The sequence below is a fragment of the Prinia subflava genome, chromosome 1 (assembly GCF_021018805.1).
Source record: "Prinia subflava isolate CZ2003 ecotype Zambia chromosome 1, Cam_Psub_1.2, whole genome shotgun sequence".
In the NCBI taxonomy this organism is placed as follows: Eukaryota; Metazoa; Chordata; class Aves; order Passeriformes; family Cisticolidae; genus Prinia; species Prinia subflava.
The window spans coordinates 7,122,165-7,266,343 of record NC_086247.1 but is presented as its reverse complement, the minus strand read 5'-3'; the positions used below and the strand labels follow the sequence as shown (position 1 = coordinate 7,266,343).

At 39.3% G+C, this 144,179-nt stretch overlaps 1 protein-coding gene across 1 annotated transcript; it reads right to left on the bottom strand.

The window, feature by feature from the left end:
- Positions 1-22,852: 22,852 nt before the first annotated feature.
- ZFAT (zinc finger and AT-hook domain containing) lies at positions 22,853-100,718 on the bottom strand. Its single transcript, XM_063408819.1, has 16 exons — positions 99,893-100,718; positions 89,800-89,970; positions 84,410-84,670; positions 74,642-74,815; positions 67,001-67,151; positions 65,368-66,827; positions 63,946-64,178; positions 57,440-57,527; positions 53,478-53,627; positions 51,468-51,641; positions 48,234-48,322; positions 45,659-45,797; positions 38,799-38,917; positions 37,194-37,320; positions 35,005-35,135; positions 22,853-24,134 (listed from the first exon to the last, which is right to left on the bottom strand). The coding sequence occupies exons 1-16, from the start codon at positions 99,909-99,911 to the stop codon at positions 23,898-23,900; spliced, it is 3,723 nt and encodes a 1,240-aa protein (XP_063264889.1). The 5' UTR covers positions 99,912-100,718; the 3' UTR covers positions 22,853-23,897.
- Positions 100,719-144,179: the final 43,461 nt, after the last annotated feature.

Genomic DNA, 144,179 nt, shown 5'->3' with positions numbered 1-144,179 from the left:
ATCAGCTTCTCAGTGGAGAGGGGACACTGCTGACCAACGACAGCGAGAAATTCAAAAAGGACTTGCTTCTTTACTGAAGATACGGAACATTTTATTCCAATGACAAAAAAGGAAAGAAGATAACTTTTGGCTGCATTACTTACTCATAGTGTTGGACTTGATGGTCCTTGTGGGTCACTTCTAACTCAGGATATTCAATGATCCTAGTGTTACTTGAGATATTCACCCCACCTCCAGCTGCTGGTACAGAAAGATGCAAGACACTCCATAGACAATGGAGATGCTCAGATATTCTCTGGCATCCCAAATGCCATTCTGTGTTCAAAGAAAAAATAATTTGAGCCTTTGGTATTCTCAGTATAATTTGGCTTGTGAGGTTAACCTTGGTGTCTGCTGGTTATAGACTCTGAGAATTTGTAAAGAGCAGATGAACTACCAGCAGACTGTAAGGGTCAAAAACATTCTCAGTCCTTATAATGGCAAAGAGAGAGGACCTGGAGGAAATACAGACTTTTCAGCTTGGCTTAAATGCACAGTAGCTTTCTGTATCAAACAATCAGAACAACCATGTGTAAGAATCTGGGAAATAAGGAGTCAGACAAGAAAAAATATCTATGTGCCAAGAATTAAATCACGACAGAATCTGCCTAGTTTCCTTCCAAAACTAGATAGAAGTTCACAAGTCAGCAAAGAAGTTTTGGATTTCATAAAGTTTAATTGGCACAACTATATTATAGACAAGAACAAGTGCAGTCTAAACAAAATCATATATAGCAGGTGCAGATATAGTGGGACACCTGCACTTCACCCTAGTAGTGTTCATCAGTCAGGACTTTTATCAGCAGTTCTTTACCAGTTTGAGGAAAATGCATTGGGTGTGGTCCCATCCTTCTGTTCAGTGTTCAACAGTGAGTTTTAATGAATTTTCAGGTGGTATGAAGGCACTGCTGAGCCTCTTTGAGAACTGTTATGGTCCCATTATTGAGAGATGCCTCTACCAGAATCAAGGTGCAAATAAGACTATATGTTGAAGTCAATGGTACAGATTTTATTTAACAGTAAATTTTAGAGATGGTATGGATAATCAAAAGAAATTGAAAAGGGGTGGAGGGAGAGACAGAGAGTGAGAAAGGAACAGATTAGGTAGACAAATACTGCAGCCCATGGATCCAGCAGCATCTGGTTGGTCCTTCTTCTCCCTGGGATTCTTGGCATTGGGGGTCTGAGGCTGTTCAAAACTTTTCACAATTTATATATTTTAGCAAAGGAACTAATGTTTATTTGCTACACAGTTCTACTGGTTAAGTGATTCCCTTGTTTCGAATGCTGATTAGGCCCATGCTCAGTCCTTCTCTTTTCTAGAATGGGTTTCTTTGAGTCAGTGGGTTGTGGGAATCCCCTCCTGCTGGAATTACCCTTTACCTCCTCAGGGCTGATTTCAGCACAGTTTGTGAGCTGTTCCCTTCAGTGGGTTCATCATGCCCTCTATCAGTTCTCCTCTAGGCCTGAGGTAGCACTGGGACAATAATACCACCTTTATCTTGTTCTCATCAGGTGGCTCCATTTACTGTCCAAACTGCAGGAATCCACGGAGGCGTATTTGAGGGGAAGGGGTAGGAGGGGGCAGGGTTTCCATGGTGGCAGGTGCCATCTGGCCATAGCCTGGGTGATACCAGGGACATGTGTACACACAGCTTGGCACAGTGGAAACCCTTGCCTGGATGCTTCACCCAGGATGTGCCAGCCAGACCTCGCCAGGCCCAGAGCCTGTACCACCCTCCTCCTCCATTCTGCAAAGTCTTTCTGTGGCCTTAACGGTGTTTGAGACAGGCAACTGTGATTTTTTTAAAGTCCTTACAGAACAAGGTCAAATTTGCAGATGATCTTGACATTTGAAATACGCAGGGTGTAATTCAGTATGAACACAGGCAGGACAGGAAGAAGTGAATGTACAAACACACCACATGGACCAAGGCCCCAGGGAGCAGCTATTCAGAAAAGGAGATGGGGATGTGGTGAGTCACAAGCTGGAGATGAGTCAACAATGTCCTGGTGTGTGAAAAAGCAAAAATGATCCTGGGCTTTGTGGAAAGCAGCATGCAGCCAAGAGAGGATATAAGAGGCTGCAGACCTTGCTGAAGATATTGATTAATATTTGTAATCATGTAAGTGCTGGCTGACAGGTAGTAAGAGCAGATCTTGCAGAGGATGTGATCACAGATGAATTGTTTGCCTAAGATAATGCCATGGAGATCAGCAGGATGTCACAGGGTGAACAGTCCTGCAAAACTGGGGTATGGGAAGCAAATTTATTAAACACAAGGTGTGCAGCACCCTTTGCCAGGAATGGAATGTGTACTTTTCTAATTTATACAAAATAACGGGGGAGAGCCCAGTACCTTTCTTGGTCAGAGACACAATCTGCACAAGTGATGTACTGACCACAGCCCCCATTCTCTGTCCCCTTGTACAGTGCAGGAGGTAGAGAATTTGAGAGTGATGTTGAGCCTGTGGAGAAGGGAGGAATTGGTAGAAAGGTGCTTTAAAATTTAGCTTTTATTTCTCATTATCCTACTCTGAATGAATTTATTATAAGTTAATTTCTCAAGAAAAATCTTTTTAGCCCATGATGGTATTTGGAGAGTGTTCCTCACTTCCTGCCTTTATCTTTACCCTTGAGCCTGTTGTTATATTTTCTCCCCCATCCAGCTGAGGAGGGCAGAGAACCTTTGATGGACACCTGCAGTCCAGCCAGAGTCAACCCACTAAACCCATAAATGAAGTTTTTGCACCAAACCAAGCCTGTGGCCATGCTGTGAAAAGTGAGACCGTGGTCAATGGACACAGAACACTGACAGCAGATGACAACAGCCACAAAAGGACATCTTCCCTCATGCAGCCCTTGTAGGACCTCAGCTAGTGACTGCCTTGGGTAATTTAGGAAAGAAATAGGTCTAACTGGGGAAGGAAAAAGAACACTGGACTTTTAATTTCAGCACGAGCTATCCTGGCGAGAACACTGCCTGTGAGGATTGCAAACCCATATTGCCCAGAGATGTCTACAAGCAGGTTAGATCATCATCTGCCAGGATGGCTTAGCTAAAGCTGATCTTGTCTTTGGTGAGTCAACACATGCTAAAAAGTTGATAAGATTCCCAGTCGCTGTCAGACTGCAGTGAAGACAGACACCAATTCCCTGCAACAGCTTTCACAGAGAATGATGATACAAAAACAGTCATGTAGAGAGCCAGGACAGACTCATCCTGATGGGAAACTTTCTTAATTGCATCTGGTTTCAGACCTACACGAGGCAGGCTGCCTTCTTTGCCAAAAACATTTGAGAGCTGCAGTAAATTAAAGCAGAAGTATCCAAAGTTCAAAACATGCAATCTAGAAAATCATATTGCATATAGATCAAGCACGTTTCAAAATCAATGACAGCCATCTAAAGCAAGCAGGAGATCATTCTAAAACTCACTAACAACTGCAATGGATTTATTGGCTCAAAACTACACTAATATGGAAATAATGTTTCATGTCACATAATATATTCTATCAATTTATTTTCTGAAGAAATGTATTATTTATCTCAAATCCTACATAGAGTGGAACCAAATATGTGATAATATATCTGAGCCAGCAAAAAATGTATATATGTAAATTTGACTTTTTGCCTGGGATTTGAGAGGACTGTCAGAAGATGAAGTAAATGCTAGGGCAGCAGAGGATAAATCCAACAAATAGTGCAGAGTATTTCTTGCAGAAATTTTTGCAGTATTTTACAAATTTTAAAAATGGAGACTACTTCTGTCTCTTTTTTGTTTAATACCACCCTCATGTGAAGATACAGATGCAGCTTTATAAAGAAAAGTAGCAAAATATCAACAGTGGGTAGGCAGCAGACAGACTGTTCTGTACAGCCTGAGTTCATGATCTCTTTACAAGGTGCTCGGGCTCCAATTTGTGGAAAGGACACTCTGCTCTGCACAAAACCCAAAAGCTCAGACAGATCATTAAATGTTGTCAAGGAGTGTCTGTGGAATTGTCTGCAGTGTCCTGGCTGATATCAGGCTCTGGAAAGGTCTCTGCAGCAGGAGCAGGACTCAGTGATCTGCTCACTCAACGCTGCAGGGCCTCACCCTGTTTGCTCTCCAGTGTGACTTTGACAGAAAATGCCACGTCCAGGTGATGGGGATGCAGGTTTGAATCCTCTCACCCTGGGGAAGGAATGGAATGAGCTCTCCCAGACTCTGAACCTCCTGTGGAAGAGGCAGTCAATGTCCAACATTGACTCAACAGAGATGAGGCATCCCAGGTGTTGTCTCTGCAAGAAGTCCAAGTGCTCTGACCAACAAGGATAACACTGCATCCGCACTTCTACTTGCTTTGCTTGCAGGCTGCCCCCAGTCAGCATGAAAAGCATCCTTCATCTCTAGCAGAACTATTCCACCCCTAGAGAGAGCCTGCTTCCAAAGACAGTATTTTGTGGAGGCACCAGAGCGACCTCTGTCCCCAGGGCATACAGATCTTAATGGATCTCAAACAAACTATTCTAAGAGAAGTTAATCACTGCATATAGGGAAAGATCTAGTAGGAAATAAACTTTTTTCAGCAATGCCTGGCAGCAAGTTAGGATAAATCAAAGTTCTTCATCTCTGCTCACCTTCCGAGCACAGATGAACAGTGGAAATACCAAACAAGATACATAAATGGTAAAAAGTGAGATTTTTAAAGCATCAGTATACTTCTAGTAATCCCAGATGTTATTAATAGCATCACTTTCCCCACAGTGAAAGAAGAACTTTAATCCCCTATTGATTGAAGCTAAAGTGCAGGACACACTGCCATTTACATGATTGATTCACGTACCTTGAGGGAATCAAGTCATCTGTAAACCAAATTTTTTCTTCCTTTACAGGTCCCTGTTAGATAAATGTCTCTGTAAGCAAAATATCTTTAAATTAAGGGCAAGAGGTGAAATACACTGCTAGCAAAAGCAGGCAGGGCTTCAGTGAAATCCAAGCAGAAAATCTGACCTGATAGACACATTTTCTTGAATTGTGAGAAGGTAATTTGAACTCAAGAAAAATAATCTTAAGACTGAGAAATTACATGATTTCATACAGAAGATACACTTGGGAGAATGTGATATTCACCTATTTATGTATATTAAAAATGCATTTTTCCCAGAAGAACAGGTTACTGAACAATCCCCATCTAGTGTCCAATTCATCCAGCTGGGATGTACTCTGGTTTTCAGGTGGTGACAAACATTCCCCCTACTGAAACAACTTCTTGACTCAGGCATAAAGTGGGAAGCGTGAATATCCTGGTCACTTCTTGAAAGGAAGACTGGAAGCCTGTTCAGAAAGTGCAGATAGATCACCTAAGGAATAAAGCCAGGAGGAGGAGAGAGCCCCGGGGGCCTCCAGTGTGCGCTTGTGATCGACATCCTCTAAAGTGCTTTCTTTGAAACCTTCATGTCAAAGTTTCTCCAGTCTCTTGACAAACAGCATTTTTACTACATTCAGCTCAGCAGGGAAAGTGTGATAACTTAGAAGGATGAAATTCAAAAGCATTTCTGGTTCATTTGAAATAGCAGCAGCCGTGACTAGGTAATAGAAAACAAAGTTCTTTTCATTGCTGTGAATCCCAATGATGGCATCTCAGGCAGGAGCGATAATGTTTGATTTTTCTTCAAGTTTGTCATGCAGGGACTGAGTGCCTTGAGGGAGAGAATGAAACAACAGCTCCCAGCATTCAGACAGGTAGATATTTATTTATATGCTGAACAACAAGGCTAAGGAGTTGTGGGTGTAATACAAGGGGGCTTTCAACCTACAGCACTCAAAGCATGAGCAGAGTAGTTCAATAATGTGAAGTTTTGCTCTGGTTTGTATAAAAATTGAATTTATATTTTCTCATTGAAGTGCAAGTGGGTGACCATTGTCCACCCCACGAGTGGACAGAAGCCTGGTTCCAAGGCTGGCCTGTGTCTCTCCTACCACCATGGATGACATCAAAGTGGTGAAGAATAGTGTCATGATACAGAGACACCTCTTTTACGGCTGCACATGCAAGTTGTGAGACAAAGATTGGTCATTACAGAATTTCCCCCTCTCACTTTTTTATACTTTATTGATGGCAGAGGTAAAGCAATTGAGGACTGCTCTGTACACAGTATATTCCCAACAGGGTAAGTTGCAAGGAAATTATTATTGGAAGACACTTGTAAAAAACAAGGTAAACAAACCACTTCTTCATCTTCCTGGAGAGAACAACTTTCACTTATTACACCACTGCAAAGCACTTTTGCTAAATTTAGCTACAGAGATGATTTCTCTGTCTGGTCACACGAATGTTCTGGCCACTTGGCCAGGGGGTAGAACTGGATGAGGTAGCTTTTAGGAAACCACCCATGTTTCCAAAGCTGTGCTGGAAGGAGCCTGGTTATTTGTTTCAATTCCCTTCTTCCTAAGTAAGTTTTCATTTTCATGCATTCTTTGCAGCCGTGTCTCAGCTGGATATTACAGTGCCAACATTTTGAAAGGAAAATTGCTTTCTGTTTCTCATAGTATTTCATGCATAAACCATCCCTTACAACCCAAAAATGCAACTCAGGTCTTCTCTGTTTTTCCAGATCTGTGGTCCCTATTGTCATGTCCAAGGGACCAGGAATTACACTGGCGTAGGGTAGGACTGAGAAAAGAAGGATGGCATTTCTGTTTACCTTTTGCATGCTGAAGAGGACTCATTTAATTTTAAAATTATTTGGAATAAACCTATGTGTATCTGAAAATTTGGTGCAATGAAACTAAAGTGAACAAATGAAAAAGTGCCAGTTTTTTCCCATAGCTGGCTGCCGTGTATGTTCATTTTTGCTTGTTTGTCACTCAGAAAAATGCAAAGAAAGGTTTATTATCTACTACCAAGAATGGTTTATCATGTCTATTTAAATGGCTGTAAAAGAGCTTTTGGAGAAGCATGAAGCTCTATTTATGTTATAGGGAGCATTACAGTAGCAAAAGGAACATTTCTGCTCACTTCTTGTGGGAAGTAAAGATTTTATTTTTCCTTTTAAAACACATCTCTACTTAACATTGTCAGAAGGGACCAGACCATGCCATAACATAAATCCTATGTTCATCTGTCCATAAAACAGCCCCCATGCCTGGGGACTGCTCCTCCTTGTCTTCTGGTGGGAGGGGTTGCAGGCACCATCTCCTCCTCACAGAGAGCCTGTGCTGGGGCAGGACTGTATCTCCCTCTGTGTGCCTCCCCCACGAGATACAGCCACCGCCAGCTGCTCTTTGGTTAGCACAGGTATTCACAGCACATTTAACCTCACTCTGATTTATCACAGCCTTTTACACTTCCGTGAAGATTATCCTCCTGCTCCTAAGGGAGATTATCCAGAGCCCAGTAAAACAAGTCCTCAGAATGAGTGTTGGATATGAACTTAATAACAACCCATCCCACTGTCACGACCCGATGGATGGACGTGAGGGTTCGTTTTGATTTCAAAGTGCAAAAAGTGGCAGTGAGAACTTAGTTCAAATAAAATCAATGTATCTTTATTGATACACACAATATGCGATAGAGGAAAAGAGAAAGAAAGAGAGAGAGAGAGGGAGAGAGAGAAGAGGGGGTTATAGCTACCAATGGCAGATGGGAGTCCTCGTGGTGTGGAGCCAGTAGACCACCTTTGCAGTCCTTGTGGCATGTGCCAATAGATCCATCTTCTCCATCAGGGAGGCCTCAGAGGCTCTCTTTTTGGGGTGCTTATTATAGTCCTTTTTTGAGCAGCCCAGGAAGGGGGAGACCTCGTGAGTGTTGCAGGTTTTCTCTCACAATGAAGGCACAGGGCAGGCTGGACTCGGTGGTTCAGCACAGTCAGTCTGGAGCAATCACAGCTCCACAAACACAGCCCAGATACTGTGACAGTCCCATTGTTTCTGCATGGGTTTCCAGGGAACATCTTGGTCCAGTGAATGCACCTGTGGGAGAAACCTGGGTCCCACCTCAGTCAGGCCAGAACTCCTGTGTTGTGGTTTAGGGTCCTTGGGGTCTCAGCCTGTGTCCTTGTCCAACAGTCATGAGGCAGATGAGGGATCTTTGGACTGACCCCCACACCCACCCAGGGTCCTCTGCAGCCTCCAGTAGTGCTGCTGCTGCTGCCATTTTCTGCTTCTCCCCACTTGGTTACACCACAGATGTGCTCAGGTGCCCGTCTGCAGCTGTACGGCAGTGAGGAGGAGATGGAATATTCAAGTTATTTTGTAAACTGAGGGTTGGAGAGGACCGGGAACAAACAAATTTGTTTCTGTCAAATAAATGCTTGACAGAAAACCAACATGAACTGGAAGACAAACACACAAGATATCTCCCTTGAGGCATCCAAGCATGAAACATTCACACCCCAAGAGGGTCCCCACAGTGACCCATAAATGGGAATTCGGGGAATGATGAATCAGACCTTCCATTTCCTCCGTGTTTCACTGGAAGCAGTTATAAATCATCTCCAGCATAACAAGTGCACCTCAGCCACAAAGGAGGTGGGAAAGGGTCTAATTTTAACCCATTAAGAGTCTTCAGGCTGCCAGATTCAAGTTGTGTCTATTTGTGAGGGTGAAATAGAAAGAAGGCACCTAAGAGCACTTGAGAAAAATTAAAGGCTAGCACAAGCACATCACAAATTCAAAGAAATCCTGCACCGGGGATTTAGAAGAGCACTGGTACAAAGTAATAGCTTACAAATCCTTGATTCCCTGAAAAATACTAATGCCAGTCATCTCAGGCTTTTTCCTTATTGCCTGCCTACACAGCTGCCTTTCAGTTTGACTATTTGAGGAGAAACTTCTCAGGACAAGAGAGTATGATTAAACTTTAAAATCCAATTCATGACAGAATCTTCTTTACTTTTTGAAGAGAAAAAATGGTATTCCACTTAAAATTTAACAAGAGAGCAGACCCTCTCTTGCCAGTTTGCACAACACGAGAAACTTTTTGGGGAGAAAAAAAAAGAGAACTTATGTAATTGGAAGGGCTGGCAGGATGGGGAAAGAAAAACTTTCCTGATTGTGTTCAGGGTTTTATACAGAAGATTTTATAAAGGGAGAAAGATCCAAAACGTATTTTGGGGAAAAACTGTGCAGAATCTGTTCAGAACCCAGAGTGTGCCACTCCAACCCTGCTCACTTGTGAAACAGAGGTAGAAGCAACCAGGCCAGAATGCTCCATCTTCTGATTAAAAAAAGAAAAGAAGAGTGGAGGGAATTGTTATCACTGCATTTGCAGCACAGCAGGCTGACTTTTTTTATTTTCTTTTTCTCCTAACTTACTTGTACAAGTGCTCTATTAATAATTCATGCTGCTTCTAAACGGCAGGGCAGCCGCTGCGGCTTTGTCACATCTCACAATGGCTGAGTGACAACGTGGCTCTGACTCCAGGCCACTATCTTTGACTATCTGCCGGGAGAGACACATCACTGTCCTTCCTTTGTCATTCAATCCCTGACAAGCTGGTGACAAGTGCTGGCCTGGCTGTCATTCCCTTCACCCTCCGAGAACAGAATCTGCCACTTTGCAGTGCAGGGTCCGAGCTCCTGTGCCCCAAAGAAGGAGATGTATGTTAATGCTTCTGCTGAGCGCTGCTCCTCTTCTGCTGGTTGTTTTTCCTCTGGATACAAATCTGGATTGACCATGCTTCAAAAAGCACAGAGTTTAAATGCAGCTCTGGCACCAGCATCCAGCTAAAGCCCATAGGATAATGGTGTCCCCAGTGTGGAGTGTCCCCAGGAGGGAGGGGGGAAAATGGCTTTTTTAGAAAAAAAAATAAAAAAGGTGTCTCAGGTGACAATGCCAGATTTTAAGACAGGCAATAATGGATCACACACGGAAAGAATGACACGTTCCCTGTGTGTGCCAAGGAGCTTTTGGGCCTGAGCTGGCAGGGCAGCGTTGCCCTCCCAGAGCCCCAAGCCCTTCGCAGGCAGGACACAGCGCGTCCCTCGCACCGAGCTGAAGCTGCTTCGCAGAGCTTCCTAATGAAAACAACTCCGCTCTCTTTTCCTGATGCTTGGAAGTGCTGGGGGTGTTTTTGACAGGCACCAGAAAACCTCCTGGGGCTCCCTCTGACTCTGCCAGCACCCTGCAGCCCCCGCTCCCTGCAGGGGCAGGCAGCACACGCTCCGTGCGCTCAGCCCAGATCGCTCCCTTCATTCAGTGTGCAACATCCCTCACAGAGCAGCCAAGCCCGTGAGAGATTCCAGGAAAGGGCTGAGAGCCCTCAAGGCTTTCCCAGTTTCCAGCGCTTTGACGTTCCCGGGTGCAGGGAGGGAGGCAAATGCAGAGCAAGGATTAAGTCGTGGGCAGAGATGCCAAAGCCGGTCCTTTGTGCCCAGCTCTGGAGGCTGCCGGGGGGCATTCCCACATTCAGCCCTCGGAAAAGGTTTACTGCAGGCTGCTGTTATAAACACGGGGGACAACTTTGTACCCGAGCATCCTTTCCCGTGGAGACACTGAGTGCTGCTTCCTTTCTCTTCCCTGCTGCAGCGCTGTTACCAATTACAGCCATTAAAGAAGAACAGCTGGCACTCGTTCGAGTGGAGAGCTCTCCAAAGCCCTCAGAAACCGATGAAAAATAGATCTCCCTTCTTTCACTGGATTTTGGATCAGATTCAGAGAGACCTGATGGTTTAGAAAGCAGGGGGTTGTGGTGTTTTTTCCCCCATTTCTCTGTTATTTCTCCATCTCTTGTTTGTGACTAGGGCCCATTTCTTTTTTCAGCCAGTGTCAGGAGATTGGGGCTGCTTGGGCCCCTCCCCTCCATTTTTAGAGGAGATCTTAATTATAAAACTCCACAGCAGGGCTGAAACTACTAGAAACTAGAAGGAGAGAAAGAATGAGGCAGAACAGCAAAGAGCAGCAGACTTTCAATGTCCTTTGCTCGTGATGCTTTTTTCCATTTAAGTACTTTCACGGCTGTTCCATGCATTGCTCAAAGCTCAATTTGTCTTGCACACAGATCTTACTGAAAGGTAATAAGGAAATCCTAGCTAGAGAGTCAATTAACATGTAATCTTTGACATTTTGTATCAGCAGCAGATGCCAAATGAGGTTTTTTTCTTTATACAGAATGAAATCTATTGCTCCAGTGCTTAAAAATTTGATTTTATGTTACATTTTTTTCTATATTCATCCAGGATTCTCTCTTCCAGTCCCATAGTGGGGAAGTGCACTGAGTTTTGCCTCTGAAATTATCAACAAAACCCTTCTTGAGCTCAGGGAGTAACAAATTAATCCAACAATTACTGTGTTGGGAGATGGAAATTTGCCTTCCTTCCACCTTGTCCTTTTGGGGCCAAATTTTCATTTTCACACCAGTAAACCAGTGAAGGGGTGGAATGTTTGGTTGGCCACAGCAGCTGCTGACACTGCTTTCCATTAAACTGGTCCCTCTCTTACTGTACAACAGCAGCTAGATCTGAGATTCCCTGGTGTTACCAGAATGCAAATCAGGAGGTGTTCAGCTGTCGTTGCTTCACAAGGCAAAAAACACCCGGGGAGTGTAAAAGGCTGGGCAGCTGAGGCCTGTCCTCACTATCCTTCCCAAGGTGCCTGGACACCAGGCCCTTTATTTGCAGTGCATTAACACCTTGAGCAGCTCTGGCAGAAAACATGACAGGTGAGGTGCTTTATTGGACCGTGCAGGTACCTCAGAATTCAACTTGCACACTGCTTTCTGTAATTTCTCAGATAACTGTGAAAGATTCCAGCTGAGGTTTCAGTTGGTACAGCTACAGAAATATTTATTAATGCTAATTAAATTATTATCACTGCTCTGTAATTTCATAATGTGTAATAAAATGGAGCCTGTTAGTTTAAAATATGTACATAACTAAATATAGCAGTTGCAATAAGCTCCATCTTGCTCACCTGTCTGTACCACTGTTGAATCCCCACCAGTCACAACATGTCTGAGACTCCACATCAGTTCAAAAAGCTGTAATTATGTCTTTGAAAGACTAACAAGTAAGCAGGATTATATAAAAGGATTAAGCACACACATAAAAATAACGTACTAGAAACTGTAGGTGGACTAATCTCTGAATCACCTGAGGAGGCTGAAATTTCCCTCTTTTATAGAGCTGCATGTTTTCTACATCTTGTTTAGCTCTGTAGAGTGATTGAAATAAAGTGCCACCTGTGCCCAGCAGAAAGGCTACGAGAATGTTGTCATGAGAGCTCCAGTTCTGGGCACCTTGCCTGGAACAGTCACGGCTCTGCAAGGGGCCCTGGCCACCTGAAGGTCAGGGAAATGTGGGCAAGTTTCACATCAAGGGATACCTGTGCTGTTTTCTCTTAATACCTGTGAAAATCAGATAAGATAATAGCAACACTCAGAAAGAGTGATTATCATCATTCTTTTAATGACAGGCATGGAAGAAAGGCTCCAGCTCAATGAGCTGTGACATGGAAACAAATTTTGCAAAAAAAAAAAAGGAATAAATGGGAGAATCTGAAACCCAAATCCACAAGGAAGTGATTTCCTGCAGTGCTGCATGTGTAACCTAAAGCAGAGTGGAGTTCAAGCCTGTAAAGAGAGATTTCTGCCACTTGAAGATGTTTGGTGCATCCCCAGCATGAAGGGGCTGAGCCCACGGAACCTGCTGCTCCCCTGTCAGCAGAATGGCTCCACCTCAGGTTCACCTCACAAGATGGGCAATTAAATCAAGCTGATGAAGCAGACAAATCCAGCTAAAGGACAAATTAGGCTGCACAGAATGTCTCGTTGCCAAGGCAGAAATGTACCACAGGGAACAGATGCAGAGGGGCTGCTGGACACTCCAGGAATTAATGGCAATGTGGACTCCACACTGAACAGAAAAGCCACGCCATGACATGCATGATCCAAACTGCAGCTGATAAAGGCAAAAATTACAGAGAGAGAGATTATTCAAAGACTCCAGCAGGCAACAGTTTACCATCTTTTATGAAGAATGGATCAATATGAGAATGTTCCCAATAAGAGAAGAAATTAATTGCAGTCAGTATTGCTGGTGTATGAGCAGAAAGGTCACCGAGGGTCTGGAGCAGGAGCTGAACAGACTGAAGTTTGTATTACACAGGGTTAGATGGAAATACAGAATAATTACTTTTGCAAGCTTGCAAAGGATTAAACTGATTTAAACGGGATGAATCTAGCTGCAGCCCACTCCATCAGCTGTGTGACAGTAATTAATATGCAGATTAGAAAAAAAAGCCTAAACCCCAGACATTTACTCTGCACTAAGGCAACGTCCTTCTTTCATAACTTCAGTGACATCTCAGCTTTACCACAGTAGTGGCCAGATGTCTTCCAATGCACAAGGATATTAACGTACAGATGAATTAATTTTCCAGGCTTTTTTTAATGCCAAACAACTTAATTTGGAACTATAAGCTGAAGTTCTAGTTTCACACTACAAATTTAAAAAGTATTTAGGAAAACAATATTTAATTTACATACAAATATACATAATGAGGTTCATAGAATCATAGATTGGTTTGGGTTTGGAAGTGACCTTAAAGATTAACTAGTTCCAATGCTCCTGCCATGGGCAGGGACACCTTCCACTATCCCAGGTTGCTCAGGGCCCCCATCCAGCCTGGCCTTGGACACATCCAGAGATGGGGCAGCCACAGCTTCTCTGGGAAGCCTGTGCCAGGGCCTCACCACCCTCACAGGGAAGAATGTTTTCCTAGCATCCAGTATAAACCCCTCACCCTTCATCTCAAGGTCATTCTCCCTTGTTCTATCATCCCATACTCTTTTAAAAAGTCCCTCTCCAGCTTTCTTGTACCACCTTTAGGAACCTGAACATGCTATGAGGTCTCCACAGAGCCTTCTCTGTTCCAGGCTGAACAGTCTCAACTCTTGGAGCCTGTCTTCATAGAAAAGATGCTCCAGCTCATTGATTGTCTCTGTGGACTTGCTCCAACAGATCCATGAATGACAAAGGATGGCAGGAGTAACTCAGCAGGATTGTGACTCCATTTGCACTCAGCAACTTTGTCACAGACAGCCTCACGAGTTTTGTGTAGCCAGGTGTAAGAGAGAGCTGCAGTTAGGGAGAAATGCTTTATGAATAGCTGTGCATTTCTGCTAGGATGAGCTAAATATCACAGGTGAAAGTTTTAAACTGGTAAAAGTGTTACACACCCTAAATGTGCCTCTTTCTCTGGACTTACTCCTTCAATACTCTCCTCCTGCCTGCGACCCCACACCCAAGGGCTCTTGGCTCAGACATGCCACAGCAGCTGGGACCTCTGTGGGCCATTACCTGTCTGGAGAGCTGCTGTAATCCCTGGTTTGTGCAAATCAGACTGGACCTTTGGATGCTGTGGAGTGGTAGTGCACCTCTTCAGCAAGTCCTGAGCAACTCTTGTGTGTCTGTTTCCACAGCAGCTTCCTCTCCTGTTCCAGATGCTGCAAGAGTTCCCAGCCACCAGCTCCCATCTCCATCCACATGCAGCTGGATGCTCATTTAGTGGCAATGCACTCCCAGCCACTGGCAGAGGAGAATTAGTTCTGTTGTTTGTCAGCTGATGCTTTATAATCTCTACATATGCACAGCTAATTTTGTTTTTAACTGTACTTGCTGTTCCCTCTCAATCTCTAAAACCTCCTGAGAAGTGGTATAATCCCATTGCTTCCCATTTTCATGACACATGCTCCTAAGTACATTCAATTACTGCATGCATAATTGCCAGCTCACAGAGGCTCAATTATTAGTTTCTAAATCACATATTTAACTAACCCTTCTAAATCATTGGGAGGGTGATTTAAACACAAATTCATATACCCTTGTGGTGTCAGGCTCAGTGAAATGGTTTGGGTTTGCACTAAAACACAGAGTATCCAAGTCTTAGTGCCTTCTGTTTTATAGGCAGGATCTAGAACAAGAAAAAGCCTCTAATACACAGAATCCTGTTGCATTTCTGACCATGGGGATGAGGCAAACTGCCTTGAACAACAGTAGAAAAATGGACCAACCGAAGCATTCAGCATAACAAAGGAAAAAGCAGAGAGAGAGAGGCAAGGCATTCTTCTGAATATAGAGCACAAGAGAATAAGCAGGAATATCCAATTTAGATGGATCTGGGCTCCAGTGGGAAATATGCAATTAAAAACAATCTGGCTTCATGTTGAGCTGTGACATGGGACAACCTGACATCCAGCCTAGAAACTTTACTGATGCCTCCCAGTACTCAGTGCCCTCAAGTCTTTTTGAACCAACATAAGCATAAAGTACAGACTTTAACAGCTGGTGAATAAGGGTGTGGAAAGAGAGAAGAAAGTCTAACCTACAGTTTGTAGCCTAAGATAAAACTCTTTCTCTGCTTTTAGGTGTGGCCAGGAGGAAAGAAGTCCCAGTGGCTTCCCTATAGAAAATTATAAATACAGGACTTTGCTGATAAGCACGTTGTTAATTCAAGACAGACAGGCTTCTGGTTTGCAATACTATCAAATCAGACTTTTCAAGAACATCCCTGGTGTGTGGTTTTGCAAGGTGTTGATGCTTGCCCTCTTGTCACACTGGTCCTGTCACACTGGTCCCTGCTAAAGCATCAACAAAGTCTCCCCTTCAGAGCTGGACAGTGGTTATATGACAAGATACCTAAAAGCAGTTTATCTGCCTTTCAAAGCTGGTCCCATGCAGATTCTTATGCTGAAAATACCAACCAAAACCATAACTACTTGAGAAAGCATAACTGAAATCATGCTTCCATCACTCAGCCAGCATCTGTCCTTTTCTGCTTCCATTCATCTGCTAAGGAAATATCAGTTTCTAGAACTTCTGAAACCTCCTTTTTTATTTTTTTTTCCCAAGAGGAAAGACAACACAAAGCTACCCAACTTCTCTCGGCTGTGTCACAGATTTAAAGCTACCCCCTACTCTAATTCTCCATTACACACATGACAAAACCTTCTATTTTAAGAACTTATATCAGTCCCACCTACCTGGAGGTGAGAGAGATTAAGACTTTGGGGGCAAGGATTTTTGTTGAGATTTTACACCACCTACTACAACCACTGAGTAAATTTTGAAATCATTACATGTAATTAGTAAAATAACAAGGCCAGAATGTGACATAGTAAAATATTTCTTTTTTTGTAAATGATTGTCAGAAACTCCAGTTACACTTGGCTTTCTTGTGTAACAGTTTTTAAGGTGATGGTAAAAAAAAAAAAAAAAAAAAAAAAAAAAAAAAAGGTCAAACCAACCAAGCAACAAAAAACCTAAAATAAAACCAAAACAACAACAAAAAAAACCCCCAAACCAAACCAGTAAAAACCCCACAAAACCTCAAACCCTTAGTAAACTTTACTTATAGTGCATCCTCCATCCTCCTTAGTGTAATATGTCATGGAATGGATTCAATGCTGAGTTTCTGTTTTAAGTAAGACTAAAGAAATATTAAGCTCACTCAAAAGTAACAGCAACTTTACACAAAAGTCTAAGGTTTATTTGCTCCCCTTGTTTTCCACACTTCGGATGAGGCTGAGGAGAGGCTCTGTAGTTAAGAGCATCACATGGAAGGCTGGAAGATCTGGTGCAGCTTCAGGTAAAGTAAAATAAAAATACCATTAGTGTATCAAAAAATATCAAAAAGGGTAATGTAATAATTTTGGCAGTCCCTTTATTTTCTGCTAAATTACATAGAATTTTGAATTTTCTGTCAGCTTGTTGGTTTGATTATTTCTTTCACTTTTACCCAGGAAAATTAAAGCATGAGAGTGACTAAGTAAACAATCTACAGCTTTGTCCATGTTTTCAGTTTAAACACACCTTAAGAGACAGAGACAGAACTACAGCAGGCCACATTTTTAACGCAGATGCATTGTGTTAGCAAAGACCTTTTGCCAGAAAAAAATAATCTACTCAGGCAAGTGGGAAAAGAATTTATTCTAAATAAATATATTCAAGTAATGCAAAATTAAAACATAGAATCAGGATAGTCCCAGCATTAGCCATACCAGTGTAAGGAGTTTTACCCTGGCACCATTATGCTCTTCCCAAAGCCATAAATTCCATATTGGTTGACATCAGTGAAGTCCCCAAAATGCTCATGACCAGCTCTCTCCTTGGGCTTGCCCAAGCCCTCTGTGAGCAGAAGGCTCAGGAGATACTCCCCAGCATTCTTCTAGAGCTGTGTAAGATTTTAAGTTAATGTTCCAGTTCCCTTGGGATCTCTCAGGAAGCTCCTACATGACCTCCTGTTCTGGTTTGACCCTGGCTGGACACCAGGTGCCCCCAAAGCTGTTCTGTCACTTCCTCTCCTATCTGGACAAGAGGAAATGTAACAAAAGGGTCAGTGAGTTGAAACAAAGGCAGGGAGAGATCACTCACAAATTACTGTCACAGGTAAAACAGACCAAACTTGGGAAATTAATTGAATTTATTACTGAGGGTAACGAGAAGTAAAACAAAATGCCTTCGCCCTCATGTCCCTGTCCTTGCTGGGCTCCACCTCCTCCCCCTCAGGGTGCAGGGACAGGGAATGGGGGCTGAGGTCAGTCCATCACAGGTTGTTTTGTCTCTGCTGCTGCTTCCTTCTCCAGCTCAGCTCCAGCTCCAGGTCCCTCCCACAGGAATGTCCTCCATGGACTTCTACAACCCGAGCCTCACCCGTGGGCTGCAGCTCTGCACAAACTGCTCCAGCCTGGGCTCCTCTCTCCATAGGGACACAGGTCCTGCAGGACCTCCCTCCAGGCATGGGCTTCCCATGGGGTCACAGCATCCTTTGGGCATCTCCCTGCTCTGGTGTGGGTCTCCTCCACGGGCTGCAGGGGCATCTCTGCTCCCCCATGGACCTCTCTGGGCTGCAGGGGCACGGCTGCCTCCCCATGGGCTGCACCAGGGCAATCTCAGCTCTGGCACCTGCAGCACCTCCTCCCCCTCCTTCTTCACTGACCTTGGTGCCTGCAGAGGTTTCTCTTACATATTCTCACTCTTTCTGCCTGCAATTCCTTCTGCACAGCAACTTTTCTTTCCCTTTATTAAATATGTTATCCCAGAGGAGTTACAGCCATCACTGCTGGGCTCAGCCAGTGGCGGGTCTCTCTTGGAGCTGGCTGGCACTGGCTCTGTCAGATACAGGGAGGAGTTTTTGGCAGCTTTCACAGAAGCCAAATTGTTGCCCCCTTGCTACCAAAACCTGGCCAAGCAAACCCAACACACCCCTTCTGTTGGCAAAGCTACTCAATGCTGGCAAATGGCAAGAGCAGCTCCTGTGAGGACCACACAGTCCTGGTGAACACTTCTAGGTTCAGAAGTAGATAACATTTCTTTGGCACTTTCAGTAAATAATTTTTGTAGCTTGACGTGTTCTGACCTCACAAAACAGCACAGTTATGCCATGAGAACTTGTAAGTACCACAGCTGGTAGTAAAAAGCTCTTGTGTGTGATTCTGTGGCATCACACAGGAGTTCAAGTCAACACTCAGCACATGGGAATCACCTGAACAGAAATGGAAAACATCTCTGCGTGAGCCAGGCTACACTCTAAATAGACAAGGCTTCACATTTAAGGTTTGAAAATCCAACCTGAATAGTTAAACCCACACACTAAATAGGATGCCACTGTCTGGACAAACTCTGTGGCAAGTGAAGGGTGTTTGTTTCTGCTGGAAAAACTGATTGGCCTTTGACCAAGAGGTAAGAGGTATGAACAAAGCATAGAGATTTTCTGATTTGGACCTTTTCTATTATATCTTGGATTCAAACTCTCACTCAGTCACCATTATATGAAAGGATTATTTGACTAGTACTATCTGAACATATATTTTAACAAGCAATCCATCCCTAAAAGACTCAGTACTCTGCTTTTAATACCTGAGGCCCATTCAGCTCTCAGAAAGTATTTTCACTCCTAATGGGAGTAGCAAAATAAATGCTATAAAGGCTAATCAAAAAGGGGAACCATTTCCAGAACAAAGTGTAAAAACATTGACTGGTTCTGTAATCCACTGTGATACTTTATCCCTTATTTCACTGCTTGCCCATAAAGAATATTACCAGTGCGGAGCTCCTGTGGTCTCATTCTCATATATCTTTATGTGTTCCTGTAAAATACTCTTGCAGTGTGTTTCATTTGGGTGCACAATACAAAATGATCCCTTATTTTCCAGAAGATAACATGCCTTGAACTGAATAAAAACCAAGGCTTGCTCTATAAATGCACATTGTTTGTTTTCATTCCAAGACAGTGAAGACTTTTTGATCTCTTTTAATTTACCTGGGCTGATAGTTATTCCCACTTTTCTGGAAAATTTGCAGTTTCAAAAACCAGGAAGAGCTCTCTGCAACATATTGACTGTGATTTCTCTCTTTATCCCCCTTTAGCAAACAAGCCTCTAAAAATACTTTTACAGGGAATAAAAAGGTCATTTATAGTGTTGTCAGAGACATTTATTTTGTTTTTCTACTTTACAGGAAGACACTACTCACTTCAAGCCTTACACTGAACTTTTTATGAAGAATATGTGACATAAAAAGGAAATGTAAGTGATTATTTTGTTATTTAACATCCCATCAATGCACATCCCATCAATTCCTTCAGAGTGAGGTCTGACAAGCATCCTTGTTAGGTGTGGTTCTGAATATAAAAAAGGCCTTTTGTCCCTTTGTTCTCTTTTGCTGTCATGAAATGTCCAGAAACCTGAGGTGTCAGAGAAACCTTTGAAGTCAACAGTCCTGTTCTTCCCACCAGGCTCATTCCTAATGTCTGGCTGTATTTTACTCAGTGCAAAAACAGAGACTCTCAAGATGAGCTTTAGGTACTACCTTCTAAGCTAAAAGATCTTCCCAACAGGATGTTAATTCTGTTATTTGACCTAATATTTCTTTTCCTTGATGATTTTATTCCATGGTATTGTTTCACACTGAGCTCTGCTCTTTCCCCTCTGGTGAAATCCTTTCTTATCAGGGTACACACGGGCACTTCATAGAATCCCAGAATGGGTCAGGTAGGAAAAGATCACACTGAGTCATCCAGTCCAACCTCTCTACTCCAGAAGGGTCATCCCAGAGCAAATGGCATGGAATTGCAACCAGTGTCCAGACCTGGTATCAATCATAAACACAGCATTTCTGTCCATCAGTATTTATCAAGAGAGAAATATGATGGTTTCCTTTCTCTGCTTCAACCATTTTGAAGGTTGACAGGGCGGAGAACACAATGGACTTGAACAGAATATTTTGTTGGGCAGATATGAGAGATCTGTAATTTGTACTGTCCTTTGAAATGTGTGCCACTCTTTTTAATCACTTAAAGCACAATACAGGCAAGTTGAGAAGAGGAACACATGAAAGATCATCTTAATCAATTATCTGGTGGAACTACAGCAGGGATGGATATGATACTGCATTATCATGTCCTAACAGCAAGTCTGATCCTCAGGATGAGCCAAAACACATCTGTGACTGAGTGAACATGAAACTCTTCCCAGATTAAAGATTGCCCCTGTTTCAAGGGAGAAAAAAGACAAACGGAGTAGTGCTGCTGTTGATGGAACTGTTGATGGAAATGATGTCTGCTATGATGGGAAAGCTGGAAATGCAAATTGAGAAGCTGTCAAGCCACGTGCAGCATCTCTCAGTAATCTCACTGTCACTGTATCACCAGAACATCTGCAGTTCACTGCAGGATTAGCATTACCTAAACAAGCAACACTTTTGTTAATGATGCCATCTGCAAATGAGCTCATGTCACTCCCTGTTCAAACTTTCAGATACAGCTCAAACGTACTTACAAATGGCAAAAATTATAATCTGGTGTAAAGAAATCCAATCATAAACCACAACTCCAAACATAGCCATCCATAAACTTTGACTTTGTGCACACCATCTGTTTCACAAAGCTCTGCTCTGTGAGTGCTGATAGCACTCATCCTTATTAACAGATCAAAAGAATTACAAAATAAAAATGAATCTTATTTTTATTCAATATTAGTAGCAGAGTCTTCAGTTGAATCTCTCTGCTCTTACATAAATACAACTCTACGTGCAGGAAAGACAAGACAGGCTTGCAGTTTTTTAGGGCATAGGATGGGTTGATAATTCTACCTCCAGAAAAGATTAGGTGGGACTTAGGAAAGCAGTTCTCCCTGAGTGGTCAGTCTCAAACATTCAGTATGCTTTTAACCCAAGTGTTAGATTTTCACAAGAGCCAGAAAGGTAAAACTTACCTCATTTCCACTGACACCTCATTGAACCTTCTGGGATCAGACTCCTCCACAGGCAGGTGTGAAGAGTTCAAGCCAAAATCAAGTCCTGATAATGCAAGTGGAACACGGCTCCAAAAGGTTCCCTCACATGCCAGATTTTCTGCCCACTTGGATCTTAAATCATTTGAACAATTGAGTATCTTGCAGTATGATTTTTGCTACTTCCTTCCTTTCTCTACTAACAATGCTAACAAGACTGCTCATTCTTGAGATGCAAGAAGTTTTCTCATGGGTTTTGGGTTTGGCTTTTTTTAAAAAATTTGTAAAGTACATGTTTACGTTGTGAACAAATTTATTGGAATGTGAAATCATTTTCCTTTATTAATATTGAATGGTTGTAGTTCATTTTCTATAGAGCAGTACTAAGACACTGTGCGGACTAAGAAATTTATAACTTTAGAAGAATTAAAAATATTTAAATATTTTGAAAATCTGAATTGCATCAATGTCACTTCTGTAATCTTGTTGGAAAACATGTCATTAAAAGCAACAACAATTTGTACTGTTTCATGGCAGAGCTGGGGGAAAAAAAGACCTGAATTGAAAATTATTTTTAAAATAATAATTAAAAAGAAAGCAGAAAATTCACATAAGTGTTTATGATTTAGTATAGGAAAATGTGATGCAACTCACTAATTATATATCAAGCCTCAAATTACACAGATATGTATGGCTGTGATATAATGGAATTAAAACAAACAAAACTCCCCAATTTTTTGTCCAAATACAGCCACACCTCTTCCAATAGAATTATTCAGTCCATCAGAAACAATGTACTTCAGAATTCTTGAGTGATGCATAGAAAAATATTTTTCTGTCCCATTTTCAGAAAGGTTTTACACTAAGTTTACCATTGTTACCACATGTGATCATGAGGCTCTCTTCCAAATGGTTTTAACAGCAAATGGGTTGTTTCAATAAATTTTAAGTTTTTGATACTGCTTTCTTTTCTAGATAACAGACAGCATTCTTGTAAATCAACACTGAATTTCAACCAGTAACTACAAAACCACAACTTCCTATGCAGATTAATCACACTGATACATTTGATGCATCAGTTTCTACCACACTGCAAATGTTATTAAACATTTCATGGCTCATTCTTGCCAAGTTTACTGAACATACACAGGATCAACCCTGACACTTGTGACCAGCTCCAGGCAGGGACACAAAAACAGCAACAAGGTCTCCACCCTACAAACTGAACATCCCTGGGGCTCCTGGTGCACGGTGGGGATCAAACCAAGGAAACAAAGCTGCCACCCAAGTCAAGCAATTCTCAGTTCTTTTCCATAAACAGATTTAAACTCCCCATTGCCACAGCTAAGGGAGAAACTCCCACAATAGGTTTGCACTCTGATTTTGTCCAGCATCAAGAGAACCAAGCAGACTCAGAAGATGCTGACAACCAACTCACTACATTACACCCACTTAGTCAAAAGCCTTTTTCCACTTTTTTTACCTAGGACACCCATAAATAAGTTAATTTACACAGAAAGGTCTGTCTGTATTTCATGGTGGTGCTTTCTTGGTAAGAGGCTACTACCTGGAGGAATAACTCATCAGAGTCAGTGCACACCAGCAGTTTTTAATTAGCTATGAAAGGGAAACCAACACTTAAGGAATTAAAGCATTATAAGAAAACGTGACAATTTTTTTATTTATTAATAATTTTTTAGCTCAAATTTAAAAATATTAAACCAGAAACAAGTCAAGGTTCATGAAGAAAAATCTGAAACTATGTACATGCATAATTAAGAATATCTTGATTCTTGTCAATATTTACTTAAGCTTTTTGTACAAACTTTTTCACACAGTCATATTTACAAGCACATCTGTTTAAAACATATGAACATATATCTCTTATAGCATTTACAAATCTTTTGATTTTTTTTTTTCTTAAAAACAAAAGAATATTTCCTTGATTTGACAGATTTTGGTTTCACCTTGTGAAACCAGACAGGTATTTATTCAGAGGGATAGAAAAAGTTATCATTATTTAAATAGCTAAATAACAGTCATCCTGCTGATACCCAGAATTATCACATATGGCTTTAAATACCTTCCAAACTCAAAGGATCATCTCACAGGTATAAACTACAGTCCATCTGTGGTGTGTTTCTAATTAAATATCGAGCCTTTGTTTGGGTTTGATCCACAGCTCCACAGACACTTTCTAGGCATGTACTCAGAGCTAAGAGGCCCTTTTATTACAGAAAAACAACTTTGCTTCCAGCCAAGTCAAGAATACATGAAGCATGTATCAAATGGGATGTATGGGCTTTTCCAGACACTCCAGCTATCTTTGTAGATGGTTTTTATTATAGGATACCACAGTTTTGAACAGACAATATTTGTGCAAATTTACAGGAATCAAGTGAGAGATCTTCTAAGAAGGGGAAGAATACTTTTTCCTTAAAAGCATTTTTTAGAAACAAAAAGTCTGAGAAGGTTTTGCACATAATATCTCTAAGTTACTCATATAATCCAACCAATTAGATCACTTCACAAATCAACTGAAAATCCATCAGCTTGCTTGCTTTCAGTTGGGACAAAAAAAAACCTAACAACGCAAACCTCAGCTTTGGCAAATGAAGACATCATCTCCTTTGAGCATTGTTCTCTAGAGCTCCTGCACTGATTCTTCCACAGTTTGCTCCTCCACAGGCTGCACGGCTTCCTGGACATAAACAATGAATTCTGAAGCCTCTCCACCCTGGGTGTAGACAGTGACAGTCTCAATGCCCTCCACCTCATCCGAGGACACCACCAGGTGATGCTGCTCCGCCAGCTCCACCGACTGCTGCAGCGTCTCCTGGATCATCAGCGTGTGGTTGGCTGACTGCTCCTCCTCTTTCACCTGAGGAGACATTGGACAGCTTACAGAAATGTCACCTTCCCGAGAAGCACCTGGCATTGTGATGATTAATGGAAATACAGCACACAAATTAGCAATCGCACGGTTTTGAAAGAAAATGTCTGTTCTGCAGAAAATGCGAGCACTTTTGATTAATGAGTGTGTAGCTAGGCAGAAAACTGAAAACACCAACACAGCGTCTCAGTTCTGGGCACAGAGAGCTGTAAAGTTTCAGGAATACTGGTCATTAGAGACAGCTTTAATCTCTCAGCAGTCACTCATTCTAAACTGCTTTTATTTAAATAAATCTGAACTCAATCAATTCCTCTAGTAGCACTGAGTTGAGAACCCACCCAAAACCATGTGAGAAAATATCTTCTGTATCCACCTTTCTTTCTCTTCCTAGTCAATGGCTGCTCATAGAAGTGAAAATTTCACTGTAAACCTTAAGAGATTTTCTTAGAAAAATGTGAAAAATAACTATCACTGAAATAGGTTCCCAAGGCCTGCTGTTTGTGAGGCAGCAATGTTTACATTGAAAGGAGAGTGACAGAAACAAGCGAAAAGATTTTTTACTGAACATTTTGCTTTTTGTCAAAATTTAAAAAAGCAACACAGTCTGATGTTGAATTCAAAATTAATACAGGTGCCTGTCAATTACTGAAATACAGTACACACTAGAATGGAAAACCAAATCTTAATCCTCTCCCAGACCCATATAAAATTCCTATGCAAAGTACTCCAGACAAGTATAAATAAATCAGAAAACTGTAAGTCATCTGGAAGAAATCTGTTCTTTCAAGTGTTAGTGATAAAATCTGCTTTTAAGGAGAGAATGGAAAAGCAATTTTTTAGTATGCAAGACATATGCACAAGCATCTGTTAGGGGAAGGTGTCCCTGCCCATGGCAGGAAGGCTGGAATGAGATGATCTTTAAGGTCTTTTCCAATCCAAACCATTCTGGGAATCTGTGGTTCTGTTTGCTGGAGCAGTGTGCTCTTGCAGCACTGAGCTCTTACCTGATCTTAAAAAGAAAAGGTCATACATGGTAGATTCTATGAAGTGTGGAATCTAAGTTACAGAAGTTAGAAAGGGCTAATTTTTTTAAATTTATTTTATTTTATTTTTTATTTTTTATTTTTTGAGACAGAAGCTGGCTCAAATATAAACAGCAATAGCACAATCAAATTCAAGTAAATATAAATAAGATCATTAATGCTGTTTAAGGGAGGAGAGGGAAGAGAAGGGAAGAACTACAGTGAAGATTCCATGGATCTGTTTGGTCCCTTAGAGACCAGCAAGGAGAAAAATAGCCCCCATATATTTGTTTTCCTAATGCTCTTTTCTAATTTATTTTTTTTCCCTAAGCAACCATTCTCTTTGTTATACAATGACTTTGCTTCTGACTTCTCTATTTTGTGTTTGAAATATCTGCCAGAAGAAGATTTTAGAGATTGACCAGCCCCTTAGGACTTCATAGCACTCTGAACTTTCATTCAATTAAAAAGGCTACAGAAAGCTTTTTCTTGAACAATAACAAGTATGTCCAGGTGTTAAATTATTCAGAGGGCCTCAAGTCAGTATGGCTGTAATATACTAATGAAATATATGTGGATTTTATCTGGTGAAAGATTTAACATCCAAAGGGAATCTGGCCACTGTCACTGACCTTAATACAACAGCACAGTCACACCCACTGATGCCCACTGGCTTCATTGCACAGGATTCAGTTAACAGGGATAAAAAATACAAGAATGGAATGAAGTCCTGTTCACATTCTGTTTCTTTTATAAAACATAGCTTAAACATCTCCTGCTGAGGTTCAAGCTCAACACCCTACCCAAGTAGATGATGCTGGATGTTTTTCTTGATACAGTAAAATTTGCAACCAGCCTCAGAAAGAACAATTTCTGTTGTCTCAAAATGCAGGTATCATAGAATGAAAGAGTCATAGACTCATAGAATGGTTTGGATTGACAGAGAACTTGGGAGATGATCTAGTTCCAACCCCTCTGCCATGGCAGGGACACCTCCCACTAGGCCTGTCCAGCCTGGCCTTGAACACTCCCAGGCATGGGGCATGCACAACTTTTCTGAGCAATCTGCTCCCATGTCTCACTGCCCTCTGAGTAAAGAATTTCTTCCTAACATCTAATCTAGGTCTCTCCTCTTTGGTTTATAAACAATCCCCCTTGTCCTTTCCCTATCTGTCAAAAATCACTGTCTCTCTTTTTCTAAGCCCCTTTCACCAACATACCCCTCACTAATGGAAGCTTGAGCCTGTCTTTGAAAGAAAGGAGCTAAATCATGAAAAAACCCCATAGCACTGTAAACTTTTATCTCTTGCTGCTCCTAATGCACCCTTTTTTAATCTTTAAATTATTAAAGAAACCCTAAATCCTACTGAAAGCAACAGAGCTTTAGTGAATTCAGACACCGAACTCCCTTTTCATAACTGTCCTCTTCTTTCCTGAGGGTACTCGCTCCACTGTCAGCTCCTCTGTGGAAGCTGAGGACATACACCAGACCTACTAATGAATATTGCAACAGGCCATGAAAGTCTAGTTACCACTGAATTCAGATAGAAAGATGCAGTTAAAAATGTTAGATAATTAGAATCTCACAGCTTGTTATGAATCAGCTCACAAATACAGCCCTTGATGCTAGAGATGCTCAAACAAACACAGAATTAGGGGTGTCTAAAATGTGGCCCTATAATTTTGCAATATACACTAATGCCTCTTGTTTTAGTGCACCACACATAACCCTCTGACAACATGCCTCAGGACTGAAAAATTACACTACATTTGCTAAGAGCTGCAAGAATGCACAACACAGTATGAGATGGATCTCACTTTGTCACTCTAAATCAAAATCCATAAATAATTTTAAATATAGCTTTGTGAATGTACATAAATAATGAACAGAGGAAAATAACTACAGCATAGTAGAGACAAAAATGAAATGAAAGAAGAGTCCATCCAATTCAATAGAAGCATTCCAATACTTATTCAGTTTTATATCCTTTTGAAATGAAAATGGCCAATAAAGAAAGTTAATTTAAACTCCCTACCTAACTTTATCGATGTGGGTTTATTACCCCTGTCATGCAGGGTAAAGAAAACTAATGCCTTTATTTCTGGTGTTTCTAGCTTCCAGTATCTTTTTTTGACAGCTATCTGTAATCCTTTTAGTTTGACAAATCACCACTTTATTTGAGATATTTACATTTCAAATCAGTTCAATGTTTACATGCTTCTGCTTGGTTCCTATTAGATTGTTCCACAGGGAATAATCTCAAAATGTTAATTTGCATCCCTCAAATTGATGAAACAGTGGGACAGCTGCCATCTGAATGAAAGAAGTCACCACACTCAATTCTCTTTATTGGCTTCTGAAATCTTTTGAAGAGCAGCATCCAAGACCTCTTTTCTGTTTGAGAGTCAGCTGAAAAGCATCTGTCTGCTTATCCTTCATTAAAGAATGACGGCAAGGAGCTGAAGCCACACACAGCTGGCACATTAAATCAAGTCAGTACCTGCATAAATATTCTTTATTAACTAAATCTGTCTCTCGCAAAAGCCAATGGCACTTTCACCACCATGTTTTCATATGAAGCTCAACATCTCTAAATTCCAAATGTTCTTAATTTACATTTCTGAGGACCACCCAAATACATGGAAGTATTCATTGAAAATGGGTCTCTCTTAGATGAATCTCTTCCTCTCAAAACAAGAAAGTCTTTTTAAATTTGAAATAAATGAATTCAAGCCATTAAGGAAAATATACTTCTTCTCTTTCCTGAAAAGGAGTAAAAAAAATTATTTGCACTAAGATGCTAAAGCCTTTTCCTTACCCTAGAGCTCATTCTGTAAAATACTCTAATATCTTCAATTTTATTTGAAGTCAGCAGGAGTTGCAGGTCCATTGTGCTTGAAACAGTTTTGCTGGGCCTGTCCCCAAATCCTCAGTGGACTCTTTCCCTTGATTTCAGATTGAATGCTGCTTTTCAGTTTATCATGAAGCAGAAAAGTTAATCACAGAGATCTTTCAGATTTTCAAAACCTTATACTAGGCTGCAGATGCTCCTATTTATATCATAAAACATCAGTAAGAAAGTATACAAAATATCTGCAGAAAGGATTAAAATGAAAGCATTTTAGATCACAGAGAACACCTGGATATGTGATGTGTCAGCTCACATTGGTGCCTACAAGTTTTGTTCAGTATCATTTGAATAATTTCAACTCTTTCTCAGTTCTGGTTTACATACAGTTACATTGTGTGAAAAAGACACAGAAAACACCATAATTTGATCATTTGAATCTCTATAATGAGCTACAAAACAAAGACAATCTGGTGCACAATAGTTTTGGAATAATAAGAGGGTTGAGAATGAAAGAGTTGCTTTGCATAAAATAAAAACAGCAAGGAGACAAACAAATCTTCATACTGTTGATGCACATTTTAAAAAAGTTTTAGCAATTGGCTGGTTGAATATATCCCAACAGAGGGAGTGTAGCTGGATATGGCACTCATCTGGCAAAATGCTGGAGCACACCACCTCCTTTTGAGGCAGAATGGCAACACTGCCATTGTTTTAGGAGCTCTAACAGGACAGTGGTCTTGACTGAGATTTTATCTGTATGTTACTGAGATGAAAAAAACTCCTCAAAGGCTGAGGAAACAGGGCCTCAGTCCCATCTGCCCCATTTAACATTTTCCATTGCTGTTACTGTCACAGGAAGCATCAGATTACTCTGTGTTCTAAAGCAACTACAAAATTGACAATCAACATGTCTATAACTCCACATCCTGACAAATTTTCTAATTAGCACCAGCACCAACATCACATCAGGACCATCCAAGCCAGACTGAAATCCAAGGTGTGCTGCTGAAGTACAAAGTTCAGTAGCCTCTGATGTGACAGCCATGCTAATAATAGGTATTTACTTTTGAAGATGTGCTATGCTGTAAAATTATTTTCTGTGATCTGGTTTGAGCTGATGTATAATCTTTGCGCTGCCTTCCTACTGCTGCCACTTTGAAGTAAGTGACTTACCATGGTAGGCTTTTACTGGAGCCTGAAGAGATCACAGAATAAAAGGATGAAAGGAACTAAAATAAAGGGTGAAACATATGGAAATCCAGTACTTTTTGGTTATGTTCTAAAAGAGATCTGTTTAGTTATTGTAATAGCTGATATACTTATTCTCCAGAACACATTATGTCTAGGTTAAAAACAGGTTACTACAATTTTCAGAAATAGATTTAACCTTTCACTTCAGTCTAAAGAAGTAGTAAAAACATTAGTCCTGGATCATCTTTCTGAGTGGAAGGAAAAGAATGAGAATTCAGCAGCCAACTACTGTTCTTTATTGTTAATATTTGTGTAGTGGTTTGGATCAGGACCCGGATTGTATCCGCTATGCCACATGAAAAGAGTAGTTCATGCCCCAAAGGCCTTATAAGTTTAGTATAATTTCAGCATAAAACAAGAGAAAGTAAGCAGACATAGGAAAAGAAAGGTGAGAGAGTAAAACAAATGAGACAGTGGTAGTTCAGTGTGACAGGCATTAGTGTCAATATAAAACAATCTATCCACAGATAATTGCTGTCATCCTATTTTTGACAAGTAATTGAGAGAAGACAATGAGGTACAAATTGCTGCTTATTAAAAATCTACACAACTAAGCACAATATGGAAGAAGGCATTAGAAACTTGATTGAAAAAAGTAATAAGCAATTAAATCTTCATGGACTAAGCAAAGGTAGGAGACAAAATCTTTACAGCTAATGAGAAATGGGACTCTTAAGTTGGAAACGAGTAAAAAACCCAGGAAAGGGAAACAAGATTTTGTTTGATGTGGCAAAAAAAGGAACATCAAGTAAACAGGATAAGAGAGGGCGATGACAAGAAGAGGAGAGAAAGTAATCTTTGAGGTTTTTTCTGAAGGAATACAAAAGGGATAAAACATAAACTGTGAATGTCAGAAAAAAGATTATCAGAATTAACTGTAGCATAAAATAATGATGTCTTGGGCAACCATTGTAGCTAAAAGGTTGAAATGAGAAACCATATAGGAGTCATCATTCAGAACAAATTGGTACCATTTAGGTATTCACCTGCAGGCAAGGCCCAAGAATGCTCCTGAGGAAGAAATTCGCTCTCTGGCTTGGAAAATAGGAAAGACATCCCATAGAGCTGAGAAATAAAGTGGACTGCTAATGAACAACTGTGCAGAAAGGCTGATATAATCACCTTAGTGACTAATTATAATGACTAGTGATCAACACAGACTTCTCAGCCATCTTCAGAGTGATGGCTGAAGGTGATGGTTCTAGAGCCCACAAATCCAGTGGAGTATCACAGGCCTAAAAATAGCAAATTACCAGCAAATTTGTCCACTATCTAAGTCAAAAAAAGCCTGAAAAACAGACAACATGCAACCAAATTTAACTGGTTACTATAGTGTATACCAGTGTAAATCTTTAGTTTGCAATCTAAAATTCTACTGCTGTGCAGTAGTAATTTGATGCAAAAATAAAAACATACTTGGACAGAGAACCCTACATGCTCTCTACTCTTTGCGTCAAAGAGATCTGATACAAGAAATAAACTGCATTTATGCAAAAAATAAATTAATTAAATCAGGTAGTATCTTGCTGCCATTAAACATTCCTGCTAACAGACACTGGAAATGGAATAGTAACAATTAGAACAGAAGCTAGAGCTGATGGACACAGACCAAGAAGAAGAAACACTTCTGATGTTCTGGTCGATGCAGTGAGGGATTCAAGAATGCTTTCAAGGATGTTCTTCATATATTGTGAAACCAAGCATATGCACTTTGAATATCATCTCCTTGAAGAGTTACTCACAGCACTATACACTGAAAGAATTTCTTCATAAAAAATAACATATCATGGGTGTTCATTTCTGAGGGTAATGTTTCCTCACAAACTCAGTATTTAAATCAAAAAAATGTTTAACTTGGAAGAAACTTTTCATGCAACAATTAATATCTTTGTTTGATGTACGCTTTAACTGAAAGAAACAACTAAACTTCAAGGCAGTTTATAGTGAAACATTATCTCTGTTCTAGTTAACACATAGATTTTGTGTGAAAAGCAAATTTTTGAACACAAGCCTGCAGGAACTGTAAATCAAGAGGGTGTGTGATACTGCCTGACTGCTTATGTTTGGCATGTGAGCCAAGAAAATAGTCCACCCCTATAAATAATGGATTGAACAGCCTCTTCTAGGAAAATAAACAAAAAAACAAATGAATCAATCTCCACCCTAAGTCACAAGGGCAAAAGCTCATCTGTAAAAGGACACAGAGAGCTGAATGTGCAGAAGGGAAAGTCTCTTGTTTTACCCTTCCAGTCCCTTCACCTTCCCATGTGCTGTTCCCATAAAACTCTTTTCTCCCCAGTCTCTTGCCTATATTTACCATCCACTATGAAGAGTATTTCCTGGCTTTTCTAAGCATTCATTAGCCTCTTTCCCAGTTTTCTTCAAATTTAGCACTCTTTCATCTCTCCTTTTCCCCACCTTGCTACTTTTTTTGTCTTTGTGCAGAGCAGAACAACTCAAATGTCCTGCTATGAAGAAATATCTTCATTAGCTCTTTTACCAAGAGATCCAGAGTGGATCCCTAGTAACTGAACAAGGATGGACTTCTCCTGCCATGCTGTGATCAAGGCTTCAAAGGGGATTTTTGCCAGACTCAAATCATAGTAATAAAACTTCACATTACTAACTTTTTTTTTCCTCAGGTATTTGGTGAGAAATGTACATTACACTCCTTAACAGCTGCATGTTTTTAGAGCTCACACAACTGGATTTATCCCAAATTAGAAAAAAATTACCTTTGATAACAGATTAGGATACTGACTCACAGGTAAGATTAAGATAAAATCGTTTCAGGCTCTACACACAACCTTGGAAAGGTCTCATACACATGACACTAACAGAGCCAACAATGATTCCTATTTACCAAGCATAGTCCAAGCTAAGCAGGACTAACTTTGCACTTTTGGGGTTTAAAATCGTAAGCTGAATTCCAATTCTGAGTGGAATTGCTTACTGCTGTGTTGTCAAAGCCTTTTCTTTAATATAATCATTCATTAAAACAAGAAATATGAAGTTTCCTAAGTCAGAACAGAAATTTTGTTCTCCACATGCAATTCAGGAGCTGAAAAGAGACAATCTGATCCTGCTTTCACCTCCATTATAATGTGTATTTATAATTCAGTATAGTTGCAGTAAGACTACAAGCAGAACAGTAGTTTAATAGAAGAACCCCTTAAACATGGTATAATGTTAGCACACAGGTTAGGGAAGTGCTAAAGCATGAGCACAGCAGCATTACTGATAGATACAGCTGGATTTATCCAAGATTTTACAGATAAAATGTAAATGGGACTTTCATGAGTGAAAAGTAAGGATGAGGAGAGCTATGGGAGAAAGAAATTTCCAGGGAGGAAAGAGGAGATAAAAATAGGAACACTATAGTGTAACATTTACTGCAAAAAAATCCTTTTAAAACATTCCAATAATTTAAAATTGGAAAAAAATTCTTGGTGCAAATAGAGAAATATGAAGGGCTACCTAAAAATGAGATATGAAAGTAAGGACTGATATACGAAATGGGTAATGTATATCCTTAGAGCAAAACAAAAAAACAGCATAAAAATCAGGACAACTACAATAAATGTTGTAATGGGGAAAAAAAATGGACCCAAGCTGCTAAGCAAGGACTCGGTGAGGCCATTAAAGAACAGGAGCAGAAATTCAGTGACAGATGATGTCAATCTTCTGCTGACACCCTGAATGAATTGTATCACAATCCACAAGAGAAGCTGAAGGTCACAGAAGAAAGTGTGGAATACGTTTTCCAGTACGAAAGTGAAATAGGAACCTATCTAAAGGTCACTTCAAGGTTAACAATTAGGAAGCTATGATAATTAAAACCCAACCAAGTCATAGGTACCAATGAGGGTATCCCACAGAAAACAACTCAGTATCGAAGAAAAAACTCGACACTTTCTAATAGGGGAGGATTAAAGTCAAGTTAAGAACATTTAAAGACTTCTTTCCCTCAGATTAAAATTGGGTGTGTCTATAATTCTGGAGCAATTTTCTGGTGGGAACACAAGAGCTGGAAAGTAACTACAGCTCTATAACAGACCAGACTATGCCAAAAACCTGATTTCTATAGAAAAATAAAAGAAAAAAAATGAGAAAACTGGAAAGAAAAATTTAAAAGGTAAAGGATTCTAAAGGGAGGGAGAAAGGGGGCATTAAAAGAAAATCAGCAAAGAGATTCTGAGCTTTGAGAAGTCAGTATTTTATTTGATATAGGAGTGGTGCTTGTAAAAGTTTGATATCAGACCAGTGACAGTCTCTGATATATAAACAGAAAAAGAAATGATTAAGGTTTAGCAGTCTGCAAACTCAAAAGGCTAGAAATATGGATTGAAAGGTGAAACAGAAAATTAATTTGGAATATAAATATTTACTTAGAAAAAGTTACCAGTAAATTCAGAGGGTCCAAAAAGGAAGTTAATAGATTTTATGATGACTCAGATATTGATCAGAGTTAAGAGCTGTATATTTAAAGCTTAACTTCAGATATCAAAACATTCTCAAGGCAACTCTACTTTCAGCAGCCACTTTCTCCTATACCTTTAGTACAATACCCTCAAAAGATGCATTCCTTTAGGGAAGAACTAATTTCAATAATATTGACTAACACCAATTGCTAATAGTGCATTCAAGCCCTAAACAGGTCATCTCTGTGGTACAGCAAGCATGTTGGCAGTGGCTACATTATAAAAGTTGTTTTGAAATTTGCACATAATTGGACCACATTGTCTCTTCTCTTTACTGACTGAATTTAGTTTTCAAATTTGGGTATGTTATTCTACTAAAAAGTCCTGAACTCTTACGTAGTTTCTAGTCAAAGCACCTGTTAAGTATGGCAAAGGAACATCCTCTGAAAATGCTCTGACTCCAAATTCTGCCTTGTCTTTGTGACATTTGGGCAGCAAACTTAGGAACCATCCAAGTACTTCACAGACCACGAACTTCACACTTCTATGGAGCTGTCATGAACTCAATGCTCAAAACACTACAAAAAAATGCTGAACTCAAAAGTTACTTTTAGCACTCAGAATAAACAGTTCAGGTTCATTTAAATAAAAGGAGTTACTTGAACTCTTTGGGAAGTTAAAGCTTCTCATGTACTTTCCTTCCCTCACCTGTCACTGAGTGTAGAGACCCCAGAGTGGGGAAAGGGATAAGCAAAGAGCTGTGCTCAAACAGAAGGAACAAGCACAGTTTAAAGAACACTGAGAGGAGAATGAAAAATGGCAGCAACCAAGTTAGCAGACACCTTTGAGGAGGAAATACTGAGCAAAAGTCAGTTGATGTTTGAACCCAGTGGGCCCTCAGATTGAAAATTATTTCCTCTTGCTTGCTGCCCCAAGGACCACCTGAATGTTTTAGATGACAATGGCACTAAGTGTCTACACAAAATATGTTACTGTAGAAAGCCTGAAAACACCTGCTAGAAAAAAACCCTCTATTTTCACACACGTACCTACATACACATTCAGGTGCATTTATTCATTTGTATTTTATATATTATATGCATTTTTAGATGTATAAAGATACATGTGTATATATGTATAAACATGTACATGTAAACACACATACACACAAAATCCAGTGAAAAAATTAGAAAAAACTCTCCACGTGTCTTGAATGATCGTTTAAAGTGTGTCCCTTGCAAAGCAGCACCCATTTCACAATAAATACATGAAAATTCAATGTGGCTGGTTTAGAGAAGAAAAGAGCTCTTACCTGCTTCACCACTGTCACTGTGCCAGGTGCCATGGTCACGACAGAAGCCACGGCAGTGGCATCGTGGGATTCTGAACCCAACTCAATGATCTGCTGCAGGATGTTCACAGCTGTTGGATCCAGTCTTTCACCTTATCAGAAAGACAGCAACCATAAGATCATCACAGTAGAACAGTTCTGAGGCTATGTGAATCCAAACAGCACAGCCCTGACTCCCAGCACTGTTGGTACAATTCAACAAGCTCAATAATGTGACACTTTAATAGCAGATCTATGGCAGGGAAGTAGTCACAAAACAAATTTGCCCAGGGAATACATGAATCAGCAAGTGAAGCCACACTGATCACTTCTGTGCCTGCTTGAAAGAGATCTAAAAGAATACATTGTATAAAGAAACAGCAGCCACAAGTCATAGCAGGAACTGCAAATTAGGAAGCTGCAAGACTTTACAAATCCAAATGTGTATTTTCCAGACATTCATCTTACACAGAACCTATTTGTATACTTATAACCATAACAGCTATTTGGTATTTTAGAAACCTGTGTTTACCATCTGTCTGGACCTCTGCAATACCCCTCAACCTAAATGAAGTAGTTTTATCACTAACCTGCTGAAGAGAAAGGTTAATTGCTTAGGAAAACTCATCCTGATCATTTTATAAACACTGAATCAGAACATGTCTGTCCTTTTTAAAAAATTCTCTGATGTGTGTAACCCTGCCAAAGGAAAGGGATGTTTACAAAAAAACCCAAACAAAACATTTATAGTTGTACTCTCACTTCTCACAAGGTGTGAAAGACCTGAATGCAGAAAAATGTTTTTTGTTATGCAGGAATACAAACTCCCACCAATGGCCCACCATTCCTACATGCCCATTGTCAGCATGAGGGAGATGTCAGACAGGGAAAGAAATTGTCAGGGTCATGTAAAGCTGCCTTATATTTGCTTTAATCACTGTCAGAGATAGAAAAGAGATAGCAAACGGAATAAATCTAATTTCCTAACTTCAACTCTTTCAAACTGAGGTTGATACTGTGATAGTAGTCTAGGTCAGACAATTTAATTTCGCATAGAAAGTATATTCTGTTATTTATATAAGAAAAAAATGTGTCTCAGTAGTGAAAAAAGGTTTGCTTGCCTTTTTTTTTAACTATAAAACTGCCTTTAGACAAAACACTACTGTTTTCATACTAAGAGGGAATAATGCAGAAAGAGTATCTGGAGTTGAATGCTCTAAAAAGAAGATTACTCAAAAAAACTCATGCTTAAAATACAGACTGCTGTGTACAGGACATTCCATGACAATATTTATTTTAATTTAGATGTACAGAAGTTTAAGAAAAGTTCTCAGAAAAATTTCATTTATTCAGAATTTCCACTCATTAAAATAATATATAGAAACTGGTAGTAATGTAATTTAATTGCAACATGCTTGGAAAATCCATAAAAACTAAGAGTTTTTGATGTGTATCTGTATTGTGAACTATAAAGACCACAATGGTAAACAATTGGAAAATGTTGTCTTTTGATAACCAGGGCATTTATTTATATGTATTAAAAGAAAACCCAAAACAACATAGGAATACCTACTTTAGTCTCTGGTGTTTTAACACTCTCAGAAATCTGGGCATTTTTTTCTGTTCTATTTGTTTTTTATTTCTCACTTAGCAGACATCTAATGCTACTTTTTTCCTCCTCAACCTGATACAGAATAGCTCACTTAGTTTTGTGTACCATCAAAAATGAGATTGTTAGTGCTGTCCTGGGAACGTGGTAAATTAACTATTCCACCATGTCACTCCTGCAGTCTTGCTGACTACAGCCAGAGAGAGAGAAAAATAATAGTCAGAGAATTGTCATTAGATACACACCATCTACTCTGCCAAGATAGCTAATTTCACAGTATATTTAATAATATAGGCAGGAAATTCCACACAGCTAATAATAAAGTGCAAAACAGGCAGTGATAAGTATTAATGACTTCAGGATACAGAAATTCATAATGAATTATAATTTCTCATTTATACTTTAAGAAAATAAAAACCCCCAGAAGAAAGTTCTGGATGACTTTATTTCATCATTTTTAATAGGAGATCACAGGAGGTAATATATTGTCCACTACACCCAAAAGAATTAGATATTTTGGAAAAAAATGTGTACTTGGGTACCCTAGAAAAAGGTAACTTACTGTTGTCAGAAGTGTATCTGAGGTTCTGTAATGCAGCCACAGCAGCTTGGGTGCCCTGAACATCTTCTCCAGCCTCTGTGATATGGAGATACTGAGTGGATGCTTCTTCAGAAACTTCGGCAGTTAACTGGGGAACAAAACCCAGCCAAGGCATGAATAATCTCATTTCAGTGATTTAACAACAATAAGGAATGAGTTTGGACAACAAATACTGTAATGAGAGCTATACTGGGTGAAACAGAATTCAAGAATATTACATGGGAGACAGGATAATCATCCCACAGTGTTCCTCTAGATTCTACTTCAAAAGTTGTTTTAAGGATGCTAAGTTATCCTGACTTTATTTTTGTTGCACGGTTATCTTAGAACTAACAACAGACTTCTACTGTACCAGGTTCTGGCAAAGACCTTTTGAGCAAAATGAATTTATAATGCAGATCTGCTAAAACACCTCAGAAGCTTGAAAAAAAAAAGGCATTTTGTTTCAGAAAAGTTATCCTTTCCAAAAACTATGGGGTTCTTTTCAAGACAAGCTATCTTGAAAAAAAAAAAAAAAAAAAAAAAAAAAAAAAAAAAAAAATAAATAAATAAATAAATAAATAAATTCCTGCTCTGATGGAACTCTTTTTTTATAGCCCGTTCAGCAACAGAGACATTCTTGATTCCAGGATGTTCCCTTGTATTTTCAGCTTTGGGCAGCACCAGGGAAAGTGCACAGAGAATCATTTGGAATATGGATACAAGACTGTGAAGGGCTACATTTTACAATGTTTGTCCTGTCTTCTTTGAACAGCTGTCCAAACAAACCAACTCCAGTGTTTTTCAAGGACTTATCCTTCTGTGGATACTCAGTAACTGTTAGACAAGACCTGCAGGTCAGCTCTTCCAAATCAGGCTTTGGATTTGTGATGGGAGCCAGACTGAAATTCAGCAGAAGAGGCCTCAAACTGTGGGAATCAGGCAGCTGCAGTTGACTCCTGGTTTTTTCCTCTCACTGGACTGCAAAATCAGCCTGCTCGGGCAGTGGAAGACATTCTGCTGGCCAATCATAATTTTTTGATAAAAGTGTCTAAATCTGTGGTTTTCCCACTGGTTCTGCATCTCCAAGATTGAAGCTGAAAACGTATGGAACGTATCGTAGAAGACTTACTCTGCCTAACATTATAATTTGTTCAGCTGATCAATTAAAAAATTCAGTTTTCTAGGTTCTAGCCTTTTCTGGACCGAGACATGAACTTTTTCCTGCAGCTTTGCTCATCTTACAGTTAACACCAGTGAATATTCAGCATATTTACATTACATTACAATATGCAGTAAGTTTTTCAATTTCACATTTTTTTGCTAAAGCTTTCACACCTTTGCTGCAAATAGAGGACTAGAATTCTCAAATGCAAAAATAAGCATTTACAAGGTTGTTAACCCTACCATATATAAAAATTTAACAGACACAGCAAGGCATGCATTCAAACAAAGATAAGATCCCATGACCTTCTGATCTTAGATAAAGTCAGAACCACATTTTTTTACACTTCTTATTTTTACCCTTACTTTTCTCCCCAGAATTTTAAAAAATCTTAGGGTCAAACCATTGTTATTTTGCTTTACCTCCCATTTGGTCTCCCCATCATTCTCCACTAACTTCATTCCATGCTTGTTTTTAAGATGTCTGTTGAACTCCCATTTTGTACCGTATACAAAGCTGCAAACAGGACACTTAATGCCACCTACAAGGAAACACAAATAAATTGTTTTTTGTTTATTGTTATTTTCATGTAAATTCTTTTTCAATGCAGTAACAACCTGTTTAATTTGACCCCATCTCAATCAAGCCATGCAACTGTAAAATGTTTTCTTTTAGCCATTTGTCCAACATGAAATATGTTAATATTTAACATACACATCAATGGCATACTTTGTAATATTAAACTATATTAATAATTAATATTTAGTAATATTTTAAAATGTGTCTTCTCTAAAACAGTTCCAGTGTTCTCAAGTTTCAAAACAAACAAAAACTGTGTTTTTTTGTTTGTTTTTTTTTTTTTACATTAGCAGAGTGAACTAGGAAGAGTTAATAATCTAATATCCTCTTCATTCAAATATCTTTGCTCTTCAGATTTATGTTAACATGCAAACTGTAAATAAAGTTGTCTGTCTATAAAATTATGCATAGCATGAAGTTAGCACAATGTTTGATGTGTGAGTGTGCAGCATTACAGGTTAAAAACTAAGCATGACGAAATCATGAGGATCCAATTTTTATATGAGATTAAAGACCTTTTACTTCTTTTGCTTATGAAAGTCATTTGGTCAAATGTCAGATCTCATTTGCTTGTAATTATGCAAATAAGGATTTCTCTTTTTTCCCTCTGCTGACTAAAGAGAACAAGAATAACCTGCCTATGATAAATTGTTGCATTAGGTGACCAGAATTCACTGTAACAAATGTAATGGCTGGGGAAGTGCCTTCTGCCAGTGCAGGAACTGTGCTGCCACATGTCTGCCTCCACATCATCGTAGCCAAACACAATTCTCACCCATCCTGTTCAAAGGCATCAGACAAACCCACAGAAGCTGGTTATCAGCCAAGACCTGGTTGCACAGTCCTTTATGAAAAAGGTGATTAGAAAAAAATCCCATTTTACATTAATGGAGAGCTACCGTATGATAACTAGATGAAAAGAAACAGAATTTTTATTTTGATAAAACAGAATGTAACCACACCCGGTCTCTAGGGTATTTCACTGACACTTATTATTACCATACTAACCCTCCTCTATGCTATGTCTTTACTAAACTTCACTGTTAAAGTAGATGCTCAATATTCCATCTCCAAGCAAAACTGAAGCAGTTTTACTAAGGGAAACTCAAAAAGTTCAGATTAGAACAGATTAGATAATATTACCAGTTACATTAATTTCACACCAATCTGGAGTATTAGGGAAAACACATTGCTGTGAAACAGTGAACACTTTTCTACATTACTTCGATATCAAAACTATTATGACAACACACCAGGTAAATTAAATCTGTAACTTTTGTCATGATGACTTTAAATGAATAACAAGTAATAGCATAGAATTCAACTGGTAATATATAACTCCATATCAGTGATTTGATATGGAAGCTCAGAAAAATTAATTTCTAGATAATTCTTTAAAATAATGGGTAACATAACATACAGAGAAATTCAATTAATTACACACCTTTACTACTTTAAATAATAAAACTGATGTTTGCAACAAAATACTGCAGGCAGATCTTATATAGCTCCACAACTTTCTTCCACTGACACTTGCTCGTTTTTATTTATTGGCCTAAAAGCTCCACAAGACAATTCTCATTTTTGTATAAAGAAAGCAGGTGATGACAGCTGTAAAAGAGAACACTGAGGCCACAACTGGATCCTCATGTCTGGCCTGCACAAGTAGCTGCACAAACACAAATGAAAATCTGTCTCTCAGACATGTAAACAAAATGTTTATGGATGGGAGGGAGTATCAGTGAGGAGAAAAGAAACAAGTTTGAGAAAAATTGTATGTGACTTGCCCAGCAAAAAGCAAATGAAACTAAAAATAAGTCATCAAATGAGCACACAGACAGGGCCTTGTAGAAAAACTAGTGGGTAATGCATAATATTCTTGCCCCCTTTGCAGAATATATCGAATTCTTATGCTATTTATTTTCCTTTATTACTTTATAATACTAAAATAAATGTCAGATCATAGACTTCTGCTTAAACAAAGAGACACATGCACACACCCTGCAAAATCCCAAGCATTTCTCTGATCCTGGGTGATTCCAATTTCTACCACAAGCCCAGAAATTAAACCCTTGGCGATGCAGTTGCTTCAATGAACACAGTCCCTCTTCTGTGAATCATTCATTTATTTATAAGCTCATTCCAGGAATCTTGAGTACAATCCAGCAGTCGACATTCATATAAATATTTCCAATTAAGTTTATTTGCAGTGCCTGCAATGCAGTCAAAAACCAACTGAGAGTAGAGGAGATGAGCAAGTGTGAGGCAATTCACTCTGGGCTCAGTGGGTAACTTAGAACAAGCAAAATACAATACAAATAGATATAGACAGCTTTTATTAGATATTAATCTTTGTTACTTTCCCCTCTCAATTTCTTTTCAAGCCTCTTTGCTTGCTGGTACTCTCCCCTTTTCCTTTTCATTTATACTCTCTTCATTTCAAAGGATTTGTTTAATATCAGGCCTGAAAGGTCTTCTTCCTTTTATGAATACATGAATAATTTTCCAAAATTGCTTTTCAGATCTATGAATAGAGTAAATTGAAACTAAACAGAAGCTAGTCAGACAGCAAGGTGCAACTTCTGGCCCAAACAGCTCAGAAACACCCAGAATCATCCAAAGATTTGGGTTGGAAGGGACCTTAAAGATCATCTTGTTCCAACCCCTGTGCCATTTGGCAGGGACACCTTCCACTAGCCCAGGTTGCTCAGGGCCTCATCCAACCTGGCCTTGAACATAGACATCCCTTCCAGGCATGAGGCATGCACAATTTATCTGGGTAACACGTTCCAGGACCTCACAGTAATATTCCTAACATTTACTACCTTGTATGACACCCAGGTGTCATAGATGACAAGTATGACTTACTTATCATACTGCATAATATGTCCACAGTAATCTGTTTGTGCTGTGTGAACCAAATACAGAAGACATTCTGATTTCCAAATTGATTTCCAAATCAGGAAAACTGGTATTAACTTCAATAGGATTCATGTTTGTCACTTCCAAATGCAAATGTCTCCCACAGGGAACAATTCTTCCCCCAGTGAGATACCAAAACACTGAGAAAAACTCATGTTTCTATAGCATGATAAGGAATCTGATCTTGTTTGGAGCCCAGGTGAAAGATCCCTCTGATGCATCACAGAACAGGAAATTGAGTTGGCAAAGGAAGCTGCATGTGGGAAAATCACACCTATTAAGACAGCTTTCTTCATTACAGAGCCCTGAGAAGAGACTGACTTCACAGCTCCTACATGCATTTGATGCCTCATTACTACTCTAAAATGCCTGATTTTTCCACAGGTAAATGTGGAAAACAGGCACAGCACTGCTGTCAGCACAGGAAATATAAATGCTGTGTAGGGAGAGGAAGAGAAAGAAGGCTGCCAAAGATGAAAACAGAATAGGCTGTTTCAGTTGTGAGGGACCTACAAGGACCACCTAGTGCAACTGCCTGACCAGTTCAGGGATAACCAAAAGTTAAAGCTGTTGTTAAGGGCATTGCCCAAATGCCCCTTAAATAGTCACACTGAGGCATTGACCACCTCTCTGGGAAGCCTCTTCCACTGTTTGACCACCCTCTCAGTAAAGAAATGCTCAGTCTAAGCCTCCCAGGCACAGTTTTGAACCATCTCAACATGTCCTATCACTGCATCCCAAGGAGAAGATCTCAGCACCCCCCTCTCTCCTTCCCCCCTCAGGAAGCTGCTACAGAGCAACGAGGTTGCCCCTCAGCCTCCTCTCAGGGTTGTAGATTCCCTGAGATTCTCCTTGGGGTTGGTGTTCCCCAAGGTGCTAAGGGTTCCCCCAAGGTTGCTGTTCCCTGGGAGTTTCCCCTGGGTTGCTGTTCCCAGGGGTAATAAGGTTTTCAGTCTTCTCTTTGCCCTAAGTGTTTCACACCAGAGGTAGAGACGACAAGCTGAGTCTGCTAGTGCACATTTCCAAAGTTGTTTATTCTTCATTATCTCAGGTCTTTCTCAGCTCTGCCAGGCCGCCCTGGCAGGGTACCTTATCTTAGTTCTTTCTCAGCTCTGCAAGGCATCCCCAGCAGAGCAGGACACGCGGCAGACTGGGCGGATCAGAGAGCCCCGCACCTTATGTACAGTACCCTTGACCCAACCACCGTCCAAAACATACTTTTTATTTACAAAATTGTACCAATGCCTACTACCTATGCTAACATGTCAGTTCTGCTCAAGCCAATCCTTGAGATCCAACTCAGCAAAAGATGGGGGACGAGAGCAAGAACAAGGAGCACAGGGGCCACTCCCCAATTCCTCCATCTTGTCTTTTCAACCCCATATACTGAGAATCCTAGATTCTACATTTACATTCTATGATAAACTAAATACTACTTATTTTGAATTCTCTCAGCTTGTGATTCTTCAAACAATGTGGACATTCACTCCCATGGACAGGGATCAGAGGCAGTGTCCTCCTGGGCTCTGTGTGAGGCTGGTTGACCCACTTGTACAGATCCCAGACCCCCCTGTCTGGTCTCCAAACCTTCCAGGGTGGCCAGAGGGATGTTCTAGACTCCAACAGCCTTCTCTGAACCAGACAAGCCCAGAGCCCTCAGCTGCTCCTCACAGGACATGAATTCCAGCCTCATCACCATTTTTGTTTCCCTCTGGATGCAGTCATGAACCTTCACATCCTTGCCTGGTGGGTCCCAGCCCTGCGCTCAGGGCTCCAACGCTGAGCACAGCAGGATCAGGATAAGGACAAGGATCCTTTCTTTTTCCTGCTGGTCACGCTGTGTTTAATGCGCCCCAGGATGGGATTTGCCCTCTGGGCTGCCAGGGCTCCCTGCCAGCTCCTGGAGAGCTGCTGCCAACCAGATCCCTGTCTGCAGGGCTGATCTCCCCCTTACACTAGGGCCAGGCATGACTCCATCCTAGGGGCACAAGCTGACATTTGAACTTGTTAAATTTCATCCTGTCCAATGTTCAAAGGACAATGTTCAATGGCAAAAGGATAGCCACCACAGAAAAAAGCTAAAGACTCTTCTCTCTTTCATCTCACTCCAATGTCTCCATTTTAAGGCTACTCTTGCATCGCAACAACTTTATTGTTCTTTTGTTTTAGTGGAAAAAAATTATTTTCAGAAGTGCATTTATCTGGCTCCCTAAGGGGAAGGAAAGCCTAATCAGTGTAAGATTAATTTTCTTTGTTCTGAACATTACAAGTATGATCCCTAATTTATACTAGGAGAATTCATTCTCTCATATCTATTCCTAAGAGTGGCTACAGACAAATAATTTCTTGCAGTGCTCAGATATTTGGAAAGTTAAACAAAGCTCCCCATAGTGAAGAGCTCTTCCTTCATCTGGGTGATTACAAAATAGAGGCTCTGAGTACTGACCAAGCCAATATTACTTCCTTGAAACAACTGCAGGTTCCCCACGGACTTGTACTGCCTGAGAAAATAATTGTAGAATTATACTATATATTCCTGTCCTGTTACAGATATTTACTTTGAATTTTTTTTTTTTTACAAAAGGAAACAAAGAAATGTTAAATAAAACCAACACAGACCCAGATTACTTATTGTAGTTACACGTTTTCTCCATATAGAGCAAGTTTAAGGGGAGAGTCTCAGACTGAGTTATCTTTCTCTGTGTCATGATTTCAGTATTTTACCATGGATTAATGCCTTCAATAGATAAATGTTATGTGTTAGATTAATGATTTGGAAATAGCATTTAGAAACAATGTAACCTTAGAACAATTACATTTAATTCATTATCCAATACAGCAGCATTATTTTGGTCTCTATTCCTCTTAAACAATATCAGAAACTGAAGATTCCAAAAGACAAAACTTTGCCAGTAGTTGGTAGTTTCTATTAAAAAATAGGGAAAATATTTTCTAAAATTATGAGTAACTAAGAAGGAAACTTAATTTTACCAAGAATTGAAATATTTTCCACACAATTTAATATTTAATCTGGCTTTCCCCTCTTCTTGCTCAATATTCCTCACACCAGGCACTAGAACTGAAGGAGCTTTACACCCAAAAACGTACCTGACTGTATAATCAGTTGTTTGCTTTGATTCATCTACCCAGGGTGTAACAGCAAAACTACTTATGGGAGTCAGATAAATCTTAAATTAGATTGTCAAGATTTCTGTTATACTTCTAATAAATTCTTGGCTTACTTACACAGACAAGCTGTGATCCGTTTGCCCAGAAACAAGATTCTGAGCATAAAAATTCCTAACTTGTTTTACCTGTACTCTCTTTTCTCCCCAGATTTTTCTAGTGGGGGAATAATTTGCTGCCATTTACTCTTCAGTCTCTTTCCTCCTGTTTGCTCAACCTTACCTCGAGTTCAACCTTGCAGAATTGTCACAGAAATTTATCAGCAGAATGTTAGAAATTTATCACTCATTTCAACATACAGTGATACTTGACTTACAAAAAGAGACAAGTGTAAATGATAAATGTATGGAACAACAAATAGCACAGGCAAGGTCAAACAAAACTTTGATTCCCATGCCCTTACAAACCAAGAACAAAGGACACTGAATGAAGGGTAAAAGGTGACTATTTCAGAATTACAAAAAAGGAATAATGATTTATCATATAACATCCAATAAACTGAAGAACACACCCTGGACAGAAGTATTTTACACCAAGTTTAGTTCAGCAAAAAAACCCACAAAAACCCAACAAATCTTATATGGTGGAGATGTACCTTGTTGGATAAGAGCTTCAGCTGCAGGCTCCCCAGACCCTGCATTGACATACTCTTCATTAGGATGCTTCCTGTTGTAATGCCTCTTCAGGGAACCAGATATATTGCAGGAATAGTGGCAATGTGCACAGCGGAAGGGCTGGGAGCAAAAAGGAAAATGTTGGACTACATTTCCTCACCTCTTCAAGATACAGGTCTAAGCTGCAATGTTTTGATCCCAAGAAACCATATTCATTTCTGGGCTGGGTATCTTTCAAGGAAACCCTCAAAAACCCATAATAAATTGAAGTTGTAACTAAATATTACCTAAAATTGGTACTTTTTATTATGTGCAAGACAAGTATTCTGACTATTACAAGATTAATACCCAGTTTTTGTAATTCAGTAAATTGTGTGTTTTCATAATTGATGATAACAGGTCTGACCATGTGGAGCCTCTCTACTATGAAATGACTCAGCTGCTGTGAGCTTTGGTCTGAAAAAGAGCAGCAAGACAACTAAATAACTGAAAGTACAACATGATGGTACAGCCAATCTAATTTAACAGGTGTCCTTTATTTTCCTTTTGTCCTTTCCTTTCCCTTTTCCCTGTTTTTCACCCTTCCCTGGCATTTGCATTTCTCCGACCGTTTGGTGAGCTGATTTTGGGAACTAAATTAATTAGTTTTTTAAGAACACATCTTAAACTGACAGAGAGACAAATACCTAAAGAAAAAAAAATTAGGAAAACAAACATTTGAGCTTAAGGTTAACCTTTGATAACTTTCTGAATGAGATATATCACAGTTATAGGAAGTTTGACACAACCATTAGGTCCTGTAAAAGCATGCAGATGTTGAACAAAGTCCTCAGGGAAAAGTCAAGTACCTCAAAATAGGATGGAAAATGCTTCATGCACAGCAGCCCCACCTAAAGCTCCTCAGCAGAAAATGGTTGGTACAGAAATGTTCATTTAGGAGCTGAATTCAAAGCAGGGAAATGTCTGCAGTCAGGGTACATTGATTAGAAAACTCTCTTAAGCTCATTGGTCATGATCTTCCTTCAGGCTCCAAACAGCAAAAATAAGGAAGAAAAGTGATGTTCAGACTCCCTTAACCTTACGCTTCAGAGGGAACTGTAACATTCAGCTACTCAATATTTCAGAGATACAAACTCTCTTTCTATTGCTGAAACTGTCATGTTTTAAAGAAAATAATCCAGACAGGCTGCTGTGCTCTTGTAGCACTCACTTGTGCAAGTCATGCATGCTACCTGCTACTGGATAGCAGGATTGCAAGTTCATGGAGATGGGAAATATCATGGATTAAAGGATCATTAGGTCATGCAAGCAGTGACATTTCTCTGAGTCTGACAAGCATGCAAACAACTGTCCTAGAAGGAGGCAAACACTTTTTAAACACCTTTAAACAAATACTCCTGATTGATCTAATCCAGTTTCAGTTCTCTTGATGATGTCTTTAATTGCCAGACTTATGTGTAGGCAGATCTCAAGGTCAGAACCAGCTACATTTCAAGAACTGCACTGTGAATATATTCATCACTTTAGCCATCAAAAACCAAAAATTATGTATTTTCATTTACAAAAAAAACTTTAAAAAATGTAAGTCTGAAGCACAACCACATACTTAAGACAGAAAAATTATTTGTTCAAAATGTATCATCTCTTTATATGACTTGGTTTGTCTTCAAAAACTTAAACCATCATTGAAAAGACTGCTTGCCTTGCTGCTTTATGGTACTTGTTAAGAATTCCTGCAGTGTACTCCTTATAGAAGTAAAATGATCTGTTAGATAATGAAAAATGTTACATATGAAAATAGTATGATGCTTTCAATAAGAAATATGCTCACTGTTAAGATAAAGCCTCACAATAAAAATGAACATTTTCATGAATAAAATAGACTATCTTTTCTGGAAAAGGAACCAATATAATTCCTATTTACTGAATATAATATTTCACAATACATTACATTAGGACCTATTGCATTGAGAACCCATGTGAAATTTAGAAATAAAAACATACTACCATTTATTAAAATAAACTGTATCTGTACTCTAAATATTTCATGAAAACATTAACAATTTTCAAAACTCTTTCCAATGCATGTTTCAGATAAATGGGGTGTTTTAAAATTAATTCTCTTCAATTTTCTTCAAGTATATGAACTCAGCCATAGTACAAGAGGCTTGTACTATACAAAATTCAGGGAAAATTAAGGTGGGCAATGAACAGTGATATAGAGGATTTGCTTTCATACCTCCCTAGGACATTTTAAGACATATATTAGATTAACTCTCTCAAGGACTGACAATCAAACTCAATACATTTGTTTCATATTGCAACACACAGATATTTTCGTCAAGTAAAACTACTAATTACGAATTGGTCATGAACAAAATAACCCTATCTCAAAAATCTAAATATAAAGTCAAATTTTCCAAAATATTAAAATATTAAAGTGGTCTATATACCATTAATTGTCATAAAACAAGAAAATGTGCCAGTTTTAATACTGTTGTCTAAAGTTCTGTGTATTTCCTACTAACTTTAAGCATGATTTATACATTTTCTTACCTTGAAAGAGACGTGTTGTTCCATATGACGTAGGAGCTGTGGTTTCTGGGCAGCTGTATAGTCACACACTGTGCATTTAAACTGCTTTCCTGAAATGGAAATAGGAAATGGAATAATTTTTTCTATTTAAGTTCAGAAAAATACTGATTCTATTTCCTCATAAATTCCAAAATGCTAAGAATGAACAATGTACAATACGAGAAGCCTGGCACTTGCTCTGCAAACTTTTTGTTAAATAGAGCTAAGAGCAGAATGAAGGAGGAAAAACAGCTCGAGTGTAATCTTTAAATTATAAGCATTAAATGCTCTGGATTCTCCTGGGATAGTCACTTGGGAAAGAAGAAAATGAATTGTTACAGTGCAGCCAAAATGGAAGAAGAAAATCCATTATTTACAACTGCAGGCACAGCTACTTTGCTATTTGTAAAGCACACTTGGAAATCCTTAAAACACCAATGTTTGATCATGTTCACATGGGTTTAGTTATTTCTGTCCCAAGCACTGAACTGCTATGATTCAAATCCATTTTCCCCTCAAAGCAGTCTCTCTCACTAAACTATTTTTTCTCTTATGATTTAAATGAACACAATTTCATTCCTTTTATTCTCGGGGTTTCACACTCTCTTTCTCCTTATTTTGCTTCTAAGATTCTATCAGCCCTGCTACCTCCAGCCAAATTACAAGGTGCATTAAATACAGCAGGACTTCATCCCTGAATTAAATGTGCACGGCTGGCAAATTGTATTTGACTGATGTGGAATAAGGATATGCTAAAAACTACTCCAAAAGTAAAAGAACCAAAAGGTAAAGCAGAAGCAGAATAGATAATATTCTGTATTATCACAAAGAGATGGGGTTTCTTTAGATTCCAGATGCTAATGAAAAAGGTAAAAGCATTTTATACTAAGTGTGAAAGTTTCTATAAAACACAGTTATAAAGAACCTTTTGGTATCTAAATAAAATAATGAAAATCAGACTTTCTAGTTTACTTCTAACCACAAACAGTAACGACCCTGGACTACAGAACTGCTTTCTTTCATGTCACTCTTGAGAAGTCTGTCTTCTGGAAAAGAATAAATCAGACACAAAACTACTTTATATTCCACAACTTAAATTGACCTTGCAGGGCTCTGATATTTGAACAAAAATTGCTTGGATTCATAAGTCATGAAGACAAGACTCATAAACAGTGAAACAGCTTTCAAAGTCATTTATGAAATAACTGAAGAACACTAGATGTGTGCTGCTAAGAACTTTTGCAGTGCTGTCACTACAGGGAGGAACATTGAAATTGTCCCTCAAGAGGCTGAAAGTCCCCTGACAAACACATTCCTGGTGACAAATGTCCTCTCCTTTTTTCACAAGTGTTTGAAATATATGAAAAGTTTGTTGGGGTGGACTTAATGAGAAAAGTTACTTAAGACTCCACAGACAGTGATATCCTGCTTCACTGGAGTCAATGGTAAAACTCACCTTCCAAAGGTACTGGGAATTTCCTGGAACAGTTTTGGAGGTGTGAAAAGCAAGGCAAAAGAGCCTAAGTCTAGGATTTATTCGTACCAGTCAAAAATGGAGGTTCACCAAAAAGGGACACAGAGTCACAGAATAGTTTGGGTTGGAAGGGTCCTTAAAGGTCATCTTGTTCCAACCCCCATCACCCCTGTGATGGGCTGGGACACCTTCCACTAGAGATCACTGGAGGTATTCCAGAAGATGATGAGTTTGAAGCCAGATAAAGAAGGCTCCTGGTAATAACAATGCCTCTAAAGCCAAGGTTTCAGCCTGACCTAGCAGTAACTTATAAAAGAACACAGTTTCTCACGTGGATTTAAATGTTTAAAGCTAATTTCACACTTTTAAAACCAATCCAGACATGGCTAGATCCTGCTCAACTATAGTGCTATTCTTAACAACATCAAATTTCAAAGCAGTCTCAGATAAACTGAAGTAATGACTTACACACACATAGATTTGTTCAAGAAATCTAACACACAGGCAAGAACAATTTCAACTTTCATGGTTGAATTTGACTATTTGATCATGCCAGATGGTGAAAACAAAACAGAAAGGTTTTGAAATGAAACTTCATGAAGTGATTTTATTTACAGGGCCATAAGAAGAGATTTTTTCGTTTTTCTTTATAGACTGATCATGCTTGAAATTTTCTTTTCATTCAAATACAACAACTTACCTCCTTCTCCTAGCCATGAATTAGCTGAGGTTTACATTTGGTGTGTAAAATCTTGATTCTCAGATATAAAGTTTAGATGCATGTGCCAGACCTACTTGTTACTCATCAAGTTATTTTAAAATAGTGAAAAGTACTTTTTGAATAACAAGTGATTTACTAAAACATAGCATTTCTGCAATAACTTTGGTAATAAATCAATAACTATAATCTTCCTGTAAGATGTACGATATTGATGTAAAAGGGATGTCTTTCACATCCCTTATGTCTTGAACACATAGACATAAGCATTAAAAATATCTCTGACACAGAAACTTCAAACATATTCTAAAAATGTAACAGCATTATGTGCTTTCTCTGAAGATGTAATTTGGAAAAAATAAAAAAGAATGTAAATTAAATGGTCAATAAAAAGAGGAATGAGGTTTCACACAATTGTATGAATAACAAAGATCAAGCTACTAAGTCATAATGAAGGTCTGTACAACTTATCCTGCTAAACAATTTACTCCAGTATGATAATCACAGAATAATATAGTATTGTTGTGCTCTAAACTTTGATATAAAATGGGATACTTCTCTGGATGTGCACCTTGCTTTTTTCAGTTATCATCACAGTAATATTAAAATTGCAGGGCAAATGAGGTGCTGCATGTAAGACTGTAGAGAGTAAGTGCCCAGGTTGGCCACTGGCTGATTAGACACCAGGATCCTAGTAATATTCTCATAGAACACAACAGTAAGAGACCTAGACCCAGAACTATTAGCAATTTCAAATTTCTATTGAGATAAACATTTTTCTGTAAGAACAAGGATGGCATACAAAGCCAACAAAAATTTCAGAGAAACTGAATATTTCAGAGATAGCTGTTTTCACAGAAATTACTTCAATAAGTTTTGAATTATTTCCCAAATGGTGTCTCCTGGGAATAAACAAAATCTGTAAATCACACTTAAGTGTTCAGCTGATAAGCATTTGTTAATAAGGCCTGTAGTACAGCCAGTGTTGATTGTCTTAAAACAGCTTTAATGAACATGCACTTACCATCAGCAGTATGAAGGAGTTTATGGCTCTTCAGAGTGCCTTTTGATTTGAACTTTTTCCCACACATATCACAAAGGTGGGTCTTCTCCGTGCTGTGACGATTCATGTGGGCTTTCAGATTGCTTTTGCTGCGAGTGGCATATTCACAGAGGGAACACTTGAAGGGTTTGACACCTAAACATCACAAAATACACCATGAAACAACCAGGCTGTACCCTTCCATGAGAGGGTGGACATTTGCTTGAAAGACATTTCAGATCACGTGAGCAACATGGGAAAAGAGAAACACTTCAAAATTTGATTCTCTACAAATAAGAAATTTCATCTATAGCTTCTGTGCAATGATGCTGAGCTCATGACAGCATCACTTAACTTGCTTAAGAAAGGAGGAGTTCTTTCACAATATCGCCCTACTGAAGCCAGATACTGAGTTTGGCCAGGAAAATACTGATATTTGGGCCTTGCTATGTCTACCCTTCATTTAAAAGTAAAACCCAGACTGCCTACATTGATGCTGAGCTGGTGTCTCTCTGCAGAAGTCTTCAGGTAACTACCATTTCTCCATTTACTGCAATTAACAGTGAAGAAACCTGTTGCAAGGAGGACTGCTTCACAAGGCAGTTAACATGAAAGCAGAAGTTAAATGTGCAAGCTGTGTTTTACTGTTAATTAGTGTCAGATTTGCTAATGGTTCAGGCAGATACAAGCACTTAAAACTTCACTTCCCTCAAACTGTCCAAAGCACACAGAGATACCCAGTGCATCACCTACCAGAAGGTCTATAAGAACAAAGTAAATCCTTCAAAGAAAAGCTGAATAAATCTGAACAGGTAGAGTAGTTCAACAATTTCATGAGGGTCTGCACATTTCAGATTGATACTCGTGACCTTAAAATTAGATTTACAAGCATGAGGAATTACAGTCTGCTTTAAGCAGATTTGATTGCACACTTTGATTTGGAAGAAATTTCTATTCACCTCTTTCTCCTGCTAGTTAGATGACATGGGTTCCCAGTTCCAGTCAGAATAAAAGAACTCTGTCTACGGAATACACAAGGAATTTCTCTAACCTGCATTCTGCCTTACTTAAACTAAATGGAGGAAAGGCCACTGGAGAGGAGCCCTGCTCTGCTACACAGGCAGGAAAGCTCACAGTTAGAGCATTCAAATATACTGAACTGCCTATACAGGAACATTTTGGAAACAAGATACCAGTCTGAGATACCAAATCCCATTATCCCCTTTATGCAGAGGGATGGCTAAAGAACCTAAAATCATAGGCAATCTGTTCCATAGATTACTAACATGACTAAAGACCATGTAAGCTGTCTTCAACCTTTTATAAAAATGCACAAACTGGGTTGACACAAGATTTTACTGCCCAAAGATTTTAAATTCAGGGCATTTGTAACCCATGTGTTGCCATATTACTGGAATTTCTCCCTAAAAAAGTCATAAATATGATGAGCATTATCTTAGGGGATTTTGATCACTGTCAATGTTCGTGACAGCTGGCTGCCATGCTCTGAAGGATTTAATTAAAATACTCACCAAATTTATATGTATACATCAAAGCAACTGGACTTCAATTGGTTTACTAACAGATTTCCAGACCAAAGATTTTTGGACAAATGTAAAAGGAGCAGCAGAGACTCATAAGAAGATACAGAAAATTACTTGTTTTAAAATACTGAGCATGCATGTAATTCACTCCTCCTTACTCCCATAGAATACTTTATAGATGTTTACGAATGAGATTTTGGAAAAAAATTGCATCAGAATTTTATTAATTTATATAGAACATTTAAAATGTCTGTTCAAGTTCTGAGGGTGAAGTTCCATATGTGATCCAGAATCCATTAAACTAATTAATTAATTAACCTCCAATGTAGCTTAAAGTTTTGCATTCAAGTATAGAAATGAACTGGAATCTGTTTTTTTTTATGTCAGCAAAGCTTCAGTGGAATATGAGACTCACTGTATGCTCAAAAGCTTAAAACCAGAATTTTACCTTCGTGGGCCCAAATATGACGTTGAAGGTCTGATCCATTCTTCATAAAATAAAAATCACAGTGGGGACATTTCACAGCTCGTTTTCCAATAAGTCCTTTCAGCTGAACTCTTCTGCCAAGAATCTCAGAAATAGTAGTCATTGAAACCTCTGAGAGAAATGCAAAAGGTAATAAGAACCAGAAGGACATGCAGGAATTTACTTTGTAAGTAACATTCAACAGCTAGATCCTGATTCAGTCCAACTCTTTAAAAGCTGTACTTCCCCTGCTCCTACTCAAAACTGACTTGAGCAAAGAGCACAAAGACCTTTTTTTTTCCTTTAGGCCTTCTAGGATGCTCTGTCCTTTCTCTCCTGATTTGTGAACTCACTGTCGTCACTGCCTGTAAAAATATATATATATTTGAAATACAAAAAAAAATTGGTTGGGTCACTGGCACAAAAGACCATTTTATTACTGTGACCTTTCCGTATAAAATAAATTTCTGTACTTTTTTCTTCAGTATTTTCAAAAGCTTTATTCAAGATTTCACCCTAGATTTCCAGATGTCAGGGATCCAAAGACAATTCACTTCAGGCACAGCTACAGTGGTCAGAATGCTGAAAATCAGCATTTAAAGGAAAAACCAGGCTCACAGAATAAATGTGACTGGAAGAGACCTCTAAGGTCACCTACTCCAAGCAGGTTCAACTTTACAGTTTCATTTTCAAAGTTGCATCAAGTTGCTTGGGATCATATCCAGTCCTGTTCTGAACATATCCACGGATGACGATTCTACAGCCTCTCTTGGCCCATTCCAGTGTTTACCCATCTTTAAAGTCAAAACTGTTTTCCTAGTTCTAGTCAGAATCTCCTTGTTTCAACTGACATCCCTTCACTATACAGCTCCAAGAAAAATCTCCCTCTGTCTTCTTTTTAATTAGATTGCTGAAGACAGCAATTAAGATTCCTCTCCTGGCCTTTTCTTATTCAAGCTAGACACACTCAATTTTGTGTATTTCCTTCATATGAGATAATGTTTTGGTTGTCACAGTGAAAAAGTTCAAAATAATGAAGTTTAAATTACAGTGGCCCAGACGCATAATGAAAACATTGCCAGATGCTTTTAAAAATAAATCAAATTGCTCAGTGCACGTCAGATGAATGAAATGCTATCTCTTGACTTAATGAAAGTACAACACTCATGCAATCTAAACCTTAAGATATGAAAAGTGGTGACGTATTATGCCTCAAATCTTTTAAATTTGAAAGTTCCTGTCTAAACTTAGATTTTTACCAAAATCACCTTGTCACCTGGTGAAAGGTCCCAGAATGGAATCACAAAAATCCTGCCTGAACTCATATGCACAGGGAAAATAACCTCAAAAGGTAACTATAAAAGCCCATGAAATGAGCAGAGATAAGTTCTAAGGTACCAAAAAAAGAAAAATACAGTCATAAGTCTGAATCCTCCTCTGCCTTTCATGGCTTAGATCCTGCATTCATGACTGCAGGCTAGGCTGTCTGCTCAGTGGGGAGCTATGGAAGCTGATGCCTCTCATGTCTCAGAACTATTAAGAAATATCATATTAAATCAGGCAGTGGATGAAAGGTAGATAATTCTGAGAGCTGGGACCAGAACCCAAGACTCCTCCTTCCCTACTGAGTATAAAAATCATTGGGCAATAAAGCCAAGCTCTTTTATCTCTTAGGTTTGAAATACTGCTCTGCCAAAGTCTATGGAGATTTTGGTTTTGTGGCCTTTATGGGAACAAAATTCAACTCCTCTGCAAATACAGAAGAGGAAGGAGCACTTTTCGATTTCATACTTTCTACTTGATGAAACAGAAGAGACAAGGGAGTGGGGCATGAAGAATGACACTAAGAAAGGAAGGAGAGGGAGAGTTCTGGAAATAACCTTTTAATGATAAATAGATATATAAATATAAAAGTATTTCAGTTGAAATTAATTTTGGGTATGTCATTTAAAAATTCAATTCCTGTTAACAGTACCCATCTTTCATCTTTATTAATTTCCATTTACATTTTTGAAAACAACTGCACTCATGTCACTGCAGTATTTAATAGCTTATACCATCAGACCCCTCACATTTATCTGGCTTGTAATTAAGTTTGGTGTACAAATAAAGGATTTCTTCCTGATTACAAGGAGAAAATTCACAGAAATAAAAAAGATTTGTGCCTTAATTCTCCTCCATATATTAAAACAGGGTTGTTGCATAACTACTGCACAGGCATATCTTAGATGTAGTATTTTAGTACTATAGAGATACATCTCATAAATCTGCTGTTCTGCCTTTAAGCTCTGTGCATCTGTGATACATGAATGAAAAATGAAAACACAAAATAATAGTGCAGAATTTCATTTTAAACTTACTTCTATTGTAAGATTTTAAAAGACCCACTTGAATTTAAAAAAAAAATTACACTGCACTTTTTTAGAGGGACTCAGATACCAAATGAATTGTTCAGGAGTATTTAAATCCATGAGTTTAGTACTTCAGGGTTCCAGAATTAACTGGTATTTCTGATCATTCAGCAGCCAGTGGACCAGTGCAGGCTAATGGCAACATGGAAGGGCACAGAGCATCGTGTCCTGCCAGGTCACAGGTCCTGTTATTTAGGGAAATCTCCTGTGCTCCCTGCCTGAGGCAGCACAAAGGCTTTTAAGGCACAGTTCTTGAGATTCAATTTCTATGCTTACTGTTGTTATACCTCCTGACTACAGTATAGCTCAGAAGCCTTTGCTCATCTCAATTTCCTGCATCAGACATGTCCTCTGACGTACGACAAGCCCTCCAACCACACTGCTCTGGAGTGGTCTGCAAATAAAGAGGTTTAGTAACTAAAGAGCTGAAGTGGGAGTTAAGGACAGAATTAAAGTGAAGGAAATTGTTTAAAACACGGGTCTAGCACTATCTAGTGGCAGCAGGAAGATAAACTACTGCTTTACCTGTTATGCTGTATATCTGACAAGAAAGACAAGGCAAGTTACATCATTTTAATTGGATTTTTTTCCTCAGACTCAGTCTGAGCATGACCAGTGTCTTCCTTCTTTGTATGCAATTATGTCAGGTGATAAGGAGCACTGTAGATGAATTAATGAAAGTGCCACCTCTCCCTCCTCTGCAGTAGCAGCAGGGCTTTCCATCCAACATAACACAGATCCTGAGAAGCACAAAATTAGGGACACAGCAATGTGGCTCTGCTGAGTTCACATCAGTCAGCTTTAAATCAGTCCCCACATCAGCATTTTTACATCAAATTCCCAAGATCTGAGAAAGGATTGTTTACTCAGGCACAGCACACTGACTCACCACATTCATGTTATCTTGTACTTGCTCTGATTAATCAGGGCACCAGAATGCAAGGTATGAACATAGTCTGGAGCAGTTTGCTGGATCCAGCCAAGGCCTGCCAGCTCCAGATTCCTACTGGCCATAGCACATCCCAGCTGGTCCCAGCAGGAGCCCTGCTGCAGACTCCAGCTGGCCCTGGGGGTCCAGCCCAGCCCATGGGACCTGGGTCAGCTCTGGGTCAGCTCTGCACTCCCATCAGTCACCTACAGACAGTTCATGAGCCCTAAATGCATTCCTGCCACGTCATGTAAGGCCAGTGGGAATTTCACATCTCCTGGGTTGCTACAGGATGTCTGTATGCTTGATCCCAAACTTCCCTTAATTTGTGCTTAATTTGAATTCACCCTTCACCAGATAAGACAGATTTCTCAGCACAATTACCTGACATACTCAACAACACACATGCTCAAACAGCAATATTTGATTCTAAATTCTAACATCTGCAAAACCCAACACAATTCTTACTCTAAACCAGTTGAATTAGAAATAGATTCTTCTCTTTCTTAGCAAGATAATCACATTACACTGCTTATTCTAAACCCTTATCCATTTATTGCATTTATTGCAATAGACTGAGAAATCTTCCTTGATTTTTTTCTTACCAGGGTGATTTGTCTTGATGTGAGATTTTATAAGTCGATCTTCAGAAAATGACTTCTCACACACAGGACAGGAATAACTCTTTTTATCCTTAAGTGAGAAAGAAAGAGATTGCATTTTCAGTCTACTGGTATAATCGCTATAGTCATTATTCAGTAATAATGATTCTCAACAAAGTTATAATTCAAGGTTCAGTTTTTAAGGAAAAAATGAATGTATTTATAGTGAAATAAGTGAAGGAGAAATATTAAAAGACTCTAAGCACATCATTAATCCTCATGAATACAGAGCTCCAAGTTACAGCAGATGAGAATATGCACAATAAAAGTATCATTATCTTCTGACTGACTCTGTAGAAAATCAGGAGTCAAAAGATCAAGTCACATAACAGAAGAACATGTATTTGGTGTAAGCAGTAGTATTTAGGGGTTTTTCTTTTTTTTTTTTTTTTTTTCCACAAGTCCACTCTTCTGAAACCTAAGGACTAGATCTTATTCTTCTGAAGACAACCACCAATACATGGATTTATAACATGGCCTGAAATTGAGCAGCAGAGTTAACAAAGACAGATGTCATTACTTATACAGTGTCTACATTTCTAACTACTTTATAAATATTCAACATTTTATGTATTACTGATAAAGGCTTACTCTACTATTTTGATTTAAAGACTTACTGTGGATTTTCTGAGTGTCAGTGATGTTATAACACATTTAACACTATCAATCAAGTTCACCTGGAGAGTTCTGATGTAATTTCTTCCTCTATGCAATTTTAGTCTAACTGCAATTTTCATGTTTTTACAAATGCATCTAATTCCATGTAAAAATGTAGGCATTTTCTCCATTACACTTTAATTTAAACTTTGACAGTCATAATACAAATTGGAGAGATTGATCTTTCCAGAAGTACCTGCTGGCACTGGATGCTCAGTCAAATGAGTGGGTCATAGCCACTTCTGCATGGAGTGGATTAATTTGTGAGTGGATTATCAAAACCACAGATGGAGGGAATCTAGTTATTCCTTACAGCTGGGCAGGTGCCCAGGTACCACATTACCTGGTTGGAGAGGTGCAGCTACCCACCCACCAGAGATCTCTGAAAAGGTGAGCTGAAGCCACAGAACAGACACTTCACTGCTTATTTCAGGAGGACAGAAATACTTCCTGAAGAGTGTAGAAGGAAGATTAATGATCAAAATGAGACCAAACCCTGTGTAATGAATGAGAAATTTGGAGGCTAAGGGTCCCAGACTCTATCAGTTTCTGACCTTTAACCAAAGAGCACCTCTGAATTGCGAAAAAGGCTGAACAAGGAGGTCATTAGTGTCCAGATGCTGCAGTTGCACATCTGTAAATGGATACCTTTCTTGAAAGGAAAGCAAAAATTGATGGGTTTTCACAGCAGACAAGTTTTGGAATATGATGCAGCATTTGCAGTCAGTCTCATGCACCTCTGAGAAACAAATCCCTGTGTTGATGTACCTACAAGATAAATCAGCAGTAGCCCTAGAACACTTGGGCTGAAATAGCAATAAATACTCCCAGGACTGCAGGATACGGAGCTCTCACTGCCATTAATATGGCAGTGGCACAAGGAGAATTCTGCCTGAGCTGGCAGTCATTTGCTCCTGTGGGAAAACCTGCACCAGGGACTGGGGATAGCAGCTACACGAGGACTACCCCCCTGAGGACAGTACCTTGCTATGATGGAGTTGAGCCTGTCATCATTTTAAGCCCTAAGAATCTTAGGGGAAAAAAAGGAACATTACAGAACACTAGCTGAGTTTTGGAAGAGATTCAAGGAGCCTACAAAGCTGACAAAATCTTGAAAAAGAGCTGTTAATTTGTGGAATGAGGGTCTCTCAATTGATATAACAAATCTGCTACTGATGATTTTGGATTTGTATGTGAATACATTACTCCACTAAAGATTGGTAGATTGATCATAACAAAACTCCATAGCAATGTTTGCACCTTTTCAAAGGCAGAGTTGTATGATCACATTTATAATTTGGCATATATAAGAAAACAGCACAATATCATTTGAGGCTCTTGAGCTGAAATTTGTTGACAGATCTCGGTCTGCTCCTCAAACTTGCTATATATCTGATTTCAAAATATACAATAAATAAAGGACAAAATTTGTACACTTTTAATGTACAATTGGGTGTTGCTGGTCTTTAATACTCACTGAATTAAGTATTTCTCAATGTGACCACAACACTGAGAAAAATGTTAAATAAGAAAAAAAAAAACAACACTCCACTCCACACACACACACACACACACACACACACACACACACAACTTCAACTGAAGTGCTGTTAACTGTGACAACTTTACATTCTTATTAATATTCTTGAGGAAGGCAAGGCTATAAGCCTATGTCTTAGAGAAAAAAGATCAAGATAATCAGCAAATGCATCAAGAGTTATAGAGCAACATGAATGGATGGGTGCTGAGAACACATCTTGCCACAAGACGATGGTAACAAAATTCTTCAATAATGAAATAATCCCCACAGCATTTTTCAAGCTGTTAGAAAGCTATCTCCACCAAGTTCTGCAGAAGTGATCTTCAAAAGGGTTATCTTTTCTAGTGTAACAGAGCATGCCTAAGAGCACTGAGTCCCTTCAAAGTGTGTCTGTCAAGCTCCAGTTCCTCACAGAGAGCACTCAGCTGAAGCCCAGCCTTTCCTTGCTGGGTGTCCAGGCCAGTGCCACTGAGTACTGGAGCTTATGCTGACAGCTTGGAATGCTTAAGTGTTCTTCTGTTGCTGCCCTGAGAGCTTGTGTGAGTGCTTCATGTAATCCCATCACTCTCAAAACAGCCTTTAAAAAGCCCCTGTTGCAGATGAAGTATTTCAGAGCACTCAGAGCACAACACAGAGCCCCAGAGAAGGTCCCCTGCACCTCAGCTCCAGCTCTTCAGGTGCCCTGGCCATAGGTGATGACAGAGGCCCTTTGAAGGCTGAGGTTGCAGTAATACCTGGATCACATTCTCAGCATGCAAGTTTTCCTCTGGTAAGAATGAAAGTTATTTTTCCTCTGCCTTGTTGGGCTACCTGCCTTTTAAATGCCTTTGAAGGTTTTTTTGAAAGACCAGAACAGAAGTGACGCATGCAGAGAGTTGGATCTACCTTTTTTAGAGACCAGCTGCAAAGTCCAATCAGCTATTTAAATTTCAAAGTCATTCACTTCCTAATATTTGCTCAACACTCCTATTAGCCAATTTGAGAAAACATAAGAAACTTAATTCCTAAATAAAGGTAGGTTTCTCACTGAAAGTGTTGTTTACATTCCATAAAACAGAAATTTAATTAGGTACGTAAGTATTCCCAAACCTAGTGAAAATAAATTAGTCCAATGCTATCACAAATTTTCTTGTTTATGCTGTTTTGTTATTAAATAAGGCCACTTACATAATAATCACAATGCATTTCTCTTTATATAAATGAATTAAAATTGTGCTAAGAAAGCATCAGCTATATTGCATTATCCATTTATAGTGCTCTGAAGAGAATTTTATTTCTCTAAGGCATGTGTTTCAATATAATTCAAGGGGTAGGCATACAAGTATACAGTCACAAAAAGAAATATTAAAACCCTCTACTAAATATTGGCACTCACAGAACATTTCCAGGGAAAGTTCCCACAACTCATCAACACAACATTTGATTGCATAATTTTGTAGAGGAATAAAGGGTCAAAGCCTGCTCCAACATCTATTCAGAGCAACAGAAATTTATTTTCTAACCCCATGAGATCAGAATTAGACCTCCAAGTTACACTTCTGAGGAGAGAAGAGCTCCAGAAACCTTCACCATAGTTTTCATGATGTTCAAACTAAAATTTTCCCAAAGATTCCTGCACTAAACTGATGTCCCACTAAAATACAACTCAGCCAAAAGGATGTGATATACCTAGGACACAGCTGTGCACATGTGAAGGAGGCTACAGAAAAATGTGCAGATGTTCAGATGGACTTTTCTGCAGTCTGGCAAGAAGCAGAACTCAGCTCACAAATGATAAGCACCTGCATGGAGTACTTAAGCATTTTTTTAATGAAATAACTATTAGTAAAAACAAATGCCAAGCTGACATTCATTATGGACTTGAGGACTAGGAGCAAAAGCTGTTTTCCAACTGAGTGCTCGATCATTAAATCAGAAGTGTTTTTGTTAATTGCTTCCCTTTGCAGCACCTTGCCTTCTTGACTGCACAGCAGCACTGCTCCAGAGGCAGAGGTAACACAGCCAGACCAGTGACAAAGTGAAAATTTACTCTCCTCAGGAAGGGCAAATAAACAATCAGAGCTTGAGCATCTCACACCCTACCAACAGCTATGCTATTACATGAAAGGTCAACAGCATAATGGAATTTCTAAGCATCCTTCCAAAGAAAAGAATAACTTACATCCCAAAATGTGCATGAAAGCAGACACAGGCACCTAATAACGAGTGGTGGATCTGGGTCTGAAGTGCAATTTTACAGAGGTGCTAATGTTGCAGTATCAATTACATACACAGACTTAAAATATTTTCAGAGACAAATCTCTCTGCTCAGCACAATGAGTATGGCAAAAGCCACTGGGGGTTGTAAATAAACTCTGGTACCTACAATCAGCATTGTTTAATTCCACACTCTGCCTTTTAATGTTACCATGAGCTCATTCATAATATAAACTGTACTAAAGCAATTTGAAACTGCCCAGCCCCTTCCTAGGTCCCATGACACTGAAGTGATTGGTCATGTCACGGTTTGAACTTTGGAAGAGCTCAATAAATGCCAATAAACATCAAAAAGCTACAATAAAAGCCCAAGGAGCAAAAGAGGAGTCCTGAAAATCAGAGAATATATACAAAGTTTTGGTTTAGAATCAAGCCACGCCTCAATTCCCAGGCTTCAAAGGTAACAATCTTCCCTGTAAGAACAATGTGTAGCAAATACAGAAGGCAAGAGGCAGCACATTCACACTCCCCATCATCATCTGTCAGGGAATAACCAATCCCAAATTCAGTGCAAGACTTGGGTGCTGCATAGAGAATAAGGTGGGTGGCTATACAGTGATATGTACAAGAATGAAGGGAAAGCTGCTTTTCAATACCCATCATTTGTAGTCTACAAATAGTGCCAGGATCCAGCTGAAATGCAGCCAGAAGGAGGTGATGAAGGACACGCATCCACACAAGGAACTGAACTGAGATTTCAGTATCCTCTGTCTCCAGAGAAGATTTAATTTTAATATTTATTAAGAATTGATTTTTCAAATTACAATTAAAGTAGATCTCCACATTTAACTGTGCGTAGATATGTATTTGAAGAACTGGTCCTTTTCAGTGAGATATGCATGAAGTAAATATATCAAGCAGTGGGCACAAAGACCAATATGAGAATTGCCAAAATCAGTGACTAAGTAAATTCTAATACATGAATTTTTCAATCCATTTAAATAAATATATTTGACAGTATGCATCATTAAGCATGCTTCTGAAAGATCTTGCTGTGACAATGGTTTTAATTATGAAATCCATTTTCGCAGTTCTGTTTAGAATTATGAAAATGATCTTCCTGGTGGGAGCTGTTGGACATTCAGCACACTTGAAAAACAGGTACTTACAGAAGGATAAAGGAGAGCTAATTGTAGATTCTCTTAAGTGTTCTTAGATACCAATTACACAGATTTTTGCTATCAGATGGGCATTGTAAACATCATAAATTCAAAAATATCTAAAAAGAATATCTATTATGTGAATTTTCTGCACCTTTCACAACAAACTCAGATTTCATTTCAAATATTCACAGAAGGGGAGGACACAAGAGGGGAAATCTTTCCTTTTTGTGTCATCTCTTCTGTTTGGTTTTAAAGTCCTCCAGAAGTAATTGCTTATGAAGAGTAGGAGGTGAAGTGTTGTTCTGTTCCAAAAACCTTTAAAGTAACTTTAGCTGTTGGAAATACTGGCCAATAGCCTACCAAGACCTGGTTTTAGCACATAGCACTCCGAGCTGGAGGGCTTTCTGAACGAGACAGGAACCTTTAAAACATGATCTCTCTGTCAACACAACAGAAAATGGTAGATGTTCAACTGCAACCAAGTGAAGATACCAGGAAAAAAAATCCTTTTCAACAACTTAAATATCTTTTGTCTGTAGTAATTAGGAAGAACATATTTTCATTTTACAAGTCATCTATTTATGAGGGAAGAGGATTCAGATTCATAGAATGAAGTAATGTAACAATAGTACCAAATTTATTCTACTCACTCAAACCCCAAAGGATCTGAAAATCCTGGGAAAACCAAAGAGAAAACGGATACAGACACACTTTCCTGGAAACAGCTCTAAGAAGGTCCAAATATCCACTTGCTCTAAGTCAAGTATTCCCAGATGTGTGCAGAGAGCACACAGGTAAGAACCCTGAGCTATGTCTTCAGGTATTACTACAGAATTGCAAACACTGAAGAAGACACTGATTTCAGACAAACACACATTTGGTTTGCTACTCACCAGATCTGTGTGAACTTTAAGGTGTGCCTGGAGCTTGTATTTATCTGGAGTGGAGTAGTCACAATGTTCTGTGGGACATTTCAGTAAAATATTGCTGTGCTTCTGAATGACGTGACGCTTAAGGCAGTTCTTGGTGATGGAAGAATAATTGCACTGGGAGCAGTAATATAAATGTTCTCGAGTGTGAGTACGGACATGCATGTCATAGTGCACCTGGTACCAAAACAACTTGCCTGGAAATGAAATTAGACATGAAGAAAGTAATTCCTAAACAATTGTGAGTGAAAATTTTAAAAAAATAACTGATTTTCTTTCAGGACAAAACACAGTGTTTGAATCCTGTCCCTTTTGTCCTTAATGAAAACTTGTCTAAAGACCCTTTGCTATTGAAAATATGTTTACAAATCCACCTTTCCCCAAAAAGATCATATTGTACATCTTGAAACAGCCTAACAAAAGCAGCTTTAATAAATATCAATGATCCATTTCCTAAAGAAAAAGTCCTTTTACATCTGTTCTCTTATGCAAAGAATCTGAATGCAACTGTGCACTAAAAGACACTGTCAAAATATTTTTTGTTACTTTCTTTCATGTTACTCCTTCTTAAAAGTTTTTTTGGCATAATGGCACCAAAAAGCTCAGCGCAATTAATCCAAAGTACAATGTTACGGTGTTTCAAAAACTTGTTCTTTCAGACTTTGATTCCTTTCCCTTTTCAAGAATGAAACCTGCAAAATATATCCAAATATATCCCTGCTTCCTTTCCAGTTATGTAAACACAAACATTAGAATAAGTGGGAATGGTGTGTTATTCAAGCTTTCATAAATTAAAAAACCCCAAACAATAACAATCAGGATAGTCTTGATCTGATACCATGTAACTAAAAGTTTCATCTCGAAGAATCTGGTTCAAAACAAGACACAAAATTATGCCAGTATATATGTTTCTATTGTACAGAATGCATATTACTATACATCCTCCCACACTATATGAAAAAACCTGAATTTTACACTAAGCTGATAAAGAAGCTCAAGCATTAAAGCGTGGACTGAACTAATGCTGATCACATGCCTAAATCTGCTGTGCTTGGCCCCAGTGAAAGTTGTGACTTGGGGAGACACACGTGGACAGAAATAATCTAACTCTACCAAATTTCACATCAACAGAAAATTGAGCCTTGCAAGGTACTGCTTTGCTGTATTCCACTAGTGGGTTTTTTTGAGGAGATTTGAGTCATTTCACATTATTTGTACAGCAGAAAGTAAATCCTACTGGACCCAGAATCCATACTGAACTATAAAATTAATGCTGCTGCAAAGACACACAAATATATCAAACACTGTAAACCACAGGAGCAGGCAAAAGATAGCTCACTGCATAAGATTTAAAAAAAACCCAAATATAATTCCACTGCTCCTTACCGCAGTATTCACATTCCAGGTCTCCATAAACCTTCCTTATCCTCTCACGCAGCTCAGTGTTCATTTGTCTCTTCTGCAGGCTGTCCAGGATCTGCATGAAGGCCACGGATCCACTTCCCCCGTTGGCTGTAGCTGTGTTGGAAGAGGCTGCCTGGGGGCTGGAGGCTGCACCAGCTTCTGCTGCTGCCAAGGGGTCTCTGAGTTCTGTCGAATTTTGAACGGGTGGATTGCTTGTTTCTGATTCACCAGGAGGAACAGACTGGGTTCTCTCTTCAAGGACTGAAAGGTTCTCAATCGTTGTGTTGTTCTGACTCACATTTAAACTTTTGTCTTCAGATAGTAAAAGATGAATTTCTTCACCCTGCTCGTTTACAGAACTGCACTGATTAACTTCCTCTTCATTTGGAGGAGAATCTTTTAACTCCTCAGGACCAGCAGTGCCATTTTTCAGCAGGAAGCAATCTGATGCTGCACAGGGCTGCATGTCTGGGACTGCTACGTCTGTTGTCTGACACAGTGTCTCCTCTACATTCTTCACCAGAGGATTTTCCAATTCTAAGGAAAGGACTGCATCAATTTTTACATCACCATTATGCTGACCATCGTGGTTCACATCTGCAGCTGCTGATTCACCTTCAGAAGCAGATGGCTGTGGGGTGCTAACAGCATCAGCACTCGTGACATCTGAAGGTTGTGTCTGCTGCTCAGCAAGGGCTTCTGGCTGGATGTCACCTCCTGGCTCAAGCAGGCAGAAGCTTTGGTTGATAGAACTGTTAAAAATAGAATCTTCCTGCAGATCTGCGTGCACATCTTTGATGTGAGCACGGAGCCTCACAGAACTGACAAACTTCTTCAGGCACACAGAACACACGTATACAAAAGGATGCTTTCGAACATGAAGCTCCAGGGCTTGGTATTTAGTGGCTCCATGACCACAGAGCTCACAAGCAAAGGGTCTTTCATCACCATGAACAAGCATGTGACGGTCCCGGTCCAGCTCGTTCTTGAATTTGCGCTCACAAATATGGCAGTCATACAGAAGTTGTCTTTTGCCCTCTCGTGTCATCAAGCGAAGCTCATCAAAAACATCTTTCACCTTTTTATCTTGAAGGTCGTGAGTTTCCTTCATATGCTTGATCAAATTTTTAACATCTGAGTATTTCTTTTTGCAGAAACGACAATGCTGCTTGATTTTCTTATGAACCCTTTCGATATGGACTTTGAGATGGCCTTTGCTGAGACAAGTGAAGGGGCAATAATCGCAGCTGAACTTCTCCCCGGTGTGCTTCCGCAGGTGAACGTTCAGGTTGGCCTTGATGGCACTGGCATAACTGCAGTAAGAACACTTGTAAGGCTTCTCATTTGTGTGAATCCTCAGATGTGCTTGGAGGGAGTGCTTAAATTTGAATACCTTGTTACAGTATTCACATGTAAAAATCTTCAGCTGAGTTGGACCCAACCTAAAAAAACCCAAACAAACAGTTATATTTACAGTAGTGAACGTTGGTAATATAATGTGTCGAAGTTGCTCCTTTATTTAAAGGTCTCAGAATACCCCAGTTTCACGAAAATGGGTGGGGAAGCATTTAATTCATCTTCTGCATGAACACAAATATAAGTATTTCAAAATTACCTGCTTGTTTTCATTGCCTGTTCATATGGGGTTTGCTGAATGGCATATTCTTGATATCCTTTTCGTTGTGATGGGTCTTGGACTGCAATGTCTGGAGCTGTGGGTTCACTTTCATGAGGAGAAGCCTCAAGAGGAACAATTTTTCTGGCTCCTAAAGGAAGAATGAAAAGAGTGCTCATTAAAAATCTCATACTAGAAATGTGCATTGTCTATAATAGTTAAGTGTAAATCAAACAATAAACTCTGTAATCATTAGTTTGACTGTTTGAGTTTCTGTGGTCAATGATGGATACACTTCCAGAAGCTACCAGTACTTACACCACAGTTCTGCTTAAATAACTTGCCAGGACTGATAGTTCAAAGCATCATTCATGGTGCTTGATGCCTGCTACAAGGAGATCCTACATCCAAATATTTCCACCTTTAAAAGATTGTAAGTCTTCTAAATAAAATTTGAATCCTTCTGCTTCTGCTTCATAACACATCCTCTGAAAAATTACACCAAGCTGTTTAATCAGTTGTACAAAAATGGCTGCAGAAAAGTTTAGTCGAAAGACTTGAACTCCTTATATTTTGGTGCATATTGTCATCCCTCAGAATAAAAGAATATGTTTGGAACAGTGATCACAGCTCCAAGCCTGACAGAGCTCAAAGGTGTTTGGACAATGCCCTCAGGCACATGGTGTGATTCTCAGGGCTGTCCTGTGCTGGGCCAGGAACTGGACTCAGTCTTTGTAGAGCCCTTCCAACTCAGGATGTCTGATTCTGTGTTCCATGTGCAGTTCTCAACCTCCACTGGGAGCAGAAGGGGCTATACTGAATGGATTAAGCCCAGATTCCTGAAGATATTATTTATAAAATATAGGCAGTATTTACATAAAGTCTCTGAAACCACAGTGTGGGTTACCCAACAACATGTGTGAAAGACTTAGTGACATTACATGGAGGAGAGAAGTGCTGTAGACAACAAGGAGAAAAACAGAGATTCTGTGGGTCCTTCACAGTGATTTTAAATGGGAAATTGAGATATTTTGAGAATAGGCCATTTGGAAGTGTGTAAAGCTATTGAAGCCTTTCCTATCAGACTGGACATCAGACAACTCTAAACAGAATAGCTAAACTGTAATAGCTCTGTTGTTCACTAAACTGGTTGTATCTAAAACCAGCTGTTTTGGACTACTGTTTTTTAATAATGCTTTGAGTTCTGTAATAAAGTTTCTGCAGGTCCAACAGAACCAATCTTCCAAGTTTTCACCCTAAATGTTACCAAAACATTACAACTTCTATTTTTCTTATTCCTCCATCTCCCACAAACGTCAGGTTGTCCACAGGACTGCATCTCCCAAATAGCACTGTGGTAGCCCAGTAAGGTGGGACCTTGTCATTACAGCACAGGAGCCATGGTTCAGTCTGTGGGTTCAGTCACAGAATAGACATTAGACACCAGAAAAGTGTTCTGACACTTCAATACTTAAAATAGAAGCAAATTCTATATTTAGAGTGACTCAGTTTAAATAAAATAGGTCTTAAACTGCTTTATATGCATGATTGCCTCTTCCAGGCCTCCTGTTTCCTGAATGTGAGACAAAAATCCTCATTATATGCTCCACACTAACTCTCCTCTGTGCCCTTCTGCATTTCAGGATGTTTGAGCATTTCCTAAAAGCACTGCTGAACTGTTTAATAGACTTTCGTACTACCACTATAAAAATTTAATCACCTAAATTGGGTGAACTAAATATATACTCTCTAGATAAACACTAACTCACCAGTATTTTGCATACTTTGGGTGGGCAGAATGCTCCAAGGTTATCCTCATGTTACTGCCTCTAAATTACCTATGCAGTTCACAGAGAGACAAATGTCTTTAAAAACTTGAAGAGGGAGATTCAGATTTTTAGACATGCCGATGAAGTACCTGCTCACAAAAAACAACCACGTCCCCTAGTGGGACGTTGCTACTTTCCACCCTTAGAAGATAGGGAAGCATTAAGAAACATTTGATGTCTCCATCCACTTGGGATGCTGACTGAGGGTGCCAACAGACCAGCAGCCACACCAATCACCACTAGATCACAAATTAATGACTGCAGCACATGCCCAGGAAGCGACAAAATTGGTTTCTAGGCTCTACCCTGCCTAGTCTCCACATGCCCCAAATCCCAAAAGAATGCCCTCAATATTCAAGCTAGAGAAATGCCTAAGAAAAAGCATACACATACAAGGTCTTATTTTTCATTAAAAACATCATATGCCAATAAGGAAGATAAAGGTCTTCCTGTTTCCCTAGGCAATCATTTCAAGAAGTCAAAGCATATAAATATCAGGGATAAAAAAAGGAAGAAGTTTACTGTACTGATCATTTCTTTCAGAAAAATCCTTCCTCCAGCACTATCGTATCTCTATTTTAAAGACAGAATCGACTTTAGTTTACTAGACTTTATTTATGCCTTTTGCTTTCCTCTTTTCAGTCAATATCATCTAAGTAAATCTGCCTTCAGAAGAATAAGATTTGAGTTCCTCATGACATTCTGACAGCAGCTTCTACAGATAAGCACTACCCAGTGAGTCTCATCTCTGGCTCAAGCTCAGAGATGGCCTCCAGCCTCTTGCATTCTCTCCTCTAGAAAAGCAGCCTGTCCTTCACTACAGAGTTCTCCAATACTTATCAACAGTCTAAAAGGTAATAGAATTATTAGGAATGGATGAAAAATAAACCAGGAAAGAATATCAACCTGATTCCTATTAATTCAACTACATTCTGCAAATGTCCTAAAGCTTCAAGTATGGATCACAAAAAACGATAAAGAAGAACTAGAAAACAGTAACAAAGACAAAATCAGAATTTTTTGGGGGGGAAAGGGATACAGAATTCAGAGACCTTCAGCTTGGAAAAGAGGTAATTGAAAGTGAAATATCAGAAAAAGCTCTGTAATTAGCAATACTGTGAAAAAAAGTGTGAATAATCATTATCTCACAACCCACAAAAAACAGTTCAATACAGACTTAAAACAAAATAAAGCAATATGCATTTTCACCCCACATGTAATTAAGTTACGGAACAATTACTGCATAATGTCACAGAGACTGAAAATATAAATGCATTCAAGATGGGATTCAGACTAATTAATTGATACATATTAAATATGAAAATCTAGATGCAAACACCAGCTCAACAACTGTAAGGACCCATAAGACTTTACACAATAAGTGCCTTTTTTCTTTTCTATAGAGATGCTGCAAGCTGCCTTTAGACCAACTACTTTTGTCTTAAAAAAGGACTTTAGCTGAAGTATAAAAAATGTCTTCATAATGTAGATACTCTGGTCTGTACAATCGAAATAATGTGCTATGGGTATGAAGTGAATATTTGTTTCTTACAATCTCTTTTTGAAGGAATGTGTTTTTCCAGCTTCCACCATACCCTGTGAAATTGTGCTCCACAAGTGTGTGATCCATAGTAAGACAGTTCTGAAAGTGAAATCCTCAGAAACCAACCCTACCCACAATCCCAAAGCTCTCCATGCAAACCTATCTCTAACCCTCAAAATAGAGCTAAAAAAAAAGCAAAAGGACCATTTAATATTTGTGTAGGTTAAGTCACTCTGAAGTTGAACACATTTTAATTTAGACAAAAATAGAAACACAGACTCATGTATGGGAGGATGAAAATTCCTCCTTTCACCAGAGCTGGACATTAGATTGGCTGGGCTAAATCAGACTGGAAACCCACGATAACATAAACACCTGCTCACACTCAGAGGGGAAAGTTTTCATTTTCCTAACCTTGCCTAATTCAACATTTGCTCTAAGTCAGCACAAGGATAGCATCTTTTCTCTGGCTCTCCATTCAACTACGTGTTAGTGATGCCTGAAAAGTACAGAACCTTCATGAAGAGAATTAGAGAGGGGATCTGCCTAAAATCTACACTGTATCACTCCTTCTGCAAATACATTATTAATCTTCTAGTGTGTTTTACCACAGAAGTGCATCAAGAGGCACAATGATCCAAAGGACAGAAGGCTGGGGTTGGAGAACAGCACTTGCTTGTGACAGCAGTCTGTACTTACTGACCAAGATACTTTGAAAAGGGGTACTCCCAATCCTCCTTTCCCCAGGAGGCTCATTTTGCCTGATATTAAATCCATTCAGATGTGTCATAAACCCACAACCACCATTCCATCAGCTACAGAACAGAAATTATCTTAAACAAAAAAGACTGTTATCAGCTAAGAAACCTGCCACCAGTTACACTGAGTCTCAGAACAATAAGCAAAACTACATTCTTTCACTTCTTCCCCACTGCCCAAAAATTTCAATGGAAGAGGGAACAAAGTGTTCATAGATTACAGATAGAATCCTCTCACACAGCAGCATGAAGAGTCAGCTGGACTTTTATGGACAGCAGAAATAAGGGAGAGAAAAGCCTTCACGGTGTTGTATTAAGAAATTGTAGTTAAAAATACTCCAAATCCTTTAGAAAATAAAAAATAATTATTCTCAAAAAACTGAATACTTCATGGTATTTTTGTATTTCTTTTGTAATTTTTGGTATTCCAAAAAAATAATCTACCATTGACCATCTTCACAGGAACTTAAAAAGAATCTCCTAGTAACAAGCTAAGTCTTTAAAACATTACAGAATTTACATAAAACAATAATTTAAATGTTTACATCTCTCCTGAATCAAACTAATAAATTTGTTTTAGACACCTTGATAATTTCCAGAATTTAAACATGGGAAATAAAATACATTAAAAATCCAGAAGATGGAATATTTGGCCGAATTTACTCACTTGTTTTTAAAAATAGACTATGAAATAGTGTCTGCCATTCAAAACAATTTTCAGAAATGCATATAATTGTAGTTATTCCCTCTCTTAATTGTGATGCTTATGAAAAACTGTCCTGTGTTTGATCCGGTATCTTGGTGTGTTCATGAACTCTGCACTGCCCCTCTTCAAGGTCAACACATCCTGCAGTTATAGAATCAGGGAATGGTTTGGTAGGAAGGAACCTTAAAGGTCATGTAATTCCCACCTCTCTGCTGTGAGCAGAGCAGAACTTTCCACTAGACCAGACTGCTCAAAGCCCAGCCTGGCCTTGAACACTTCCAGGGATGGGGCATCCACAAATTCTCAGTGCAAACTTTTCCATGCCTTACCACCCTCACAGTGAAGAAATTCTTCCTACAACCTCATCTCAAACCACTCTTTTTCAGTCTGAAGCTATTTCCCCTTATCCTATCCCTCCATGTCCAGGTGCAAGACCCTGTGCTTGGCCTTGCCCTGCAAGAGCTTTGCCCAGGCTCACCTCTCAAGCTTATCAAGGAACTTCAAGGCCTGCAGTAAAGAAATCTACTACTTTTATTCAGACTGTATTTACTCTGTGGTTAATGCCAGCTTTCAGATTTCTATAGCTGTAAATTTATTACCTTTCATATGCCTCCCAAGCAAACATTACAGAAGAGGAACACCTGGGAAAATCAAAGTTGCCCAAATGTCCTTTCTGGGAAGTTAAAAACAGACTGATCCTGTTTGTTCAAAGGAATTTTGAAGACATCAATTTAGTCATAATCTAAATGATATTAAAGCATTGTCCCAAACCTCATTAGTGTTTAGCAAAGTTATAGCAAAGTGTTAATGCAATACTTCTAAAAGATTCTTTTATTTAAGAGGCTAAAAATACAGTCTGAGTAGTTCCTTAATACTGGGAATAAAATACAGCTAACTCTTAAGGCCTTCTCTATTTTTCTAATTGTCATCTTAAATCTTCCAAGAGAATTTGACTGCAATGGATACAAAAAGGGATATTTCCATACATCCTCAAAACTAGGTAACAGGTGGATACAGATTGTTAATGCTTGCAGAGAAAGGACTAAGTTTAGATAGTGCTTAAGGAACTTTAAACTTTATTTTCAACTTAAATTTACATATGGTCTAGTACACAGAAAGCAGAAGAGAAGGGAGAACTATTTTATCTATTTATATTCTTCAACAGCAGTCTATAGCTGTAACTCATCTCTTCAGCACATGATAGATCTCCAGAAAAATGACACTGAAAAATACTGTGAAAGATATCTATTAAAAACTCCAGACATTTAAGTATTACTGAGAAAGGGAAACTGTATAAGAATTGCTAGTGACATCAAGATATAGTTAGATTGTGGAAATTAATGGAAAAAAATAGAAAGAAAATCAATGAAAAATAAATTCAACCATAATTGCATTAAATGAAATATCTTTCCTCTGAATCTTTAGAGTTAATCACTTCTATCGTATCTTCTAGAATTTCCAAATTCTAAAAAGTTGGGTGACAATTCATAACTTCTTGCAGAGTGCTAACTTTTTTATTACACATAATTTAGCAGGGAACAGGAATGGAATAAAATTATTAATTGTCAGTCAAATAGATGAGAGGACCTTCAGAAACTGCTGCAGATTCATACTTGACCATAAATCCTTTTGGCTCATTAAAGTCTTCTGAATGTTTGATATACTACGCCCAAGTATCTGCAAAGTTGAAGTTATTTTAATATTTTGAGTACCTCAAAAAGCATATGTGCAGGAAAGCCCAAAATTTTGGTTGTTCAAAGAAAAAATTTGCTAAGTAATAATTAAGGCAACAATATCCACTACATTTACATTTCCTCTCCTGCACCATATACTTCCCACATTTGCTTCATTATCTATATTTATTCTTACTTCATTTGTCTTTTTAGGCCACTTTTGTAAGGAAATGGAGCTGTGATTGCATTATCCACCACGTCTTTCCTTCCCCTCTCGGAAATTTTTCTAGTCCTTGCCAGAAATGTAAGGTCTAAAATAAAAACTCTTACAGGGTGCATAAAATTTAGCACCAGGAGAGGAGAATCTCCAGTTATGGCTCTTTCTAAAAGCCCCGAGGAAGGGAGATTTGTCTGTATGCATAAACCAACACCTAAAGGACCCCACTTACACCTCCATAAGCCCCTGAGCCAGCATATCACAGATCTCAATATCAACATTTACTAACAACACAGAGAATCCTGCTAGCCTCCAACTCACAACAACAAAATGAAGACCTCAAAGTTGTTCTGATAGCTACAAGCAAAACAAATACTCAGAAATGTTAGCCATAACGAAAAGGAGAACAATAAAAGTAAAAAGCTGAAAATAATGTACAAAACCATTAAAAAGAGATTCTGTCAGTCAGAATGGTTAAGGGTTTATAACCAGTTAATGGTTTATATAAACAGTCAAATGCAAATCTAGTGTTAACTAAATCGTTTGAAACCTTTAATCATATTCTAATCATAACGTAGAGCTTGATTTTCAAACATATAAACACTTTCCTGTTCTCTGGTCAGTGTGATATCATTTTCTTCTTTAAAATTATTCACAGACTAAACATAACTGATGTTAGTGAATTACCTGAGTTTAACTACAGCCAGCTCCAGCATTTCTTGTACCTATGTAGAAATGTAATTGAAATTCTACAATTATGTAGCTGCCAGATGCAGAGACTCTGTATCAAGATAATCAAATAATGCTAAATATTTTTCATACATTAAATATTCTAAGCAATTTAGGCCAGTGAATATTTTATACAGTGTTGGCATCATTTAAAAATATATATATATAATTGGTGATTTTGATTACCTGGAATAGTTTCATGGGCTGTCAAAACCACACTTATAATAGGATTTTTAGCTCCTGAAACCTGTTCAGTCTCCTTAGTTGATGCTGTTTTCTCTGTTTTCTGAACTCTGGGCCTCTTGGGAGTTTTTTCTCGCTCATCTTCCTTCCTGTCAAGGTCAACGTCAGAATCATTACCTAAAGAGCAAACATCAAAAAGAAGGTAACTATGTACAAAGGCAGTGCAGGTAACAAAGTCACTAACACTGCAAGAATAAACGAGGAGAAAATTTATTCTACAACAGAAAGAAAGACATTATCAAAACAAGATGTGCTGCATGATCCCTAAAGGGGAATCTTTTTCCCCTCTATTCAATAAAACTAGTATGAAATTTATACAAAGAAAATAAGAGAAAAAAAATTAAAATTTAAAAAATGAACTCTCAGAAACATGTTTCATTCCCATTGTTGTGGATGTCTGTGAAAATGCTACAAACTTCATTGAAGTGCTTGTGCTTTTGCAATAAATGAACAATTAATTTTTCTCTTTTCCATACTTAATTGTTCTGACAGTCTTAGGATTATTTCTTTTAGTACCAGCTTCATTATAAATCTTGTTTAATGGAAAGTCTTTTGACAATCTCTTTGGATTAGACCTTCTTCTTCTCTTTTATTGTAAATCAACAGCCAGAAACATAATTTTCTTTTTAGTGTTGATTCAAGATCAACCTCCTTAATTGGATACGTTTGCAACCTGTTAACTAGAAAGTCACACAACAGTTGTATGCAAAACACTCTTGTGAGATAAAAATGAATACCCAGTAATCAGCCAATTTCTTTCTTAAACAAAATGAAGAATTCCTTTACTGAAATTCTAAAAAATAAAAAGTTAAAAAAACCAAACAAACAAAAAAGTTTTTATAGATAAATAAGTCTTTATAGATAAATAATTAGCAGCATAGATCAAAAAACAGAGAACTCTTAAGTGTATACCAATAAAATTTCTTATATGAGATGAAGTGGTAGAAGATGCAGACAAGAAAAAACAAAGTTGGCAAATTAAGGTATTATGCAAACGTTCAGGAGGCAATGAAAAAGGAAAGAGGAAACTAATGGAAGAAAATTATAAATAAACCAAGTGGGTTTTTCTTTTTTTTTCTCTCTCAATCTACATCAGTTGATTCCATCTCCAGAGTAAGTAATTCCATGTATATACAAAATATGCTGTAGCTACTGTAATGAGATAGGGAAACAAAATATAAACTAGAAACCAGTAAGAGCCAAGCTGTAGTGTGTCCAGACTTGTTTCTGACATGCAAACAGCAGAAGGAGTAAAGGTACACAACATGGAAGTGGCTGTTTTAATTCCAGTAATATTTTGTGAATACTCAGCTGAGATTGAAACAAAGACTGTCTCTGTGGCCTGACTGTAATGGAACAAAGGTTTAAAGTGTCCTGGCTGTTCTTACAAAAATGAAGGACACAAGCAGAAGCTCAAGCAGCATGGGTAGGGCTGATCATATAACCTGTATAAACCACAATTTCTTTACTAGACACAGAACCAGAAGGAAACAAAGTGTGCAGGAAGAAGTTTAGCTTTCTCAGGCATCCTGAGAAAGAAATCTGTACACTGACAATTGGCAGTGACTGAATACTAAACTGTAAGCCTGAAATTCATATTTAGAATGTCCAGAATGAGGAGCAACCACAAAGCAAACTCAATTCAAACACAGCCAGCCATGATTCTGCCCAGCTTCCAGCTCCTCTGCCTGCAGACCCTCCAACTTTTCAGCACCTACTAATAATGCCTTTAATTTCATTACAAAAATCCCTTGATCTATGCCTCTTCTCAACTAGGTTTTTCTCTGTGGGCTTCTATGATTTTTGAAAATACTGTTGCTTTATAGGTTGTCTTGGGTTGCAATATGTAACCAAAAATGTGTATTTTATTTTCCATCTGTTGCAACTGGTTGGGGAGGTGTGTTTTCTCTATCTTTTGTATAACCCATTCCTCATAACTCTAGGGGGAGGGGGCGGGTGCCTTCTGCTAATGGGCAGCTGTTAAAACCAGGTGGGGCAGTGTTTTTATCTCTTCCATGACCCATCCTCCCTCCAGGGGGATATCTGCTGTTAATGGGCCATGGAGGCTCACTGCATGGCTGATACAATTACATCATCCATTGGGGGATGCTCCACCCATGGGGAGGAGCCAAACATTCCTTCCTAAATAAAACTGAGAGTCGGAAATACCTGGTTTTTCACTGGATTTCTCAGAGGAAGACCAGACCCATCTCATCACCACTGGGCCTGCAGAAGGAGACTACATCTTTCTATAGGATCATCTCTGCTCCATCAGAACCACATTTGTCACTCCAGGAGGATTTATTTGGACTGCATCTAACACCCTGACCAACAGGATGTCAGGTCATATTCTGACTGTCAGGGTTTCTAGGATTTTTTTCTTGTTTGCTTGGTTTTTCTTTTCTGTACTACTATATTTGTATTTTTAATATTCCTAGTAAAGAACTGTTTTTCCTATTCCCCTATCTTTGCCTGAAAGCCCCTAATTGCAAAATTATAATGATTTGGAAGGAGGGGGTTTACATTCTCCCTTCCAGGGGAAGCTCCAGCTTTCCCTGGCAAACATCTGTCTTTCCAAACCAAGACATAGGTATAAAGAGGTTCATAATGTCCCCATTTAACACCTTAATACAGTTGTAATTTACTAATTTATACTAAAAGCACATAGTTCTAGCACTGATATTTTTCTGCAATACTTGAGAGGGATATATGAAGTAAAGAAAAATCCCCTTCAAGCAGAACCTGCTTGTGCAGTGGTTTCTTTTCGTGTGAGCTGAGCAGGGGTGGAAGGAAACAGTTGGACTCTATCTTACAGATTTTTTCCAACCTTGGCAATTATATGAAACAAACATGTATTTTTACATTTTCTTCATTAAACAGCCTCTGTTAGTTCATTAGCAAGAATAAAGTAAATCATCACAAATTTCTCACCAGGATCAGGGTACCAACACAAGAAAGCCTTCTCATAAAGAATCAGAATACACAGTTATCACAGAATAAACTGAGTTGGAAGGGACCCATAAGGATCATGGAGTCCAACTCCTGGCCCTGCACAGAACTGTCCCCAAGACCCATACCATGTGCCTGAGAATGTAACCTGCTTATTGAATTGTTTTTCCCTGAGGGCGCTTCACATACTGGGTTAATTACTCTGCTTTTGTTCAGTGGGCACTAAGCAAAACTGAAAACCATTAGGAAAAAAAACTTAAAAGATTTTATATACCAGTGGACAAAACATACTTTAGCTAAAAGAAATCCAGAACCCTATACTGGAACGAAAGCTCAGATGAAGAGAAGAGATTTTTCTCCCCTTTGCCAGGGATCATGTAATTCCTAGTAGTTACATGAATAGAATCTAAGCACCTTACCACTAAACTCTGCTTTCTAAGCATTAGAAAGATTCTAACCATTAATCAGTTTAATAAGGAAGTAAAGTGGCTGAAGACAAATAACAAAACCATTTATCACCTTTTCATGTTAATATGCAACTCTATTAAATTTCGAGTATTGGAATTCTACTAAAAAAGGAGAACCACAGATTTGAGTTTGTCTGTGATCCATGTTAGTGAATAACTGTGACCATAATAATAAGCCAACAAATGTTTCATTGTTTTTCTTTCCTGACATGTCTCTGTCAGACAAATCAGTTTGGCAGTTCTTCCAGTCCAAACAAGCGTCAAGGTGAAGAGACGTATTACAATAAATATTGCTGACTGTCTCCCTGCTTTCAGAACAGACCACAAATACTATTTTAAAAGACTTAAAAACAACACACAGAATTGCAATATAAAAATATTTCTTTGTTAAAATGGTGCTGTTTCATACTCATAGAATATTTGTGCATGTAGGCTAAGCACTAACAAATACAGCCACACAAAAAAATTTTCATACAAAACCCAAAGCTGGTAAGTACTTCAAATAAAGAACTGAATTCTCAGCTTCCTATACGAATCAAATATCTCACTTTTCTTAATATGAGCTGAGAACACCCAGCCCCTAACAGAAGGACTACATTTAGTATGAGCAAAGGTGTGAGGAAGCTACTCAGTGCCATGCAATCTCAGTTAACACAAAAAAAGCCCATACGTAGATAGGTGAGAAACAGCAGTGAGAAAACTCCACTGATTTCCTGATCATACATCTGCTACTAGTGCTGAGGATCTGTAAGAACATTCTCACCCTCACGTGATATCTGAAAAAAATCATCTCTCTACAGTGACCTAGTTCTGATACTTAAACATTAAAATTTATTCACTAATTTGATGCCTGTTGATGGCAGTAGCCCCATTCTACCCATCTGAAAGGAAGAAACATCTTCCAGAAACAATTTGTTGATAAGGAGCTGAGTTGCACACATTGCCAACACTTTTTGCTACAAAGAGAACTATTTTGTGGTCTGTGTGTAACATCAAATCACCAAATGAACAAACACCTTAAGTCTCAATGACAGCTACTTTGTTCCTGAACTCTCTCTACACAAAAAAACCCAAAAAACAAACAAACAAACAAACAAACAAACAAACAAGGAAAAAAAAAAAAAAAACACCACAAAAACCCAAAACCAACCAACCAACCAAAAAACCCTGAAGTGGAAGGTGTGCTTTAGGAAAGGATTAAAAGGAACACAAAAGTATGTTTTAATGAAAAAGAGCTTCAACTTTGACCACAGGGCTCAAATAGCCTTTCAATAGAATGTGGCCATTCCATCAATATTTAGCTGCCTTCCTGGAAAAAAAATCCTTCACCGGATCATGGATTACAGTGTCAAAAAAATGCTTTGTCCATATCAACTAGGAGAGTTCTGCTGTATAATAACTACCATGGGATATAAAGGAACACCCTTGGATGATTTTAAGATGATTTATGAAAACATGGAGTATATGCCAGTTGAATACCTAAGCTGAGTTTCTCCAGGCAGTAAAAGCCTTTTCTTGCTCCTGCACGGGTTTGTTTAGACAACCTGTCTCCCTCTGCACCTCCCTTGCTAAGCAGTCAGCTCAGCTCTTTGTCAGCTGGCACCTGGATCCAACAGATGGATGAAGTGACCTCCCCTCCCAGCGTCAGGCGCTTCAAACGCCGGCTTGTGTTTGTGCAAGAAACACAACACTGAGCTGCCTCTAACAGGATTAAGAAATGGTCACGTCTGTTGATCAGCAAAGCTGCTGCCAGTTCTGAATTAATCAGGGCTTCCAGAGTCCCATCGAACTGCATCGTTCATCTGTCCCATGACTCTGCTGGAGTCATTAATTGAAGGGACTGCTCTCAACATTTGTACTTGGATGTACAACATTTCAGAGGCATAGCTACACAGCCTTAATTGGCATGTTTTTAAACCATTCTTCATTCAAATTACTGATTTTTAACCTCTAAAAAGTGGTATTTCATAGCAGGAGGAGAGAGGCTTGGAAAAAAGAAAGTGAACTGGCCACGAAATTAACACAGGCAATTGTTTCTTCTGCAGAGAATGACATCTTACTTGCAGGAAGAATTAATTTAAATTAGAATCCAGCTGATGGCAAAACCATTTTAAACTAAGGCCAAAAGTGACATCTTTAAGATATATGTAGGCTCCCACTTCAGTAGGATTGAATGGTTCACTCCAGAGAAGGGACTGTAATCTGTCTTCCACCCAAACGCCATTCCCCAGCCATTAAATGTCCTCTCTTGTATCCTGAAAGCCAGATCCAAATCATTAGCCAGAACTGCTAATTTTGTTTAACCAAAAAGGAACAGAAATAGATGTACACACAGTTTGGTTTACAAAACAGCAACTTGTTTAGGCAAGTAAGCCCTCTATGAAAAAAAATTTACTAAGCATGTACATGGGGAAATTGGAAATACAGTGGACATTTTTTAATCCTGTGCTGAACTGGCTTTGTGTGGCCATTGTTTTGGTAGCAGGGGGGCTACAGTTTGGCTTGTCTGATGGAGAGTTGGGTTTATTCCTCATTATCCTGCTCTGATTTGATTAGTAATAACTTAATTCCCCAGGTTCTGTCTGTTTTTCCTGCGATGGTAACTGGTGAGTGATCTCTGCCCACAAACCTTTCGTTATATTCTCTCGTTCTAGCCCAGCTGAGGAGCTGCTCTCTGGGTACCCTGGAGTCCAGGCAGGGTCAACCCTCCAGATTTGAAAAAACTCACCTTTTTTTAACATTTATTAGATTTCTCTGAACAGAGAATATCACACAGAACAACTATATATCTCTTTTCAATACTTTCATGTTTAGCATATTTTAGCAATTGCCAAAACATTATTTTGGTCACAAATATAAAACACTGCATCATATAAGCTTCTATGAAGAAAAATTAACTCCATTGTAGCCAGACACAGTGCAAAGTGAAAATATTTGCTTATTAACCAGATGTCCATAGAGTGCTAAGCTTTGCAAGAAATTGAAAACATGAAAAAGTGGTATAAATGTCAAAACTATAGAAACATCTCAGAAGCACTAAAGATAAAAGTAATTTCAAGTTGGAAAATACATGGATAAAAGGAAAAAAAAAAACATCCTGTATGTACTAGGTAAAATGTCAAAGACTAAATAAAAAGAACTCACAGCCAAAGCTCCTTATGAATTTTAGCCATCTATTTTGAACTGTCTCTGACATGCAGAAGCAGATATTTTATTTCTGGAAGGTTCAAAGACCTTCAATAAAATCATCCATCCAGCTCTAAGAAAATTGGCAACAGTGGATTCAAGGAAAAAAAAAACCTGATAAAATGATGCATTCTAAATTGACTCAGCGTACAAGAAAGATCTAAAATAGATTTAGAAAGATCTAAATTAGATCTAAAGTATTTCTAAATACTACCCTGAAAACTTAAGTTTAATAGTAAGCAGGAGTCAGAAAAATCAACTATAATATAAAGGAAACATTAGGAAAAGAGCAGGACAGCAAAAAAACACCTCATGCCATGCTATGAACCAGGAGGGCTCTGCAGAGGGATCTGGACAGGCTGGATTAATGGTCTGAGGCCAATTGTGTGAGGTTCAATAAGCAAAGTGCCAGGTCCTGCCCTTGGGTCACAACTGCTCCATGCTGTGCTCCAAGCTGGGAGCAGAAGGGCTGGAAGACTGCCTGGCAGAAAAGGACCTGGAGCTGTGGGTCAACAGTGGCTGAACACGAGCCAGCATGTGCCCAGGTGGGCAAGGAGGCAAAGGGCACCTTGGCTTGTATCAAAATTAACGTGGCCAGCAGAACTAGGGCAGGGACTGTCCCCTGTACTCAGCACTGGTGAGGTCACACCTTAAATCCTGCGCTCAATTTTGGACCCTTTGTTACAAGAAGGACATTGAGGGGCTGGAGCAGTTCCAGGGAAGGGCAATGGAACTGGGGAAGAGTCTGGAGCACAAATCTGATGAGGAGCAGCTGAGGGAGCTGGGGATGTTCTGCCTGGAGAAAAGGAGGCTCAGGGGGAATCTCATCACTCTCCACAACTGCCTGAAAGGAGGCTGTAGCCAGCTGGGGGTCAGCCTCTTCTCTCAAGTAACAAGTGACAGGATGAGAGGAAATGGCTTCAAGTTGTGCCAGAGGAGGTTTAGATTGGATATTAGGACAAAATTCCTCATTGAAAAGGTGATTAACCATCAGAACAGGCTGTGCAAGGAAGTGGTGGACTCAGCATCCCTGGAAGCATTCACAAGGTCTGTGGATGTGACACTTGGGGACCTGGTTTAGTGGTGAATATGGTCATGCTGAGCTAACAGTTGGACTTGATGACCTCGGATGTCTTTTCCAAACTTAGTGATTCTGTGACTATGCAAAAGGTTATGAGTAATATTATAGAGACTATTATAGAGAATCCTAGGCAGAGAACAGACTGTTCTTGCCCATTCCACAGAGTTTTGAGCTACTGACTGTATTCACATTTTCTTAGAGGAAAAAATAACGCACGTGCTACTTTATCTACATATTCAGAAACGGAAAAGTTGTCTCAAACCAGTTAATATAGTAAGGTCAGAAGTGCAAAGTTTTCCTGTGATGGGACAGTAATCAGTAGAGAGCTGAAGAATGAATTTCCCAGATGTATTCCACGGAAGAATTATGTCTGCAGGATAAAACCAGCCCCCAAGACCTTCACAGTTTGCAGTCAAGATAGAAAGCTTCCACAAACTGGAACCCCTTGTTTTGACCCCAAGTCACTTGTTGCTTGACTGTTTGACTTAGTTTGACTGTTTTGCTTTTACCAGGGAATAAACAAAAAATGTTTCATCTGCCCAAAACTGAAGCTACTTTTTTATGAAAAAGGAAAAGGATGAGCAGTTTAGTTTGGAAGATTTGCCAGTGTGTGTTGTAGAGAAACCAATGAAGGTAAGATTTAGGAGCTCAAATGAGCTAACAGGTCAAGAAGAGTTAATTTGAGTTTATACTTTGACCTGAGAGTTTATTTTAAAAGGACATTAGAAAAGGCGAAATTTCTAAAATGATGCAAATATTAACACTGGACCAGCACATACAAACAGCAGAGGGCATGGACACTTGGGATGTCAGAGGTGAGACAGCTGGAGTAACTGTTATTTGTGTAGTTGAAAAATTGTACCCCTGAAGACAATAAAATAGAGCCAGGTACTATATCAAAGCAAGAATTTCTCTGCTCTATCAACATATCCTAAGCTTATTTTAATTAAGCTTTGCCACAGCAGTTAAACTGTACATATCAATGAAAGTAAAACAGTCATACTAGTGGTGTATAATCATGACAGACTGGAAAGAATAACAGGAAACTTGAAAAAATATCAATAGCAAATTTTGTCTACAACCAGAATCCACAATATCATACTGAGCAACTGTAGCAAAAGCAAAACCTGAATTTTACCATCAACAGAAGGTTAACCTCACATAAAATTAAGGTAATTTGGATTAAGTCATTGCTTTGTATGTATGTGACAGTATCCTTAGGGAAAAGTTAAAGAGGCAGGTAGAGGAGATGATTACTGTATGTCCCTTGAACTACTCTATTCTGAATGAATATTCACTGTTGTCTTTTTAAACAGATTGGGGTTAAATGCCCCAAGCCAATGAGTGTTTAAGAAACCATTTGGACAATGCCCTGAGCAGCAGCTTTAAATGCTGGTCAGTCCTGGTCAGGCAGTTATACAAGATGGTCATTGTAGGCTCCTTATAACTAAAAATAACTTCATTCTGCTTTGTTCTATACTAAAAATTTGAGAGGCTGAATATATCCAAATCAATCTTAAAGCTACATTTAAACACTGGACTCTCCTATGCCAAGGACAATCATTCACATAAACCTTTGTTTGAGTTTGACATTATTTTTATACAGTAAAAGAAGCCATCCAGAAAAGGAAACTCTATCAAAAGAAGAGAACAGAATTGAGGTTTCCCAAGTCACAGGATAGAAACACCTGTACAGGACCATCCTTCCTCACCTACATGTGATACATGCACGGCATATACTCTACTCACCAAAAAACTACAATCCACTTTGTGACAAACAGAACAGTTGCTAATGCAAAACGAGCATTTCAGGGAGTTGTAAGACAATCATTACTGTAATAAACATTTTGATCACTTTGAAAGAAGTTTAAGTACCTTGTCTAACTTTAGTTTTGCTTTTGTGTGTTACAAGGAACAGACAACTCCCCTCCATTTAAAGCCAGCACTGGGGATTCCGAGCCAGGTCTCATGGTGGGAACACACTGTCCCACAACCTGCTTCAGATATTTGTGCTGGGTGTTTTCTTACCTCCATCTCCTTCCTCTTCTCCTTCGTTTAGAACTATAATGCAGATGTGTTTAGTCAGCTGGCGTGTGTTGGAGAATTTCCGATTGCATTTCCTGCATTCCAGGCTGCCTGGTGAGACCTCAGATGGTTCTGAGCCTTCTTCTGTCCCAGCTGGAGCCTCTTTGCTTGGAACAGGGTTGTTTTCTGACACATCTTCATCCACACAAAACTTCTTAGTAGACCCTTTTGGTCTGCCCCTTTTCCTCTTCGCTACGAGAAGCTCTAGAAAAGAAAATTAAAGTAAACTATAATTAAATTCCATGGCTAATTAGCTAATATCCCTCTGATCTTTGAAAAATAGGTGCCTTAAATGAAGTTTGAGGGGAGTTATCCCAAAAGCTGAAAAAAAGGTTAGCATCACATGAACTTATTTCAAGCAGTGATATTTGCTGGCATTTCACACGCTGGCATTGTGTTATTGAGATCAGAAGATGTCAAAGTGTCACAGTTTTACTTAATTACACTGCAAGCACTCTTCTAGACTACACTATAACTCTATCAGCCCATGTATTCTTCAAATTTGCTCTACTGTGCTCTAACATTACAAAAAGCCTTTTAATTTAAAAATTTTCAAATAAATTATCCAGGTATTGAGATGTAATCAGAGAAAAATAATGTATATTTAAGACTCAAAATCTCATTGTCCTTTTAATATAGTGAAAAATAATTCCTTAATATTTTTCTGTGGATCTTGATTGTCAGCACTTTCTGGCCAAAAGCTGGCATAAAAAATTGTTGGTAACAAATAAATTCCAGAAGTCATGCAAAAAAAAGTTTTCTTAATTAAAATCAGAAGTCATCCACAACTCCTAATAAGTACAATATAATTTTACATTTCCATATTTTTATAGAGGAAATATTGATGCAATCCATGACATGCAGAGCACAGAAATGCATGACAACATAAATTGTATTTCCTGCTTAAGATTTCTCTCATCACTGCTGCAGAATCACAGATACTGATAAACTGAGATTGACAATGTAGAAGTCTGGAAAACCACAAAAAGAGAGAATATTAAAAAAACCCAAACCACAAATATTTTTCAAGCATAGGTGCCGAAAGACCCTATTGAATTTAGAGGGTAGAAAGACCTTGTTGATTTAGAGGATACAGCAAAATAAATTACTTAAGGAATCTTAAAGATGATGCAGGAGAACAGGAGAAGGTAGCATCATGTTATTCATAACCTATTCAGCATTTCCCTAAAAAATACCCTAAAACAAAACCCTGCATTCAGAGACCATAGCTTTGTAAATAAACCATGTAATTACTATCAAAAGAAAAATAAAGCATTCTGTCTTCTTATAGGAGTGACTGAATACCTGTCCATTTTAACAAACGTAATAAAACTGCCAAAAAACCTTATTATGTATTGAAAAAAAGCAACTGTTTCCCATAACTTTTTTCAACTCTCCACCAGTGTCCTGAAATTTCATGCTACCCTAGCAAAAATAGTTTTGTCAATTATCAGCCAAAAAGAAAGAGGTGATTTCAGTGCTCCCAAAATTTCTCTTTGCTACCACTCATGTTATTTTGATATCCATCCATCACAGCAATCAGAATTTGAGTTGAAGAAATTAACAAACAATTAAAACAAACCCAACAAGAATTATCTTTACCTCAACCCATCAAAAGGCCACAGTTTGCTAACTGTCCTACATGAGGACTACAGATGTTGGATGCTGGTCAGACTACTACAAAATAGTTAAATCCAAAGATTGGAAGAATGAATGCAACCACCATATTCTCTGTGTATGATATTCTTTTCATTCCTTTATAGTACAATCATCAGATAACTCAACAAAAAGAAATTAAGAAACATCAGGTCAAAGAGATGCTTCTTCCTGACTGTTTTAGTGCGAATTTAATGAAAAACAGAACAGTACTTTCACATTAAGACAGAAATTGAAACAAAATCTTGCATGCAAGTGGAAATGTTAAAACTGCTCCCTTCAGATGGCTGGTGATAGAACCTCTGCTATGGCTTACAAAATTGCAGTTCTTATCACTGGGACTACTAACAGTGGGGCAAATACACAAAGATTTGCACAGAGAATGTGCAAAATTTAGAAATGTTTGTTAATGCTTCCACCAGTAGGAGAATTTACAGCAGTTCTCAACCACTTAAAGGATTTGGTGGCAAGAGGCAGGCAGTAACAAACACAGGAGCAGGAGGGCTCATGTGAGCAACTCATACATCACTGAACTTCTGAGGCTTATCACAGTCATTTCTTTTCCTTGCTCCTTGGTTTCCTTTTTCCAGGACAGAGCTTATCTCAAGCTACCTTCAGTTAACAATGCCAGAATTAAATTTTTAATGAGGCCCATAACCACAAATTCCAGCTGTCTCTGTACCCAGCCTGTCCCCAGTGAGCTCTTCACACTGCTTTATACAAATTCCAGCTCAAACCACCCAAGATCATCAACACACAGTAATTTAATAGCAGAACACTGTCATTCATCTGCCACTACATAACCAAGTTAATCAAATATTGCTTGTTAGAAAAAATAATCTATTTAACTGCTAAAAATAAAGTAGTATTTAAATAAAGTATAAAAATAAAGTAGTAAACAAATAATAAAAAACTCTAACACTTATTTCAATTATGCTTAGTCATAAATAGAAGCTTTAAATTGGTCATTAAAAAGATTTTTAATTTAGATCCTGTTCCCTCAAGAACAACTTAGTTGTTTCTGAGGATTTTGCACTCATTACAGGCTGACTGAAACCAATCTTTATGCTGACTGCTATTGGATGAGCAATGGCAATATCCAGGCAAGACATTATGTGCTATGCTGTATAATTATGTACTCAAAGACATAAAAAAGACACTTCAAAAAGAGAGAAATGAAATAAACTGTGTGTCTATTTTTATACTGGTCCTTCACAGGATTTGTTCACATAAGCTTCTCCCAATCAATCTATTTAATACAAGAAGTTTGTCAGAAGTCACAAAATGCAAATATCACTTAAACCTGCTGACCATATATGCATTATGCAACATGAATCCTTCCTCAAATGTCAGCTTAAAAAGCTTATATTTCATGTCAAACTCCAGTGCTGGACAAAATGTGACCTGTGCATAACACCAGCATCTCCCTGGTACCCTTAGTCCCACTTGATAAAAAAATTTAATATGGTAGTATCAAAATGTTTAGGACAAATCAACTCTAAATAGATCATGGCTTCATGATGGGAGAGTGACATGACTGAACAAAGTTCAGCAGAGAGCACTGTAAATAAAATAACAGTGGAGTAATAAACAAATATTACATGCTTAGCACTTTACTTGTCCCCAGTACTTATAAAATCATTAATTTATTACTCAGGCAGAACAAAGAGCTCCATTAGCAACTCAGCATTCACTCTTCTGTACCAATTGTGGGATGGCTACTGTATTTACCAATACTTGAAAGAGAAATTACACTTTCACAGGACAAAAAGATGTTCATCTACTAGTCATTAAGTAGTAAAAGTTGTAATTTCTAAGACTGTCATTTAGCAATTACTTCTCCTTTCACTGACAATACTGAATTACTACAAAAACTGGTTCACTGAAAAATAATTGTATACTATAAACTTTCTAAGTTTTATCTGCTGCAGTTTCCACAGTAGGAGGGAATAATTGATGCTTTGAAAGAACTCTTTCCAAATCTTATGTTCAACTGTAGAACACCATATAATTTTTTTAAACAGAACACAGAAAATAATTCAATGGGACTTCAGAACCCTCTTCTCCAATCAATCTGTCTGATGGGAAAGGAGAAATGCTAAAGAATGCCTAGAATATAACTTGAAAACTGTGGAAAAATAATTTACCTGACATTTTTACTGACAGCAGATGGCAAAGAGCTGGGCTACATAACCTGAAAAAGTAGCACCACATGAACAAGTGAGATGAATAAAAGTATTCACCAAGAATAATGAGAAAGGTAAATTATGAATATATAGCTTGAGAAAGTTATATTTTACATAAGACTTGCAGAGTTGTTTTCCTAAAAGCTATTTATGTCTAATTTCTAGTTCAAAATGGTAATTCCATACTTCAGATCATAATGGGAATTACAAACTATCCTCATAAATGTACAATGCATGCTGAACACACACAATACAGAAAGTGCAGATACTCCTGACAAAAATGCAAGGGAAGTTTACAGAAGAGCCTTTTTACTGAAATGAATATGACAAGGTACCATTCACATTGTGCTCAGAAACATTTGTAGTGAAGGGATAACAGGAAACTAAGATTTGAGAAAGGAAAATGCATTCTGCATGTCCGAGGAATTAATTCTGTGCTATGAAAATAAAATTAGCATGACATCTTGAAAACTGATTTGAAATTTACTCATCATCTTCTGATACATTGGTAATTTTGGGCATTGTGTGAAATAATAATCTGGTGAGATTTTTCCTCACCAGCCACCTGAGGAGACAACAGCTCCAGTGAAATACCACATGACCATTATTAGAAATATCTCCTTACATTGATGAAGTTATATAACTATTGAATTACTGCTGGTAAATAAGCAAAGAAACATCACATACATATGTTAAACACAAAAAAAATTCTTACAGGTATGATATTAGAGAGTGGTTGATCCATAAGCACACAGTTTTTAAAATTCAGAAATGATAATGATTGAAAAATCCCAGTATTTGTGTTAAATAAGAGGTTTGCCAACAATATAAATCCATTACTAAGTAAGGGCATAAAAGAAGATTAAAAGACTGAATTATTTTGAACCCACTGCTAATATTCCAAAGGATGGCAATTATGATCAGTTAAAAATGGCATGGAATTAATGTAACTTCTTCCATTGCACAGTAAATTTTTTATGTGTAACTAATTCAACCTCTGATTGCTTTATCTACCAGCATCACTATCAAAACACAGTTACAAATTATGAATTGTGCCACTTCCTTTTTGGAATAGAACTAGTAACATTACCTGAATCACAACAAACAAGTTAGACAACTCAAAAAGGACACCTAAGCCTCAAAACACACTCTCACCCATTGTGTCCTGATTGCTTTTCACTGCTGCTAGACAATCTTCCCACTGCTACTACACAGCTCAGATTAAAGCTACAGGAAGCAAACTTTGCTACACTTGACATTGAAAATTAATGAACCAATGTCATCATTCCCTAGGACACGTTGAGTTTATCCATATCTGTCATGTGATCTATTCCATGCTGAATGAAATTTGGGGTGGCAGTTGTACAGTGCTTACTATAAAAACAAAACATGGAAACCATTTTGTACACCATGAAGAGTCATCACACCACAGGTTTCACTAAAGAAATGTGTAATGCTGAAAATGACATTCCTCTCAATTTATGAAGGTACCTTCTCCATCTTTGCTTGTGTTTGTGGGTACTGTTAGAGGCTGGAGAGGAATAACGATGTCATCCACACTGGTCCCTTCTTCTGTGTGCTTCTCTGAGACGTGAGACAGCAGCTCGGACTTATTTGGTGAAAATAAGTTACAAAGCTTACACATGAAGATGGAATTGATCCCTGAAAAAAAAAAGTTTAAAAACAAGGAATTAGTGTTTTCAAATGTAAGTTATTTATGTTACCACAAATTAGTGGGATTATGGTTCAGTCAACATACTAACTATAATTTACTGAAGACACATAACAGGCAGCAATGAGGTGAAATGATGAATGTTATATTACTAAATGAACACATTCATAATACATCCCCAAATGAATTAATTTAAGAAATGGGTGAATTCCTTGCTAGATCCTCCTAGGGCAAAAAATTTCTCCTAGATGAAATCTTGGAAATGTTTTAATTTGTTGACACAAAAGGAAGGACAAATTAAGACCTTTTTCCCCTTCCAGCCTCAATCATCATTATACTTTTATACATTTTCAAACATATGGTAAAATTATATGTAAGACATGACATCCTCATTGAGTTCTGAGAAAAGTTCCTGTTGATTTAAGAAAAACAAACAAACCAACCAAAAAAACACCTCCCCAAAAAAACACAAACAAACAAAACAAAACAAACAAACAAAAAAAATCACCAAACTAAAACCTTCAAAGCAGCAGGAGCAAATTAAAAATGTCATTAAAACTCCCCCTGGTCAATGCTTTGAACAGAAATTTGACACAATTTTTTAGGCAAAGCTTTACTTTTTTTTAATTCACAGGTACTTGAAGTGCAATGTGAAAGCAAAACCTCAATAAAGTAAATAAAAATAAAGAAAGAATAACATAATCCCAGGTTAAAAAAGAAAAAAAAGCTCAAAAATTTTGGCCAGAGAAATTCAGAGGACTTTGTTTTCTGATACTGCAGTCTTTTGGTTAATGGTTGATTTTTGAAGCATCACTACTCCCTTCAGGGTCCAATGAAATCAAAAAACAACCAGGAACCAATTTCAACAGCACATTTGTTCTCCAGCCACACGCATGAAGTTCTGGCCCAGAGATTGATTTCAACTCCTCCTCTCCTTCCACCTCCCTATGGAAAATTAGGGACATAAACCCACTGAAACCAAAATGGAACAAGCAGCACTCCTGAGGTACAAGTCAAACCAGAGGTCAGTGGGTAAGTACAGAAATAAAGTGCCAGTTTGTGAACTTTGGGATGAATCTGGGGGTAAGAGAAGAGGCAAGCTGTATTTTGGGACCTATTTTTAAAACAAACCTAAGCACTCCCCTATTGAACATTATTCCACTTCCTTCAAGACACACTAATAATATAGTTCACCCCACTCAAAAAATTTTTTATTTAAGATGTCTTGAAAGTTAAGAGTAGCAGAGTCATCTCTTTTACAGGTATTTGCACTTGAAATGTAACAAAAGCAGAGCTGAAAACTAACAGGCAGGCAATGCCTTCATCTCTTTCAAAACATCTCTGAAAAAACAACTCCAATACTGCTCCTGTTGTTTGAAATATCCTCTTAGTGCACACAAGCAGCTGTGTAAGTGCATGGCACAAGCAAGGTGTTCTTAGGAGCTCGGCTGGGTTCCTTCTCAGGCATTCTGCTGTCTTGAGCACACAGATATTTCTGTTTTGATTGCAGGATTTTGAAATTTTCCTTTGAACTAGTTCTGCTCTAGTTAGCTTTTTTTTTTTTAGGTGCTTAAAGCCTGTTCTTGACCCAGCAGATAACAACTCTTAAAATGTAAACGAAAATAAAACCTATGAACATTTACCTCAACATTTAACCAATTGAAATTCCACTGTTTAGCTGACATTTCTGTTTGGAGGTTTTGTCTGTCACTGTTTCTGCTTCCTGAACTGCTGGCTGTTCTCCCTAGAAGTTCAGGCTCAGTGTTTTGCCTCATCTCCTCCCTCAACAGCTGCAGTCGCTACTCACACACCACTTTATCTCTCACTCCTCCCAGCGAGGACTTGGGGAGGGGCAAAGAGCAAGAAGAATCCCCAGCAGCCTCTGTGATGCTTAAAGTGCTGGATTAGCAAGCCACAGAAGGGAACAGCACAGGGGGCAGAGCACAGTGGGTGTCAGTGAAGGGGCAGGAAGCACCAGAACACCCAGAGGATGCACCAGCTTTACTCAGAGGTGAGATGGAAACCAAAGAGTAAATAAATTATTTGAGGAAGAATGACTGGAAAAGCAGGTCAGAGAGCAGAGGATAAATTCTGCTGATCACCAGAGGAAACAAATATGGAATAAGCAAACAATAATTGATTATGCAGTTGCTAATTAGGCAGTGTAGCAATATAGCAATGAATTATAGTCAATTAAGTGTAAAAATCAAATAAGGAGTAAGTTAATTAACTATGCACGGAATCAATGACTAATTAGTGAATAATTAATTATGTAGGAAATCAACGGAGCAATTAATTAGGCACTAATTAAGTATGTGGAGAAAGAAAGGAACAGTAATCAAGTATGCAGGTACACAAACATCAGGAAATTCAGCCAAAACCAATCTGGGACATTCTGTTCACTGAACATGTTCGTGGTAATTCATTATCTTCAGTTTGCCCCTATAAACTGTGCTAAATATACACTGAAATAAATAATACCAATCATTTTCTTTTTAATTGACTATGCGGGAAATTGAGCTATAATGTAAGCAAAGCATTTTTTTGTAATTCCTCCAAAACCCTCAGCATATTGCTTAATTAATAGTTTGGGTTGTTTTTTTTTTCCTTCACACTAAGCATATCTACAGCAAAGGGAGTTTAACAAATGGATTACTAAAAACAAAGAGCAAGCTGCAGACCAGGAAACAGATTCCCTGATTCCAAATCCCCTTCACAAAGCACAAACCAGTAGTGTCCTGTTTTTCTTTAAAGTTATAGTGGAGAAGAGGAAAGGGGCAAGAAAGAAGCACTTATCTTGGAAAGGTCACTGAAATTAACAGTACTTAAGGGAATCAAGGAATATATTACTGTCATATGTACTTTCAACCACTGTAGGACAAAACCTAGTGCAGAATCAATTTTAACTAACCAAAAAATTTAATTTTGCATAAAAGGAAGGCTCAGCATTGTGTATTGTTTTGTTTTATTTTTAATAACTACTTTTACAAGGTACCCAGAACAAGGACACAAATCCGTATTTATATATATACCCTAAATCATTCTAACAGATCCAAAAATGTTCACCTTTCCTTTCAAAGCAGGCAAGAGTTAACAACTTCTGTAAGTGCCTTTGAAGTGCTGCAGCTGTTAAAAGGAATTAGAACTCCACAATTAAACACAAAAATAAAAAGCCACTGGGTATTTGTTTGCCCGTGGAAAAATTGATACGATCAATAATTATGCATCTGGTCAACCTTCCTAAAATATGCAGCAATGAAGTTCAGAATATAAATAATTACTTATTTCCTTCTAAACTTACTACAAAGCTGAAACAATTTTTTGTTTGCCTCATCATCATCAAATTCTTACCAGGAACTTTCTGCAATTACAAATCTTACTCATCAGACTAGGACTTGGACTTGTTGAACTTTTTGGTTTTGTTTTTTGTTTTTTTTTTCCTCTTTCTGCTGTTTCTATACAGATATCAAGTACAATAAAAAGTGGGCACAACTATTCGAATCAAATTATTGGTTTTGTAAAAAAACTTTTCACACACAACTGTTGAGCATGTAAGATATTGAAGTGTCCAAGAAGAATAAACAAGACTTTTTCTGTCTAGGTAGAAGCAATGCAATGTGAGGTAGCAGTTAATATGAAAGCAGCATGTAAAAAGCCAATAACTTTTGTTTACAACAAGCAACACTATTTCTTAGTAATAAAACAGTTTCAACTGAACATAAAACATGGGCAAATACAGTAGAAGAAATTATGAGATCCTGTACTACTGTCAAGTACTTTTAAAACACTTTACTTATCAGCTCTTACTCCTCTGAGCATATTAGAGGTTTTTCATTTTCAAAGCCATCTCAAACACCCAAAATTTTCACAAGCATGTGTATCTCTGATTTTTATTGCTTCCCCTCCAGGACACTTGTTTGTTGTTTTCATGATTTTTTCTAGAGGTTTTTTTTTCTGCCATTGCTGTTGTTTTACTTAAAATATATTTTCTAAATACGACATAATATTTAACCATTATTTTTAAATTAGTTTATACCAGCATCTCTATTATTTCTCTAATTTCTTAAAGAACAAAATTAAATAAAAAAATACTGGTTTCTGCCTATTTTCTCTATTTTGATCCACCAAGGAATTAATATCCAGTATTACAGCACATCTTCAAATCAAAAGCATTATCCTTGGTAAGTGTTAAAGAAAAAACAAGTATATAAAGTCTATAAAACAAACTATTTGCTACTATTACAACAGCAGCACCACAAGAACCCTGTGCTCAAAACTAACAAATTAACCATACTAGAAGGAGCAGGTGGAGAATCAAAAGCTATTTTAGTGGTTCCTTCATCTGAATTTGGACAATTCTAAACAGTAAGCAACAGTTACTTAATGCACCAGCACATGGTGAATGCTGAGACAAAACCACCCTGCATTCAATCAAAGAAAAGCTGCCCCTGACCATGACTGTTCTCGCCCTTAGCTGCTAACTAAAACCAGGGCAATTTAATTATCTTAAGTGCCACAAACTTTATTTTAACATTGTGAAAGACTGCTACAGCAATGTCAGTACAGGATGCATTCCTGCAAAAACTAAAAGATGATGCTAAAATCAATACCATTTAGTATGGTTTTATGGAAAACCCAGTCATATATATTCACCATTTTTCCTAGCCATACCATAAGTGAAGTTTACTCAATAACATACATCTGTACAGGCTCTCAGACTAAATTACACTGAAATTTGTGAATGTTTATAATTAAGAAATAATAGAGTTTAAAATCTCTACGTTTCCTGTGAGGGTGGTGAGGGTCTGGCACAGGTTCCCCAGAGAAGCTGTGGATGTCCCATCCCTGGAAGTGTTCAAGACCAGGCTGGATGGGGCCCTGAGCAACCTGGTCTGGTGGAAGGTGTCCCTGCCCATGGCAGGATCTTTAAGGTCCCTTCCAACCCAAACTATTCTGAGATTCTATGATCTATACAATAAAAATATACTAGGACTGAAAAAAAAAAAGTGCACTGGTGAAAGTGCCTGGGATATGAATTCAACACAGTACCATTGTGAGCAAAACTAAGCAGGCAGCTCTGAATATAACTAAGAGAAAATTACAAGTTGAGAAATAAAACCAGAGGAGCATCAGGCTTTACCCAAGCAAAAATTTAAGGGAGTATGAAAATGGTTTTAAATTCAGACTGAACAGTAGGTAACAAGTGCAAAAGATGACAAAGATGAAGGTGATTCACCTTGCACCAGTAAAAATCAGAGACTACTTTCAAATGAAGGATGACATAGAAATTAGTACATTTTTACAAGAAAGAAGAAAACTATTTCTTAGGCTTGTTTTTGTAGTTGCTTTTTAAAAAATAAACCCAACTACTACTACAGTAATGCAAGAAACTTAATAAAATGGCTGAGTTGGAATGCCTGGCTGTAAATAAGAATTACTGACATTCGTGCATTCAAATAAGCTTCTGATACACATTGTTGTAATGCCAGTGGGTCACTACCACTACCAAAATATTGAGGACCAAGTAGGATGTATTATTTATAAAATAAGGTATTTTAGAAGCAGCTTAGGGTCCAATTTGATCAACAGGCTATTTTAACAAGTAGTAGAGTTCCTGAGGAATTTGAATACAGCACACAGAAAAGTACAATGTAAGGACTACACACAAGGAACAACCTGACCCGGGGGTACCAATGACTGTTCCACACTGGAGGGGATAAAAGAGGTTACAAAGATACAAACAATATATTGTAGGCTTTAATTAGCCTTGTGCAGAGTCATTAAATGTCAGGTCAGGACAAGATGCCAAAATGAAATGTTTAGACACCATTAATGACTGTTTCACCCAGCAAACAGACAGGGAAACCACATGAGGAGAAATAGTTCTTGACTTTATCAGAAGTAAAACATAGGACCCTTTTCAAAGAGACATTATTTGAGAGTTACTCTGTAACCTTGATTAAAGTACTACTCAAAAGCCCTCTTAAGAGAGTGATAAAGAGCCAAATGTTTGTGTTTCAGTTCAACAATGCAAACTATACAAAGATAAAAAGCATCTTTAACAAAACAAACCACAAAAAGGACTAAAAAAGTTCCAAGACAAGTTAAATCCTTGAAAGCAGCATGAAGGCTATTTAAAAGCATCATATTTGATGCTAAACATCAAAAGAGGTTTTAGAAACGGGAAGGAAAACTCTAGCACATCTAAATAGCATTGAAATGAACTTTCAGTAGAAGAAAACAGAAGTTTTGTAAAATGAGGAAAGGAAAAGAAGATTTAAATTGTGTCAAATGTAATGTAAAAGCACAGTGAGGCAGGTCATTAAGGGTAATTTTATCAATTTAAAAAATAAAAAGCAGAATGCAGCAACATTTTAAAAACATCTCAACAGTAACAAGCTTGCCTAAGAACCCGTGCAATGAAAAGTAATGTGTATAGGAAAAAGATCTTTCAAAAAAGGTGAGCCCATAGAAAAGTAAGATTTTCAATTTGCTGTCATTTTATAATGGTTTGGAGAGGTTTTCTGTGAAAGATCTCTCTATTACAGCAAACACCTTAAAGACAACCTCAACACAAGGCTAGGAACTGCACTCCTCAGAAACAGAATCTTAGAGCTAAAAGAGACAGACCTATTAAAGAGATGGTCCTATATTACAAAGAGCTATTAAAAAACCTATTAAAAAGAAAATATCCATATGGGCTTACATCTTGGGATATTGTTCCTCTACTGAAATAATAATAATCATAATCATCATCCTTAAAAGGTACAGAAATAAGGAAGATCAACATCACAGCACAGTTCCATACATGAGCAATTAAATAAATCAGATTTTTTTTCCTGGAAGATGTAATTGAAGACTGGAGAGAAGGCAAACTGTAAAATGCAGAACTGCAAAACCAGCTCTCGTGAAGGACACTATCCCTCTGAAACTACTGCCTGCCTTGCAGCTGATCCCTCCCTGCTGCTGCAACTCCAAGGTGGGTACACATCCACTTGGTGTCCAGAATTCTTAGAAGTTGGCCAGGAAGCACCAAGTTGATAGAGACTGGCTGGGGCTCAGCAAAGCCCATAAGGAGGTCTAAGTCCATATTCTGGACAAGTATCACTGTGTGCTTGCCCTGTTCTTACACTTTTGTATTTAAACACCCATTGTGTGCTGTTAGGCACATGAAATGTCAGGAATGAAATAAAATTAAGATCCAAATACTTCAATACTTTCTGACATTACATTTTGCACATCACAATAAGAACACTCCATAACGTAGACTTTAACATAGCTCAGTTGTTCCAAGATTCAAACATCCTTCCCATGTCTAGGGTCCCAGAGGTGGGCACAGCACTGCAGGTGGGCTCTCACCAGGGCACAGCAGAGGGGCAGAATCCCCTCCCTCCACCTGCCTTGGATGCAGCCCAGGACATGTTTGGTTTCTGGGCTGCCAGAGCACATTGCTGGGTCATGTCCAGCTTCTCATCCACCAAAACCCTGAGCCCTCACCAGGGCTGCTCCAATCCATTCCCTACCAGTCTGTGTTTGTGCTTGGGATTGCCCCAACCCAGGTGCAGGACCTCGAATTTGGCCTCCTGAGCTCCACAAGTTTCACCCAGGCCGAGCTCTGGCACTTTCACCTAAACCAAACACATTGTATTTAACCAGTCTGATACTGTATTTGTGAAAGAAACTCACATTTGAAACTACTCAAGTTTAACTGATGATGGCAAATAAAAGCACATATATTTTTCTGTTTCATACACATCATCTTCACAAATGCTCCTGGAAGAAAGTTAAATAAAGTTCTTTAAAAGAAGACAACTGTCTCCACATATTTATGTTGGCTAAAATACATATAAGTCATAACTTGGATATAACATGGATTTAATAGGATATTCAAATAACTAGGAAATTATTTTCAGTTTAGAATAATCACTTTATCAAATATAGAAAAAGGATAGCTTTTCCATCATTAAGGAAAAAAATAAAAAAGCCATAGTAGATGTGTTTATAGCAAGACATTTTTATTTTCATGTTCTAAGATCTCCCTCATGTGGCTAAACACAAGACTGCTTAAGGTTCCACTGAAATACACTAATGCACAGTATCAAAATGTGTAAGGTGCACTACCAGACACCAAAACCACTCAGAACCCCTCAAAGCAGAAGCACAAACTACGTGATCAGTCATTGACTTCAGGATGCACTGTATGAAACACGCTCAATTTGATTTTTGGAAGCAGCCATAATGGAAATGCACCTGAGGTCAGATACACCTCAGCAGCAGCAATATCAAAAATACTGAACACTCACAACAGTTCTGGGTTCAACCACACTCAGAACACTTTTTATTAGGACAAAGGTGCTTGAATAAATGTGAATGTATTAGCAGCACTAGCAGTAAGAGAATTATTTCTTACTGAAAGTTCGATCCCAGAATATAAAGCAGTCCTGCAATGTTTTAACAGCAGTCCATAAGTAACACAGCACCCACAACATAGCACAGTAGCCATTCTGGTACTCAGTTATTCTTCTGATAGTGTATTTATTCTTAGCATAAAATCCTGTTACACAGAATCACAGAACAGACAGGGTTGGAAGGGACCTCTGGAGATTCTCTAGTCCAACCCTCCTGCCAAAGCTTGATCACCTGGGGCAGGTGACATGGGAATGCATCCAGATGGGTTTTGAATGTCTGCAGAAAAGGAGACTCCACGACCTCCCTGGGCAGCCTGCTCCAGCACCATCCTCAGCATAAAGAGCTTCTTCTTCATGTTGCAGGTAAACTTTCTGAGTTTTTGAGTATGGCTATCAGCCCTTAGTGGTAGTTTGAGTTGCAAACTATCCATCTGTACTTCGTAAGACAAGTAGAAATAACTCAGGATTCTAAAAATCAAGAAGTCAACTCAGGGCATGACAACCAGAAGCCAAATTTGAGTATACAGGGTAATTAACAGGCATTAAATTATTGCAACATCACTTCACAAACTTGTACTGCAACAGCAAATAGGGATTGTAAAGGCAGAAAGCACATACACAGCACTCCTAAGGCTGCACATCTGTGTAAATTTATTCACTGCTCAGATTAAAGCTAGGCCAATACAAGGCACACGAAGGCCTGAGATGACAGTGCAGTGCAAACATCTTTAACACATCCTAAACATCTGCCTTCTGCAGCTGAACTGTGGGGACCCTGAGCTGTTAACACTATTTGGAGCGGCTGCCAGAGAAGCTCCCGAGTGTTTCAAACCCAGGTGAGCACAGATCATGGAACTGGAGGATGGAAAGGGGTTGGAAGAGACCTCAAAGATCATCAGTCCCAACCTCCCTACCATGGCCAGGGACACCTCCCACTAGACCAGGTTGCTCAAGGTTTATCCAGCCCGGCTTTAACCACTGCCAGGCTTGGGGCACCCACAACAACTTTCCTTATCAAACTGTTCCAGTGTCTCACCACTCTCACAGTAAAAAATTTCTTCCTAATACCCAGACTAAACCCCTCTTTCAGTTGGCACCCATTACTCCCTGTCCTATCACTACAGTTCCTGACGAAGAGTCCCTCTCCAGCTTCCCCTGCACATCCTGTAAGGTTCCTATGGGCTCTCCACGCTTCAGTTCGGCACCAGCAGCAGCTCCAGCTGCTCCTTCCCGGCTGTTCCCGACCCGCTGCTAAGCGGCAGCCTCAGGACGGGCAGCCCGGGCACAGCAGGGCTCCCAGGCTCGGGCTGCCCGAATCCTCCGGCGCTCCCGGAGCCCTCAGGCCGCCGGGCAGCGCGGGGCGATGGGTGCCGGGACGGACACCGCTGTGGGGACTACTTATCGTGCGGAAGGAGCAGGACGCAGCCCCGCCGGAACTACTTCCCCTCCACCCGCACGGAGATCAGTGCGCGCTCCCCCGCCCGCCCGGCCCGGCCCCGCTCACCTGCAGCCGCCGCCTCCATCGCCGCGAGGACTCAGCGGGACAGCGCGCCGGGGGCCGAGCGCGGCCCGCTTGGAAAACAGAGTGAGGGAAAATGGAAAAAAAAAAAAAAGCAACACCGACAATCGGGTCCCCGTGCGGCGCCTTATGGCGAATCTGCGGCGGCCGACACGGCAGTGGCGCCTCGGCTCGGCTCCGCGGGGCGGGGCGGCGCCTGCGCAGTGGCGGCCGCGCGGGGCCGCGTCCCCTGAGGCGCCGCCCGCGGGCTGAGGGAGCGGCGGGAGGAGGATGAGGGGACACCGGGACGGGAGACACCCAGCACAGCCGCGACACCCCGCTGGCATCCCCCCGTGCCCCGCTGGGCACCCGCCGCCCGCCGCGGGAGGCCGGGGCTGCACAGTTCAAGCTGACAGCCTCGGGATGGCAAAGGCGTTTTAATTCATCACCTTTGTGTAATATGTGTTTTCACGAGCCTGGTACTTTAGCACATACATACGAGGTTGTCACAGAATGGACTGGGTGGAAGGGACATTAAAAACCATCTCGTTCCAACCCCTTTGCCATGGCAGGGAGACCTTCCACTAAATCAGGTTGTTCCGAGCCTGGTCCTGCCTGGCTTTGAACACTTCCAGAAACGGGACATCTACAGCTTCCCTGTGAATCTTGACTCTGATTGACTCAAGAACCTGCAGAGTCTTGCCACTCTCACAGTAAAGGATTTTTTCCTAATTTAAACCTACCTTCTGAGGTAAGAGCTGAGACCATGGGGACCTGGGATATGTGTCCCTTGTTCTCGCTGTCACCACAGGTAACTGTGGCAGAACTATCTGAACAAACACCCTTAGTGCTTACGGGCATAAAAAGGCAAGTGTGAGGAAACAGGGTTATTTGTGTGTAAAAGTCTCCTCGCTGATGTCACAACTTTCACCAGCCTTACACGGAGCTCTGCTCCATCAGTCCCTACAGGTGCAGGAAGGGTTGGTGAGGGCCAGGCTGGGCTGAGCCTCCTGCAGACAGGCTGGGCAGCTGTACTTCACCAGTGCTCACCCCAGCAATGCCCCTCTTACTCAGAATGACCTAGACGAGGCAACTCTTATGAAAACATGTTCTTTCAAATTTATGTTAAGAGACCCGAGTAGAAAGCAGAAGGGAAAGACCAGACTTTTGCAGAGGCTGGGGTTGCTTTTCTGCAAAATTTTTGTCTCCTCTGACCAGATGCAAATAACAGAGCAATGATATAGCAGAGTCATCACTGGGTGTAATGACTTCATGAGAAGCAACATTGGGAACTTGTCTTTAGCTTGCTGCCTTGGCCTGCCCTTTTCACCTTCTAGACTCCTTGTGCCCCTTTCTGCCCCTCTTCCCACCCACTGCACATATCTTCTGGAGAACTTTTCATAGTTCTAAGAGCAACAAAGATGAAAGCACACTTGTGCTCAGAAACACATTGCCCATGAAAGGAAGGGACTGTGTGCTTTTTTGGACATGAATAATATTCATCCTTACCTTGGCATTGAAAGAACATTCTCTGGTCCTTGAGTCACTGAGCCTCACTACAGCAAGTGGGGTGGATTGTCCTGCCAAAAAAAGCACTTGTCTTCACATAGAATCACTGGTTGAGCATCCATATGCCACGTGGTTTATTTTTTACAGACACATATTGCATACAGTTCTGCTTTGCACAATCACAAGCCTGTTTTAAAGGCTACATTAATAAAGGTTTGTTCTTTACCTAAGACAACAAATCAGAGTTGGAATCATTGAGATTTTCTGCCTGGCCTGGTCAAAATGACTGGGGGGGTCTGCCTGTTGGATGTCAGAAAAGAGAGAAGCTATCACTACTGGGGTCCCTGGCCAGGTCACAGGCCCTCATGAAGCAAAGATTTTGCAGCTCTGAATCAACAGTTTCATAGCTTAAACAAAAATACCCTTACGTTCTTCAAAGTGGCATCATATTAAAAGACACAAAACTAATCACCAGCAGAGTTCAGCTGCACCATACACAACACAGGATCACCAGCATCGATTGTGAGGCCCTCTCAACAGACAGTGGTGATTCCTGCGGCTGTCCTGTGCAGTACCTGGACTTCAATGATCCTTGATGGTCCCTTCCAACTCAGGATATTCTCTGATTCTGTGAACAGATCCCAAGAAAGAGCTTGATCCCAGTCTGTTCATCTCATTCTGTCACAGTTTTCTTATTGACAAAAATCAAGGCCCATGCTTTCCCTGCACATCCCCTTGTCTAACCTCTTTTGTTGTTTTTCAGGTCCCAGTCCCAGTTTTCATTCTTTCGTTCAGGAATATCTTTCCTGTTTTTCTCAAGTGCTCTTTCCAGATGCTTTCTGCACTTTCTCTCTCACCCCTGACAACTCTCTAGCCACCTGCAGATAAGCTCCTGCACACACAAATGTTTATGAAATACAGCTCCCAGTTCCTTCTCTTCGGCCCCCTTAGTAGCTCCTTCTCATAGCCTTCAAGCCTGGCTGGTATGAGTTCACTTCTGAACTAACCCTTGTAGAATCATCATCATCATCATCATCATCATCATCATCATCATCATCATCATCATCATCATCATCATCATCATCATCACCATCTCTGCAAAGTGCTAGAGAGTGCAGAGTTCAAATACAGAACAATTTCATTATTGCACAGGTCTTGAGCCTGCCTCTGGAGCTGGAATCCATTAAGGGAGTGTGGATGCCCTTACTGAGGGCACAGCAGATGCTAACTTCTTTTCCCAGTTACATGGTTTGGCTTTATTCACAAATAGGAAAAGCACTTCACTGAGGATGTACATTCCCAAGTGTGAAACAAGAGTGCAGCTTGCTTGGCTGTTCCATACGAGCAGCACCATGGAATTAAGGTGGTAAAATCAATCAAAAGTTAGAATTAGTACTGCCTTCTACAGCTTTCATTTCCATTTGCATAAGCTATTTCTGGGAATCTTTTACATCCCACAATCATACACTGCATTTGTTCAGAATCTCTGACTCATTCAGCGTTGCTGACGTACCTGACCTAGATATGAATGAGGGCTCCACAGCACAGGGGCTCATCTGTAACACAAGACTCTGCCTTGTTTGTTCCAGAAGCTGGAAAATGTTGAGAAGTAAACATGAGGTTTTATGAAGGGAAATTAGAAACAGATTTTTCTCACAGAGTTCATTTATGGTATAAAACAACATTCATTAATTGTGTCTTCCTCCTTTCCTGCCTTCTCACTGTGGCATTTGCAATGTGCTTTGAAAAGCTTTATGTATTTCTATAGTTGAAAATTTTAGCATCTGTGCTTAAATGTGATAATTACTTTAATTACGTTTAAACCTCCTTATCCTAGATGTCTTACACTGAACATAGCCAGTTAGGGAAACTTAACCCTAAACTTCAGTATGTCATTTTCCTTTTTTTCTCCATGAGCATTTTGAGAAAATAAAGTCATTTCTGCTGAAATAGTAAATCAATAAATGTCCCAAAGGTACCCAAAACAAAATGAGGCAAATCTCTGTAGAGAGAAGACACAATAATTGCCTAAATGAGGCAGTTGTCCGGTGAGAGAAAGCAGTAAATTATGTGATTGTGGCCTCAGGATCTGCAACGAAAAATACCAACAGAGGATAAAAGCAGACATATGGAGACAGCCTTGATTTAGGCACTTAATGACCTTCCAGTGCTTGAATTTCAGACCTGATTTTTATTATAATACCAATGTTTAAGACAAAAATCCTTTAACACTTTATGAAGTAGCATGCATAAACATTCCAACAGGTGAGCAGAACTCATAACAAGCTAAATATTGTAAGAAACAGTATAAAATGAAAGATGTTCAACTTTGTGTGCACCTGCTGTATAATGGCAAAAAGCCCAAAACATCTGTCTGGGTATTTATTAACTACACATTACACATACACTCTGCTGCATTTGATTTTCCTGTACTTGGTTGCGAACAATTCCCTGGGCAGCTTGTTTCAATCCCCGACAACCCTTTCTGTGAATATCCAACAAAATCTAACTTAAACTTTCCCAGTTGCAACTTGAGCCTTTGCCTCCTGTCACTTGTTACTTGGGAAGGTGTATCCCATCTGGATACACTGCCTCCACTGCTGCTCCAGACTTGTGCTCCAGACCCTTCCCCAGCCCCACTGCTCTTATCTGGGCACGCTCCTGCACCTCAATCTCTTTCCTTAGTGAGGGACCAGAACTGCACACAGAGCTCAAGGTGTGCCCTCCCCAGTGCCCAGCACAGAGGGACAGTCACTGCCCTGGTCCTGCTGGCCACACTATTGCTGGCACAGAAGGCCAGCCTGCCACTGGCTTCCTTGCCCACCTGGGCACGCACTGGCTCACATTCAGCCACTATTGGCCAGCACACCAGGGCCTTTCCCTCTGGGCAGCTTTCCTGCCCCTCTGCCCCGGCCTGGAGTGGTGCAGGGCCTTGTTGGGACATGAGGGCAGGACCCATCACTTGGCCTGATTGAACCAATACAGTTGGTCTGAGTCCGTCAATCCTGCCTGTCCTGATCCCTCTGCAGAACCTTCCCACCCTCCAGCAGACCAACACTCCCTCTCAGTTTGGTGCCATCTGCAAGGTGTGTACCTTAATGAAGGTACACTTGATCCCCTCATCAAGGTCATCAATAAAGATCTTAATTAGGGCTGGACCGAGAACTGAGCCCTGCAAAATGCCACTAGTGACTGGCCACCAACTGGATGTGTCACAATTCACCACCACACTCTGGGCTTGGACATTCAGCCAGTTTTTAACCCAGCAAAGAGTGCACCTACCCGGGTTCCTTCAGGAGAATGCTGTGGGAAGAGGTGTCAAAGGCTTTGCTGAAGTCCAGGTAGACAACATCCACAGCCTTTCCCTCACCCACTGCATTGTCACCTGTCATAGAAGGTCACACTGGCCAAGCAGGACCTGCCTTTCATGATCTCATGCTGGCTGGGCCTGATCCCCGGCTGTTCTGTATGTGGTGACACTCAGTGATTTCCACCATGCCTTCCCCTGGCACCATGGTCAGGCTGTAGCTCCCCACATCCTCCTTCCAGCCCTTCACGTAGGTGGGTGTTGCATTTGCCGGCCTCAAGTCATCAGGGACCCCCCCCAGTCAGCCAGGACTGCTGATAAACGATGGAGAGTGGCAGGGCGAGCCCTCCCACCCTTCCAGCACTGCCCTGGGGTGGATCCCATCCGGCCCCATGGACGTGTCACGTTATTTTTAAAAGAAAAGGAACATTGTTTAGTGAGAGCAAAGACTAAACTTTGTAAAGTAATTAGGCAGTTCTTCCTGGATTTTGTAAACTGTTTTTCCACTAAGGGAAAACTTGAGCCATATTTACAGCTGTGGAGGTAATCAACAGTATCCATTTAATACAGATTCTGGGGGAGGGCACAGAAGAGAGCATTCTCAAAAGCTACACAGGTTTAAGAGAATTTTTTAAAGTTAATTAACACATATATTTTTATCACATTTTCTCATTGATTTCAAAGTTAAAACAATTTGAGCTTATGCTCTGCACTTCTGGAAGTTCTACTTGAAAATGCAAAGATGAACGCTCAGAAATTATAGGGGGTTGTTTGGCAACCAGCCTTATGCATAAGGAAGAAAAGTTGCCATTGCCTTCCTGTAAATGCTACATTATTTCTTTTCCACATTATCTGTCTGCAGTAACTGTATCTGCTTGTTATTTTTTATCTGCATGTTTAACGTTGAGTTCTTGTTTAGGACTGCATAATTGCTGTTTTCTTGTTACAGAACATTAACTTTATGCTTCCAGTAACAACTTTATAATGAAAATGCTAATAAAAACGGGGCAGTGCAAACTACACAGTTACAAATCTCTCCAGAGCTTAGTATGAGGCTTATCATAATTCTTGACATCTCAGGATTGTATAGTCTACTGATACTGATTACACTGCACTGTTAATTTAAAAATTATCTCCTGCAGGCCTCAGAGAAAGGCAACAATTATAAATAACTTCAGAAAAATATATACATACTGAAAATGCTTCTAATAAACATTCTGGTTTTCTCAGTGTAGCAATAGAGTCACTGCAGGACTCAGAAATACCCTGTATTAATCACATTTCTGCTTGCAGGTTTATACTGTTTAATCCTATTACAACTGTACAGCATGTTTTTCCTTTGGTAGGTGATGTCAGACTAGCTGGAGACAGCAGCACAGGCTGGAACACTGTGCAGGTTTAAATGGAAGTTTTCCTTGTTCTTTTAAGTACTTTCAGATTGGGGGTTGTTTTCTTATACAGGGAATTATAAGACAAGAAATTATATTAGAAAAAAGAAAGTTAAGAAATGCTATTATGTGCTGTTTCTTCAGTCTAGTACAAAATGAACAGTGTGCAGCTGGACTGAGATAGAAATGCATGCAAGAAACCAAAGTTTGCCTTAGGCTTTCCAAAATGTAGCACTGTCAAAACAGAAGATTATTTATATTTATGATTATGTATAAAAACTGCAGCACAATATCCAAACAGCACCCTGATTTAATTCTCTTCACCTTTACAGTAATTCAGGACAAGAGGAAATATATATCCACAGCAAATAGAAAAGGTAAATTCATAGTACAAGTAATATATTCTCCACACCACTAAGTGGTACTAAAAAAGACACAAAGAGAAGTGTAGAAGATAGACATCTTTGTTATCGTATTCCTGCTGGGAAAGTTGCCACTGCTCTCATAGAACAGGGAGCTATTTATAGGAGAGCAGAACAGAGAGGAAAAACAGCACCAATCATGCTGGGTTTGATTTATTAACTCTACAGGAGCAATTTGACAACCATGATATGCCCAAACGATACAAATCTGACAGTTCCTCCATGATTTGTGTGATGGTAATTTGATTAGACATTACATCATATGTTTGACTTCAGCAGACTGCTGTACAATTCTCAATCTTCATCAGTTTTCTGCAAGGTTATCATGTCATGAAATACTTCATGCCTTAAGTTCCCTCCCAGGAAAATGAGAACCACCACCACTAGCTACTGACATCGTTTACCTGGACCTATGGAAAGCATTTGAGACTGTCCCACACAACATCCTTGTCTCCACATGGGAGAGACATGGATTGGATGGATGGATGGATGGATGGATGGATGGATGGATGGATGGATGGATGGATGGATGGATGGATGGATGGATTGGATAAAAACAGGAGGCTTGGAACAAGATGACCTTTAAGGTCCCTTCCAACCCAAACCCTTCTGTGATGCCAAGATCTAGGCCTAGATGACCATTGATTTCCTCATTAGTCTTTTCATCTTCCACAATTATCACAGCCTGATACTTCCCTCCTTGACAGAATAAATAATGATGACAGAATGAAAATCCATTAACAGGGAAAAGCTATAAATACATCTTTTTCAGACTAATACTGCTTGACTGACAAAAAATCCAGTCATCACCTATTCATTCTTTGCTCCTTACAAGGAGGCAAACACCTGCACTGCACAGTGTTTGTAGGTATTTTAACCAACTCCTCCTTCCCCTCTCTCTTACAGAGGAATTTTGAAAGTAGTATACAGATTACACCACAAAATTTTTTAAGGAACATTTACAGTTTTACAGTTTTTCTAAAAATCACTAATTCTGCTCATCTTTTGAATACTCCAGCTACTGAAATATGATGACAACCACACTGAGTTGTATAGTCTGCAGGCAGTCTGTGTAAGAGAAGGTGGCTTCATTTCTCTAAATACCATTTACTAGGGCTGACAGAGGCTCCAGTTATACTCCTTAATTGGAATAAGCTGTTTGAATTTCTTTTTTTATTACTCCTCCAGTGTAAGCTTGCATCTTCAGGTTTCATTGGGCAGTATCTCAAACCCAAGCAACTCTGTACTTTGTCTGGTATTGTTCTCTTGGCCGTGCTACAAGGTTTTTCCTCATTCGAGAACAATTTATTATTCCTTTTCCCTTCCTTTCAGATAAAAACATGTTGAGTGTGCTTAATCTGTAACTGTGCTGCTCTAATGAGATAATTGTTCAAATTGGAGGATAAAAGCAAACAAATTTTGTAGCTTGCACACCTGAATACACTCTCTATTTTTGGAGCTTTCCTCAGTAATTTTCTGTGTTAACAATTAGTGAAAGTTTAAGCATTAAAGGTTTAGGTAGACTTCTTTCTGCTTCACTTCTCTTTCTCTGGAAGAACAGCACAGTTGCGTAACACGTGAAGTGCAGTCCCTAAAAACCATCTGCTCAGTCTCCTTTCATTAGTACACCATGGCAAGGGTCTGGGTTTGGTTATTTTTGTAACACAGACACCACTGCTTAAACATCCAATAAAACTGGATGAGTTCTGGTTTTATGTTCATACAAGGAAGCTCTGCTGAGAAATCACTCATCCCCGTCATAGCTCAACTATCAATTTTGCAAAATTCATTTATGATGAAATCCATGTATGAATTGTGGACACTTCACCTGCTTTATGACTGTTTACATTTGCTCATATTTATTATCTCCTCATATATTCTGAACCATAACTGAAGCCTGATTATAATCTCATTCATATTAATGAAAAACAGGAAAAAAACCCCTTAGAAATCAGTGAAGTCATTCAGATGTTATGGAATTTAAGAGAGTCAAAATCTGGCCTTCAGTCACAATAATTTTAGATAGATTACATGGTCCCACATCAGCAGCACTACCCTGCCATAAAAATAACCATCAAATCTAATTAACAGATGTGAGCTGCCATTGAGATCAAGCCCTTGGAAGTTGTTACTTTAGTGTGACCTTACTTACCTATTTTTCTAGCAGAAATGCTGCAGCTCAAACAAAAGTTCAGGGAAGTTTGGTATTCTAGGATTACCCCATATCCCATCTGGACACCGTGGAAGACACCCAGCCAAGGACCAGCAAAACCTTCACATCCCTTGTGGTTCCCATGCATGCAGGCCACGTCTGCAAGAGCTCCAGAACTGGAGCTGCCACTGAGTGGTCAGAGCCTGGCACAGTACAATCCTCTGCATAGTCACTGTCACACAGCCACACATAGATGTTTAATTAAAATGGCATTTACATCAAAAAGGATGTTTTTGGTGGAAGGAATTGCAGCCTTCATTCTGCATCCCACAATATTAACTACTGCCCTATCAACTGAAGCATTAATAAGCAAACATTCTTAACACAATTTCCCTGTGAAAAACTTCACTAGATCTTGATTGTTCTTACCACTACTATATATATGTGTATATATATATATATATATATATATATATATATATACACACACACATGGTCTTTATGGTACAATATTTAAATCTGCACTTTAAGCAGTCTAAATAAATAGAAAAAAGCATTTTAAGATGAGCATCTGCATGGAAATTATTTCTGATCATTCAACATGCAGTTGTTTTTTCTAGTATTAAAAAAAAAGTAAAAACTACATCAAAACCTTTACTCTTACCATGAAACACCATCCAAGATTATTTAAATATTTATTTTCTGCTACTAAGCATGTGAAATGGCTAAAGTTTCAATTTCCTGAATTCACTGATTCCAAACAGGAAAAACTTTATTCTATGATGCTTCTTGGTCAACTAAACTGATAGGCGCTTTGTAGATTTTTGAAGCACAGATTTCCCAGATTTATCCTTTCATGAACTTTGAGTTTTTTCTATATAAAGAACATAGATAGAAGAGATTCCTCACAACTTCTTAACTCAGTTTTCACTAAGTTTTCTAATGTGAGGATGCCTGAGCTAAACGCAGATATAAATACATTTACTAGTGGGAGATCTAACATCACATTCAAATTTGTGCAGAACAGAAAGAACCAACATACACACTAATGCCTCTAATCTGAAAACTCTGCTAAATTATCTTCCTTTTCCTTTGCTCCTCAAAGATCCCATCTTTTGATAGATTGAGTTTGCTTCTTGCTTTCCTGCCTCTATCCTATAACCTCAGCTTTTTTCTAAGACTCATTTAAGCAGGAAGGGGCCAGGGCTATTTGTTTCATAGCAGAAGCCAGATTTCATTAACACTTCTCTGAAGGTACAAAGTCTGTGTCTCCAGCTGATAGAGACAGACCAATGTCAACCCCTTGGCGTGGGATGCATCCAAGAAGTGCCTCTGCCTGGAGAGCCAGAGTGGCTGTGACAGTGGAAATCCTGCGTGTTATGTCTCCATTACAGACAGGAAGCAGCCCACAGTAACTATGGCAGGCAGTTCATAGGATGAACAAGACTTCATGTCCAGTGAGACATCACACAGAGTTAAAAAGCTTCTGTGGACTGTCATCACTGGACTCTAATCCAAATCAGAAATTTGCTGTCTTATATATTGCTTAGAATAGGTGTGAAACATCTTTAGAAGAAGATGGTTAACAAATCTTATTTTCCATTAGATGGTAGTTAGTCAATTCAACTAATTTAATAATATATGGGGAATGTGTTCATTAAAAAAATGCATTAAGCTATGCACTTAATGTATATGCTTTCAGCATGTTTTCCATAACCTTAAGTAAACAGAGCTCAGTTCACAAAGCATCTTTCATCCCTGCCGCTTCCCTTTTTCCTGTCAGACAAAGATAAGGCTTGTGTGAAGCTTGGAAAAATAATTTTTCACTTTATTAAAATGGCAGATTTTTCAGATAAAGCCATATTGTTTACAGGAAATTATTTCCCTGCTGAGACAGTGATGTTATCAGACAACAAACAATTCTGACTGACATAAACTGCATTTCCTTCGTTCCACTTCCAGGGCCCATGTACTGTTCCATGGATCAGGCTTTCCTTGGCTGAAAAGGTGGACAAGTGAGGGATCTTTCCTTAGCAGAAAGAGAAAACCCAACGCCACAGGTAAGACCCTCACTACTCATAATCATCTTTTAAGTTCAAGTTTCAAGCAGTTTTAACTTTGTCTGTACTCTCCCCAGACACAGAACCTCTATAAAACATGAATTAATCTGGTCAGAGCTGGCATAGCTGGTTAAAAGGAAGTGAGCTGAATTTGGCAAGAGTCTTAGTGAACACAATGGACAAGCAAAGCAAGTATCAATGAACATCTATTGAAATACTTGTATTTTTAGCAGAAGACAAACCTAGAAAGAATCAGACATATGACTAAATGTGTATTTTCAAAACTGCTGTGAAAAAATCCACATTAACGATGCCTCTGTGTTTTTCAAGAGAAATTTAATTTTTAACTATTAAGTGACTTACCATTGATGTCATATCTATAAAAACTTCCAGACAACCTTATAAATCATTCACACTCTATCTTTGCCAAAGATATTTATTCTATTTTGGTTTAGGCCACCACTGGCGCCATGGGATTATCACTGTTTATCTAAAAAGCACCAACAGAATGGAAGAAAAAAGTGAACTACACTATTTAAAACTTGTTTCAAATTCTGCATGGTTATTTTATGCGTAATCCTCAAACACATATTCTAGAAGTTTAGTTTTAGTTTAGCACAAACCAGAATGCCAAACATTACCTCAACGAGGAGGAACAGTACCAAAATCAGTCTGTCTGATTCTCAAGTGAAGATTTTCAGAGAACAAAAAACAAGTCAGCACTGACAACACTCACAAGTGCAGCCAAGCTCATGGAAGAGTGCACACAGGCACAGGACTCATTCTCCTATCAAATCCTCACTTAAAAAAACCCAAAAACCAAACAACATCTTCCCTGTCCCCCCGTAATGGTCCTGACACTCTTCAGTGTTTTCTCCCTTAGGAGAAGCCAAACTATTTGAAATCATTTGATACAGCATCATTATAACCTACTCTACTGCCTAAGTACCTAAGGAGTAGCTAAAACAAAATCCTCAAACCTGGAACTACAAAAAACCCAAACTCTTGAAAATCCCAACTATTCAAATATTTACATTAATTAAAGCTTCAACAGCCTCATTGGTTTACTATATTTATATTTTACTTCTAATGAGTTTTCAAGGCATCAAAAGCAGTCAGAACTGTTCTGTAATAAAACAGCAGTTAAGTTGTTGTTAAGTTAGTTGGATCATACTTGAGTCTCTGCAGTATGAATTTTAGATTTCCAATGCATTAAAAAAACCCCACCTGCTGAAACACCAAATATTCCTCTGTGTGTGATCTGCTCAGATTGTTTACTCACTGTCCATGCTACCAAGGAAATTAGCTCCACATAGAGGAATTGGCTGAAAAGATGCATCTTGGACATTCTGGTTGGCTTAACTCTTGATTTGAGGATTCCTTCCTGCCATCAAACTTTTTTTTCTTTTTTTGTCACTGCACTACTGTGTGGCTCCATGAACTTGTGGTGCACATGATACACCAAGCGAGGGCATGGATCCAGCCTGAGGAAGGACAGCGAGAGCATTTCACTGCTCCCCGTGACACCAGAGAGCTGTGCCAGTCACAGAGCGTGTTCCTTCCCGTGAGCAAGGGCACAAAGCACAGTGAGATGGGTCAGGAGTGTGTGTCAGCATTCACCACCACATGACAAGTGACAGCAGAGCTGCAAGATGTCACAGCCTCACAGGGAAATCCTTCTGCCGTGGCACCTTCCTCATACTTCAGCTGTCAAATCCCGGCATTCCCAGGCCATGGCAACCCACAGCAAGACGGGTGAAGCAAAGACAGCAGAACTTGAGAGTTCTCAGGCAGAGTCAGGGACACCACGAGGCACCTGATTCTGGGAAATGGAATAGAATACAGGCAGATTCTTTCTGGAGATAAGCTTTCCATGTTTTTAATTACATCATCTCTCCCGAGGAGAGCTCACACCCCTCATACTTCCCTAGTTCATCCCAGCTGGAGATTTTTGTACCAGTTAAAAAATCTAAAAGAACAGTTTTGTACATGCAGAAGTGCACACACAGCAAACACATGGTTTGCACAGACATGGGTGATCTTCAGATACAGAATTTGATGTGTTCTCTTCCATGCAATAGCCTCCAGTGCCATATATTGCATAACACCTGCCCACAAGGACTTCTACATAATAAAAAAACCTCCTCAGTTTGTAAGGAAAAGTAAAGTAAAGCACAACAAAAAGTTCAATTATAGCAAAATGGGGCTCATGTGTATGAATTTAAATGAGGAAAAATCCTCTAATTTTTATAATGTATTTGGCATTATAAGTAAAAAAATATTACATTTAAGTCCGAGCCTTTCAAATATTCACAAGGATACCAGATTGTAAAAGTGATCCTCAAGAAGCCACTTTTTTCTGTATTAAGATGAGGAATTCCATGTCATCCATTCTTCCATTTGAATGAAACCATTTAAGTTTTTTTTTAAAAGATTTTGGTACTTAATAATGCCCAAATGCTGGAGCCATACTTCATTTAACAACACGTCCATCAGCAGTGGGAATATGATTCTAAGATCTGATAGAAGAACAGCTACTAGGAAAACAAGAGATGTTTGTCTTCTTTTTTTCTCCTATGCAGATTTCCTCTTTCAAAGATATTTATCATTTTTTAAGATACAAAGGGCAACAGAAATTAAAGCTTAGTAGTTTTCCTACTTTAGTGATCTCTTGGTTTGGGAATTGTTTTTACAGTATCCTGTAAATCTCTTCCTCCTTTGACAATGATCAAGTAGATAATAAGCAATAAATCACTGCTGCAACTGAGAACTGAACATTCAATATAAGGTTTTAGATTATTTCTGTCATCAGGGTAGGAGACATTGCTTTTCAAGCAAAGATATATTGTTACAGTTTATTTGCAATTAGAAAGATATAGATCCCATCAGTTAAAGCCTATTTCCCAAAAAGCATGCAGGCCTTTATACAGCCAGAATCATAATTTGAGCATGAAGAGATTTCTAGAAATACATGCTGCTTCCACAGAAATTAGTGCTTTCAGTACTAAATACTACTGAAAAATAGGATTTCCCTGCTTGCCAGTGTCACTTGACCATTGAGGAAAGCTGCCTTTCCAAGTCAATTGAAGTAAACATCCACTCCCCAGCCCCACCACTTGTTACAGCTGAGTGTAGGATGTTTACAGGAACTAAAAACTAACTAACTATATAAATACAGCAGTGCCTTTCAAGGTATCAAAAAAAAAAAATCTGCACAGACATACTTTGGTGTATTTGCACCACTCATATGGTACATGCAATTCTCATTATTCTTCACTAACATTATAAAGTTAATGCATTTTAACATTTCATCTTCTGAATATCAGAACACACTAATATCCATGTACAGTTCCTGATGCTGTAGAGGTCCAAAAGCAAATATATTTCTTTCTCACAGCCTCTGTAGAACATGCTATTGCACTTACCTGCCAAGGCCCTTGATGTTCAGTACAGGCACCATCTAGAAATCCCAAACCATTTTGAAAACTGAAACTCAACTCTAAAATATATATGGGAGATTAACGGGGTGGTAAAAACTGAGAGTCCTCAAAAATGTCCATCTCAAATTCTATGCAAAAACAACCCTTTGTTTATATTTCCACAGTTTCCTTAGAATGGTAAATTTTACAGCATTTGTTGCAACACTTGTGCATCTTATTTTATGTTGTTAAAACAATTCCCATTTTTCCTCTAGAACTTTTTAAAGACATTTCTACTATTTCAACTATTTTCATTCTTATTTTCACCCTCCAGTTTCAGCTGTATTTCAGAAATACAAGTCATTATAATAGCAGCTTCAGCATTTTATCTTGTATTTTACAGGTGTGTTTAATCTGATGTCCAGTCTTGAACAAACAAGACGTCAGCAGCGCAGGAAGAGAAAATTTCAATGAACCCAATCAGTCAAGAGGCTGAGCCTCAGCCTTCTCCAAGCTCTTTTCTGAACAGGTGTTTACAGCTTTACTGGGTAAAAGGAATAACAGATGCAGATTATTTCATGCACAGAGGAGGGGGAAGCCCTCCAAATGTTTTAACAGTTGTTCTTTGTATGAAGGAAAACATGACCTCAAGCAATTCTGCTGAACACAGCTGTGAGTTCTGAGCAAGGGAAGAAGACAGTGCTCGACCAGGCCAGAGCAAAGTGACCAAGGACTTTAGGGTATTGCTCCTAAGTGGTCACAAAAAGTGCTCAGAAGAACACCACAGGCAAGCCAGACACTGGAGTGCACAGAAACTCCACCTGCTCAGCAGGGTCAACCTTGATATTAATCACAAGCTTTTACCACCAAAGGCAGCTGGCCCTTGCACCTGCACATACAGCTAATGCCAGCCACCCAAAAGCATGAGCTGTGTGCCCACTGTGTCACTCTGGAGCCCCAGCCTGGTTTTCATTCAGGTATTTCCCTCTGCTGCAGACTCCAGGAACTAATCCATGTCACACAAGCAATAAGCAAGATGAGGTCATTTGCTTGCTGGGCATCAGGCTGACGTGTCCAATCTGCCTCTTCTGTGTTTGTGAGGCTGTCCTGCTTTATTCTGCAACAGTTGCTTCAACTCCTCATCCCCACCCAAACTGAGCAGATACTCTGCCAAATCCCCATCATCCCCTCCCAGATATCCCAGTACAGCAAGCTCACCTGGGATCATGGCATAAATGTGCATTTGGACAACACAACAACATCCACCCTCTTCAGCTGCAAACAGCCACATTTGAGACATGCTAAGATGTTCAGGACTTGGCATTTCATCAATAGAGAAAGCAGATCTTTTCATTTCAAACACTTGCCAAAAAAAAAAAAAAAACCTCAAACAAAAACACTGTGGATTTTTAACTTTATTTATTTCCTGCAGTTACAAGCCACTTTAAATTATTTTCATGTGCTGACATGTGACATCTGTGTTTGAGTACATGGATTAGACACCAATACAATATGAAGATATGCACAAATTCAATTCCACAAGACTGGACTGACAAACTGCACATGAGCTAAGCTATAAAAATAAAAAAGGCAGCACTTATGTGGCACGTGGAATGGCTAAGACAGCACTAACCAAAATGAACACTAGATTAATTATAGTACACTCACTTTGAAGTAAGAAGTTTGTTAACAAACACCCTTACTAAGAAGTTTGTTAAAAAAAAACCTTTTCCTTTCTTCTAAGTCCAAATACTATCTAGAACTAGGAAATGCTAAATATTTACAGCAAAGAAAGCTTGGAAAACAACTACCAGCATTTTTTTTAAGGAATCAAGCTCTGTAGCTTCTGCATCAAAGTCTTTTCTACAACATACAGCCATGATTTATCAAATCAAGTAAGACAGTTATTTTTAAAAAAGCTATTTTAATTGAGGTTATATTAGGTGTGCAAGTTGCTTTAAAATCTTTGTAGAGATGCTAGCAATGAATTGGATCAATAAATAGGTTCACAACCTTCTATCACCACACATTCCTACATCACCAGACAGAACAGAGGGTAAGAAACAAAATGGTTACAGCAATGGTACCATCATAGAAAAATGGCTGTCCTTGGTTCACCTTTGTTCATTCACTGAGAGCTTCAAAATCATCACCTTTCCAATGCTTATTAGTCCAGCTTTCCCAGGACTAAGAAATCCTCCCAGTTTTAATTTTGGTAAGTTAATGAGAAAATATTTTACTTTTTAAAAGTATCTGTAGTTTTGGTCATAATAATCTTTTATAGAACCACTATAATGAAGCTGAATAAATAAATACCTAGGTTTGGTATATTACCACCTAATTTAAACAAAGTCTTTCATTGAAGTGTTGGGAGTAAGAAAAAAAAAACATTTTGGGAGGCAAAAGAATGGAGACCTAATTATTGGAAGAATTTTTTTTTTTTTTGCATTAGCAGCAGTTACTTTCATTAGCCATCCCTTTAGAAATAGAAGACTGCAGCGAAACAAAGAAGGAAAGAAATCTCAGGCAAGATCTAGGCAACAGCACGTGCAGATCCCACTGGAGAAAAGTGGAAAGCACTGAAGCTTTCCTGCAGATACTGTTCCTGATGACATGACTGTTTTAAGTTGTTCAGGAACTGAACCACTGAAGACTTACTTCTGAAGGAATACTTCCAAAAGCTGTTATTTCCATGAAAGCAACCCATGGTGATGGCAGCACAAACCACACCACAGACAAGGACATACACGGTGGATTGGGAGAACAGCAAAACCAGACTGGGCGATGTTTTTAACCTTTATTTTGGTCTTGGGTTATGCCCAGCTAACAAATGATTAGGAGCACAACCTTCTCACAAGGAGACTCAGAATACAGAATTCCAGTGAAAGCAACAAAAAGCAAGGCACAGCAGATATGAGGCCTGCTAAGTATTTGACAGCATTGATAATAATGTGTCCTCACAGCCCTAAAGAACAGAAGCTGCTAAAACAGACAACTGATAAAGCAATGAAATGTTCATGGGTCACTGTAGTTCACCCTCATTTGTTATTCCAAGGAAGCCTAATCCTGTGGTTTATACCACAAAGCAGCAGAGATCAGCTTTGGATCTCCATTCAGACTGGATTTCAGGAGATCACACCTACCAGCCAGGATAATTCATGGGGAGGCAATTCATCTCTGCCTATGGAAACAGTGCTTGACAAATATAAATGCACATAAGTATTTCATGACAGCTTCTCCTTCGGCCGTTGTCCAAGCATAGCCAGGTGCAGCAAACATCTGACTGAAAGCTGGAGCTGGTACAGCTTCCAGTCGGGGATGTTTACAGCAACAGACCACCATACATCACTGCGAGGGCCCTGGTGCAGAGCAGCTGGTCACCTCTAGGAGAGGGAAAGAAAAAAGGAAAGGATTTAAGACAAGCTTCTGTAGCATTCCAGCAAATTACTGTGCAGCTAACATTGAAGAAAACATGGTTTTTTTCATTCAGTAGCAGAAATAGTTTTAGATTCACACAAAACTTACATTAAATTAGTATTTCTAAATGTAAAAACTAGATTAAAATTCTCAATATACATTTTAAGACATATTCAGGTTCAAATAGATTAATTCTTATTTATATATTATTTTGTATTTATTTATAAATAGATATTTAATTTATACACTTAAAATAGACATAAAATTATTATTTTACAGACACATTGACTTTATTTCCCTGTAGGCTCATTCCTGGAGCTCTCAAAAACAGACTCTGACTTTGAACTTTCCCATGATTTCTGAAAATAGATATCCTTTCATAAATATTTCTGTTTTTAAATACAGCTCTATGCAAAATTAAAGACAAAAGCAAAAACACGCCATGTTCATAATGAAGAAACACCAGAAACAGAAACTTGACAGAATTCTGAAAATATTTACCCTCAAGGTCAGAATCCTGCCTTATCAATTTAAAGCTCTACTACAATCAACTGATTAAAATAAATCCAAACCAAACCCACTCTCTTTGGGTAGGCATTAAAGGAGAGGGATGGGATGAGAGGAAAAGCAGCCTCAGGATGGAACCCTTTCACTCCCCATCTTCAAGTTCCTATCAAAATTCACACAAGACTTACATTCAGTTCTGCAACAATATCTTCTCCAAGTTAAAAAAACCTTTATAATACTAAAATTTAGTATTTACCCTGTATAATACTCAAAGAGGAAAAAATGTACATTGCACTGATTTACAAAAAGCATTTCACCCAGTTGGTTGTTGCACTTTCTCCTAATGCTCTGATTTCACGTGTAACTGGGAGCATTCAACCATTCTGGCTTGATCACATTCACATACTTACAAGCCTTAATTTTCTAGTTTATAGCAGAATGCCTTCCTCCCACTAACAGACCTGCAAGCGGAACGACATATTCCCCATTTAGCAGTCCTTATCACTTCCAAATGAAAATAATTTTTCAAGTCACAAGTTTTCCAGTGCCAGATTATTTGTAAACTTCAGCAATTTAAGGTTGCTTGTTCTCTGTTTGTATCTCCACAGCAACTCATACAACCAGAAATTATGACAAGGAGTTTAAAACTGAAGAAAAACTACAGCATTCAAGATTTCTCAAGTTACAGAAACCCAATCACATCCAGTTTTCAAAGAAAGGTTTCCCTCTGCAACATGATAATTTGTTTCTAGTAAGTGAATTCCGTTATTACAGGAAGCAGCATGCAGTCACTATGGATACCATGCTGACCTTCATTATTTTTGAGAATAAATAACTAAAAAGCCAGTGGTCATTTGCAACAAAGGCCTCTTCAGGCTGTTCCAAAACTGAAAATTCCTATTTTACATTGGAAAGAAATAGGCTATTTCATGCAGAGGTAGGCACATGGTATTTGACTAATTAGGCTGCTGAGCATTAAGTTGCAATGAGCCATTTCTTTGGCTGCTTTCCTTGAGCACTTCTTAAGGAATAATGAAGGTTACTGCAATGTCACCTGCCCAAAGCGAACAAACTCTCCCCAACCTTTTTATTTTATCACGTACATCACCACAAAATTACCAATCTACATGACAATGACATCTCTTGCTGCTTTATTGAATTCACTATCAACTCTAAATACTTGCATAACATCTTACAAAGTAATTATATTTGTATAAAAGGAGTTGAGATTCATTTCCAAATGTGGTGTTAAAAAAGGCAGGGGCATTACAGGTGACATTACATCTACATACTTAAAAGACACCAATTTCGAAAAAAGTTCAATCAAAAATAAAGCCATACATTCAAGAAGCATCTTCAGCTGTCTTCCCAACCACTTTTTTTTCAAACAAAAAATTAGAGAGCACACTCCAATCTTCTTTAATGGCACAACCCTCTTGTTTTTGTAAAGACTAAAAGCTCTGAAAACAAGAAGAATTTATTCCAATCTATTATCTTCCATCTATCTAATATCACAAGCTGAAGAACATTGGCTGCTGGCTTCTGTTAATGCCTTTAACTGTTTTTATTGAGAACAGTAACAAAAGACTGTTAAATAAAATAAACCATTCTTTGAAGTGTGAAGTCCCCTCCTAACTCCACATGTAGAGAAAACACAGAATGATGCAGATCTTTCATACTACAGGAAATCCTTCTGACACCTGAAATTTACCTCTTTGTTATTAACAGCAACACAATATCACCTGCCTAGGAACTGTTTCTCAGCTGTCAATACCCCAGAATATATAAAAAAAAAATTAAAATCCTTATTTAACTACCAGAATATTTGTGGATGCTGGCTGTTGACTACCATTGTGAAGTTTTTCCTACTGCATTTCGATTTGTGTGCAGTTCAAGAATCCCTGTAATAGTTAAGATTTAATGTTTAATTCTCAATTCCCTTCTGGTCAAAATGCATGACTTTAAAAAAAACCCTCATGGATTTCCTCCATGGAAAACCCCCAATTTAGGAGAGACGCCATTACAATATGTTTGTGTTCATTTACCAATTCCAAATCAAAGCCATGCAGATCACCAAGACTTACTGCAATTTTCCCAAGCCTTCATCATTAATTTCTCAGTCACACCAAACTTCTACTGCACCTTTCATGAGCACCTTGAGCAAATGTCAAACAAGTCAAAGGGGGCAGAAGGGGGCAAACAGCTGAAGAGCTTCCTCCTTCTCTTCCCCCACATGAAGATTTCCTCATTTTACAACCAGCATCACCACTGAAACTCATTGTATTTGGGGGCCTCAGTTGCCACATAAAGATCGTGAAATATAAATGAAGCCTGAGGAGCCTGTGTGTGTGAGCATCTTGTGTATGTTTGTGTTTGTGCCAAGATCTTGTCAGTCAGTCCATCTGTCAGTCAAAGTAATTTAGCCTCAGATGCCTGATGCAAGCACAGAGTGATGAGAAATGACAGAGGCAGACAGATGCTCACTGCTGCTATGAGGCAATTTTTTTTGAAGTCATGCATATTGACCAGAAGAGAACTGAGAATTGAACATTAAAACCTAACTATTAAAGGGATCCTTGAACTGCACACAAATTGAAATACATAAGGAAGAACTTCACAGTAGAAATCAAGAGCTTCTACTGTGAACTGCAGTGAACTTCTGACACCCACACAGAGTTCACTGCAGCACTACAAGTTAACAATACCCACCATGAGGAATTACAGTGAAGTAGGAAGTGTACACAAGTAGTTTTAACACTGCATTTCCTGTGTATTTTCAGGAAAACCCATTCAGCTTCTTTTGATCACTAATACTTACACAGTGCAACTAACAAATTCAGCACAAGAGGGAGAAAGACCTTTTAAACTGGGACATGAATTCTAACACAATGGAAGAGATTGAATCCAACATTACCAATTGTAAAGAAAGAGGGGGAAAAAAGTGTCTTTGTATTTTAAAAATGTCTGGGAAAGCATGAAAGTAGAATGTTACTAGCATACCTCAGATGGAATTTCAGTGAGGGTTGGATGCATACACCATTTGTAATTATTTTAGTAAAACCAACAACTAGAAGTCTGTGTGGTAATTTTTATCTGTCAAAAGGAGTTCTGAAGGAGGACAAACTACTGAAAAAGGATAATGGTGTGAGCCAAAATAAAGTTCAGATCCTAATTCAAGACTGCCCCACATCTTAGTCTAAACAAAGTTCGAGTAAGTCTTAAATGTAGTGTGCTCTGCCTAAGAACGATAGCAGCAGTTAGATACCCCCTTCTTCCCCACCAGTCTCATATTCCTCTGGCTGAGCAACACAACTCAGCCTAAAGAAACCATATGTTTATTTATGGAACAGCAGCTTGGCTCTCCATTGGGTGGAGTACCATCCCCAAGATGTTATTCAGTCAAATTAAGTCTTTATTTCAGGGAAGTTCTGCAGTAACTGGTAATCTCCTCAGTCACCACATGAGGTAGGAAGTGGCTAATTCAAGGCTATTTTGCTTTAAAAATGAGCTCAAAAAAATAAAACTCATCTACCACACTAAAAAGTTATCATAATGAATTACCCTCATAAAGTCCCAACCAGCAGGCTAACCTGCAATCAAGAATAGAAAAAAGAAGAGGATTACCACTCTTACTTGTATTTATCTTCCTCAGTACACAGCCAATTTCTATGCTATAGAACATAGAGCAACATGCACTGTTATTTTCACTGTCTAGATTTTAAACTTTTCCAGCAGGATAGCCTCATCCCAATGCACAAGAGAAACTTGAACAATCAGAACTACAAAATCAGGAGAAATATGAATACTATGAATATATTAGGCCAGACTTCACATAAAGATTCTATCCTTTCCCTCAAGTTTCCATTGAAGTATTCCTTACTCAGTGTCAGCAAGAAATTGTGATTATACAACCTCAGTAGGTTTAAAATTATAATTCATTACTGCTATGCATGGTATAGTTCTAATTTCAGAGTTTCAGTTATTTACCTCTTTTGGTCCCTCTTACAGGAAAGGAATTTTTGCCTCATTCCTTGTCAGAGTCCAGGACATCCCTCTGGTCACCCCGAAGGGTCTGAGACCTGGGCAGGAGGGTTTGGAGACCGGACAGGGGGGTCTGGGATCTGTACGAGGGGGTCAGCCAGCCTCACACAGAGCCCAGGAGGACACTGCCTCTGATCCCTGGCCATGGGAGTGAATGCCCACATTGTACAAAGAATTACCAAGCCAAGACAGTTTGAAATAAACAGTAGTTAGTTTATCACAGAGTGTGAATTTAGAATCTAGGATTTTTAGCATATGGGCGTGAAGAGGCAAGATGGAGGAACTGGGGAGTGGTCCTGTCTTCCTGGTTCTTGTCCTCGTCTCCCATTTTCTGTTGAGTTGGATCACAAGGATTGGTTTAGAGTAGAAGTGACATGTTAACATAGGTAGTAAGTATTGGTAAGATTTTGTAAATAAAAAGTTCATTGTGGACAGTGGTTGGATCAGGGAAACGGTACAAAGGGTCTGGGACCCTCTGATCCGCCCAGTCCGCCACGTGTCCTGCTCTGCTGGGGAAGCCTGGCAGAGCTGAGAAAGAACTGAGAGATAATGAAAGATAAACAACCTTGGAAACACAGACTGGCAGACTCTGTTTGTCTTCTCTGACTCTGGTGCTGGACCTTTCGGGCAAGAAAAGCTCAAAAACCCTACATACCTCAGGGAACAGCAACCCCGAGGTGAATCTCAGGGAAAAACAACCCTGAGAATTCCTGGTAAAGATCTACAGGGCAACTAGATTGCTCAGTGTGGGACAGATTCTTGTAGATATTTAATAATAAACTATTAAAACAAAACTATTAAACTATTAAAACTAAGTATTTCCAGCTCCCTCTACTGACATATTTCCATGTTATCCTGAAGAGTCTTCCAACTCCTAATATGGGCCCATAATCTGTCTTTTCTTCTTCCAAGGTAATCAATTTCACTGATCTAAGATGACAAAGCTGCCTGAAAAAACTGGGCTCTTTCATTTTAAAGGCATCTTGAAAGCATAAGATTCAGAAGATCCTCCAGTCTGAAAAAATACAAAAAGAAATTCATACCAGTGATCTGATTACTCCAAGAGAATGGAAGACAGGAGCACAAGGACAAAAAACAACCTGAAACTTGACAAGAAATAGAAATGAAGAATATACCTAATAGATGTTCATTGCAGTGCCTTCTAAAAAATAATCTAAATATCAGGAGTGGTAAAGATTGAATTATTTGTAATAAGTTCACTACTGAAGTCCTCCACATGTGCTGACTCAAACATGGCTGAGCACAGATAGAAAAACCTCCCTAAAAAGAGAGAAACCAAAAAATCTATATAAATATGTCATTTGTTAAGTAGGTCGTTGGTTGTTTGGGGGTTCTTTTGAGTGGATATCAATTGAGTCTGGTGTCGCAGACTCCAATCAATGACATTTAAATCCATTTAGCACACTCCTTCACTTAATGACTTTTCACTAACATTTGCAATTATAATTCTCTGGTGATACCAGCTGCCAACAATAGTTCTCTGTAACACTGTGAGGGAACAAGCAGAGAACTGCAAGCAGATATTCGAAGTGCTTTTGCTTACCTTGCTGAACAAGGGCACATTTGGACAGTCTGCTAACAGCAGGGTCCAACAACTAAGTCTGCAGCAATTACTAAATTGCTGCAGAAGCTGGTAAGGGCCAGGGCCCCAAGAGATCCACAGGGAATGTTCCCATTTTAAGGATAATCTTCTGCGAATGTATTCCAATCCTTCCAAATGAGTATAGTTCAAAATATGACAAGTCCTGGCATTACTACACTGAGTTTTGAAAGCAGAGTCTGGAGGCTACTGCTGCAGCCTATCAATTCTGCTGAAAGTACAGTGTCACAACCACCTATTTTCCCTGCTGTATAAAGAGGGCTCAACTGCTCCACTGCAATTAAATCCTGAAAAATCTCCGACTGAAAAGCAATCTATACACCAGTATCAAGCCTAACCTTGCTCCCAGAGCATATACACTTTTTAAAATTACTTCAAAGAAAGTAAGTGCAACCCAGCAAGCATGCAAGTCACAAACATCAGATAAGTGCATAGCACTTGGGTCTACAAAACATCTTTGTTCTTATGCACAAGTTTTGTTTTTTTTAAAGAAAGTCAATTACTTGTTTTGCAATAATACCCAGGAGATCCAGTTCTTTTAAGCACACTCATAATCCTGCTTCCACAGAGGAAACAGTGCATGCCAGAAGAGCACAGTCATGGCATCCACTTCAGGATCAACAATCTCAAAAACAAAACCAAAACCATACAGCATGAAACATTACAAAACTCCTTTCAACTACTTTCATACTGATTATCTCTACTTAAAATGCAGATTTCACCAAGTCCTTCTCAGAAAATAATTTTCAGGATTTACTGACAGTAATTGGAACCAGACACAGCATGCTGGCCAAGCAGCTCATTTTGAAAACATTAACTCCATATTATAGAATCAATCTTACATCAGATCTGACAAATAGACTTGGAAAATTACTGCTTTCAGAGCCTCTCAAACACTACCTCCCCCAGAATCAAGCTACCTCCTTCAATAATTTGTAACAAACAAGACTTAAAATAGATTTTCCTAGTTTACAAATTTGTCAGGAGTACAACTGATAAAACTGAGTTTTGTTTCCCTACTCAGAACAACATAAGAGTTAAAATTTAGTTACTGGACTAATACAATATGAGGCATACAACTTTTTGAAGAAGACAGAAGGAACATTTAGAAGGAATTTTTTTTCTAAATAATGAAAATAATTTTTTCATTTTCATACCGCCGATTATAAATTTTGCTTACTAACTACTAATTTAGTTGTGGTTTTTTTCTGTATTCTACACAGAACTACCCCAAGATTCATCAAATCATAGAATATGCTGAGTTGGAATGGACCCGTCAGGATCATGGAAAGTGGAGGGGAGCAGGGAAGAGAGGGCTCACACAGGGAATGGCAGCACTTCCACAAATATAAACATACACTGATAAGCCCAAGGATGGAAATAAAAAAAAAAACCTCATCAGGCCCAGGGCAGGAAAGCAAAGCTTTCATGCTGGACACAATGACAATCTTTTTCACTCAGAGGGTGGTGAACAGCAGGCAGAGGTTTCACATGGAGGCCATGGGTTTGCTGTTCTTGGGGGTTTTTATGGCTTCAGGGGTCAAAGCCATGACCCATCTCACTCAGTGCTACTTCTGTCCCTGCTTTGAATGAGTGGTTGGACCAGAGACCCCCAGAAGCCTCTTCTGACCATGACACCTGCAACTCCACAAGCTCAATAATTCTGTGATATGCTTCCAGCAACTATAGCCTTGTTTATATAATTGTCCTCAGACATAATGAAGTCAATATCTGATACAGAACTATCCATAGATTACACCAGGACAGTCTTTTCTATAAATAACCAGGTGTTATCAATAGATTCCACTGCCAGCAGGTCCAACAGTTCTGAAATCACAAATATTTGATGTTAACACTATTTTTATCAGCTGATGCCAAATATTTTAAAAAGTAAATTACACAGAAAGTAGAAGTTGCCTGCCTAAGCCTACTGTATTTAAATATGCTGCCAAACACTATCCCATGGTCACCTCTGTAGATGACTCAATGTTCTTCCAGAAAAAGAACCTTTCGAGATTATAATTTATGCCAGTGAGGTAAAGAACAAGCAATATGAAAGATATTTTTACTTAGCTTGCATGCAGGAACTGCCTCAAATTTGAAAAAGGTAGCAGAATATTTCCTACAATACACTATTTTGAACATGAAAATTTTAAAATGTTACTCTGAAGCAGTACACAGGGATGCCTTAAATTAAGAACTGACTATTGATTTTCAGTCTCTTTTTTTCCCAGCAAATGTTGTTTTTGTTTCCTCCTAGTACTGAATACAGCTTTTCAACCATCATAAACTAAATACTGAAGATGGACAGTATGATCCAAACTATTTTTCAGTCAGCATACAAGTGCAGGGCTTCTGTAATAATCAAAATTAAACCATTTACAGTAAACAAACAGTTTAGAAGTAACTTAGGAATAGAAGGACTGGTTCCTACAACTCATTCCCACAACAAGGCAGTTTAAGCAACAAAGCTTAAATTGACAAAATAGCTTGGTGAAGGGGAAACTTAGATCATTACCTGACATTAAAATCCTGGGGTTTGGGTTCTTCTGGTGCAGCAAACCTGAAATTCCCATGCTGCCACCATGTTTCAAACTAACAATGAGAGCTACTCAATTTTATCAAGATTAGTAGCTAAAATGAACTCTCTTCCTTGCATTGACTGATGCTTTTCACACCTTTTGGTTAACTAACTAAAGCAGTCCTCTAAAAAACACAAACCACAACTCTCTGCCCACATTAGTGGGTAGTGTACTGCAATGGGAAGAGATCTGTGAAACCAAACAGTTTGTGCTGAAGACAATATTTAAACTACGTATCCCAGGGTATCTCACTTCAGAACAGGCTCTAATCCTGCCTAAGATCTAAATATCCATAAACCAAACCCGTCAGTGAAGTCTAGAAGCACTTGCTTCAATTATGATTTTTCCAAAACATGACTTGCATGTTCAGCAGGATAAGCAGCAAAGAATGCCAGTACCCAGCCTACAGTGACAGGCATTCTGGGGATAACAACACACAGTTGTTCTCCAGTTAATCTTGAAGCAATTATTATTAGCTCTGCAAAATACAGAGTAATACAAGAACATAACAACTGCATGCAGCTGAATTCTGTGTTGTACCTCAAACAAAAAACAACTGTGCAACAAGAACATCATTTAATGCAACTTAGGATTGCTTTATAATTATCTCAATGAGGGAGGCTGTTGTTGTTTGGAACAATAACTGTTCCAAAACCAAGAAAAGAATACTCACACCAGAGTCTTACTACTGGTACACTTTCAGGATGGTTTAAATTGAACACGGCAAAAGCACTGTGACAGAAGGGTAGTCATGTTCTCTGTCTTCCAGCTGAGGGATTCCCACTTCCTCTACCACTCCAAGAATTTTTGGATTTCATGATGCAAGTTACTTGGACAACCACTGTATTAGCTGCAAAATAATCCTGGAAAAAAATAGAGAAAAAAAAAAAGATGAGTTTTCTGCAACAGCAGGGGGATGATCTCAATCACTGGAGAGCAGTTCAATCCTCAGCACTGACAGGAATGTACTGCATGGGCCAGCACTGCCTGTTGTGGTGACAATACAGTGCTAAACCAAGATAGGTGGACTGTTTAACCACAGCAGAACCATCCCTTCTCCCAGCTCCCTAAAAAGACAGAAATACTTCAGACATTTGGTACCAACATTTTGAGTGGGGAACAGTTATGTGAGCAAGATGTAGATCTCAGAGAAAGAGTAAACAACAAAAAATGAATTTGGCAAAATCACACAATTCCTTAAAGGTAATATTAACTTTGCAACCATTTAGATGCAGCTTCAATACTTCCCTGCCTTGCAAGAGGAACCTGACATATGGAAAAAAAGAAAAAAAAAAATCAGCAGAGGAACATCAAGTTGCTTTTCACTCTCCACATTGAAGTTCACCCCCACTGCAAGTCTGAACACTGTCCTTCAGCCTCTTTTGTTAACACTGCACATTAACATGGAGCTCTTCCCACAGGCTTCTGTGCCAAACACAGTCAGCAGACTCCACCTCCATGGATATCAGCTGAGCAATTCCACAGCCATCACTTTTCCTAAATGCTGGAAGGAGTCCCAGGTCTGTTTTCTGTTCCCAGTGTTCCACTTGCCAGTACTCGGTACAGTGCAGGTTAGTCACAAAAGCACCCGGCCCTTGGGGAGGCCAAGGCAAACAAAAAAAACACAAGAGTAAACAAAAACTTTTCTGAGTAGTCAGAAGTGTCTTAAACCACCTCAGGCAAAATTTCCCCTGAAGATTCTACTGGAATAACACATTTCTGAATACTAATATTCCTGAAAAATATCTGTGAAAACCACTACCCAAGGATGTGGTTCTGTCCTCCTTCACTGACTGGAAATGACACACGAGCTGCTGACACATGAGCATCAGTTATTTCATTAGGTCAAGGGTACAGCTCTGCAGAATTAGCATGAGTGATGCAAGCCCAAGAACAGAGCTCCCACACAAAAATGTCATTAAATCTGGAGTTTCTGCAGTAAAGGTTTTATTTTATATATAAGAACCTGAAATAAAAGTTTATCAAGCTAGGCATCAACCATAACAGATCGGCCAAAACAAAAAAAAAAAGAGAGTTGCCCACCTCATTTCACCATATTTGCATATGAAAAATGAAAAAATAGAAAAATAAGCAAACATATGGCTCTTCATAGGAATCCTGCCACACTCAGCTCATGCACCAGACAATGTTCCCTGAAAGAGGTTTGAAGTGCAAGGATGCTACAGTCCTTAAGATTTACTTCACCTGCTGAAAGAGCTAAAAAGTTCACTCAACTTTACATAACAGTTACCATTTGCTTCAATTGCTTTTTTAAACACCAAACAAAGTAGGACAGGTAACTGAAGAAAACTCCCAAGGTGTTTGGACACTGACTAAACTCTGTAAATTAGTTCTATTCCACAGCCTCTTCTGAGGTTTTTATCTGCAGGTGCAGGACGAGTTACTGAAAGCAATTTTTAGAGACACCTCCTGTTCCTATTCTTTACCTGAGTGACCAAGTGCAAATTCCCAGTCAGGAGGGTCAAGGCCAGGCTGGATGGGGCTTTGAGGAAGCTGGTGCAATGGAAAGTGTCCCTGCTCATGGCAGGGGGTTAGAATAAAATGATCCATCCCAACACAAACCATTCTGTGATTCTCTAACTGCAGCATCTCAAGCAGAGTTCAGTGGAGACCATATTAGCTCAACAGAAATGCAAAAACATCCAAAAAAAATTCCTCTGAGCAATCAATTCCATTAAAAAAAAAATAAATTTCATGTGCAGTTTGTAATCTTCTTTCAATGTGAAGCATTCAAATATAACTGGCGCTAGAGCAAAAAGCATCAGCAGCAGCATTTCTAGAACAAGCAGGTTTTGTGAAAATTGCTAGAAGTTAACCAGTACAATGGGACTGCAACGACACACTTAAGGAAATGCTGCAAACACAGGTTTCCAGTAATTTGTACACAATAAACTCAAGCACCAAAATTCATCACTCTTGCATAAAACCACAGTCAGCTGCCTTAGGTGCCACTTAAATGCAAGAAACAGAGTATCATAGTCTGCAAACTCTGTCAAGCTCTGTACGCAAGTGAAATGTAATATTTAATCTTGCAAATACCAATTTAACTAATATATTACTTAAAAGTGCAACACCTCCAACTAATTATATTTTACAACTTAAACCACTAGCTTGAAAGACAGGAAACACCACAGAGTTATCAATAGCCTATACACCACAGTGCTTCAGTCTCCAATGATCTGTAAGTCCCATCTGTGCAAAGACTAACCAGACAGCTAAAATAACTTGATTCTACAGAAGGGGAAAAAATGACTGAAGCAAACAGCCACATAGTTGAAGTTACCAGAAGATTATAAACTGTCTAAACTATTAAGAAATACATTTGTAGTGTACCAGTAAAGTGACAGGAAACAGTAGTCACCTTCTCATTAAAACTGGCAACTTAAGAAAACATTACCCCTTCTCCCACTCCCCTAAAAATAAATGATTAACAGTCTTTGAAAATTGCAGCCGAGGTTTGCTTTTACTGGGATGTCTGATGCTCTCAGGAGAAATTTAAAAGTAGTATTACACATTAAAGCAACTCATGCTGAGCAAATAAAGGTCTTGTTTCTTAATTTCTACATAAGCAAGAAGTCAGGTATCATTAACTACAACAAGAAGGAACTTCTTACTGAAGCTCGTGTTGTGTAAGAAAGAGCAACAAACAAACCAAACTTCTCCCTGATCTTGCAATATGCAACTTCACATTAACATACAAAATCACAGTTTCCATCAGCTTGTTAGAACCAGGGAATGTTTAAGTACACAGATTCATTATACTTTGATGAGCTTTTACTGCTTCTAGTTAATATTTGGCATAACCTGACTCTTAATGGAAACATCACCTTAGCAGCCCCTGATGTAACTACTGTGTTTATCAAGACAAGTCATTCAGTCACCATACTCAAAGCCAAAACTCATCATAAAATTTTAATTAGGTTTCTGAACTCAAAGCAGTCATGCAAGCTGAAATCAAATGAAGAATGCAAGACCTAACAATCATGCCTAATCGCATAATATCTGAGGATATAAACTACTACATTTATTTTGTAATTAATAATATTAAAAGCATGGGATCAGACGTGGCAACTCTTTTTTCAAGTTAATCAAAAAGAGAAAGGAAGTCAAAATGGACAGATGAGTAGTTAAAAAAAAATCCGATTTCTCTGTTAAAGAATCTGTCTTGTATCACAGCTGAGTCAAGTTTGAACACTGCAAGTTCTGTTCAGCTAGAGATATGCTCACCAATCTTCATAAAGCCCTAGAAGTCACCTTCACTTTCCTTAGAATTCCTTGAAATACTCCCTTGATATATTCAGAACAGATGAGGGGCAGGTTACAGAAAAGCTTTCTTCCCTGATACCAGAACATTCCCAATGTTCCAGTGACCTGAAAGTACCTGATCCTGTCAGCAGACAGCTTAGTTATCCACTGCAAAGGGCTGTGTGAAATTTGTCCTTGACCTACAGGGAGACCCAAGAGTTATGCTCACCACCAAGAAAAACATCCTGAACACTGCCTTTGTTGTACTGGAATAAAGTACACACCTGTCAAACTAATATTAAAAATTAGTTAGCTGTAGTATTTCTTATCTTAACCTAATTTGATAGGAAAAAATGTGTTTACTTGTCCTTCTACAAGTGACTGCAATATTGATTGCTTTTAAGTTAAAGTTTTACTGGGTAAGTTTACTGAACAATAACTTAAGATAAGCAATACTCCAGAAGAAGCAGACTAGGGAGAAGACGAGAAAGAATATTTATTTTCAAGCATGATCTGTACATAATCAGATCATTTAGTTAAAGTTTATCAGCAGAGCTAAAAATATATCACAAGGTCTCTATAAAATGCTCAAGATACTCTCAGAAAACATGGAGTTAACAAAACACATTACACTAACCATATGAGCATGTTGCAAGCATGTTCATTAAAATACTGATGCATATCAGTCAGCCAGCAAAATGAATACAGATAGAATGAAAAAGCAACTCCTTCAACACAAAGGTGAACAGACTGCAACAAAGATGCTCATCTCCAGCAGAGCCCTAGCAAGGTAAAAGAAAGGAAGATGTGATGGAAAACTCAGCAATTTTAACTTTGAATACTTAAAGCTAACACTAATGAGACTGTTACTGACTTGTCAGGCCCAACAGCAGAGACCTGCTTTAGAACTCTAGGCAAGAAGAACCAGATGTGTCACCATGTGTTAAACCAGAACACAATTTTCTGTCTGTTCTGCTTTTACCCTTTTGTTTCCCATTTCAATCTTATTAAATTAAGTCTGCCTCCTGCTTCACTATTTAGTTTGCCTGGTACTGAGGATACAGGAAAAGGAGACAGTTTGGTGAAGGGTAAAAAACCTCCTCTGTGCCAGTAGCCCCAATAACTACCCTGAGAGAGGTACTTTGGAAGCTCATGCGCTGAGGAACATTTTCTGTCAAGCTGCAGAGGGTCAGCAGGGCATCTTCTGTTGCCAAAAAGCACCTTCCAGAAGCTAAAAGTCTGAGCCTTTTCTGGGAGTTACCAACACTACACAACATAGCTCCCCACTCACCCAAAACTGCAAACACACGCTGTGATTTCTGCGTGTAGAAGTGCCCATGAAAGTCAAACATGGCCACTCCGAGCAGGGAACTGAGCAGTCTGGACAATGCAGACACCAGCTCAGCCTTCAGAACACTGGGAAACACTCTGAACATCTGCAGAATGACAACCCTGCGTTTGGCTGGACCCTGCTGTATCTGCAGAGAGAACAATGAAGTGCATGAATAAAGCCCTCTGAGGCTCAGCTGGCAGTTTGATTTATTATACTCACGTTAAGCCTCCAACGCTCATTCTCCGTATAGCTCTGATACAGCAAAGCATTTGGTTTGGACTAACTTACTTAATTTCTATATTCTTTACATAAAATGCCCATGTTCTTACAAATTTCACTAATACCACTTTGATATCTCACATGTTGATTCAGTGTGAAACATCAAAATTAAACAGCCTTCTAGCTTCCTCATTCCCACAGGATTCATCGTGCCCTCAGACATGAAACAATCTTATCTAGGGCACTTCTTGTGAATATTTTAATCATTTTCACTTTATCTTTCTAACCTTCACTTCTGCAGAAATACAGACCACATCTGCTCTACCTTCTTGTGCTGTTAAACTCTTTACTGCTGTTGTTCAGACTGAGGCATGCTAAGACAGTGTACAAGGAGCAAACTGGTATTACTAAAGGATAACTGCAGGTATGCAAAATTATCTGCACTAAACAAATTTAAACTGAAAGGTGTGTTGTGATCCTTGCACTCAAATGCCAGCTGAGACAGTGCAATGCCTCTTTCTTGGGAAGCAGGGCATTCTCCAGTTAGACCAGTTCACTATTCTTTTAGCCTATGGAACTCGCTGAAAAAGAAAAAAAGCAGGAACATTTTGCAACAAATATAAAGATGACCAAGTTACTATTGATCAACAATGGATCCATCAACTATGGATCTCAACACACTCTCTTCCATGTGTATACTTTATTACTATTATAAATTTATATTACAACCTTTTACAATAAGAATCAGTAGGGCAGGAGGGCTTTTTTTGTTCTATTTCTGCATTTATTTTTTTATAATCCTTAGCACTGCACAAGGGGTTACAGGATCAATCATTCACCAGTGCAGCCATCCCTCCTGCTCTTCTTTCCATTCCACACTCCAGGAGTGCATCCAACCAACAATCTGGAAGAGCCAGGCAATGAACAGTCAGGCCAGACAGCTACCCAAAGAGTTTTATAATAAATTAGATAAAGTAAGTTACGTAAACAATTTATCACAAGTAAATCTTACTACCTTCCAGACCTTTTCAGAAAAAATAAATCTATTCTCACACAGGTTCAGGCACTAAGATTTTGGATCATTTTAATATTATTCCATGTCATGCATGCCAAAGGTAGATCTGAATAAACTTGCAGATGAAGTCTGTAACAAACTGAACAGATTTTTTAATGTTTCCCAGTCCTGATAGTTCTTGAAGCACTGACCTTTCCCTCATCCCAGAAGTTCCCCTGACTATGGGGATGCCTTCACCCTCATATATGCTTCTAGCTTGAAGATTTTTATGTCTCTGGAGTATGGAACACGGATTGTTACAGAAAAAAATCCCCAGCACGTTCACCAAACCCAAAATGCAGCAGCATGCAACCAGCATACTGACAGTCTATTCAGCTTGTTCTCAATCTGATTATTCACGTGTTTTGTACTGACTGCCATCTGCCCACTCCTCCTCCTGTCTGTCTCTGACACAGACTTTGTGCCATCTCATAAGCCTTTTTTTTTCAGCACTTTTCTGCACACTTCCTTCAGGACACTGCTACACAGAGGGAATAAACTTCATTGCAAGATTGTTTCCTGGAGCTCCCCAGGCATTGCATTTCAATTTGAATCAAGACTGATTTAGAAAAGGTTTTACCACGTAACACTCAAAAGAGCCCTATATACTTACCTTTTACTTTAAAAACATTTACATACATATAACATGCATGCAGATAAATTATACATATTAAATATATGTATAAATATATTTACATACATATTTAAGATGGGAGATAGACTCAAGACAAAGTCAGCCACTACTCACACTCTTTTTTTTCCCCATTTAAACTGCAGTTTGAGCACTAGTCACCAGAAGATACATACCAGAGTAAGCACATAGGTATTTTTATTTTCAGCAAACAATCCACTGCTTCATACAGCTTGACAGTTGTCTCTAGTAACTCCATGGCTGTTGTAGCCAAATCTTATCAGGCACTGAAAAGGACGCTGGGATTAATTATGTAGCTCCAATCTGGCCCTTTTATTAGTATCAGGAATGTTCATTCCCAAGTTGTACATGACAGTCACTTAAAACTCCATCTGGCTTTCATGATTTATACCAGTAACTTCCGTGCTAAGAGTTCATGAATGTATTAACTGCACTGAGGGCTTTGGAGTTTTTTCCCAAACTCTTAAAGAAAAAAGGTTTGCAACAAACAGCTTAAGTATTAACGAACCTGCAAACGACACCTGCTAGCACTTAGAAATTCAGGAAGAAAAAGATTCTCTGCTTCTTTACACAAGGTTTGTTTGAAAAATTCGGAGCAAAATAAATGCAAAAGAGCCTTCTCTTTGCTTTCTCTGCTGCTGACCTTTAGACCTGACACCCACTGCATCCGGTGGGAAACTTTTCCCAAGAGCCAGCCTTCTTATAAATATGTTAGCAGATTTAAGCATCCAGACCACATTTTATTTGTCCACATCTACTAAAAAAGCTACTGATTCATGACAACATATATGAGGACCTTTATATTCACATACGTATATATCACGCAATAAAATATAATTAACAAAATCCTGAATGTGCTACATGAAGGTTCTTTTGAGGCTTAGGGTTTTTTGGAGGAGTTTGCTTGGTTTCTTTTTTTTTTTTTCATATTTACGCTTACAACTGCTACGAGTCTTTAAAATACAACTTCATTGCTGCCTGTTCTCCTGTATATGGTTTGAAAACAGATTTGCATATCCTCCATAAATAACAAAAGCTCTAGGAAAAGTCCATGCATCCCTATCTTTGGTCAATAAAAGTAATAGTGATAACTCAATTTCCTTCTCAAAATAAAAATTCAAGTTTCTCTTAGATGTTTTGCCAACAAATGTCCTTTAACTTTAAAGACTAGCTTACTTAAAGGAATCTGATCAGCTTTTCAGCGTCTAAGGACTGCACCTGTTCCTTTTTAGATAACCAGTTCCCTTTTTCAAGTCTGGCATTCCTCTTGTTTCTCCACTACGAGAAACTGTTTTTGTGCAGTACGGAGCAGATCACTCTGGAAAGTCATAGGAAAGATTTCCTTTACTTCCACAGGGAACATCAGCATCCCTCTCCAAGTGCACTTCTCCTCCAGGTCAACCCTCTTCCCTCTGTAGGTGGTTCCCCTGCAGAGCTATAAATCTCACAGTCTTGTGCACGGCTGTGCCAGATCAGTGCTCATAAGGAAACTTTCCAGCTGCTCTGAACAAGCCATGGAGTCAGACAAGGACAACCACGTTCACCAGGACAGGTAATCAGGAATTTGGCTCCCTCACACTGCTACAGCACTAACAAAAGAGACTAAAGTATGAAACATTAGACACTGTTCAAATAAGGTGCTCCATTTACTTGGAACTCGATTATGCATATTGCGTTACTGCAGGATTTTATGCCAGCAAGTTTCAGCTAGATTTAGCAAGCAAGAAAAACAGAAGAAATGTTTGGGTTTAGTGCTTATAATGGAGGGTTTGTTTCAATTTCACCCATCAAGTGGCAGTACTTTCATTATGCATGAGTAAATGCTAACTACAAGGACAAGTTTGAAAGATCAGTATGTGAAGACTCAATTCCTCCCAAAGACCTTGCAACAAGAAGTGTGCAGTGACAGTGTAATAAAAGCCTTTATTTTCCAGTCTTACTATTATCGAGGCTTCTGTTGACACTTAAGTCCTTTGGGTTTTACGGCTCTTTTACCACCAGCCATCAAAACTGCATTAGTGGCCCATCTACATATGATACAGATGAAGGCTTGAGTCCCGTAAAACCTGTGTGGCATGGCTTCACAGTGGTTACAGCTCTATTGCCAAAGGAGCAGAGGACAAGCTGTGTCTCACTCCAAACTATTCCTCAGATGTCTCCTAGGACACTGTTATGCTCCTGGCTCATAGGAAACTTGCATGCAGACATTTGAGACAGGCAGCAGCTCTCAACCCCTCCCGTAAGATAACGCCAGTGAATTATCATGCATGAGAACAGCAGGACAGGATGTACAGTGTGAGCTTACATAAGACACAAGGCACTGCTGGGAACCGGCACAAGTGAACAGCATAAAGAGCTCAGAAAAATGCTGATGTCACTCGTGTACATTCAGCTTGTGCTGGCCAAGTTTCTCTGAACCCAACACTGGCCTTTCTGGCTGTTTGTAAAACCTCGCAGTCTCCTCTGCTACAGCCAGATCTTGAAAAAGAACTTGTTTTCAAAATCCGGTGTTTCTTCCTAATGAGAGCTTTAAGATGAGCAAGAATCTAAAGAAAAACAGAAAATGTAATGGAGAACTGGAAAAAGCGTGTAATTGTGTACACAAACACTTGCTCCTAATACTTACTGAGAAAATAGTTCAAGCACAACTTACCCGTTTTAAAACATGACCTCTGCAAACCTACTAAGGTCAATGAGACTTACAGTAGTTACTCAGTGAGCCCTGCTTGCATAAATTAAAGATGCCTAAGGGTAGCTATGAAACCGGGTATTTGATTTTTCCAGGGCACCTACATATTAAGAATTAACAATGAACTGCCATTCTACCAGAGCAGCTTTCAGGTTCGTTAAAAAAAAAAGAAAAAACCCCACAAAACCCCAACCAAACCCAACTGGGTAAGTGCTTACCTCCTCCTCAACACAAAAGCTTTCCTATTTAATGTTAATCTGATTATGAAAGTTTTATATTAAATTGAGTAGGTAAGTAAGAAACTATGTATCAAATTACTTTCAAAAATCCCCAAGGTATGAGGCAAACAGTCCTTCTTCCTGGTGTATCCTTCTACAATATTTAACAAAAATATGAGTAATCTAGCTGCACAAATCAGTATTAAACAGAACTGTAGAGAGAGCAAACTTATTTTACTCAGGCCAGGATTTGCAGCAGCAACTCCCAGCTCTGTGCTTGGCTGCTTCCATTTGTTATTGCAGTGGCTGCACTTCAGAGTAGTGTGTGAACCACGACAGCCAACTCCTTCAGCATCAGAACTCCTGGATATAGTTTTTTCCCTATGAAATACTGCAAGTATTCTGATTTCCCAAAGAGAGCATCCTATAAGGTAAGGGGAAAGATACTGTTCCTAAAACTAAGATTGCCTTTTATTACAGGTATAATGAACTTACTGTCACTCCCTCCAGTATTTCCTTGTAAAAACACCATGTAGTTCAGAGATGTCAACTATCAGGGATAATCTGCTACATTAGAAATTCACGAGGTTTCCTTAGCAGTGGAAGAGGACACCACACAGGTTTTTTCTAGGCAAACAGAAGTGGAAAAAACCCTCATCCATTAAGTATTTGCAGTGTGGAATAGCATCTCTTTGAAAGCACACATTACATCAAAATATGAAGTACAAGATGACCACTTTCACATATGAAGTGCAAATCATGCAATATCTCAGATTATTAAATGTCTTTGTAAGCAAGCTCTTATTTCCATCAAAGTGTGGCTACTACAGTTCACATCCTGGCTAGAGCCTTTCTGCTTCTATAATAGAAATACCATCACTATCTACCCATTATTGTTACAGCATATAAGCACTTCAGTCATTAGTATGTTTATCCACAGGACGTTTTTGGAAAGCTCCGCTATTCCCAATTCATAAGCGAACAGAGGACTGATCCAAGGTCACAGACTAAGTCTGTGGTACAGTAAGAAACTTCACCTGGCTTTGCCTTCCTGCAACTAATACTTTCTAATAATGAGTCATTGCTGCTCCTCTAAAATATTCTTTCAGCAGGAAGAGACAACAGACTGCCTGTGGCATTCAAACTCTACATGCTAATAGCAGCTCCACTCCAGGGTTTGCTAAAAAAGAAAAATCACACCCAAGGGCCTTGTTCTGTACTGTCACAGAATCCTGCTTGTGCACTGGGCTGCTGTGGGGGAAAAAAGGAATATACATAGATACATTATTAGGCAGCTTGCCTGGTTTGTGACCAAGCTCTTTCCCTAGAGAAACAAAACCCAGTCCTTGAATAGTTTTACTCCCTCACGCCACAGACCACCGGGCAAGGGCAAAGTGCGGGGAGGAGGGGACACTCAACTGGAAGACAAGTTATGCAAAGCTGGGGGCCGGGGCGGGGGACAGCGCTCCCTAAGGCCCACAGGAAAAAAAAAAAAAAAAAAAAAAAAAAAAGTAACACCAAAACAAAACCCCACCAACTTCTGCTGGCGGGTCATGGGGGTCACAGTGCGAGGTCACAGCCCCGGGGGCTCCGCGGGGGAAGGACCCCCGGCACGGGGGGAACAGCGGGAGGGTGGAGAGCTGCCGTCCCACCCCGCACAGCGCGGGGAGCCCTCTCCCAGCTCCCTCACGGCCGGGAATGGCCGGCCGCGACCCCACACCCCGGGGTCCTCCAACAGGCGCTGCCCAACCCAGCCCCGGCCCCCTCCTCGCTGCCTGTCCCCCGCCCCAAGCTCGGCCCGGAGTGCCGCTCCTCCCGTACCTGTGCGGAGAGGCGGCGGGGACCGAGGGGCTGCCCCGCCCGGCCGGCGGGTCCCGCGGAGCCTCCCGGAGCGGCCGTGCCCGGCCGTGCCCCGCTGCCGCCACCGCGGCCCCGCCGCGCTCGCTGCCCTCGCCTCCAGTTTGACCTTTCCGTGTCTCCGCCGCCCGTCCCCGGCACCCTCTGACGTCACCGCCATGGCAACCAATCCCCGCCCTCTCCCGGCCCCGCCCTCCCGCCCCGCTCGCGCGCGCGCACGCGCCGCCGGCGGGAGGGGGCGGGGCCACGCGCCCCTCGCGCCCAATGAGCGCGCGCCGGGGGCGGGCTGGCCACGCCCCCCCGGAGTCACCCACAGGGCACAGAACCGATAATACAATATTGATATTATATATATTTATCTTATATATGTGCATGTATATATATGTGTGTGCATATATATGTGTGTGTATATATATGTGTATATATGTGTGTGTATATATATATGTTTGTATATAGATATATACACATGTCTATGTATATCCCTTTTTCCTCGCGCAGCAGCCCAGTGCACAAGCAGGATTCTGAGACAGTACAGAACAAGGCCCTTGGGGGTGATTTTTTTTTTTTTTCCGCAGACCCTGGAGCAGAGCTGCTGTCAGCTGTAGGGTTTGAATGCCAGGGACAGTGATGTCCCTATGGGCATTCAGTGATGTCCCTATGGGCATTCAGTGATGTCCCTATGGGCACATGTGCCCGTGGAGCGCAAGATGTAGGAGCGTGAGCACTCAGCCCTTCCTGGAGTCAGTCCTTCCCTCCTCTCTGCAGGGAGAGAGGGAACGCGGGCTCCTGCTCGATGGCGAGTTGAACATGAGTGCCCTGGCAGCCAGGAGGGACATCCGTGTCCCTCATGGGACATCAGGGACAGTGCGGCCGGCCAGGCAACAGGATTGTCCTGCTCTGCTCTGGGCTGGGGCAGCCTCACCTCAACTCCTGGGGGCAGTTTTGGGTGCCACAGTACAATGACATTAAGCCATTAGGAAGGGTCCAAAGAAGAGCCGTGAGGGTGGTGAAGGGTCTGGAGGGGAAGCCATATGAGATGTGGCCAAGGTCATTTGCTCTGTCCAGCCTGGAGGATGCAAAGAGGAGACCTCATTGTGATCTGCAGCTTCCTCATAAGGAACAGCATCTATCTCTTCTCTCTCGTGACCAGTGGTGGGGACCCAAAGAATGGCCTGAAATTGTGTCAGTGAAGGTTTACATTGGATATCAGGAAAGGTTCTTCACCCAGAGGGTGGTTGGGCATTGGAACAGGCTCCCCAGGGAAGTAGTCACAACACCAATCCTGACAGAGTTCAAGAAGAGTTTGGACAATGCTCTCAGGCACATGGTGTGACTCTTGGGGATTGTGCTGTGCAGCACCAGGAGTTGGGCTCAATGATCCTTGGTGGTCCCTTTCAACCCAGGATGTTCTCTTTTATTCTATCGTATTCTTTTCTGTGAATTTAAATGCTGCCTTTTCTATGCACACACACGAACCCATTTTGTGCCCATCAGTTTGCTTGCTCCTTTCCGTCTCTCGTGTTCTTCCACATCCCATGGCGCTTAAGAATTCCCCGAGGATCAAGCTGCCTCTCCAGTGCCACAACTTACAGCACGTTCCCATTGTTTAGAGAACATATGGGTAATTGCTTTTTCTTTTTCCAAAATACTTGGCATAGAAATCATATATGTAATATGTATAACATATGGAAGGCTGCATATTTCAATGCCTCAATGCACAATGTGTGCATAAATGTTTTATGTGTAAATGCTTTGCTTCAAACACTTGTCAGCTGTGAGCACGTGTAGCTTGCAACGTGTGTAAGGTCAGTGTGTTTGGCTCTGGGTTTGTACTTTGTTTCATGAAAGGTGTGTGTGTTATCAGCATATTACATATTTCAGGCTTTAAGTCAAGATAAGTAAGCAGGCATGATATTTAAATAAGCTATCAATTAGCAATTACACTGCCTTTCATCTGCCCGACATGCAGAACATGCTGCATACTTTACATGTGCCACTTGCTGTCATTTTTGGAGCTGTGACAAATTTCAAATGATTTTAACCAGAATGTTCATTCAGAAATACAATATTATATTCATCACAAATACAAGCTGAGATGTGTTCATCAAACCTTTCCTGAAGGTGGATAAAAGGGCATGGATACAATTTTCTTGCCTTTGAAATGAACAATACCTTTCTTCTAAAGTATTAAAAAACCCAGTTTAAATCCTATCACGGCTCGACCAGGATCTGCAGTAGGAATTCATGCATGGTCTGGGTCTTGATCATTTAAAGGCAGAGCTCTAATAAGGAAATAATTTTAAAGAGACATTTTTAGCTATCACTGAATCTGTGACATGGTGTATTTCTTATCAGCCCAAGTAGATTTAGTGTTGCATTACGGACTGATAATGCTGTGGTTGTGGGTTTGGTACCTGTACAGGCCAGTCACTTAAGAGCTGGACTTAGTGATCCTTATGGGTCCCTCCTAACTCAGAATATTCTGTGATTCTGTGAAAACACTGCAACTGGCTGCTATTCAGAGCAGGAGTGTTTGGGTGGAAGGTGACTCTTGCAGGGTGGGCAGTGAGGGTGACCCAGCCTGTCCTGGGAGGCTGTGTGTGGATCTGCTGGCCTTGCACAGCAGTTCTGGTAGGTGCCAGCTCTGCTGCAATTTGGTTTTTCACGGATTCCTTTAATTCCAGTCTCTAAGCCATGAGCCTGACTGTGGCTGGCTTGCAGGGCAGTGAAGGGGATGAGTTTGGCCTGTCAGGAGCAATCATGAGTGGTTTATTCTAAAGTAGCAGGCAAACATCTGGGCTGAATGTGCCTGTGAGCCAGGATGAACTGTGTATCAAGACACCAGGACTTGGACCCTCATATTTGTAATGCTGAAAAATCAGTGTCCATGTTACTGACACCCAAATAAGGAGGAAGGCTTTTAAAAGCAAACTTTTAGGAAGGGCGTAAATAAATGGGCCAGCAGGGATATATCAATATGACCTCAGTGTTTCCTTTCTGCACATCTCCTGTTGCTCCCCAGTACAGAAGGAGAGCCCTTTCTTTTCTCCCTGGAGGTCAAGCAGTGTCAGTGTTTGTGGGGGATATAAATACAGTCCTCAGCATGAGCAAATTCGAACCAAATACACTTCTTCGGCATTTTTATCCATGAAATATTAAAAAAAGCCAAGATAAGCCTACAATAACTAATTGGACGTGACGAAAGGAGATGGCACAACAAAGTAGGTGAGGGAGGAGATGGAGAAATCAGTCCTGAGGAAAGATCTGGCACTCACAAGGTATGAGAGAGCCAGAGCTCATCGGTTCAAATGTAATCTTCCAGAAAGGGAGGGGGCAAAAAAAACAACCCACCAAAATCTCATTCTTGCACAGAAAATGCCAGGCTCCTACACGTGATTTCCATGAGAAAGGCCACTCCTGGCATTGACATTCTGCTGCATCGAGTCCCTGCCACAGACCTCCTCCTCAATGCAAGGCTGAAAGAGGAGGGGAGGAATAAACTCTGATTTCCAAAAGGGCTGGAGCTGCCAAAGAGGCCCATGGAAAGCCAATTGTGCAATGAGGGAAAACAGGGAGGGAGGATCCCTGCTCATAGACACAGTGAAACGCCTGTCGACAAGAAGTGGGAGAAGGGCTAAGGGCATTTTGGTGCATTTATACAGATGTCGAGTGAGCCCTGGTTTGAAGCGAAGCTGTTCACCAGGACACTGATGTGGGGTTGATTTTGAATGCTGAGGCATGTTGCACTCCAGCCTTCCCTTCATATGCATAACATCCATAAGTGCTGCTGATTTCAAATCCCAGCTCTCACGGAGGTTTTATAAGCACTTCTCATTTGTAGATCCTGGAGCGTTTTACAAAGACAGAGCTATAAATAAGATGGATGGGAAAGTGAGGAATTGAGAGGGGCTTTTAAAGGGCAATGGATTGTTTCTTGAAGGGTTTCTGTGGATAAGAAGTAGATAAGAACTGTCATTATACTGAATATAAAATATTTTGCAGTGGCACACTGTGCATAGATATTTATGTTATTAAGGCAAAGTTTTGTCACTCTGTGTCCAAATTATCTCTAGCTAAGCTTTTGGAAAGTACAAAAAGAAAAGCACTTAATGTTAGATTTTAATACAGTGCATGGATGTTTTAGGCACTTTTAAACTGAAGAGAACAAAACCTTTCACTCCTAAATGCCAGAAATCCAGTGATATTTATGTAATTATGTAACTTGACCTGTCTGTTTTACATGTTCCCAAAGGTTTTTTATAGGCTGCTTTCAAATTAAGTGGGCTGGAATATTTGATGCTCTCTTCCCTCCTTTTCAAAGGCTGTGCAGAGCCCATACTGTGTGTGTGACACTGCTGTTAAAGGGGTGGCATTTTGGTTTTGTCACAAGGGAGGCAGAGAGGGAAAGGAGAGCACCCTGGTCCTGATTCCAGCTCTGTGCTCCAAAGCAGCCATTTAATTTCTGCCTTCTTAGTATTCCCCCTCCACAGAGCTGGGTACAATAATTCCTCATTCTCCAAATAATGTTGCACGAAGCTTAATTAACTTAGAGAAAAGGTAGGGGTAAATTGGCAACAACAAGGAGAGAGTGGGGAAAGCCTCAGCACTGTGAGCATCTCTGTGTTCTTCCTCACCCATGTGGGACCATTTTACCACTGATGTTCCACTGCACCACAAACTTGGCAATTTTGGGAAAGCCTTAAACACTTTCAGTACATTTGAAATAACATTATTATATAACCAGGAGGCAGCCACAGACTGATGGCTCAGCAATGTTTTATGCAGCAATCCTTTCACCCAAGGGTGACATTGTAAGTAAATAATCAAAGCCATATTCTACTCCCAATCGCACCTGTACTGCTACTATTTACATTGCCATAGCACCTGAAGGCTCCATTGTATAAGGCACAGCAAACCTGTCGATCTTTGGAAGAGACTGGAAGTGGGAGGGGAAGCAGTAAGAGACTCAATGTGTTTGTCTCAAGGTCATATCTCAGAAAAGTAGCTCTTGCTGCAGAAAAGATCAGGTCTCTCAAGTGCTGTGCCCCATGAACAAGAGCTTTTAGAGATAAAAGGACATTTACTTCTGGGAATATAAATATAAAATGCTGGAAGATCACAATGTCTGCAGCAGGATTTGTTCTTTTTTTATTCTTCTTGCTGGCTGTAGAAGTGCTTTTTTGGTAATTTGGGGGTATGGCTTTTTTTCTTAGACACTTTCATATTTAGGCAAATATTAAATTGCAATTTAATTACCAATGCCCTTATGAGAAGCGTGATATTATCTGAAGTACATTACTGTTTTCCTAATAACAGACCCAAAAAACCACTTCTATTTCAGATTTTGTTTTGTTGGAAAAGTTTATTGTTCCTGAAGTGATGCTGCTTTTGTAGTGCTCTATTATAGGGCATGAAACAATGAAACTTCAGTCACACTCCCCACTTTCTACCCAGTACATTTCTCTGTCACTATCAGCTCTGCTTTGATCTAACCAGATGGTATCTCACAAGATGCTAGACATGAATATTTCATATGGTTTAGAAACTGTTTTTCCTCACTCTTTAGTGGTAAAATGTGTT

What these genes read in the sequence shown, in the direction of transcription:
- ZFAT (XM_063408819.1), bottom strand. An exon ending in CAGGCAATGAAAACAAGCAG is followed by an intron (nt 66,828 to 67,000) that starts GTAATTTTGAAA and finishes GGGTTTTTTTAG; the next exon opens with GTTGGGTCCAACTCAGCTGA. An exon ending in AACAACACGTCTCTTTCAAG is followed by an intron (nt 45,798 to 48,233) that starts GTAAGAAAATGT and finishes TTTTGCTCCCAG; the next exon opens with CCCTTCCGCTGTGCACATTG.